Here is a 144179-nt window from a genome sequence, read left to right on the forward strand (position 1 = left end):
TTTATTTATTTATTTATTTATTTTATTTATTTATTTATCTTTTTTATCAGATAAGTTTTTGTTGTTGTTACTTTCCCTCATACATCAGTTAAATTTACGACAAAAAGTGACAGTACGACAAATTGGATGTTTTGTCAAAAGACGGCATGGATTACCGGTCATCTCATGGTTCGTCGTCTCAGTCTGTCAATGGGTGGGCTAAGAAAAGTATATCTGTGATATAGATATAATCGTATGTAAACCGTAGAATAAATATAAAATTAAGCATGCTACCTAGTGGTCACAAATAACTGTAGTTACTGGTCCCAGGAAGATAAAAGTCTACTCAAATTATCCCAAGAACAAAAACAAAACATTGATTTAGGCTCCACGAGCACAATTAAGCGAATGCCAGTCGAATCCTCTTGCTCTCTAATTTATTTATAATGCACAACTTTTATTGTGCCCACCAGTCGTGATTCGACACACTCTCATCGAACCATGACGGCTAATTCTATTGCTGATTCTCCTACCACCTCCTCAATCAACAGCTACGCGAACCATCGACCGACGGACGCGTTCCTTGCGAGAATGATCTGGTGCTTCTACCGCAATGGGAAAATCCAGTAAATGCCAAGCGCTTTAACAATGATGAAAACGGATTTAGGCAGAGAATCCTCCGTTGCTACCAAAGCTAGAAGGACATCACCAGGACTATACCAGCATGGAGCACTGAAGGCGAAGAAGATTGAAAGAGGGCTTTTATTGCTCTGTTATTGATTTTCCTTTAGGGATCGTGATGCCTTCGTAGGATTTTTTTTCAGTTTTTCTGGAAAACTGTTTATCTCGTTGTTTATTTTCAATCTAGAGATATATAGATGTATAGATGAAGGCATAAATCTACCACTTTATATCTTCAAAATGAACGCATCAAGTGATTGATTCTGCGATTTAGGTTACAGTGAAAACCTGAATGTTAATTTAAAATGTTGAAAAAAATCAACCTTTATTTCAACTTAAAAGTTCTGGACAAGGGAAATTGGTACTCATGTTTCAAGACATTCTTCTAAACATCATTTAAGGATCAATGAAATCATAATTCCCGTTGACTGTTGACCTGTCCAACGTGTGCATTGAATTGTGCAATACTGGAGGTGGCGAGAGCGGCACTCAGAGTTGATGCATTCGGATCGAAATTCTGTGAGAAGAAGATCAATTTGTTTTTAATAAATCCTAAGAAGACAGATGTCGATTCGTTCATTTTGGTAATCTCTATCTTAAAATGGAAATCACTGTTCACGCACAAGTAAGCGTTGAAAAGCTAATCACCGGTGCCAGAAATCCACGGACTGAGTCCTGTCACGATAGTGATATCATTACATAGAAAAACACTTTGTATTCGGTCAAAAACTACACATTATTGTGATGATAAAGTATAAGATAAGCACTTTGACTATATGTTTTAGTATTACTTCTGCGTGAAGTCAACAATTTACATAGTTGAAGATGCTAATTTTAAATAACAGACTATAGTGGTAATTTTTATACGATAGATGAGAAAATGAAAGTATAGAATTGATAGTTCCGTTAGGGTACGGCAGTATGAAAATTGCATATAGAGAGTAGAAAGCGAGCAAGGACAACTTAAGGAAGGTACAAATCGGTTTGATCATCTCTCTTTACCAAACTCCCCCGTTGGAGAGGGATGGTGAGGGGTATTCCAAATAAAAAGGTTATAAGTGAAATCGGTCCCTATTTCGAAAATAGAGAAAATTAAAATAGGCCCAATTGAAAAATTATACCATCTTAATTGATGAAATCGAAATTGACCAGCAGTAGAATAAAATGAGGCAATAGTACACAGACGGAAAAGTACACACTGGTCCGAAATACCGGTAAACGAAAAAATTGACCAATTATTTTCAGTTGGATTGACGCCTCTACTAAATACAAGCTTACTAGAAAAATATTACTATTTTTTTTTGGAAGTGGTATTACGATATCATGGATGAAGATTATAACCTAAGTATTCCAGGATTATTATTGGTTTGTATCATAGGTATTTTATGGTATGTATCAGCAGACGATATAGGATAAATGTAATTTATGGGACACCCTTTTCATTATTGACTTCGAGTGGTGCAAGAGTACGAATGGCTTAAAATGGTGATCAAATCGTTTCGGTTTTGAAAAATGTTGATAGGGCTTGTTTTTAATCTGTAATTAGTATGCTTTATGAAAAAATATGTCCAAATAATTTAATTACATCAGATTTGTACAATTTTATTAAAATTTCTATCGCTAAAAAACTACCAGCTGTCAACACATTAATAAAGAAAACAGATGAATGCATTAACATAATGACAAATTAAAGTCCACTTTTGCTATTAAAAAGCATTCATTGAATTCAAATATACATTTCCAAAATATTTAATAAAAAGTGCACTCTTGCCCCACCAGCTCGATAAAAGTACGCAACTGGAATCCTTTAACTAAATTTAATAGAAGTTGAAAATGAGCGAAGGGCCATTAATGTGACAGTTTTTCAAGATAGACGCACATTTTTGGCTAACCCGTACGATGTACGCGGGGACTTGAAGTATGTCTCCAAGTCCACAGGCAGTGGACTTGGAGACATACTTCAAGTCCCCGCGTACATCGTACGGGTTAGGCAAAAATGTGCGTCTATCTTGAAAAACTGTCACATTAATGGCCCTTCGCTCATTTTCAACTTCTATTCAATTTTCATACTGCCGTACTCTAACGGAACTATCCACCTACCCTCTTCTAAAGATCATTCTCTAGCTAATAAATCATCACACTAAAGCTTCATGTTAGCATTTCCAACCAACTCTGAAAATCGTTAACTTCGCGTATGAAGTAACATAAAAACACTTTGAATGTAAATTTAATGTTTAAGAAAAATGTCGTGATTTTTTAAATAGCATTCTATAAGGGATTGTGGCCAAAAATTCAAGGAATCGACACACGGCCATAAACTAAAATTATATGTTACGGTAAAAAAAAAATCATGGTGTTTAAAACTAAGTGCGTACTTTTGACCTCTACCTTTCTTAAAACCCTCTCCCCAAAACATGGCCGGTTCTGTAAGCCCGAAACGTACCGTGAGCTAAAGCACAGCGTGGTGCCATGCGGGTTGAGTTTGAAACATTGAAGTTGAACAACAAGAGAAAATTTGGCAAAATAAAGAACGACGAGTTTAGTGAATCATGACGACAAATTCTAAGAGGCAGCCCCACGGTGAAAATTAAAATCCCACAGAATTTCTCCATTTCCAGATTGCTTCAATTTTACATAGAACAAAATCTTAGTCGTTTGTCTATTTTTTGAATATACATACCTACTTCACGAATTTTTAACAATAGCATTACCGTTACCTTTAGCTGTTTTCTGACGCATTAGAAAATGTTGGAAAATCAACCAATGCTGGAAAAAAAAAATTCTAACTTTATAGGATTCCGCACTATACTCAATTCTGTTTTTTCGCCTCTATTTTTAATCGTGTGATTTCAAATTGCAACCAAAAATCACAAAAGTATAAAATGGTATTAGAAATGAGGCGAAAATAAAAAAATAAAAAAATCGCTAAAAAACAAAATTGAGTGTACTTTATTGAATGGGCGCTGTTCTCGTCGTATGTGTTAAAAACAATAAAGACCATACGTTTCATTCAGATCAGATAAGGCTTTAGATGACCTAGTCAATAAAAGCACGGTTTTACCAAGCCGGAGACAGTGGGTTCGAACCCCGGTCTGGTCTAGAGATTTGTCGGTTTGGAAAATTTCTCAACTTCCCTGGGCATAAAGTATCATTGTGCTTGCCACACAATATACAACACTAATTTGAGAGCAGGCACAAGCTGGTATAAGAGCTTCAAAGTCAGGAAGAAGAAGAACGTTTCAATCAAATGTTGTTACCGTTTATTACAATTGGTTGTGTATTTCTGTATGTTTATCGTATTCTGCATCCACCACAGCATCACCACCGTCGTATCCTCCACCACCACCACGTACAGCATAACCGCCCAAAAGATCCAGCAGTCGCCGGCTGGCCAGGTATCTGTAGAAAACATACACTATACACGCCACACACACACACAGCATGTAATTTGTAGGGAAATAAACCTCTAAAGTGTAATTCAGTAGCTTTTTCATTCAATCACACTATATCCGAGTCTTGATTAGTCCGGTAAATCACTCCAGCCGACCTTGAGGCTAAGAATTGACCTCCAGATCGAACTAGCCATGAAAAGAGGTCGTTGGATGACCCACCCTCATTGGTAGGCCGTTGCTTAGCCAAGGTGTTTGTCCTGGTAGCCCCCTAGGTACCCCACCCGAACAGTAACAATCTGTACACTGAAAAGATGTTTCACTTAAAGCACATAATATTTTTTCTAAAACAAAAATAATGATTTTCATCTGAATATCACATAACATCAGAATTTCTATGTGAGTAATCATATAGATTTCATTGGACACATAAAGTTAATGTGATTTAGTGGTGCAATTTCCAATTATGGGATCACATGAAAGTTATGTGAAAATCACATGGATATTTTCCACTGGTTATGTGATTTATTTTATGAGTGTACCACTCATAAGTGTAATTTTAGTCTTGTCAAGCGTTACTTATTGTTGCATAGGGAGGAGGGGGTCCAAAATATGGATTATATGCGTTACGTAATGTGTGTATCACTCCTAAGCTAAACTATGATCGGTGTAAGTAAGGGTGATTTTATTCCCCATATGACAAAGAAAAGTTGAGTATGCCGACGTGGCACAACACTCTATAAGAAAACATACTAACAATCAGTTGCACAAACACCTTCGGGGATTTTCAAATGTTTTGCAATACCTATTACACGGATTGTCACAAATTCTAGGACCTCCTCCACCCCTCAAGAGTGCATGTCATATTTGAAACGCCACTTCTCAGAATTTCAGGACACATAAGTGATAAAAGAAAAATAAAATCAATAAAAGCATAACTGTTCCACCTCTACATGAAATCCTATTTATACGGGACAGCTATGCTTTTATGGCTAGCAAAGTAAATGAAGAAAAAATCACTATGTTTTCCTACACACGTCGTTGTTCCAAGTGGATGATATAATGGGATGGGAATAAAAATAAATTCATCAGCGAAGATCATTATTCGTCTACGGCTAGGGCTTCTTTTTTCGACGCATGCATGTCCCTGGAAGAGCAAGAAAAACATGCACACAACGGGTATCAATTCAAGGGGAGAAGATAGGTCCAAATAGAAATATATGATGTTTCAACTTTAACCCGTATGATGCCAAAAATCATTCTGCTGAAATCCCACATCATACGGAAATTCAAAAGTCCATAAAGAACCTACACGGAACCAACATGTGACTGACGATTGACACGCAATAAGAGGGATGCCGAAATCGAATAGCACCGCCACGCTCAGAACACGATCGACTTATGCACGTGACCCTTATGTGAACTGCTGTTGGGAAGACTTTACAGCACACAAAATTTCGTCCGCCGCGAGACCCTCACTTAAGTCATACCTACAAGTCATGCGTAGTCCGTGCGGGTTTTTTTTTTTGTTGCTTTGTTTTTCTTTTGTAATGCACCAAGCGGGAGATGAGTGCGATGAGTAATGCAACCATCATCATTCCCATACACATCATGCTTCACCGCCATGAGAATGAAGTAAACATAGCAAACTATACAGAACATAGCTCCGCCTCCACGACGCTGCCCAAGCCATCAGGGGTTCAAAAATGGCTGCTTGGATTGGTTGCTAGGGAGGAGTCTCTTTATTGATTTTAATTGAGTATAAAAAGCTGATCAAGACCTATGCTTAATTCATTGATAATTTTGCATTTGCCCTGATACCGCGTTACTCTCAGATTGAGTCCGTGCCTTCGATCGACATTGTGTGCCATTAATATTTGAATCAAATTCACTTTCGTCCTCATAGGAACGGGATGATTGTTCCGCGCGGTTCCACTCTCTCCTCGCGCATTCGCGGCCTTTATTAAGATAAATCAGTGTGCCTCTATTAATTACAGTGTTATTTATTGACTTAGTGAAAATACGGCAGTGATTTAGCAAAGTGATACAATTAAAATTAGCGTTAATTGAAATTTAATTGAAGCTGATTGGTTTTAATGAAATTGCTAGAAAATGGAATCAGCTGGTTTTGATGATCAAATATTTAGTGATTTTAATGATACCCTCAGTCCGCTCAGTGCGAAAGCGATTCAAGCCGGAGGACCAAGTGGTCACAATATACAGGTGGTGCTGGGAATAAATCACCCTTCACCGGATTCCTGCACGCAGCGGTTGCCCGAAGTGAATAGTATCCTTGCAGCAGGATCGCCTAGTTATAAAAGCATCGATTATACTAATTTAAATAAAGTGGACTACCATCCAAATGGAAAAATTGATTCTCAATACTCACCTAATTCCGGAAAAATGGAATACATCAACTGTAAGCTCGAATATTTCTCTCCGCCACTCAATGTCGATAATAATCCGAATAAAATAGAATATGTTAAAACCCTAGATTACAATGCCAATGGTCGAATGGAGTATTCGCCCCCATCGAAGGCAACAGACTACGGAAATGGCAAGCTGGAATATGAAACCACCATGACCATGTTCCAGCAACCTCCACCGATGAATCCCACCTCGCTAAATGGTTTGAACGATCCAAGCAAGCGGAAAAGTGATGAAGTGAACAGTGCATCTGGATCATCAACTCCTACCACGACTACGCCAATTACAAACGGCAATGGAAGTGATTGTGCGTCAAGTTCCAATAAAAAGAACGACAAGAAAAAATCTGACCCTAACGGAATTAAGAAGAAGAAAACGAGGTAATTGCAGTCTAGAAAGTTTTCCACTGATTGTAAATGTATGTATGTATGTAAGGTAGCCACCATCCCTTCAAAGATCTTAATTTTTCCACTGATTGTAAATGACCAGTTAATAGAACCTCTGCTAACAAATTAAGTGATTGGCTAGCGGTTTTATTGATAGTTGTTTAAATGTCATGAAAATATTTTAATGATCAAAAATTTACTAGCTCAGATTTGATCAAAGCAGGAGTGAAAACCCCATGAAGCGGATGCTAATTAGCCCATGAAACAGAGTTTTCAAACCTACTTGGATTGCGAACTGTAATCCACTGAATCGGACATAATTTGGGGCGGGAGACCTTAACTGAATGCATCAAAATATGTTGAACACTAGTATTCTCTTGATCTACACTTAAAATCAAAAGTATTCGTAGATCAAAAATTATTGGGCACTACAAACTATATTTTCTAATGTTTTCAAAATTATTTCCATACAAATATATCTTAAGTCTGGTACGCAGCTGAAAAGTGCTAGGGAATAGGACACGGAATGCTAAAGAAATTACTTTTCCTTAGCATTTCTTGACCCACTACGCAATTCAAAAGAAATCGGTAAAGGAAAGATCGACTACATTAGTATCGCGATCGACATGGAGGTGGCGCATTATGAATGAAAGTTCACGTTCCTTGCGGAATAATTGTCTGATCAATTATTCCATTAGGTAATTTTAATGTTTGTTGTAAAAATAATGTAATGTAAAATAAGTAATTTTTGGAGATTATTCCCTACAGAATAATTGACAGCTATAGGGAGGTGTCTTTTACTAAATTCTGAGATCATAACGAGGTGTCGTCAAGTTTTAAAATAAACAATATTTAATCTTTTAAATGTGTAGAACCTCTTAACGAAACCCCTTAATGAAGAGCTTTGAGCGTGTTGGTTTATTTCCTTTTAATTCCGTTACTATTGCTTATCTTTTGACAAATTGACGAAATATGCGTATCTGTCAAAAGATAAGCAATTATAACGGAATTAAAATTAAATAAACCAACACACTCAAAGCTATTCAAAACAATATTTAATTTTTATTATAGCCTGGTACGCAGCTGAAAAGTAATGACGTTTTTACGTGCTACGGGATAGGACACGGAATGCAAAAGAAATTACTTTTCCTCAGCATTTCTTGACCCAGTACGCAGTTCAAAAGAAATCGGTAAAGGAAAGATCGATTACATTAGTATCGTGATCGACATGAAGGTGGCGCATTCTGAATGCAATTTCACTTTCCTTGCGGAATAATGGTCTGATCAATTATTTCGTTAGGTAATGTTGGCGTTTATTGCAAAACTGATGTTTTGGATGCATTTAAACAACATAAACACTAATAAGTGTTGATTTTACAATTTGACGACATCTCGCTATAATCTCAAAATTTAGCAGACTATAGCTGTCAAATTTTCTTTTGGGAAAAATCCTCAAAAATTACTTTTCCGTTTTCTTTTCAGCTGCGTACCAGGCTTATGTTGTTAAAATGCATCCAAAACATCAGTATTGCAACAAACGTCAAAATTACTTAACAAAATAATTGATCAAATCATTATTCCGCACGGAAAGTGAAATTTCATTCGGCATGCGCCACCTTCATGTCGTTCAAGATACTAATGTAATCGATCTTTCCTTTACCGATTTCCTTTGAACTGCGTATTGGGTCAAGAAATGCTAAACAAAAGTAATTTCTTTAGCATTCCGTGTCCTATCCCGTAGCACGTGAAAACGTCTTTACTTTTCAGCTGCACACCAGGCTTACAGGTGTACTATAATGATAATAATCTCAATCCGACTTTCGATAATCCAACAATACCGGATTAAATAGTGGACAAACTCAATTTATAATAGGCCGTTCGCTTCAAAACTGACCCCTAATAGTCTATAAACCAACAGTATGTATTATCTAGAATACTTGCCGTAATCTATTTATTTTTTCGAGATTTTCCCAGAGATATTCAATGTTTGTTCGTCCATTGTTATTTATTGTTTGTCTTATTTGAGTGATGTGGACATAAAATGGAAATATTATTTGCATCGGCCATATTAACTAAACATGAATCATTCCAATTGTTTTTGTTACTTCATACGTGAAGTTTACAATTTTTCAGAGTTGGGAGTAAATACTTTACTAATTTCAACAAGCTTTAGTGTGATTAATTTACTAGCTAGAGAAAGTTCTGAATAGGATAGGTTGATAGGCTGGAGTACGGCAGTGTGAAAATTGAATAGAAGTTGAAGTTGACCCATTAATGCGACAGAGCTACTGGATAAGGGGACTTGAGGTATTTCCTCATATCTACAGTAAAAAGAATGCGCGTTTGACTAGCTCATATACTCTGTGGTTGTGAAATAGTTCTAGCGACGTTTATCACTACCTAATGAGGTGTTTACATCTGTGCGGATTTGTTAGCGCTAGTGTATTTCCAGGCGATGGTGTGTTATAATGCAATTCCGAGGGGTACGCAATACAAAGAACCGGTGCGTTGAAGTTAAAATGCAATCAAAAGTACGTCAAGTAATTAATGCGTTTTGAAGTAGTACTGACGGTAATAAAAATTAACTATCCGTACTTAACGTAATAAAAAGTATTGAAAATATATTTAAGGTACTATAATTACGAAATTTCGACTGTAATTAATGGACTTAAAAAGTAGTTATTGTTCTACACTGTGTAAATAATGTAATTAAAGCAGTAGTTAATGGAATTAATTTAATAACAGGCGTTGCCTGCGTTGGAGTTAAATGTTATTGCTTGCCCCTAGTGCAATTCTTCTTTACCTAACTGTTGTTGTTCTCTCGTCATGACCAACGTAGTCATCTCAGAGAGAAGCAGTAGGGTGGTGTTGCGTGCCGTACCATCATCAGCATTATTTACGGTAATTACAATCAAAGTATTTTTTGTTACTTCATAAAGCTACATGTTGATATTAGTACAACTTGAAAGTTAGTGCCATCCCACAATTTGCTATGTTTTAAAGTACCCTACAATTCACAAAACAGATGCAACCGAGTAACCTAGGTAATGCGGTGATATTTTTGGGGAGGGCAAGGTATGGCAAACTCACTACAGATTACATTTAAACTAAGAAAAGCTGAGTGTATCAATTTATGGTGTCCCAAAGCAGCTTTAAAATACACTAAATGACTGATGATGTCAATTTATCAGTTGCCCTAGTATCACGCTTCTCACAAATCAATTGTAGGAACTTATATACGACTTATTTCAGTCATAAACAAGTTGCTATAACTTATTGTGATGCAAGTGTGCTACTCGGGTGATGCCACCCTTTGATTTGAACGCTAGTATTCATCACCATCCGTTGGTAACGAAAGCTGATAAACTGCATTTTACAATGTATAGGTATATAAGAAAGTATACATTGAGCCTTATTCTTAGATATAATTTTCTACGATAGGGGAAGGCCCAGGTGTAGTGGTTAACATCGATACCTATCACGCCAAAGACACGAGTTCAAATGTCATCCCCAGACAAGTCATGATTGACCCAAGTGTGTTAATTTGACTATAATAATAATAGTACTAATAATAATAATCTTCTAGAATACTGCTGCGCCCTCTCTTGCAAAACAGAGAATAGGTACACTAACATAGAATTTGCATTGCAGTAGCATGCATCTGCATTTGTCATATTTTTTATCGTCAACAATAAAGAACGTGCGCACTAATAAACAAACACCATAAACGAACGATAATCAAAATAATAAAACTATTCTACACATGGATTGGGTGATACCTTGAACACTTAAGCGCATTAATGGCGATTTTCTATTAGGGCATACCATTCCATGAAGGTGAAAATGGTCCTACTTTTTATTCGTTAGTGCTATTTTCAGATGAAGTAATTTGTATTCATGTGATTTATGAATTGTTTTTCCAATTTAGATATTCATTGGCCATTGAACATATAGTGTAAGAGACATTGAGGTCTGACAGCTAAACAATTGTCAGTTTCAAACATTTAGTGGTCGCTGACTTCTTGATGATGATGATGTTCCCACCACTTACTCCTACAAAGGTTTGAGCTGTTCGATTTATCTTTAAGATAATTAAGTACGACATGTTAACCAGATTAGCAAACAAAAACGAACTGGTTACAATTACAGATATAAACTCCCTCAACACTTCTCAGCTGCTTCATAGCGATATAACAGTCAAAAAGCTTAGGCGTTCACCACTTTGTCACTTTTTTGTCCACCGTAAATATTCACAAGCATTGACAGCGACGGATAATCAACAAAGCATTCTAATACACTAGCAACCCCGCAATCTGATACTATCGGGGGGTGACCCCGGCGTAGTGGTTAACATCCATACCTCTCACGCAAAAGTCACGAGTTCAAATCTCACCCTCGGACAAGTCACGAATGACCCAAGAGCGTTAAAGTGACTATAATAAAAAAAAAAAAACCCGACATTCAGCCAGAAAACTTACTAATAATTCAAGGCAGCTTCCAAATAAGCTTAAATATTCCATTTTATTTTTTTGTTTATCAAATGTTAAATTTAGTCCTTTATATTCGTAATACGCGCATGAAGCTCAAACCTTTGTAGATTACTGAAAATTACTTTTCTTATAACTACTACTATTAAATTAAAAATCCATCATCATCATCGTGGCGAACATAAATAGTTTTTATAGTGCTACAATAATTATTAAAAAAAAAGTCGTTATGACAGCTATCCATATAAAATAATCCGTTAGCGATAACTTCGTAAAGATACATAATTTGTCAATTCATAAAAAAAATCACTGAATAACTGTTCAAAAGACAGTTTTAGCGTGTGAAATGCAGTGCTTTTTAAATTCTGTAAGTGTTGTAACTACACGGGCGATCTGTTTTTTTTTTTATTATTATATTTACTATATCACTCTTGGGTCACTCGTGACTTGTCCAGGATTGAACTCGTGTCTTTGGCGTGAGAGGTATGAATGTTAACTACTACGCTAGGGCCGTCCCCATACGAACAATTGTACGATACCCTATATCTTTTAAATTTATCAATATTTTTTTTACACCGCCACATGAAAAAAAAGATAGATAAATTGTTATGCTTTTGAAATAATATAGACTAGGAGTATTTAAAATGATCGTTTGTACCACACAGTCAAATGTATTCTAAATCAAGTACTGAAAGCAAGCCTGAAGCAATTAAATATTGATTGATTTTGAAGCCAATATATTTCAGACATTATTGATCGACTGCTTTCCGGACATCACTTTATGAAACAGTAGATTTGGTGTGACCTATTCTCTACGAAAAGTAAATCAATGATCTAAAACCTTTCTAGTCAGAAAAGCTGTAGTAGATGTTGTTTGAAATTCAATGGTCCCCATTTAATTTTAAATCCGAGATCAAACTTTTTCATAAGAGGATAACGTCTAGGTATTGTTCAGCAAAACTGTAGAAAGCATTATTCTAGGCATCTTTGCTGAAAAAACCATTAAATGGCAAACAGTTGCGCCAGTTTTTTATTTCTTTGCATTGACATTGATAAGATACGAGTAATGTCTACTTAAGAACATGCAGACTTCAAATATTAATATCTCAAAGTGCTGAACAGATTGTTTATCTTGATACATTTTCTGAAAGATTACACTTAAAGCAACATTTAAGGTAGATACTGAGAACGGCATTTTTTTTATTGAATAATGCAACTTTAAAATCCCCACAAATAATCAAAAATTCACGAAATTTCCATTTATACAACTTTGCTGAGATATAACCTTTAATAAAAATCTCCACGTCCACATATGGTGAGATCTGACCCTTTTCACTCATTTAAATTCCGAAAAACTTGCTCAAGACCGTCATTTCAAGTTTTGTTGAGGTTTAAAAGCTTTCTCATAAAACATAAGCTACATGATATCATCGAAATTGATAATTGCGAGGAATTAAAGTGAGGTTTTTTTTTCTTTTATAACAAGTTGTCAGTCAGAAGCTGGTTCAGCGTCAAGTAAGGTAATTTCCGAATGATATGTGGGTCAGTGTAAAATAATAAAGATTTATGTGTTGCATGAAATACTTCGAGTGTTCTCCCGGAGACATCAAAGAGTTCCAGACCAGGACTGTTAATCTATAACCACCGACGATAAACAACGCTCTTCCAGACACTTCGTACAGTGCGTGTCAGAACATTAGAACCAGCTAAATTCATGCCGTCACTAAAATCGTTGTATCTATTTTGATTAGTTTTTATTAAATTTTCAAGGATTTCAGACAAATTAGTGTTCCATAGTTCTACAAAATGTCATGCCATTTTAATGACAGACTTCGGAGATTTGAGAGATTATATAATACTGAGAATGTTTCACTTTACCAGCTGTTTCTCTTCGTGATATCAATATATTTATACCAAAAAATATATTTATACCAAAAAATTATCATGACCAACCTGCCCAGTCGGTAAAGACGTAGCTACAAAGCAAGACCATGCTGGAGGTGGCTGTGTCCAGTCTAGGAATTTTTCGGGTTGGAAAATTTCTCGAATTCCCCGGGCATAGAGTAGTGATTGTACTTGCCACACAATTATACTAATGAAAAAATAGTACAGGCATCAAAAGCTCGCAATTAATAACTGTGGAAGTGCATCTAGTACTAGAACACTAAGTTGAGAGCACGCAATAAGCTACTAGGCGATAATCAATAAGCTTCAAATGCGACGAAAAACAAAAAAAAACTACCCATTAATAAACATAATCTCAAAATTTTACGATTATTAATTCACACATATTGGAGGCGAACCAGCCCCAGGCTGAAAGCCTCCCTAATAAAGATAAATAATAATAATAATAATTCACACATTTATTTATTTTTTTAATTCACCGGAAATTATCCAATGTTTCATTTATTTAGAATGAGATTTTTTTTTCCTAAACGTTTGAATTTTTAAAATTTCTGCCGATAATATTTGACAAACAAAATAGTCTGAACAACAAAAAAGATTCAATTATTTCGTTTGATGCAGAAAAATTGGGAAAGCTTATTTTTATAAACTTTCAGTGAGGTAACAATTTTGTGAAACAATTTCTTTGAAATTGCGTGGTTATATTCAACAGTGTTTAATCATTCATGGACAACTATTTATGGATGTATATGAACATCCTGAAGACAAGCCATTCAAATCATCAAATATCACATATTCTAGGAGTTTAATATTAAAATAACGTATAATTCTGAGGAACGCTGACAATTTAGCTATTTCATAAGTTCTAAACATTTCATAACGATTGGTTAACAAACAAAAGAAATATATTTTGCCGTGCTATACATTTTAGCTCATAGCAGATTTTAATCACTTGTTTGGGGTCACTCGAAACATACTCATACTAGCTAGCATAAATACAGTAATAATATTTAATTCAGTATCGGATAAATATATACAGTATTGGATAAAGTATATCACCTCGTGATTTAAGTTAAGTTAAGTTTTCTTTATTAAGGAGGCATTCAGCCTGAGGCTGGTTCGTCTCCACGTCCCTCGTGATTTTCTTATCTCTTCAAAAACGATTAAAGAGTTGTAATTATTCCGGATATTCCTGAATTTTTCTGAAAGCTTGGCTGCTGCATGAACAGATATTAAACACCTCATTTTGGAGTATCCGTTTTGAAACTGCAATTTCTAGAGATACAATAAACCTAATAGTTTTACTTATATCCAAAATATATCAGTTCGATTTTTTTTTTTCACCATCTTAGAAAAAGGGCATACTTTTGTTCAATCTGGGTTTTCACTACATTTCACCTTGCGTAATGGATATCAAAAAAATCTTGAAAGTATTTAATACAGGGACTCTTCTAATGATTGTTTTAATGATTTTTTCTCAAGTATTTTTATTGCATAAAATTCAATTTTATTTTACTGGCGTTCAATAACTTTCAATATCATCATTTAAACAAACAGGGACGTTCCGAAATTGCAAAATATTGATAAATTGATAAATATTGATTGACTCGATAGTTCGATACTATTATAGAATCAAAATATCGCTAGAATCGATATATTGAATAAAAAATATCATTATATTTAAAAATCATGATATTTGACTGACTAATGTAAAACCAAGATAAGCCCAGTTTTATTATATTCTACTGTCACGATTAAATGAATTGTATGTCATGCTATTTTTAGTTTTGGAGAGAAGATACTGAGACGTAAAGCCTACATGATGAGCAGGACACGTGCGTATGAGAAAAGTTTGTGAAAAAAAGATTGACGTCGTCAACTGATTATAACGTGTGCCTTATTGGTACCCATACACAGCAAAAAATAAATTTTAATATTACATCCAAGAGGATGCACTTCAATCATGTCAAAAATCTAATGTAATTTTTATGGCCACAAAAATAAATAAATGCAGTAAAAGCAGCGTAATGTCAGTCCATGCACTGTATTAATGATAATTTTGTCCATTTTGGCAAGTAATATTACACCATATTTTTGACACGATTGAAGTGCATCCACTTTGATGTGATATCAAAATTAATTTTATGCTGTGTAGTATAATTGGTAATGAGCCGGTATGCTATGTCCAGCTCATCGTGTTTTTTTGTAACTTTATTATAGAGCTCATTATGTGTGATTTGCTTCTCACGTTAGGCGTTTGAATCTTTGTTTGCAGGGGCAGATGCGACTGTTTAAAAATGCACTCTTGTGTGAGGCTTTTGCTGTTGTTGAGACACGATTCGTTCTGAGGGAGAAAATAGATGCCGTGATCACGATCGAATATACAGACTTGGTACTTGGCCAATTAGATTTATTGTTTTGTTTGAAAAAGACGACAAATCCTAACTGATTTTGCGTAGCTTGATGTTTCTGTTATTGATCGTCGGTCGCAGTGGTTTTTTGTGATGTAAGGGGCTCGGTTGTCTACTGACATCAGTTTTTGCTTACTGAGCAGAAGATCACAACTTTTATCCCAAGCCCCTTTACAATACTGACTTGATGAGTTGCATCCTCGCATCGTTTGCTAACCTTGCTTTTAAAGATAACAGTACTTTCCAAAGTGAATCAAATCACACTTCCCACCAACAAAAAACTTCCTTCGTGTGACAACCCGTGGAGATGCAGAGGTATGCTTTGTTTCATACAAGAGCGGGAATAGAACATACAATCCCCTCCCGGATGATCGTAAGGACTCTTCCGGCGCCAATATTGATCTTGAAAGCTTACAAACTGAATATGGATTGCTTATCCCAAGCCTCGTTCATTTGATTATTTGTGCAGATCATAAGGTGTGTGGTGTGATATGAGGGGCTCGGTGGTCCTATAGCGACCGTTTTTGCTAACTGAGCAGGATATTATCAGTATAATCTCAAGTTCTCTCCCATTAAGATTCGTTAGTCACTTTCTTTCTTTAAATGAACCCATCACTTTAAACCGGACCCCACACAATGTCAATATTTCCGTCAATATTTCCAACGTAATGTCAATATTTCCGTCATTCACATGTATACATCGGTATTGTCAATACTGTACACTTAGAAAAATACCGACTTCGGTAATTTATTGACCGAATTCTCAACAGCTGAACGGTCGGAAATGTTTACGGTAATCGAGAAAATTCACGAAAAATCTTTAAACTGAATCATCAAAATTAACTGTCAAATTTAGGTAACGTTTACCGATCTGCATTGCTTGATTTGTAGTTGACTTTACCGGGGAACTGTAGTTTTGAAGCCGATATGCAAATCAAAAATTACCGAACGATCTGTAATTTTTTAAAAAGGTAACCGACTCAACTGTAATTTGAAAGCGGCACCGGTGGTGGTAATCGTGATTGCCTCTCACCCCGAAAAGCCTGGGTTCAATCCCAGTGGGTGCCACCGGGATTTTCAGAGGCATAAAATCTCTGATCACACCTTCCTTCCGAAGGGAAGTAAAACCGTCTTCGGTCCATGAGTTGATGAATCGATCGGTAGGGTCCAGGTGTGGGAGCTGCCTCCCTGGCGTCGGTAGTATTGGTACTCAGTATAGAATACAAACCAAAGAAAAAAAAATCCACTTTAATTTGGTTTAATATTGTTTCAAGGTATTTTTTTCCCAGGTTCATTTATTTGTAAAGCTCAACCGCGTTAGCTTTACGCAGCCGATATTTCATGTTAAATTTACAAAATGTACTTAATTCTACTGATTTACTAAGAGAGCTTTTTTCGGGGGTGAATGTTCGATAGATCCTGGCTTAGTCAGCTGATCCCTTCGCTGATTCGTTAACTGCTATTTTCGCACGTGCTCTTGGACCGCAACACTCAGCTCTGCCACTTTTCAGAATAGTCTTTAATACCATATTTTTCGTAACAAAGTTGGTCCATGTGGTTCTTGTGTATAATTCCATTATGCTGTTCCACTGCTTCCATTTCCATTGTCTTTTCGTTGATCTCCTCTTCTAGTACCTCGGTGACTTCTTCCTGCAAAATTTGCGTTTCGTTTGACACCACTCAGTTTCCTTCTCTTGTTTCCGTTTTTCATGTTGGCTCCGGGTTTTCCCAGATGGACTAGAATCACTACGGTGCCCTTCCGATTGAAACAAAAAACATCAGTCCATCATAAAACACTTTTCCATTCCTATTAAGGAAATCCAGCGTCGGTGGAATATCCTCCTCGATATCAATGTACAAACCTCGCACACCAGTATACATACATGTGATCGAGGTCCGACTCCACAGGAAATTTTTCGCGGATTGTGCGTTCCACAGTTCCATATTTACCAAACTCCAATGATAGTTCGTTGTCCATTAATCAAACACCCGCACGTAGCGAACATTTCTCCCCGCGATTGACATGCGCACCTCCACTGACTTTCCGTTTGCATAGTGGAACTTCGGGGTATCCGTATTCCTTCTTAGCGTTTCTTGCATTGCCTCTAGTGACTTGAACTTGATAGACACACATTTTTTGTCCGATATCTTATACGTCGTGTCCATTTTCAACAAATCAGAGTACAACTGCTTCAAAGCACCCGTTGGGAAACTGAGCAACTGAGTTTTTTTTTATTTAACAATTAAATAAAATACATTTTTTTCTAAGTAATAATTTTATTTTATTCTCACGGACATGTTCTAAGTAAATCGTAAACCCAAAAACTTACTTGTAGCGCTGGTGGTCACTGCAATCCCTGCAAAAATTTTGCTCCAGTCGTGGTCAATGTGTTAGTATTGCAAATTGCTCCACCGATGAACAAAAAGAAGTTTATGTCGAATGGATTCAGCGCTACACTAATCAGGGAAGCATTGGATGAAGATTCCAAATGCTGTTTTCAAATCGTTGCCAACGGATATGGAACTTGCGACCGACAGAAAAAAAAACAAGCAACCACATCGGCCATCTGTAATGGGTATTTATTTTGATAACGAAAATTCATAACTTACGGAAAATATCTACGATTCGCTCATCTTGGTGTTGCAGCTGTTCCATAACAGCCTCCATCATTTAACTATGTTATTTTCACAAAAACACTTACTAACGTAGCAGACGGTATTTTTTTACCGAAGTCAGGGTCTCTGTTTAAGTGTGTATCTACACCTCAACAAGGAATCAAAAATATCTCAAAATGACAAAATGACAGCCAAACGATAACGCTATGTCAGAAATGTAATGCAATAATGATATACACTTAGGTCTTTTTTTACACGGAGGATATGTACACCGTTTAAAAGAAAAGCTACCAAGTTTTTGATTTTTCACATGCAAAAATATTTTAATTTGTTTTTTATGCTGATGCCATTTGTTATTAGAGCATGCTATGGTCTAGGATTTTTTTTTAAAGTACGCCATCCTATCATAGAGGTAACTCTATGACCAGAAGGTCCCAAAGAAACGAGCTCAACTTTTTGGCTCATCTCTGGTACTATCTTCGGTCCCAAGCTAATCGATGCACCCCTCGAATCATAGGAAAATCCACGAACCCCTCATTTTATCTGTCAAACATTCATAGCGAATCAAAACAAACAAACAAAGTATAGTATTGGAAATTATACTAGAATGGGGTACGGACATCGATTTGCTTGGGACCAATAGGCTAGTCAAGTAGTGAGCCAATAAGCTCGCTCGGGCCGGTAGAAGGAAACGACCAAATTGTTGGCAAGCTGCTTCACGAAGTAACACCGAAGATGGTAATGTTTTGTTTTGTCATGTCTTTTCTCGATTCCGATCAAGTTATCTGCTCAAACTTGTATATTGCAACAAAGTAGGCAAGCAATATATCATTATCCTTCTACAACTCCGCTTTATCGTGGTTGTAGTAGCAAGCGTTTTGCTTCATCGTTGGTTGCTTTATGTGTTTGGATTCACTGCACCTCAGTATTATTGACAATAATTTTCCTTCGTATCAATTCTGCGTACTGTTTGGAAAAGCAGAAAATTTCTCGACTATCACTTTAACAATTCGTATCCATTCCTTAATTTACCTGCATTCGGACGTGGCTGACGCTAGTTTGAAATCACCACATTTTCAACATTAAAGATTTATGCTTATCCCAAGCATCATTTGTTGGTTATCTGTGTAATTACAGGTGATCTGGAAGCAACGGAGTAGCAACTGAGGGTTGTTAATCATGCTCATGTTCAAAATAACTTTGATGAAGAATAAGTGTCTTTATTTAAAAAAAAAAGTATTTGAATATAAATTAATGTTGAGGCCACCCTCATGTTAGTAATAACCCAAATTAAAGCGTTTTCCAGCACAAAAACATCACCGAAGACATCAAAAGTCTAAAACGAAAACAATTGTAGGGTTTAGAACTAATGTTTGGCCTATTAAGGACAAACCGCTCATTACCCCGCTTTTTCGACTAGATTTTCATACAAAATGTAATGTTTTTACTAAAAATGACTTCTAAATGTATGTACCTTTTGATACAGATACAACACTGCTTCTTGATTCTAAACTGGGCCTACGGGTTTCAATTTCGTACAAATGCATTGAAACGCCATTGGAATCACTACGGCATACGGAAGAAGGCAAAAATAGAATATAAAAACGTATAACTGGATCGTTAACGCTGAAATCATAGATATATTTGATATTTTCGGCTGAATAGGTCAAAAATGGGCGAATAAGCCAAAGTAAATGTTTTCCCTGCAAGGACCACTTTCCTGCTGAATTCCCATCCTGCACCGTGTAATGTGGTACTGGTCACTTGGTTTTATTTTCTTTGGTTTAGTGTTTTAATTCTGATGTGATTTGATAAACCGCATGATGGGTTTTGATCCTTTTAAGGAACTGGCCACTTCTTCGGGGGTATCCGGAACATGTCTATCATTGATCTTGTTTTTTTAAATTCTGATGATGGGTTTTGGTCCTAGTCAGGAACTAGCCACTTCCCTGGGACTCTCGAAACATGGTCGGATGTGATCATTGGTCCTGGACCTAAGGCTCGCTGTCTAAAAAAAGCAAATAAAAATAATAAAAATTAAACATTTACATCAGCACTACAATTTTAGAACATCCAAATATTTCGTTGAATCATCTGGAACGTTTGACTGTAACTGAAATTTGAAGTAACATAGCGTAATTTTTCGTAAGACAAATAACTCTCCATAACTCAATATTCACCAAGTTTACATTGAGTTATAGAAGATGATTTTCAAAGTTATTATGATCGTCATATGATTTCATATAAATTACACAATTAATCAATATTCTCAATGAAATGATCCCAGGTCTGCTTGTGAAAAGCAGGAATTAATTTAGTAATAAATATAGTAAGATCTACATTGGGACGGGCCTGGCGAAGCGATTAGCATCCATTCCTCTCATGCTAAAGGTCAAGAGTTCTCATCCCAGACAAGTAACGAATGAACGTTAAAGCAGGGGTATTCGATCGGTGGGAAATTAAGGGGAAATGTAACCATTATATCCTTAGTGAGTGGAAGTGAGGGGTAACGGAACAGGATGAAAAACAGTGTTAAAGTGACTAACAAAACAAAAAACAAAAACAAAAACTTATTCTACCAGTGAATGCATAACTATTCTATGTTCTTTGGAACCTTCCATAAAAGATGTGTCCATGGGAGTAAAGCGGTTGACTCTGCAATACTTTCATACTAACATACCTACTATTTAAATTAATTGGCCACTCAACAAAAATGAGTACGATTTCCCATTGAAAATCATTGTGTGGTTGAATCAACGCTACGTGAAGTTGAATTGAGCTAAATTGAGGTGGAACGAAAAATATTGTGGATTAAAAAAGTATTAGATGGCATAAAAACAACTACTAATGCAATAATATTTGTTAACATTCACTTGGAAAAAAATAATATCCATGTTAAATATTGATCCCTGCTAATTAATCAGTGGCCATGCAGATTAACCATTCTCCAAACATATTTTGTCAGTATCATGATATGCAAATGATCACCTAGAGATGTTATTTCGTTTTTCAGTGACATTTATTGTACATGTTTCATCGGTGGATTTTTTTTTAGTGGATCGCATCTTGATTCTTAGCTGCAAAGATAAAAGTAATTTGAATAAGGGTGAGTGAAATAAAACTTTATTGCAATTTGAAATGTTGCCGCTGACGAAAAAATCACGATTTTTTAACGATGCGTTTGTTTATGTAACTTTTAATTCATTTGTGACAATCCCAAAAATATCAATATCATATTCTTCGTAATGCGAGTGGATCTTTCGTGGTGCATTGTGTGAAAGATATACCACAAAACCCTAGTCCTGACTACTAAAAACTAGGGAGAACAGGACAATACTCAGGTTTTTTCCCCCGAGGATTAAAACAAGGACAAATGGTTTAGTCTTCTTTATTCGTGTTCTCTAGTGTAAAGTGGCTAAGACTAGGGCCCTGATGCATGATTAATATCGATGTCATTTTTAGAAAATGATTAGAAACTGAACCTTGCGATAAAGGCAAGAATGGCAACTGTATCAAAACCGAATACTTTATCATTGCTCTATGGTGATGGAGTAATACTATATGCACTATACTTAGAACACGGCACAGATCAAATTACTGGTCGCAATAGATGTATGTCTCAAACAAAGGAAAAAAATCACCATCACAACTATCACACTCGCTGGCGTCGATGATTGGCAAAATGTAATAAAAAGATACATATTTCCGCAAAATTTGAACAAAGCAACACAATATATAATTTCAAGATTTCTGTTCAACTTAACTTTTTTTAAAGTAAAAGACTTCCGTAACTTGAAGAATCGGAGTGGTCCAGATAAATGATTTAGAACCAAATTATTGGCTTCATTAGTAGACTAACAATTCCTTGCCATATAAGCTGAAGTCACCAAACATTAAATGAAGACCAAACAAAATCATCTTGTAAACATTGACTACGCAGCCTGTGCTAGTCGTTCTGAAGCAATCCCCAAAATAAACATCCTACATCAGCATCCCAAAACTTCAAGGAACGCAATCCTCATTTCTAGTTCAGGCATCCAACAGGATAGCATCGTCTTATCATGACAGCTGTTTGCACTTGTCTAGCAAAGATACAAAGCAGATTAGGATGTATGTTCGACAATCAAAATTTCATGTTGAAGAAGAACTGAGCGCAGCAAAGGATATGACCGAACATACGTACAATACAACAAATAGCAAAACCTCTATCGAGATTGAAACAGGAGCACTGAGAATCTCCCTCCGGTGAGGTAAGATGACAATATCAAGAGCAGGACATTTGTATTCATTTATATCGGAGCAGGATAGACATTCCTTATGCTAACACTGCTATAAGTAACAGTACATAAAAGCTGCTGATAAAATAAATAGAACTACGTTATTGCGATTCCTTTGCCATGCTTGCGCTCGGTATTGGAAGAGGCACAGCTACAATGTGAGCACTGTAAACGAAACTGCAAGACCAACTTGTCCTTTTAGAAAGTATTTGTCTATCTGTTGGAAAATGCGATTAGAATAGAATTGAAAATCACTCCACAGTGCGTCAGAACAACCATGATACAACTCGTCCTATCCTAGCAAGAAATGACAGTAAAAGGATAATGCATGAAACGAGCTGCATTCTCAGCATTGTTTGAGCTCTCGATTCGAGCAAATCTCTTTCCTTTAGTTACAATGCACAAGGGCCACATCCATGGACCAAATTTACATTTATCGCTTTGCATATACTAGATACATCTCAATCTTCAACATAGATTGAACTTTGTCGTTATCTGGATCTAGTAGTGATGTTTCTTTCTCAATCATTTTGTGACCATTCATTTCCAGGACTACCTTCACGGCATACCAGCTGGAAGAGTTAGAGAGGGCTTTCGAACGAGCACCATATCCTGATGTTTTCGCACGAGAAGAGCTTGCTATGAAGCTCAATTTAAGTGAATCTCGAGTGCAAGTCTGGTTTCAGGTACGTAGCACAAGCTGTGAAGAAATTTACTACTACAAACAATTCAATTAACCTCCCCTTCAACTCATTTCCCGTACAGAACCGTCGTGCCAAATGGAGGAAACGCGAACCGCCCAGGAAGTCGGCCTATATGGGCAATAACAGTCCATCAACGCCAATGAACGGTCCGATTGGCACTACGTTCACACAGTTTCCGCAAACTACGACGGTAACTCCACCGAGTAGTGTAGAAAGTTGGCCCACTTACCAAACACCATATGAGTTAAGCCCTCACTTCAATCTGCTGTCTCCTGCCGCTAGCCCTTATGGTTCCTTCACCACCCAGTACGGTACTTACGTGCACGAAAGTCAATTATTCCCGGTAAGACAGCATTTCGATTACGGCAGTCCGTCAAGAACAGGGACAGAGACCGAAGAACCACATCACAAAGCTGAACACTATGCATCGTTGGACGATAAGTTCGATACGCACTGCACTGTGTCGGATGGGTAAGTCCTGAAACCTACACTATATGCTATCTATATAACAAACTGTACGGTGTGCATCACTCTTCTCTTGCTCCTGATGAAATTTATCACAAAGAACAATTTGTTCAGGAGACACTACTTTCCATTTCGGAAATGAAACAAAATCAACGATTATTTACGGAGAATTAGAGACAATACTCTTCATGCCGAGATTTAAAATGCATATGGCAAATGCCCATAGCCGAGCATCTATACTCCCAACGCAAAAGAGCCTCTTGACTTCATTTGCCATGAGAGAACCTAAATATATCGTTTCCACAGTATTTCACTGGCCATCACAGTCCCTGATTTCCGTTTCTACCACACCGGAAACACCGATGCTCGAGGCACTCTGGAGGGACCCGGTTATATTGAAACGAATCGCATTAAATCTGAACCTGTCCCAAAATGGCTCAGAGATAATAAATTTGAAACAATTGAAGCTTTTTCATTTGTACTTGCCATATGGCCAAAAGAGCCTCTAACTCAAACATGCCATGGCCAATTGTGGACCGGTTTTCATTCACCGGACACCAACGCTCCTACCCACACCCCACAACCAGTCTTGTTAGGCCTCATGTATCGTGTAACATGGTGAGCTCGTCCGGTTCAATATCCATCCTCCCGTCATGGGAATAGAAGCAATGTTGTTTGCTGTAGCTAGATGTTGCAAGTGACTGTTTTTCTCCATGGTTTTTTTTTTTTTTTTTTTGGTCAACCATACGCGGCTACCAAATATTTCGCTTTCAACCATTTCACGCCTTTGTCCAACCAACGTTGAAATTAAAAACACACATGTACCTAACCTACCTACTCATTCCCCCTAGTGGTCGCTCTTTTTGGCTCTGTTACGGCCCACTTTATACATTCGACAGTACTTGAGCCAGAGAGCGGTCACATTTTGGCATTCCCAACAGAAATCCCCGTTGAACGTAATTTGTCATATTTCAATCCCAACGAAAAAAGGACATTGGCACGTTACACATGATAAATCAATCACACCGAAAAGGGTCGCTTTTCATTCAAACAAAAAACCTTTCTGCTGTGGTTACATACAATAAACCAATAATGATTAATCACAGTTTGATGAGGGTTCTCGCCGAAAACTTCATTCTGTTGTGGTGTTTATTGTCCAACATTAGATAAGTGCCGATTAGGCAGCATATAAATGACATTGAAGAAATTTTAAATAAAACCGCTTGGCAAGTTTGGACGAATGTACATAATGCTAATTAAATTTGAATTCTATTATCCTGTAAAGAAATTTAGAACCACTTATGGTTATTCCATCTCAAATTGAACCTTAGGGCCAGAGTTGCCAGAACTCTTTTTCGAATTTTGGTATAATCCGTTCAATGAAATCGGTATGAGCACATGTTATGAGGGCGCAATGCAGAACGGGTTGAACGTAACTGACAGAAAATAGCTTTCTTAGCGATTATGCTTACGGCTGCCATCAACTAAGTTTTCTTCGAGCACTTCCACATTTTAGAGCGTTCTAAACCTGTTTCATTTCTACATTCGTAAACATATTGTTTGTAATGAAAATGATACTCCATGGCCAGAGAAGTCCAGAAGCTTTTCCAGAACTGATCCGGGAATCGAATCCGCAATCAACAGCACGGTTTTGCTTAGTAGCCGCGCTTTTACTTACTAGGCTAAGAGCCTATATAACAATTCAACAACCGTTTAGCTTCCATTCTATCTTATTATGGTTTTATCACAGACAAACAGACGTAACACTTAATTGTGTATCTTCGTTCACGCAATTAACGGTTGATTTGAATGTTATCAGTTCCGCGAACTACTCGCCGCAGCGCTGGCATCGAATCACTTGGACGTTTCTATACATACTATAGAACGTTTATGCAATATTGTTTGCGAATTAGCGACCAAGCTAGTTTTCCGCGAGAAGCCCGAGAGATGTCGTTACTAAGTCCTGTGTTTTGAGATACTATGTTTTGAAGAAAAACTTTTTCAAAGAGTTTGATTCAACATTATAAAAGCATTGCATAGCATAAACCAGATTACACAATGATTTGTTTTATCGTTATAAAAGCATCCATAAAACCATTTGGTTGTAGATGAGAGTAAAAACGCATATATTGTTCTATTTTTGGATAAATTAAGCGTATCATAAAATCCATCAACACTCTGATAACAAATTTAATTCAAAAAGATTTATCCGCATAGAGGCTAGCTGACAAGAAATTAAAGTGAGGGCTGCTTTCAATCGGAAAATGAAGTAATTTTTTTTAAACACCTACACAATTATGATTTAACAAGCCATCAACCACATAAATAAACAATTTTAATGATCTGAAATCTACAGAATGTGTCAACAATTCATCAGCGGTCACCATTCCACTGCCACCACCAGCAGTGTCACTTGGTGCCATTAGCTAATTTCCCAACAAACAATTTGAAATGATTAAATGCTAAATAAGCAATTTTAAAGCTGAAGACTTTGGATAACTTTGATGCTGATCGTAATGAATTTGTTAAATACAACTATTCGGAGTTGTAGCACTCTTTCTCCATTTATGTAATTCTGTCTCTTTTGTTGGTTCATCAGCGCAGGATATAACTTTTTAATAATATTATTCGGTGCAGACGCCTGCTGACCTTAATCTATCATATTTTGTAGTGATAATGGAAATTATATCGATTTTACGTTCAGTAGTAATAATTGAAGAGGTTAAGTTCAGATACAATTATATTAGAAAGAACATTGGTAATAGATACCAGATGAAATCGTTCAGTTTGTAGCATTAACTAAGATTAGGACAGCATCCTTACATGAACATTTTCTTAATACTGAAAAGCTAGCTGCTGTGCTCTCGAATGTATACGTTGGTGTGCAAATATATCTTACCTTAGTGGTCACCAATTGTTCATGTGGAAAATGTTTCAAAACATGAACTTTGATTAAAAGAAAATCGAGGGCATCTATAACTGACGAAAAGCTGAGATTTCTTTGTTTGCTGAACGATTGATTTTAAAGAAAGCTTATAAAGGTCTTTTCTGAAGCTTAGTGTAGAGAGAAGACAATTATTTAAGTAAAGGAGCATGACCACTGTTTTAAGCCTCGTAAATAAAAAAAAAAAAACAATATCAGACTTAACGTGAACATTTCACACTATTTTTTACTATTTTTGAGTGAAATTTAGACTATATTTTGTAATTTATCTGGTCATCCCGAATCCTAAATCCAACACTGAGTCAGTGCCGAAGCAGATTCGTCAACAGACTCGAGATCCAGACGAACAGTCAAACACTTTCCATGCAACTTTTTTACCAAAACTAAACGGTTTTGAAAATAGCTAAATAGCTTTATAGTAAAACAATTCAGTTTGCAAATCATGGCAATAAGAGCCATTTCATAAAAAATAGCCCATGAAAATCGATTTCTTGCCGCTATATTACTATTATGCTGTGTTTTTTTTTTACAATCTCCTTTTTTCGTAATATATTTCCTAAGATGTAACCTTATTCTTATCACTTTTAAATATGTTTGTAGCCCTCAATCTTATACAAAAACACATAATTGAGATTCCTTCATAGAATATATTTCTATTTCGATTGAATGGTCAATCATTCACATTTGAGCAAAAATTCGGCCGTTTTCAGTCAAATTTCAAAATGGCGTATTCGACATTTTTCAACAAATCTTAACTCGGAAACGTCACTTTCAATCGGAGTGGCGTCTTAGATAATGTTGTAGAAAAATATATTTCATTTTCAGGAAAAATATACACGGTAAAAAGTTTCTGGTAAATTTGGGATACCAATCCAAAAAGTGCTAAGAACTTAAATATTAAAAAATGAACCTCATCAAAAGTTTTTGAATATTTTTCATTAAAAATCTTTTGAAAAAGTTTATAGTAGGAGACAATTTTTTTGAGAAATTATGCATAGGAAACAAAAAAAACCTCTTATAATTTACAAAACTTATGGAACAACAACTTTTGGTAAAATTTTAGAACTTTTTGTTTTTGTTTTCTTTTTTTTTGAGATTTTCTCTGAAAAATTGTTTCCTATGCAAAATTTCTCAAAAAATTGTTTAAACAAAAAGTTTAAACATTTGTCCAAAAGTTGTTGTTTAATATTTTTTGTTAATTTTTAAGTGTCCAACTCATAGCGGCGCCGGTGGTGTAGTGGTAAGCGTGATTACTTCTCACCCCAGCAGGCCTGGGTTCAATCCCAGTCGGCGCAACCGGATATTCTGAGGCATAACATCTCTGATCAAGCCTTCCTTCGGAAAGGAAGTAAAGCCGTTGATCCCCGGTTCATGAATTCATGGGTCGATATGTAGTGTCCAGGTGTGGGAGCTACCTCCCTGGCGTCGGTATCATTGGTCCTCAGCACGGAAAACAACATCCCGGAGGCACCGACTGGGATTGAACCCAGGCCTGCTGGAGTGAGAGGTAATCACGCTTACCACTACACCACCGGCGCCGCTATGAGTTGGACACTTAAAAATTAACAAAAAATATTAAACAACAACTTTTGGACAAATGTTTAAACTTTTTGTTTAAACAATTTTTTGAGAAATTTTGCATAGGAAACAATTTTTCAGAGAAAATCTCAAAAAAAAAGAAAACAAAAACAAAAAGTTCTAAAATTTTACCAAAAGTTGTTGTTCCATAAGTTTTGTAAATTATAAGAGGTTTTTTTTGTTTCCTATGCATAATTTCTCAAAAAAATTGTCTCCTACTATAAACTTTTTCAAAAGATTTTTAATGAAAAATATTCAAAAACTTTTGATGAGGTTCATTTTTTAATATTTAAGTTCTTAGCACTTTTTGGATTGGTATCCCAAATTTACCAGAAACTTTTTACCGTGTATATTTTTCCTGAAAATGAAATATATTTTTCTACAACAATAAATAATCAATAAATAATCACTAGGTTTTTTTTTTAATATCCAAATATAAATGTTTGATATAAACAAGGTTTTTTTTTTGTTTTATTCTTTGGTATTTTTACTCTTATGTCATGCTGATATTCATTAGTTATTTTCTCCTGCTCGGGGAAAGTTGACGAGGAGAATCTGTCAATGTTATTTATGGCCTAATGTATTGTTCAGCTTGATTTATTGCCCGGTACGACGACGAGGCTTGATATTGGTTACCGTTTCTGTTTACTGAGCAGGAGCAGGAGGAGGTCCGGTAGTTCAATCCCAGACTCATCCCTTTCTTTGCAATTTTTTACTATATATGCCTTATTCTAGCTCCATTAGATTTGAAATTTAAATATTCGACTGGTTTCTCTTACCACAGTGAATGCTGTTCCAAAAACTACCCAACCATTCTATTTCTTCTTCTTCTTATTCTTCTTTCCTTTATTTAACGTCGGTCTCTGTTCCACAATCTAGTGCCAATCACCGACGGACATCTATTGCTATCCATTGACGGCAATCGAATGTGCACGAAAGCAGCTTCCCACACCTGCGTAGGATATCGTACCCATTTTCAATACATATGGGCCGGGAACAACGGATTTACTTCCCTTCCGAAGGAAGTCGTGACCAGAGATTTTAATGCCTCCGAAAAAAAACCCCACCAACCTCGGCTGGGATTGAACCCAGACCCATTGGAGTGAGAAAGCAGTCACGCTTACCACTACACCACTGGCGCCGGCTTAACCCGACCCACTAACACACAACTATCCTTCAAGCGGCAAATATGAAGATGCAGAGGTATAGAGCTTTTTTACTTTTAATCGGCGCACACTACTGCACCATTTAAATCGAAGTGGGAAAATAAACCGTCCATTCATACATGTGTGATAGATAGAGAAAATTTCTATGGTGTTACAGAACCACCACACTGAATTCAGATCCCCAAAATCTGTAAAATTTTACCGGGTTTTTCAACAGCTGAAAAAGTCGTTAAAATTTGAAATGACCGTTACACGTAAGAAATCACTTTTTTTTATTGTTTATCATTAAATGGGGTTAACCTTACAAAGTCTGCGCAACTTTGGAATCAATGATCTCATTTATGAATTTTTCACTGAATTTTAAACTTTTACCGAACAGTTTCATAGTTCAAAATTTACCGAACAGCAATTGCCTGGATTAGTGTGCTCGTTTAGAATAAACTGAAAAAAATCCTCGTTTTATATTTCGTTTTGTCTCACTTATTTTCGGTGTTAATATATCAGATATAAAGAATGTTTTATAAATTACCACATGTACGAATTCTGTAAAGTAGTCATCGGGAGACTTTTCAAATAAGTTTAAATACATAATGCTAGACAATTTGCAGAAATCATTAAAGCATTGGACATACAATATCATCTTGTAAAGAGAATATAAAAAAGTCTAACTAAATGTTGACGTAGCTTCGGTCAAAATTTAGGACGTACTTAGCAGAATCCTCAAAAAAGCTGATAAGTCATCAAACTTTGTGAATTTTAAATCACTGTTCCCAATATTCATGAAACAAAAACTACCAATGTCTCCAATCAATCTCTTTAAAAAACCCAATTGCCCAAATTAGTGAAGTATTACATAACTTTGATGTGAATTAAACCGAGCAGCCAGCCAGAAAATGTTTTCACCATAATGAACCATTTATTTTATGGAAACCATCCGTAAAACTTAGCCCTTCAACCTAAACGTAACGATCAATCCTTTCCGTAGGTACAACTTTTACAGAACTGTCCAAGAAACAAACAAAAAATACACATAGAGAGGAAAATTTTATGCAGGTACCAACATGTAGATGTAAACACAACCTCGTGTTACGGAATGACTATCGCCCGCGGGACTAGTTCGTCGATTCTTGTTCTTCTTATGACCAGCTCAGCTTCCTTGTACATCGAACAACCAGACATACAAACTATTGAGCTGTGCGAAAAGTTGCTCTTCCTAGAGTTGCAGCTATCCAGAAAACTGTTGTCAATTTCCATCGTTATAATCGATACGCAAACTTTATCGATAGCGCGCTGTATTTAAGTTCACTTTGGCCGAAGGGAGGTTATCGTCTTTTTTTACCCATCTATACACTTTAGTTCAACACACGAGGTGTGCAAGGAAAACATTACAACGGACGTGGTATTGCAGTGGTATGCTGCAGGCGGAAACTGTAGAATCAAGAGAAAAGCTAGCAGAATTTGTTTTTAGTTTGTATTCGTTGAACAAGAATAATGTTCTTGTAAGAACAACATTGGCTGTAACTCAATTTGCATTATGTGGGTACATCAGGCTGCAGAGCTTCAATTTCATAGTGTTTTATGCATTTTCGGTTTATTTCTTTAATATCGTGGGAATACAGCATTGTGTTTGCTACATATAATGGATCTCTTATAAAATAATTAATATCAGAAACATTAACTTTATTGTCAGTCCACTGAGATGGGGGCAATAGAGAATTATAGAAAGGAACAATTCACGTTGAACAATCATTTTTACAGCCCCTCAAAAGTAACAAAAAGCCACTGAATTCAATTTTTTCATTTCATTTGTTTCCTTGCTGCTGCTGGCCAACTGCACAGCAACAATTTTGCAAACTTATCTATGGTACATTAATGTATTTTCCAGCAGTAGAAACGTACAAGAACTAAACTTGAATTTTACATGAAAGCATTTAAAAATTCATTAATTTGAATTGAATTGAACATGCATCTGTGTTTTCACATGACAGTGTAAAGTTCAATTTGAAATGATTGATTTTTCAACGGCCAAAGATATAAATTTACATGAACGCACTAGGGTCTACAACTCAAAATTTCACGAAACTAATCGATGTCTCGAAAAATATGCCCTCTAGAGGTTTGATAATTTCAGAAGAGTTTGTCTACAAGGAAAGATCTTCATTTTGTTGTAAATAGTGACTAAAGTGGTTCTCTCTTTCCAAAATGAATATTTTTCAACTTTTTATTGTTAAAAGTATTACTTGCTTCTACGAAGGTGTACTTTGTTGAAGATCCTTTTTCGAAAACTAGTTTGCGTGAAGTAATAAAATTGGCGGAATGCTTAAATAAAACAGCAAAAAAAGGTTATCTTCAATTTAATTCCACTTAATTAATTTTGGTATCCATGATAGATACGCATTTCGACTATAATGTGCAGTCTTCATCAGTGTCATTCCCACGTAAGACTTATCAAAAACCTAACCCCCTTAAGTACTCATCCCCAAGGTAAAAATGTCAAGATCACAGGTATAGAAATGAAACTACAACGTGTAGAATCGGAACCTACCTAACAAATAATAACCAAAGATTTAAGTAAATAGTCTCGCAATTTCAAAGGAGCTTAATAAATACTACAAATAAGGTGCGATACATAAATTTTGTTGCTCAAAAAAAAAAAGGATTTTAAAAAACGCTTGACAAGACCCCCTCCTGAAATGACGTAAAGCTAACTCACTCCCCTACCCCCTTTTTCTAGGAATGAATAAGAAAAATTTCAATTAACAGTTAGAAAAGTGTTTATTTAGTTTTTTATTTATTATTCAAGGGGTGAGTAAATTTATTTAACCGAAAATAATATTGGTTATCACTACCCCCTCCCCCATGTAAGAATAAGTTACGCAAGCTTGACCTCCCTGCGTTACGTAATTTTTGCTTAACTAGATCACGGAAGAAGATGTTCAAAATCTATAGTAGTCACTAGTATAAGGATTAATTCAATTTCTAAAATGCAAGTTTTTGCACCAAGAAGTAACTTTCATATAACTTCCTCTCGTTACAGCGTCACAAATGGAAAGTATGTGGACGACACAAAGTACATACACGCCGTAAACATCATCGACGACCCGAAGTACGCCAGTAACTGCCATCTGGAAGATCCATCGCTCAAACAGTCCCATTACGGTACACCTACTGCGTGTCAACCTGGCGACGACACGGAGTCGCTCGGCATCGTCAAATCCGAGGATGGCGTTAGTCACAGCTATGTGCTTCCGCCTTTTTTGCGCTGAAGCAAATGCTGTCGGCAAAACGTTCTTAACATGTAGACATTGTCTTCGTCTCATGGAAAGGCAACATGTGAGTGAGCCGAGAAAACAATTTGGAAGCCACCTAGCCCATTCAAAATCCTAGCAGCAAGGGATCCAAAACACAGAACCTAAATTCCTTAACACAATTTGGAATAAAATCCTCCACAAAGTTATGTCGGACGATAGACCCATGGGTTGCTTCAAATTCCTATATTTATTTTTCATTCCACTTCACATGTGTAGATTTAAGAAACGATCAGTTTTATCTGCGTACCTTTGTAAATACCCAAGCGAACCGAAGCTTATAGAGTAGTAAAAATCAAAATTATGTGCTACCCAGATTCCGAAAAGCTTGTTCCTATCTAATGAAATCAAAATCAAAGGCTTATTTGTACATTCGGACAAGATAATCAACAAGTTCATATCACGCGTCCAACGATAAAAAGGGGATACTGTGCAAAGCATAAAAACCGACAACGGCTGCGGTTCATCAGCAAGCCGACAATTCCATTTTAAGGGTGAAATAAATTAAATTGGATAAAAAAGGAAAGCGCAGACCAAGGGATAAACATTGGATTGTTACAAAAACTTTCCACACCAGGTAAAACGTGAAGCCTTATTCCTTTTTTCACACCAGTCAGTGTATCTGTTGAATGTCGAGCAATCCCAAATCAATCAACCATTTCTTGTTGCTCAGTATTCACCAAAACCGGTGCGTTAGGGTGGTATGTTTTATGACAAATGGAAAAAAGGCACAATCCACCTACGTGTTTAGTAAACACCAGCAACCACAAATCAAAAAAACACTTTCTAGGGAATCATGTCAGTTTTCAAAACACGTATTTACAATCCTAACACAATGAAAGATCCCCTGTGAAAACAGAACAGGAAAGCATACTCTTATACAAGGTGCCCTACAGCTATGTATCGGAAGCTGTAATAACATTGGCGATGATTCACTCAATCGTTGGAAGTTTATCCCCATCATAACTCAACCAGCAACCGATGCATTGTACGCTAGAGGTATATATGGTTGTTGAGAGGAAATATCACTCTCTTTTCTCCCTCCATTGTTGTGTATTTATTTAATATCGAATTTCCTACCCAGTAAACACACAGTTGATTGATGGAAATACAAATTACCATAAAAAGTGAAAGAGAAAGAGACTGAGGAAGACGATTTGTAGCCCAAGGGAAATTGTGCGATTTTGGTGACAATATAACCTGTGGGCCGTCACCAATTCGGGTGGCTGTTTTAATCCCACCCACTCTCGATGAACTTATGCAATGTTGCTTATCAATCAACTAAGATAGCAAGATTATCTATTCAGTGTTTTTGATTTCTGTGCATCCAACTGGGATAGTTACCGTACACTAAGCGATCAAATGAACAGCAATGGTTACGATTGTACCATGTATTTTAGTAACTACCCGCATAAACAATAACCATAAGAAGCGCCTAACCACCAATTCGGGATATCATCCCAACTTTATGTGGTATGCTCGCACCATCTATGATATCGTAAGTGTATGGTACCCGTTTATTAGGGTAGATATGCATTCAGTGAGTCACAGTCTAAATCGTCCATCATTTTTTTTTTTTTGCTTTTCAAATTTATAAACATAGCTCAGGAACGAAATAGGTATATTAGTTTAACTTTAACATTTAACTGCTCATTACATCAGCTTCGCTTTTACCGAAGACAACATATCAAGAACACTGACAGCTCTGCCAGAATCCAAGTAACAGATACAGTAGCGAACGAAGATGGAAGTAACGCATATAAAAATGAGTAAATACACCTTTCTTCTGAGGACGTAACCTTTGCTATCCAAATCGTTCGGAGCATTTACCTTTGTATATCAGATGACGCGATTGTGTCTGTCTCATTGAGTTCTCCAAGCAGGATCTCACGAACACTACACTAATAATATAATTTTACACACACTAGCGTAAACTGTCATGTGCACGGTAAGAATCAAACATCCATTTATGAGTAAAAATGAACCCATTGTCAATTAATGTGGTACTACTAATTAAAGAGTAATTTATTATGTCAATTAATTAGTAACTGTTAGATACTGTTAGCAGAAACTCATTGTTGTTAAAATAATTAACTCATTAATGAGTAAAGCCACTTTTATTAAAAATGGGTTAAATTTTACTCATAAAAGGGTATTTGACTGTTACCGTGCAAGCGTAGGGTTTGTTTTCGTTTTGTTGTTTATTTTTACTTTAGAATGACAGTTCTTACAGCAAACAAAAAATTTCTCACAGCTAACAAACAATTTCATCTCTCTAACACACGCAAATCGAACCAATACGAACCCGCCTGGAGAGGACTATACCCAAGGGGCTGGCAACCCTATATGAATCCTATACGTTTGACAGTAGGCAACATCACGGGCCTTATTTAAATACGGCCCGCTTGACGTATACTAGAGACGGGAAATCGTGTTGTAAGCAGAAAGACAAGAGCAGTTGATGGCATCAAAAACATGGCCGCCAGTCAGGCCCCTGCTCATACCGTTCATATTATAAAATGGGAGAGTTTCCAGTCTTCTTGATATGTTGTCTTCGCTTTAACATAGTTTTTATCTCTCATACAACGTCAAAACATTTGTAAAAACAAACAAACATTGAAATACTTCGCAGTGAAAATCGTACAGTGTTAATAATTGAACATATCCCATTATCAGCAAAATTTTGATAAATCATCAAATAAATTGTTTTAAACCATAAAAGCAAAACAAATGGCATGAACATCAAATGTATGTGTGAATTTCTTGCATTTTCTGTACATGATTCTAACAACAAGTTTTTTCAGAATGAATATTTTGTATAAAACATTCAATTATCTCGTGTAGACATGCATTGCATCAAAGAATTTCTAACATAATAATTATAAAATTATTTAAAAAACCTTCCGACGACCACCTTACCAATCAATTCATGTGGTGAAACGTTATAAATTGTACAAACCTTTTATGCAAATTTGCAATAGAATCTTACGGTTGGTGATGCATATGTGTTTCATCAGTTTCAAAAGCTATGAATGCTGTAACCAACACTTTGAATATTTAAACCTGAACAATTTTCACTGTTAAGTATTTCTGAAAATTTACTGTTTTGTTGATTTTTTTACTATTCATTGAAATTTTAAGATAGATCATAACTATGTCATAACGAAGCTGAAGTAATGTGTCATGAATCCCTGCTCTCGTCTACTTTTACATTATCCTAGCTTTTTAATCTGCGAGAATCGATATCAACTTAAGAATTGGAAAATCGCATTTTAAAGTTCCTTATTGAGAAAATATAGTATATTATATAAATGCTTGGGAAATAAACCAGATTCTAGCTAAAAATCTCGAGACAAAAAAGAGGAGCCTCTTAGGTGCAGAAAGAGGAAAGAAATTGAGGAGTGCCTCTGAATTACTATCACTCTATCAGTCGAGTCGACGTATGATTGCTCAGAGTTTACGGTTGGATACTCTCCCGCTTCCCGCTGACTTAATCATAAATAATAAAATTGTGAAATAATATCTCTGGATGACTTTAACTATCATTCCTAATTATCGAAATAAAATAAACAAATATGCTCAGTCACCAGTCATGCTATGCGTTCTGGCTGGTGCTGTTATGTCACCTAATAACATTTTTAAAAGGGTTTGTAGTCGGACCACTTACTGGTCGATCGCATGATTTATCAAATTGATTACATTTAAATTGCTTCATGTTGTCGGATTTTAATGATCGTCAATCGTAGTGATATGTTGTGATGTAAGAAGCTCGATGGCCTAGTAATTGCGTACTGAGCTGAAGATCGTGGCAAAATCTCAGGCTCCATCTTATTATAAAAGTTGAATTGGTAGAAGGAAACGATTTAAATAGCCACTGATAGAACTCGGTCGAAACTGTACGGCAGAAAACTGGTACTCTCGGTAAAATTTTGATCATAGTTCACTCCTTTCGGGGACGTCATTTCATTTCAATAGCTTTATGTCGCCATGTTTAAACGAGCATCGGTTGCTGTGGTTTGCTATGATGCACGGGGCTCAGTGGTCTAATGGCGACCGTTTTTGTTTACAGAGCAAAAAATCATGGATTCAATCAGAGGATCTTTACATCACTGAAAATATTATCAATTTATTAGCCTCCAATCGCATCATTGAAGTGAAGACGAATATGATTTTTACATCTCACTAACAAAAACATCCAAGCCGTGACAGCCGTGTCAAATTGACAATCCTATTCCTTCATCCTACCTGATGACCTGATGTGGCCGGGGCCGTTATTGACCTTCAAAGTTCTGATTCACTAGAGTTTACACACTGAGATTAGAATGCAAATCCCAAGCACTGATCAATCACTGAATTTGTTCAACCGCGGAGTAGGATCTACGAATTTGACAGTCATCGTTGCTCATGCTCATGCTCATGAATTTTTCTTCTGGGGTCGGGATATCGGGAGGGTCCGATGTTCAATGGACCTAATTAAAGTCTACTGGACCTGTCCTATGGTCTCTGATTTTCAATCGTAATGTGCGTAACGAGGTATCTGGGATCCAGCTCCTATTCGAATAGCACGGTGTAGAAAAATCAAAAACCTTCTCACGCACATAAAGGTTCAAAATAGTAAACTTTTAGGCTTTAAAACAATTTCATGAACTGTTTTGACGTTCTCTGAACCCGTTTTCTAAGTTCTCCGGACATAATTTGTTAGGTTCATTTATATGTTACTGTAACTTTAACTGTGTCTATTAAAAATGATTTGAGATAAAATTGACGAACCTCTCAAGTAGTTTTTAAATCTTATTGTGTCCACTATATGAACATATCCGTGGTCTAACAAAAATTTTCCAAATTCAATACGCAGGACCGTAAATTCTCAAAAAAAGTGTCTACGTATTGTATGGAAATCTCCAAAAAAAATTCGATCCATTAAAGGGAACAGACAAACATTAGATCAAAGAAATTGATGTTCTGACAACGTGGATGCGACCATTTAAATTGTTAGTATTGAATGATAAATTCTAATGATTTCCAAAATAATACATTTATTTAAAGTAAAATAATCCGAGATTCTGAAAAGTTTTATTAACATTTTAGAGGCGGCTTTCATAAAAATTATTCAACGAATAAAAATAGTCCGAAAATTGAAAGTTCTAATGCCATGCCTTGTGACATGCGGCCTTCTATTATTTTTTGAGTAAATGTGATTCCCTAATGCAATATTTAACCAACAAGTACTTTCTGAAAAAAAAACGTTATTATTTCATTTTAATTATCTGAACTTAGGCGATTGCTCGAAAAACATTAAATTAAATTAAAAAAAATACAAATACATTCGATTAAATCCTACCAATGCATTGGTAGTACAAACAACAAAATCCTCAACGTCTTTCCAAATAACTCATAAGATCATTTGTTAAATATAGTTTTACACACAAACGGTTCATTTGGAACCAATGTAAATAATTCGATTGCTTTTTTTCTGAACTGCACGGAAGCGGTTCAAAAAAGTTATCAAAATGCATCCGCCTCAGTGCCTTATATGTAACAATATGCATTTTAAAGTAATGTGCGTATGTCTCTTTGCACATCCGATCCAGAGACAGTGCCAGTCTACAACAAGATCGAATAAATACTCTGCTCGAAATGGAACGTGTCAGGGACTTTTGGAGTGCCCAAATGTTAAACGATTCACCATTTACAGCTTCCTGAAATATAGATAATGCTTCAAGTTGAAGGAAAAACTGGAAAAACGTTCGAAAGCAACCATGCCAAAAAATTAGCTGTACTCAACTTTGTATATGTATGTAAATTAGGTATGTAAATATTATCATAGAGCATCTATACATGTACATGTACATACACGATGAAGCAGGTAGCTATCAGAGTTAAATTAAATAACTGAACTTGGTACCAAATTGCATACAACTACCAACATACATATTGAACGGTACATTAAGAATATGTTTACATTCGCTCTCCGTACACGTGTCCCACTGATTACAAATTCTTTACCGAGCAAATATTGTAGTATACGTTATGATAGCAAAGGTTTGAACATTTTAATTTGTTTAATTCAGTGAAGCCTTCTTAGAGAAACGATCTAACGGTCCGATGGACCCTTTGCCTACAAAGTTCAATTTTATCAGCATACCTAGTTGAGAAAACGACAAATCTTCAAAAAAGAGTTAAAAAAGGAACAAAAGTGCCATATTTTAGTAGCTTGAAAAAGTCATTTGAATAGGTATCCACAAAAAATAAGTCATTACTGTGCAAAACTTTGTGAGTTAACTAATTACTTTAATGTTATCAATAGTATCCATAGAAAATGAAAGTTAAGTACGCATTGTAATTATGTGAGTTCTGTTGTGTTTGTGTATATACTCATCAAAAAGAAAAGAAACACTACAATAAAATGTTTACGTATGATCCCGGATTTTCCTCTTAGCTATAAACCATTTCCGAAAAGTTCGTAGTGAATTTGTTTTCCTTAAATACACATAATTGAACGCAATTGTTGATAGATTCTCAACAAATATTCAAAGACGTCATCCAGCCGAAAAGATGCTTTCAGATTAAAGAAGGCATATTCTAATTAAACAAAATGATTTTTTTTGGACTGCAATCACCTGTAAAAATAGATTAAAAAGGGTAAATGACAACTTTCTTAATATATTTACCTATTACCGAAGACTTCAAATCAAGAAGACTGGCAACTTTGCCAGAATCCAAGCGACAGATACAGTAGCGCTGCGCTTGTACTGTCAAGCGAGGTACCAAACAAGCAAAGTAAATAAACATTATTGTTCCCACAACCAGTGAACTACAAGTATTGCATTTATTACTGACAATATTTTAGTAATTTTAGATGAAAAACATTTCTTCGCTTTATTTAGTACACTGTGGTAAGTAAATTATACCAAGCACTTGTTTGAACATTTCATTCCCTTCAGGTTCTATAATCGTTTTTGTCTCCCAGAGGCTCCGTTATCGACATGAAATTTTTCACTTCTCAATGAAAGTCATCCGATGCTAACGCAAAAAATCTGGTTGCCGTTTACTCTGACGAAAAATTAATCCCAAACAGTGCTGCTTGTTCGCAACATTTTCTCTTGGCGGGACTCTTATTATAACATCGAATCTGACTAAATTCGTCAATTCCTTTACCACTTATCGTCAGGGTAGTAAACAAAGTCTTCGAACCCTAAAATTTGACCAATCAATGCCCGGAAGATTGATGTATCCTCATGCAAAGAAAAAGCGATCATGAACATCATTTATACCCCCTGAGGAATCGCGGTACTTTCGATTGTCCCGTGAAAACGCGGTACTTTCAATTGTCCCGTGTGTAAATGTAAGTCCCTTGATCAGGAATGGTTGACTTAAATTCTTTGGCTGGAAGCAGATGTGAACTCAGATCCCAGAGAATAAATGAAGATAATGTTTTCAGTTAAAACGTACCGTAAAACGGGGTATCTATGATAACGCGGGTAACATTGATAGTAGCATATAATGATTAAATTTACTCTCTGCACTATTTTCAAATTGGAAATTGGTTCCATTTTGATATCGTATAGAGTTTTTAAATAGTATGTTTTACATATTTTTCCTTATTAGAGATTTGTATTGATTTTTCTTCTTTATTTTACTTAAATCTTTGCTTATTATTATCCCCCCGAAAAAATCCAATAAAAATACAATGATGTTCTGTCATTATAACCATGATATTTATTGTCTAAACATAATACATTTTTGTCGATTAACATAAAATGACAACGAAATTCATGATTCACAACAATGAAAATCATGGTATTTGATAAATTTACAGTAAAAAAGAGGGATTGTTACCCGCATAAACGCGAACCATTACTTTACCTTACCGAAAATGGTTAAAAATTGTTTATAATTCCTGCTAAACTTTAACTGAAATGGTTATGGAACTTGACAACAACGTTTGTGTGATAAAGTTTTAACCTTGTGTATAAGGTTCTTTGGAAGTGAACCTTACAAATAATGGGTTGTTAAGAACCATTACCATTCAAAATTCTTGTTATAGTGGAACAATTTTATTTATGATTTGAAAACTTTAAAATTAATGTACTTTCGTTGTTTTATTATAATTATTTTATTTTTTTCGGGTAGTTAGGTAGGTTCCGATTCTGCACATTGTAGTTTCATTTTTATACCTGTGATCTTGAGATTTTTACCAAGGGGATGAGCACTTTAACCCCCTTTCATAAGTCTTTAGTGGAAATGACACTGATGAAGACTGCACATTGTAGACGGTTTTTGGGATTCTTGACCCCCTCCCTCCCCATGCGTAGACAATTGTCCATACACAAATTTTAAAATTTGTATGGGCCGTGGATAATTGTCAATCCCCCCCCCCCCTAAACTGTCTACGTAGTTTATGAACAGCCCCAAAGTAGCACCAAAGCAAACAAAAAACTGATGTTCGGTCACAAAACTAAAACAAAAAGTGCAAATGCAATAATTTCCGTTAAACATATAACTAACGAATCGACTCTAGGATCCTCAGTACTTGTTTAAAAAATATATAGGTACTTGAAAAACATTATTTTTTTATAAAAACTGTTTAGAATATACTTCAAGCAGATTTCTTTACCCTGTTTTACGCTATCATAAAATGCAATTTTATTTAAAGTCATCCCCCAGACATAAGGCATTGCATATTAATCAATGTAAAATATCGTCACAAAAAAACTACAGCCATCTGTTGAGTACACTATCTTTTTTTTTATTTCCCATTTCGTCAAGCCAGTGTAGACTACATACAATGATTATTACAATGATTACTTACATACTATGCATTAATTCTATTATGTTTTAGCTTAGTTTTTATTTGCTGCTTGGACATAGTGATGTCAATAGTTCCGCAATGCAAATTATATAGGCGCATCATTCGATTGATTGGGCTATTTTTTGCATAGTTTGTTCTGTTCGATTTTTCTGAAAATAAATTCCGTGTTCTAAGATATCGACAAGGTGTGTAAAAGTTTAATTGTGCGAGAATTTCTGCCGAATCTATGCGCATTGAAATAATGTCGTTGATGAAGAAAAGCATTGCAAATTGGCGGCGCTCCTTAAGTGTTTGTATATTGATGAGCATGCAGCGCGCTTCATAAGATGGTAATGGAAATGCAGTCCAATTCAATTTACGTAAAGCATATAAAAGGAATTGTTTTTGGACAGATTCTATGCGTTCTTCGTGTATGGAAATGTATGGATTCCATACTAGGTGGCAGTATTCCAGAATTGGCCTTACATATGTGGTATATAAAAGCTTAATAGTGTATGGGTCTTCGAAATTATGACTGAACCTTTTGATGAAGCCTAGCATTCTGTTTGCTTTACTAATGATAGTATTATAATGTTCTATAAAAGTTAGTTTGGAGTCTAGGATTACACCTAGATCTCTTACAATTTTGCTTTTTTCTACTATTTGGTTGCCTAATGATATTTCAATATGCGGTGTTTCATTTTTTCTGCTAAATGCTATTGCAGTACATTTTTTTACGTTCAGTTGAAGTAGACTTTTACTACACCAGGTGTGGAATATATTGATTATCACGGACAGTATGCTCAACAGTGGCTGTAGTGTGAAAAAGTCAAACACAAGGGAATTGACTATACGTGCCACAGGCTGCAATACTACCAACTAAATAATAAACATTTAAAATTACTGTACACACTTAGATTTTTTGCCGAGATGGGCACCACCGAGCAGCTCGGCAATCTATTTTGCTGGATCTCAGTGAAAAATTTACCGAGATTCAGTTAACAAACGGGAGATTTGCCGAAATCTCGGCTAACAAACATAAATTTTGTTGAGATCTCAGTAAAAATAAATGCCGAGCCTGCTCGGTAGTGCCAATCTCGGCAAAAAAAAAAATCTAAGTGTGAAGGTTCAATCCCAATCGGCGCCACTGGGATGTTCTGAGGCATAACATCTCATGCCCAGCAGGCTGTTGCTTAAATACAGTAACCGGTGTTTGACTTTCAATCAGTTGAATCACCGCTCCAATCCGCGTCGCTATAATCAATTAACTCCATCCGTTGTTGTCTATTCGCTGAAAGTTTCAACTTGTAATCTGTCCACAGTAGGTAACAGACGACTCGTTTTAGCTCCATCCAATCAGTTTCCGTTGCCTGACTTATATTTCTGCTTAAGATCGATACGGACGCTGCCACGTCCAACCGCGAATTGACCGCCACGTACAGTAAGGTGCCCACTAGACTTCGGTATTCATTGTTATCTGGAAGCAACTTGCTACCTTCATGACTTCGATAATATCCTACGTCTATCGTCACTTTAGATCTCTTCGCCTTATCTAGCTTGTATCGGCTTGCCACCTTTGCAACATAAGTGTGCTGATCTAAAGTGAAGAAACCATCTTTGTCTTTCGTAACGCGAATTCCAAGGACATGATAAACTTCCCCGAGAGACGACAAGCTAATCCTGTTCTTCAGCAGCTCCTCAAGGCTGTCAACGTCCGCTTCGGAGACACTCGCGACGATCATATCGTCGACATAGATCAAGATATAAACCAGCTCACCATTCTCCAACTTCTTGCTAAACAAACACGGATCCACTCTGCCTTGCTTGAAACCAATTCTCCGAATATTGCACAAATAGTGTCGTTCCGTACTTTTGCTACCTGTTTCAAGCCGTACAGACTACGTTGAAGTCTACAGCCGAGATGCTCCTTTCCACGAACTGCTGCATGTATAGCTCCTCTCGTAGTTGACCGTGCAGGTAGGCACTCTTAACGTCCAGGTGCCGTACAGTCATCCGTTTATAGCCTGATACTGTTAGCAAAACTCTGGTACTATCTTCGGTCCCAAGCTAATCGATTCACCCCTCGAAACATAGGAAAATCCACTAACCCCTCATTTTATCTGTAAAACTTTCATAGCTAATCAAAACAAACAAAGTGTAGTACTGGAATTTATACTAGAATGGGGTAACGTTAGTCGATTTGCTTGAGACCAATAGGCTAATCAAGTAGTGAGCCAATTTGAAATCGTTAGTTTCGTATTGATTGTTGGTAGAACCATCTGCGAGAACCACTTCCGTTCTCACATCTGTATCCAGCTTTACAAAAAACGAACGATCATTCGACATGTGGCTTGAGCAGCCGCTGTCGATTTACCAGCAACTCCCATGCTGGACACTCGCTGACGTGTTGAGTCAAATAGGTTTTTAAATGTGTTACTCCAAACCCGAAATACACGCAGTTATCTTGTCATTGTTTCATTTCTTAATGGGCCATGCTTTAGTCAGTTCATTGCAAATGTTCAATTGTCTTGAATGTACTTATTCTATAGGCCTTCTCTCTCCTTAATTATAAAAAAATATGTCCTTATAATCCCCAAAATTGCAAATGCTACTCACTGACCAATGCTCCTAAAACCACAAACGCAATCATTTTAAATACGCCAGTGGCTGCATCGTGCATATGGGCATTATTAGTGTTAGGTTCCCAATTAAATCGACAATCACCTATCTCAACGGAGTGACATCAAATTGATCGAACTAAGAAAACCATTCATTGGCCAAACCACCCGATTCATTACGTATCCGAAAATTGCAATGCCGCGACTTTCGAATGATGCCAACGAGTGCTGCATAGGCGGAGTAATCAAATCCCTACTCGTCGAACATTGAAGCGTCCGTTTAGGTATATGATAGTGTGAAATCAGCTATCAACGTTGGTGTAAATCAAGAGTTTTCGGACTAAATGCGCGTGGTACATTCTATATAACTGTTAGATTTGGTTTAAATCCATACATTTTTAATATATAATATATCCTTTCGTAGTGCGAAGTTCGTGAAATTAACAACGATCATTGTTTTTTTTTTATTATAATTTTTTTGTTCAGAAGTCTTGTGTTGATTGTACCGAATTTTGGAGCATCTGTATCTATAGGTATTCCTAGAATGCGAATGCAAACTAGGTGGCACACTTTCCATTGCTCATCAAGTGCCGCACTTCCCATGTCGGTTGTTTTAGATTTAATTTTTGCCAGAACCAAATTGATCGAACCACGGCCAGTGGTTTTAGTTTAAAAGACAGTATAGATCAGCTGAATGCTTGGTTTGGCATTTCTATGATTTTTTTCTCATTATAATTCAAATGGTCGCATGGTTTTATTTATTTTACATCAAACGGGCTTTTGATATTATTCAAGGACAACCCTTCATGCCTTTCTCCTTTTTATCACCAAGCATATTATCAACCGGTGGAAACAAACGATCTTAAATTGGCTAACTATTTGACTAGCCTAAAGAGCCTGAATTTTTAAAGAGGCGGAATCTTATCAATTTGACAGGTCTTCTGCTCTTTTTCTATGACTTTGACAGACAATCAATTGTTCCAATTTTGACATGTCTCTTTATAAATTCAGGCTCTTTAGACTAGCCTACACTCAAAAAATTTATCACATATCTAATGGATGAAATCCATGAGATTTTCACATAGCTTTCCTGTGATCACATAGCAGCAAATCCCACCACAAAATCACATGAATATGATGAGGTCCATGACATTCATATGAAAAATCATATAATATTAATGTGATCGCATAAATTTTATGTGAAATTCAGATGAATTCCATTAATTTTGATTATGGATGAAAATCATGTGCGTTTCCAATGGAAGCTACATGAAAACTATTTTCGGTGTATTGCAGAGTCGATGTTATAATAAGAGTCCCGCCAAGAGAAAACGTTGCGAACAACCAGCACTGTTTGTGATTTATTTTTCGTCATAGTAAACGACAACCAGTTTTTTTTTGCGTTAGCATCGGATGACTTTCATTGAGAAGTGCACACTTAGAAAAAATTACCGACTTCGGTAATTCATTTACCGAATTCTCAACAGCTGAACGGTCGGTAATGTGTTCGGTAATCGAGAACATTACCGAAAAATCTGTAAACTGAATCAGCAAAATTAGCTGTCAAATTTACCGAACGATCGGTAACGTTTACCGAAAAAACAAGCTTGATTTGTAATTGATTTTACCGAAGAACTGTAATTTTGGAGTCGATATGGAAAATGAAAATTACCGAAAGATCTGTAATTTTTTTTTAAAGTCTACCGACTTAAATTTAATTCGCTTTAATATTGTTTCAATGTGTTTTTCGGGTTTTATCAATTATACAAATTAAATACAAATACTCCGATGAATATTTTTGTTAAGTTCATTCAATGATGTCTCTGATTCACGAGTAGAACTTGCTTCATTGCATTGAGTAGGCATTTCATGACCGATGAAAAGGGTTTCCCCGAGTGGATCGTTTCCCTTCGTGGTACTTTCGGCTGGAACAAAGCTTTCAAGTGGATGCCTTTTAATGATATGGCGTTTTAAAGAATAGAAGTTTTTTTTATCTTGCATCACATTTCTGATATGTACAATCAAAAATTGTGTTTGCCGGTATAAAATCTTTCATTTTTATGTGGTTATTGATGAAAAAACAAGCAACAGTATTGGCCATCTGTAACAATGGGTATTTATTTAGATAACGAAATATCATTACTTACGGAAAATATCTACGAATCGCTCATCTTGGTGTTGCAGCTGGTCCATAACAGCCTCCATAATTGAACTTTTTATTTTTCACAAGTTTCCACTTACTTTTTTTTTTAAGAAGGTCGAAAATCACAATATGGTGAATTTGACGTTTCTAGCTGTGAAAACTACCGAACTCGGTAATGGAACGGTTTGTTTACCGAAACTTCAGTAAAATATTTCACCGAAGTCAGTGATGAAGCTGATTTACAGATCTGCCGGTAATTTTTTTACCGTTTTCGTTGAATTGAAATGAAATCACCGAAATTCGGTAATTTTATTTACAGTTTTCAGCAATAGAGCGAGAAAATACCGAAACATCTGTAATTTTTAGGATTACCGATCTAAGACGGTAATTTTTTTTACCGAACTCAGGGTCTCTGTTTAAGGGTGTGAAAAATTTCATGTCGATAACGGAGCTTCTGGGAGACAAAAACGATTAAAGAACCTGAAAAATGTTTATTATAACCAGGCTTGCAATTGCTCATTACAGCTAAAATGCTATTTTTCGGTATTATGAAACAATGGGATACTATAATGATATTTTTTATTTGTAAGATGCAAGAAGAGGAGATAAAGTTTGTATATTGTAGCCGACACTGGCCGATCTCTGTTAAGCCTGCGGTTTAAGCGCCACTCCGGTAAAGGAGACCGCAGGCCACGTTGAGTTTGCCCGGATGAGACTGCCCCAGGGCGAGTCCAAGTGAAAATCTTCTTAGAAAGAAGAGATCGAGCCAGCTTGACTACTACCGAATTTTATCGATTAGAAACCTCTATTACGAAACAGCATAATCTCTCACAACCTCGAAATGACTCCAAAAAGCTCCCGGTAAGAGAATACACAAACCCTAAACGACGTTCCACGTCAAGTTCTCCTCATCGGTACCCACACGAATTGCCGGCGAAAAAGTGACGTCATTTGACATTGGGCGACTTGAAGACTGATCGTTTTTAAATTGGTGTGTTTTTTTTTGTCGTGCGCTCAGCCATCTTGTCTGGTTTGTTTATAAACAAACCAGACAAGATGGCTGAGCGCACGGAGCGGTGAATCCTTTGCGGTGCGCAAATTACATTTCCCGAGTCGCGAAGGGAAGTAGGAGCATTAACAGTAAGTATTAAATTATTATTGTTATATTTAGTGTTATTATTTTTAATTTAAAAAATTAATGCGTTGCATCAGTAACTATTTTCCAAAAATTTGTCCTCTGGATGAATCCGGCGGATTTAAGCATCCTTACTGTCATCAACAAGGATGTTTAACTACTCATCCCGATTCCTCCAGCGGATCAATTTTGAAAAATAATTACAAATTCTAAACAACAGATCCCAAATTTTGATGATTTTGTATTTTTTTTTCAGCCGGCTGCTTCCAAAATTCCGGATTAAGAGAGGTGTTCGAAGGGAGGTGTTGAATAGAGGTAAGTATTGAATAGTTTGTTTTTTTTTTTTTCTTTATTAAAGAGACTTTCAGCCTTGGGCTGGTTCGTCTCTGGGAATCCCAGATGGGGAATCCCCTATTTGAGGGGGTGGGAATTTCAGAGGGAAATTACCCTAACAACATAGTTTGGATCCCAGAGGGGATTTCCGAAAAAGGGCGTGGGCCCCGGAAACAGAGTTTTTAGCTACGGAGTTTTTAATTTGGTGGCCCTGGAAGGGAACATCCGAGGGTGGGGTCCCTTAGTTGCTTAGTGGCTGTCTTAATTCTGTCATTTTGTTGGAGAATTCCGTTTTCGTTGCGTTGGTCTGTATAGTTGCTGATGTGGGTGGTTGGTTGTGAGATTCTGGTTCCGAGTGTGATCTGGTATGGTGGTGATGATGATGATGGCGAGTTAGGTGATCAGATTAGATCGAACAGCTCAGCTTCCCGCAGGAAAGCTAAAAGGGCTGTAATTCTGGTAGTATCGTTACCGAGGGCATCGCTGATGCTTCCCGGGATGTCGTAGCGGGTTCTTGGTGCTTCGTATTTCGGACAGTGGCAGATAATGTGATCCACCGTTTGAGGAATTCGGCATAGATCACAGATCCTATGGAAAGGTCCGTCTCCCTTGTATGAATAGTTTGTTATTAAGTGTAGTTATTTTTAAAAATTGATCCACTGGAGGAATCTAACTGAGTTAAGCATCCTTATTGATGCAATGCATTAATAAGGATGTTTAACTCATCCGGATTCCTCCAGCGGATCAATTTTGACGTAACTATTTTCCAAAAATTGATCCGCTGGAGGAATCCGGCGGATTTAAGCATCCTTACTGATGCAACGCATCAACATGGATGTTCAACTCATCCGGATTCCTCCAGCGGATTATTTTGATGTAATTTTTTTTTTCCAAAATTGATCCGTTGGAGGAATCTGGCTGAGTTAAGCATCCTTACTGATGCAACGCATGTCGATGCCGGATCCCGATGTTTATGTTTAAGGTAAAATTAAGTATGTAACAACTAAATTTAAGTTAAAATTATGTTAAAGTTAAATTGAAGTTTGACTAATTAATTTAGAGTTATTTTAAAGTTATGCTACAATTATGTTAAAGTAAAGTTAATGTTATATTAAAGTTAAAGTTATGTTAATGGTAAGAATTTAGTTAATGTTACGTTAAAGTTAAGTTAAGGTTATGAAGTTAAGTTAAAGGTAAGTTAAAATTATGTTTATGTTAAGATAAAGTTAAGTTAAGTTATGTTTAAGATAAAGTTTAGTTAAAGGTAAGTTAAAGTTATGTTGAAGTTAAGTTAACGTTAAGTTAAAGTTAAGTAAAATTTAAGTTAATGTTAAGTTAACGGTAAGTTAAAATTATGTTAAGTTGAAGTTTATTCAAATTTAGGTATAAGTTATGTTAAAGTTAAATTTATTTTAAAGTTCAAGGTAAGTTAAATTTACGATAATGTTAAGTTACAATTAATTTAAATTTAAAGTTATGTTAAAGTTCAAGTTATGCTAAAAATAAATTAAATTTATGTTAAATTTGATTCAATTTAAGTTAAAGTTTTGCTAAAATTATGTTCAAGTAAAGTTAAAAGTTAAGAAGAAGTTATTTTAAACTTAAAGTTAAGTTAAAGTTCTGCGATAGCTAGGTTAAAGTTAAAGTTAAGTTCAAGTTAAGTTCAAGTTAAGTTAGAGTTAAGTTAAAGTTAAGTTAAAGTCAAGGTTGCAAAGACTCATTTCAGCTAAAATAATGTTTTTCGGAATAATAAAACCAAAAGATGGTATGATGGCATGTTTTACTTGTAACTTACAAGAAGAGGTTACAAAGTATGCGTTGGAAACATAAAACCTGTAAATTTTGCTTTCTATGAGTCACAATCAGCGATTTGCTGATCGCTGAGTGAGTGAGTGAGTGAGTGAGTTTGTGAAAAATCGCTGATTGTGACTCTCATGAAGTGAAATAAACAGGTTTAATATGTCAAACACATTCTTTGCAACCTCTTCTTGTATCCTACCAATTCAAAATTTGATCATGGCATCTAATTATTTCATAATTTAGAAAAACATTGTTTTAGCTGAAATGAGTCTTTGCAACCTTGGTTAAAGTTAAGTTAAAGTTAAAGTTAAGATAAAGTTATGTTAAAGTTAAGTTTAAGTTAAGCTTTAGTTAAGTTAAAGTTAAGTTAAAATTAAAGTTAAGTTAAAGTTATGTTTAAGTTAAGATAACGTTATGTTAAAGTTAAAGTTAAGTTAAAGTTCAGTTAATGTAAGGATAAAGTTATGTTAAATTTAAGTTAAAATTACGTTAAGGTTTTGTTAAAGTTTAAGTTAAGTTAAAGTAATGTTAAATTTATGTTAAAGTTATGTTAAAGTTAAGATAAAGTTAAGATGTTTTCGAATACAAAGAACCGGTGCGTTGATGTTAAAATGCAATCAAAAGTACTTAAAATAAGTAGTACTGACGGTAATTAAAATTATCTATCCGTAATTAATGTAATTAAAAGTATTGAAAATGTAATTCATGTACTTTAATAACGAAATTTCAGCTGTAATTAATATAGTTAAAAATTAGTTAACGTTACATTGTGTAATTAATGTAATTAATGCAATATTTAATGGAATTAATTTAATTACAGCCGTTGCCTGCGTTGGAATTAAAGGTTATTGCGTGCCCCTACTTAGGATGTATTTTTTTTTACTCTATTAGAGAGATTTTTAGCCGTTGGCTAGTTCATCTCTAAATCATATTAATATTAATAATTAAAGTTACGTTCAAGTTAAGTTAAAATTGAGTTAAAGTTAAGAAAAATTTAAGTTTATGTTTAGTTCAATTATGTAAAGTTAAAGTTTATTGAAACTTATGTATAAATTATTTTTAAATTAAAGTTATTATAAAGTTAAAGTTAAGTTAATATTTTGATAATGTTAAGTTATTATTAATTCAATATTTAAGTTATGTTAAAGTTAAAGTTATGTTACAGTAAAAGTTATGTTAAAATTAAGCTGAAATTAAGCGAAAGCTAAAATTAAGATAAGAGTATGTTAAAATAAAGTTCAAGTTAAGTTAAAGTTATGTTAAGGTTAAGTTATAATTAAGTTTAACTTATGTTAACGTTAAGTTAAAGGTTTGTTAAATTTATGTTAAAGTTAACTTTTAGTAAGTTTAAAGTTAAGCTAAAGTTATGTTAAAGATAAAGTTATGTTATAGTTATATTAAAGGTAAGATGAAGTTATGTTAAAATTTAGTTAAGTTATGTTATAATTAAAATAAGTTCTCGGTTAAGTTAAAGGTGTGTTAAAGTTAAGATACAGTTAAGTTAAATTTAAAGTTATCTTAAAGTAATATAAGTTAAAGTTGAGTGGAAGGTTCGTTAAAGTTGACTTGAATGTTAGTTAAAGTTATGTTAATGTTAAGTTAATGTTATGTTAATGTTAAGTTAATGTTATGTTAAAGATAAAACTAAGTTAAAGTTATCTTAAAGTTTAAGCAATGCTAAAAATAAATTAAATTTATGTTAAATTTGGTTACATTTTAGTTAAGGTTTTGCTAAAATTATGTTCAAGTTAAGTTAAAGTTACGATAAAGTTATGTTAATGTTTAAGTTAAGTAAGTTATTTTAAAGTTAAAGTTATTTTAAAGTTAAAGTTAAGTTTAAGTTATCTTAAATTTAAAGTTAAGTTTAAGTTATTTTAAAGTTCAAGTTAAGTAAAAGGTAAGTTAAAGTTAAGTTAAAATTATGTTAAAGGTAAGTTAAAGTTAAGTTAAAGTAATTTTAAAGTTATAATAATGTTAAACTTAAGTTAAAGTTATGTTAAAAACAAGTTAAAGTTATGTTATAGGTAAGTTAAAGCTATCTTAAAGTTAAAGTTATGCTAAAAATAAATTAAATTTATGTTAAATTTGGTAAAATTTAAGTTAAAGTTTTGCTCAAATTATATTCAAGTAAAGTCAAAGTTATTTTTAAGTTAAAGATAAATTTAAGGTATTTTAAAGTTAAAGTTAAGTTAAGGTTATTTTAAAGTTAAGGTTATTTTAAAGTTAAAGTGAAGTTTAGTTATTTTAAAGTTAAAGTTATGTTAAAGGTAAGTTAAATTAATTTTAAAGTTAAAGTTATGTTAAACTTAAGTTAAAGTTATGTTATAGGAAAGTTAAAGTTATCTTAAAGTTAAAGTTTTGCAAAAATAAATTAAATTTATGTTAAATTTGGTAAAATTTAAGTTAAAGTTTTGCTAAAATTATGTTCAAGTTAAGTTAAAGCACAGACATAACGCTCACAATCACATTCATCATCGCAAATAATGTTTTAGTTGGGAATGTACTTGCACTTGTCATGGTGGCGCCACTGAAGCATTGAGTAAGCCACCACATTTCGAACTTATCAGTGATGCCAGTTCTTTTTCACGTCTAGTTAGTAGATGAATGATAAGTGGTCAAGGCATCCCACTGGAGACACATACCACATCTGACGAATACAGAAAAAAATGTTGAATATTACATCAAAGCTGCTGCACATTAGTCATTCCGTTCTTAATATTACGTTGTACGATGTACACAGAATTCGAAAACAAATCATGTTGATGAATGTAATATTCTATCAACTTTTACCAGTTATTGATGTTCAGTAGTTCACCATAAATATCATTAATTGATACATATTTTTTTTTTCTTCTGTGTACACATTGATGTGATGAGCGGTGGTAGAAAGGGCACTAATAAGTAATACATTACATCGTTTAAAAAAAATCTAATTAAAGAAAAAGCACACTAAGCAAACAAAACAAATCCATAAAAAAAAGTATTAGCTTCTGAGAACTTTTCCTAGGGATATGTATTTCTGCAGAATTCAATCAATTCTATAGATCTTCGGAAAATTTGATAGAACCGACCTCACTGACTTCCATCTGATTTGTTTTTATTCAACACAACTGACGCGTCTAGCAACCGAGCAAACATACCTAGATACCTATTACTAAAGTATTTCTTAAGTATTTATAAATATAATAAGTATATCGATAGAAATACAGAGATGTCCCTAGCTAATATGGGTTAATTTATCTAAAGATATATGAACTTTCTTGAAATTATTTGAAATTCGCTGAAGTACTACCAGTTTCTAAACGAACTTCCCTGAAGCACTAAACATTATTCTGAAAATCTACGACCTTCCCAGAAGTTCTGAAATTTGCTCTGACCATCTACGAACATCCCTGAAGTCCCACAAATTTCTTTAAAGAACTAATAATTGCTCTGAATCACTGAAAATATCTCTGAACATCTGCAAACTTTCCTGTAGTTCTGTAATTTTCTGTGCAGATCTATGAACTTCCGTAAAATACTGAAAATTACTCTGAAGATCAACAAATATTTCTGAAGCACTGAAAGTTATTCTGAAGTTTTACGAATTTCCCTGAAGTTCTGAAAACTTATAACCTCAACTTTACTTTAACTTCAACTAAACATTCACTTAACTTCAACTTTGACTTAATTTTAACGTAGTAAGAACTTCCATGTGAAGTGCCAAGAAATTTCTAGAAGTTCCAAGAACTTTCAAAAAGTTCGAAGAACATTCAAAAAATTTCAAAAGCTTCTAACATCTTTCAAGAAGTTTCAAGAACTGGAGTTTCCCTGAAGTTTTCTTGAAATTTCCCTGAAATTCCCTGGAAATAACTTTACCATGACTCAAGCTAAACTTAATAGTTTTACATAACTTTATCTTAACTTAAATTTTAATTAACGTTAACATAACTTTAACAGAAGCTCTCTTGAAATAACTTCAACTAAACTTTTACTATACTTTAACTTAACTTTAATTAAACCTTATCGTATTAAATTAACATAACTTTAAGTTTAAATTAACTTCAACTTTTTATATTTTAATTTAGCTTAATTTTATCATAACTTTAACTTAAGATTCAACAAACCTTCATTGAATTTTCAAAAAAGCAGTTTTTTCGTTCAAATTCAAAATTCTGCCAATGAAAATGTCATCAATGTGTTCGGGTAGGCCAGTAGAATGTAATGATGACATTTTCGTTGGCAAAATTTTGAATTTTAACGAAACAACTGCTTTTGATTTTTTTTTAATGATTATTGAAAAAAACAATGATGGTTTGTTGAACCTTAAATTTAACATATCATTCACTTTAACTAAACTTTAACTTAACCTTAACTAACCTTCACTAAATTTTAGCTTAACTGAACTTGATTTTATATTTAATAAAAAAAAAACTTTTGTTTTACTAACATATTACTAATTAACTTAACTTATTTTTAACTATTACTTAACTTGAACTAATCATATTTTTAATTCTAAATTTTGATTTAACTTTGACTTAATTTTATCTTAACTAGAACTTCTAAGAAGTTACAAAAACATCCAAGAGCTGAAGTTTCCCGGATGTAACATGAACATAACTACAACTTAGCTTTAACTAAACATTATTTGAAATTTACCTCAACTTAAACTAAACTTAAATCTATGTTTCGAAACCGAAAAAACGAAATAAAAACATAAAAAATGGAATTTACGAAAATAAAACTAATTAAATTCAAGAAATCAAAATCCAAATTTATCAAATTTAAAAATTTATAAATTTAAAAAATCAAACAACTTAGTAGGACTCCTAGTGAAAGTTTCAAGGAAAGTTCTTAAGTGGTTCCAAAGGAAGTTTTAGGAATATAATAAATAGTTACCGAGGGAGCCTATGTTACAACCCAAGGCATCCCCCGATTCATCACTTTCAACATTGATAATTTTTGGAATGAATCATATTCCTAAATTTAATGTTTTTTTGAATCTCAAATTCAACTTTACTGCAATTTCTCAATTTTTAGTTACTTAAGTACATAATTTAACTTACTTTCGTTAGTAAAATGTTGTATGGAAAAAATATGGAAAGTATGGAAAGTGAGAAAACTTCACTCAGTCTGTGAGTTAGTTTTTACGCCTGTGTACTCTCGGTATTGCCAGATAAATTTTGTAATTTTTTCTCTACATAAATATTAATTAAATTTTATATATTCCATGTCACCGAGCTTATCTTCAAGTCACCGGACAGCGTTAGTTTAGGTTGCACCATCTCGACAGTGGACCTAACGAATTTGGATTATTAACTCAGTCCAACAAGGTATAAATAGGACAAACAAATTTTTTATAACATTACTTATCCTCGATTTCATTTTATTCATCCTGTGCAGAATAGTACTCTACTATCAATTGACGAATGGAGCTCCAACTGATGTCGCAGTCGTTCAACTTCATCCAGAGTTCCAGAGTTCACTAGTCTCCCGGATCATGGGCGCCTGACATCGCTTTTCAACGTCTACGTGTTACCCACGTTGCAAAAATACCCATATTATAGGGAATATGGCACTTTTCTGAACCCGATGGTAACCATCTTGGATTTCTGGTCTGTAGACATCACCCCTATTTAAAAATTACCTATATTGATGGATATTTGACAGTATTTCCACTTTTTGTTCAATTGGAAGCCAACATCTTTGATTTAAAAATTAAAAAAATTTAAAATAGTATTCATCCCGATTCCAAAAATAATAATTCTGATGGGTGTTCCCAAATTTTCTGAAACCAGAAATCACCATATTGGACTTCCAAATGGTGTTGGATATCAATTTGCGCCTTCCATTCGGGGTGACAAAAATATCCATAGTGATGGGGATGGGACAGTATTTTATACTTTTTCTGAAACCGGAAGCCGCCATTTTTATTTAAAAATGGAGTCGGATATCGATTTACGGCCTCAAAACGTCGCCCCGATTCCAAAAATATCCATATTGATGAGAGTTCGACAGTATTTTCCACTTATTCTTAAAACAGAAGCTGCCATCTTTGATTTTGATTTTTGGCCTCTATTCGTGACCCAAAGTCCAAAAATACCCATTTTTATGGACTTTTGGAATTATTTTTCACTTTATATCGATTTCCAGTTGATTGTAGATTGTAGATTGTAGTAGAGTTGGAAACTTGATCATGTAAACACTATGCAGCATTGTCTGGTAGTTCGTTAAAAAATGCTACAACAATCGTCAAGCTCGCTGTAACGTCACCTAGTGCCTCGTCATCCACGAATTGGCGCCTATGTCAGTAGTCTAATAACTCTTAGCGCGCTGATGGCATGGTTCCAATGCCGCATAGAGAGTTGCTACAATGATATTGGGTTAGCTAAGGTCAGTTAACTGACTGGTGGGGAACGGGAGCTTTAGCTATGGCTATTATGTATGCATTTCTATAACGTTATCTAACAACAATGGTGTGTACTATTTACAAAATCATGTTTGTAATTCTAATGTGTTGTATGGTTGAAAGCATTTGAAAAAGTTAGATTCTAATGTTTTGCACATTTGAAAACATCCGAAAACAATAAGTTCTTGATACAATTGAAAACACCCGAAAATGATGGATTTGACCTTGATGGGTTCTTCCACCGGGACACCCGGAATGTGCCCGGATTTGGCCAAAGTGGTTCTTGGAACTAAATTTGAGTTCCATTGAACCAAAAATTGAATTCTCATGTAATTTGATGTGTCGCATGATGGGTTTGACCCTAATCAGATGTTGGCCTCTTCCCCCGGGACACCCGTAATGTGTCCGGATGTGGCCAAAGTGGTTCTAGGAACTAGATTTGAGTTCCATTGAACCAGAAATTGAATTCTCATGTATTTTGATGTGTCGCATGATTGGTTTGATCCTAATCAGATGTTGGCCTCTTCCCCCGGGACACCCGGACAATGTCCGGATGTGGCCAAAGCGGTTCTAGGAGCTACATTTGAGTTTCATTGAATCAGAAATTGAATTCTCATGTAATTTGATGTGTCGCATGATGGGTTTGACCCTAATCAGATGTTGGCCTCTTCCCCCGGGACACCCGTAATGTGTCCGGATGTGGCCAAAGTGGTTCTAGGAACTAGATTTGAGTTCCATTGAACCAGAAATTGAATTCTCATGTATTTTGATGTGTCGCATGATTGGTTTGATCCTAATCAGATGTTGGCCTCTTCCCCCGGGACACCCGGACAATGTCCGGATGTGGCCAAAGCGGTAGGAACTAAATTTGATTTTCATTGAACCAGAAATTGAATTCTCATGTAATTTGATGTGTCGCATGATGGGTTTGACCCTAATAAGATGTTGGCCTCTTCCCCCGGGACACCCGGAATGTGTCCGGATGTGGCCAAAGTGGTTCTAGGAACTAAATTTGAGTTTCATTGAACCAGAAATTGAATTCTCATGTAATTTGATGTGTCGCATGATCGGTTTGACCCTAATCAGATGTTGGCTTCTTCCCCGGGACACCCGGAATGTGTCTCGATGTGGCCAAAGTGGTTCTTGGAACTAGATTTGAGTTCCATTGAACTAGTAATTAAATTCTCATGTAATTTGATTTGTCACATGATGCGGTTGACCTAGCATGTAAGATATTATTGTTAGGTTAAGTTCTATTTAAAAAAAAACATATGTTAGTTATAAGAATAAGATAAATAAAGATTATTGATGAAGTCATGTTCATGCTTCAACTGTTTTTATTTTTATTAATTTAAAACCCATTGAAAAAGAAAATGGTGGTGAACAACCGTGAGCGCGCCGGGGCGCCTGGGGGCGGACAAAATGGCCGAAACGATCAGATTTTTGACAGGTATCGTTTTCGCCTCAGGCGCCCAAATGTTGCAAATATGGTCGCCCCCGGCGCGCCGGCGACCAAAATTGGACCAAGCGGCGCCGCGAGGTTCGAGTCGCCCAAGTCCGCCCCGTCCGCCGAGCGGTCCGGGGGCGAGCCGTGGGCGACTAGCCCGCTGTATGTGGGTAGTTTCCCTTAAATTCCGCCAGAGGCGCAGCTGCAGTAAAAGAGGTACGCAACATAACAGTCAAATTCCGACCATGCGGAAGACAACAACATAATTAAACGGACCCGAAAACAACGTAAAGATACTTTTTTCCTCTCATTCTAATCTTGGATAGAACCAACTCCCCGGCAAGGTGACAGATAATCTTAGTTTCACGTACCCACTTGCAAATAGTAGATGTCGCCACACAACGTAAACAAAGGGACTGCCCTTCACCGCCGCAATGGTATTTCTCTATGGGAAGGCAACTTTTTGTTTCACCATGTGTGGATGTCAAACAACAAGCAAGAATGCCATGTGAAAAGAGCGATTTATGATTTTCGTGGTGAAATGAAATAAATCCAAACAAATTGGAACAGATTGATGGAAGTTTTTCTTATATAATCAAATAGAAATAAAAACACATTGGTTGATTCTATTATATTTTGCTCTTGAATATTATCAGTCTTAAGAATAAAGTTTCTGAGCATACTTGTGCGGTGAAGACTTGCAATAAAAAGCCGTATCATTAAAAACAGTTTACTTCCCCATCTTTCTATTGAGGGGTGAAAAAAAAAACAAAATTGATTCTTATTCGCGGTGAGTAGCAGGTTTGCTGTGTGAACACTAACATTTCGTATATTCATTCAAACATGAAGAAATAAATAAAATAAATTAAAATAAGCATCTCTCAACAAAAGATATTCATAATGAGCTTCTAAAACGAATAAATTTCAGTGATTGTCTTTTGTTACACCCGTCCGTTTAATTAACATTGTTCCCCACCAACTTGAAGTTTCAAGAAACAGATGAGGCTATCTGTTTTTATGTTCAGTATTTTTTTTACTTTATTTACATATCTGCATTCGCCCTATTCAGATAACACTTCTGAAATTTGTGAGTTTGACAGAACCACCAGCACCAAATTTTCGGAGTACACTGGAAATGTACTGGACTTGTCAAGTTGCCCCCGGGTTGGATAGAACTGATCAACAACATTACATCAATTTCAAATCAAACATTTATTTCACAACGAAAAACGGTAAGTTGAGATTTTATTATTGACTAAAGCATGCTTTTACGAAATTTCCATTGTTTGTATATTTTCTACTCCTCTTTATTCTATTTCTCTATCTGGTCCTATCCTTGTGTGCGTAATTACCTATCTGTGCTGTGCTCTTGTGTCTCTTCTTGACGAATCCCACGACGATGCAGCAAGCGGGGAACGGCAAAGCTTGGCACCCGGGTGTCTAACATTGATGGGTTGGGTGGGCATCCATGTATGACGTTACGTGCGCACGTTTGTCTTACCGACACCCAACCTTACAATTCTTGGACTTCTCCAAATGTTAGCTTCATGCTCTTCGACCTTATGGTCGGCAAAAAAATGTCCTCCGTGGCGCCCTCGCCGGACGCCACACTCAACGAAAAAAACAGAACGGACTCACCAGTTGGTTTAGCTGCTGATGATTGCTGCGCTGCTGTTACTGGCGCGGCGACGATGCTACTTCGATCGATGCGTGTTCGACCGTTGGTGTTGAACGGCCAACGATTTCCACGTGGGTGGATGAACCACAAAGCCCCGCTCAGCGCTTTCAGAAGGTCACAACTAGCGATTTTATGATCGCTGATTGCTCGCTCATCGCGTTGCTCATAGTTACAGCTAATCGCTAGTTGTGACCTTCTGAAAGCAAAATTGACAAATTTTATATGTCATACACAAACTTTACCACCTCTTCTTGCATCTTACAAATAAAAATTATCATTATAGTTTCCCATTGTTTCATAATACCGAAAAATAGTATTTTAGCTGTAATGAGCAATTGCAAGCCTGATTATAACATTGACTCCCAAGTACATCGATGAACGTACCCCATTCTAGTCGAAATTCTAGTACTACACTATGTTTGTTTTGATTCGATATGAAAGTTTGACAGTTGAAATAAGGGGTTCGTGGCTTTTCCCAGAGACGATGTTTAATAAGAGACGCGCGTCAAACGCGGTTCCAATCGAGCAATGTAAATAAACACGAGCGCTTCACAAGGAAAAGCGTGAGGAGTATTGAGGTGGCGGTTGAAATTTAATTTTTGATGTTTATATAATTATAATTAAGTTTTCCCAATAAAAAAAAATACCACAAACGAATGATAACCCAAATTATTGAACTATTCTACAAATGGTTTGAATGATGCCCGAAACACGTCGTTAGGCAACATATGCATAACAATTTCATAATATATTAGTGTCTATATTATGAAATTGTGTCTATATTTCATAATGGTTGCGTATGATAAGTGCAATTGGATACTATTTGACGTTGGGAGTACAAATAAAACGCAAGTAAAATCTTTTGAGATTAGTTGTTATTTACATCAATGCCAAAAAGCAAATATTTTTAAAAAATTACAACGCCGCTTTTTAATTACCAATGAATTTGGTGAAAGACTTCAGAAAAGGAACTTCTCGATTACTTTTTTAAATGGACGTATCTGCTTTTGTAAACAATGCATTCGGTGGGTGAGCTACCAGTTAAGCCAAATCGACGAGCAAATACATTGTTTACAAAAGCAGATACGTCCCTTCGAAAAATAATAATAATCGATCTTTCATTCATACAGGGTAGGAACGTAGGAAGCATGAACAGCAGATTGCATAACTACTTTGAGCAACACTCTGTAAAATATCCGCTCCAATATGGGTACTATATTTGATTTCACTCTGTGTTCTACTTACTTCGTTTGAATACCGATACTACCGAAACGATCAAAAAAGTAGGTATTCGCTCAAATTAAAAGTCATGTGATCAGCTGACAGCCCTGGCCGTGCAACCAGATTTACTTTTATTCTCTCCGCGCGTCTCTTATAAAACATCGTCTATGGCTTTTCCTATATTTTGAGGGTGCATCGATTAGCTTGGGACCAGAGTACCAGCACAAACGAAGTGACAGACGGAGTGGCTCGAAATTTTTGGTGACTAACCTGCTATTACAATTTTTTAGTGTACGACATAGAGCTTGCTGACGTTTATCGTATGCACACTACGTTACGTATACGTATACGCAAAATGTTTTCATCGGGAAAAAAAACTTCATAGTGAAAAATTTTCCAGATGAAAACAAATCACTGACACAATCACACTTTAGCAATCTCTATGGCAACACCACTACTACTGGATTGTACCAACAATCAATACGAAACTAACGATTTTAAATTGGCTCACCACTTTAGTAGCCTATTGGTCCCAAGCAAACGATTAACGTACCCTATTCTAGTTGAAATTCTATTACTACACTATGTTTGTTTTGATTCGCTATGAAAGTTTGACAGATAACATCAGGGGTGTGTGGATTCATGCAGAACATGCAGGGGTGAGTGAAATAGCTTGGGACTGCTTGGAACCGTTGTTCTGGTACTGAGTGAGCCAAAAATAATAATGATTTTCTTCGGGACAAAGTGGTCTTAGAGTTACCTCTATGCTACTACTGGATTGAACTAGCATTTTCACCAAATGTACTAGAATGTTTTGGTTCTATCTCTAATGATACACTCTTTGCACACTGTCAAAGAATCATTGTACACAAAATCAACTTTGTGCCGGCGCCGGTGGTGTAGTGGTAAGCGTGACTGCTTTCTAACACCCCGATGGGTCTGGGTTCAATCCCAGCCGAGGTCGGTGGGATTTTTCTGAGGCATAAAAATCTCTGGTCACGTCTTCCTTCGGAAGGGAAGTAAAGCCGTTGGTCCCGGCCCATGTGTGTTGAATGGGTACGATATCCTACGCAGGTGTGGAAGCTGCCTTCCTGCACATTCGATTGCCGTCAATGGATGGCAATCGATGTCCGTCGGTGATTGGCACTAGATTGCGGAACAGAGACCGACGTTAAATAAAGGAAAGAAGAAGAAAATCAAGTTTGTGCAAAAACAAAACAAAAATATTATCCCATCTGGTGGCTGATGACACAAGCTTCTAAGAAAATTCTATTACAGCGAACCACATTATTTTAATTGATTTCTTCGCCAGTTAGTCGTCTGTCACTTCGTTTGTGGTACCAGCAACAATCAATACGAAACTAACGATTTTAAATTGGCTCACTACTTGACTAGCCTATTGGTCCCAAGCAAATCGATTAACGTACCCCATTCTAGTCAAAATGATGTGCAGCGAGCATTAAGGCCGGCGTACAATAGATACGTTTTCGGTTTTTTGACAGATAATGCATGGGCTAACTGTCAAAAAACCCGAAAACGTATCTATTGTGCGCCGGCCTTTACTCACTTCATTTTTACAACGCAAAAACAAATACAGTTTATTACTAGAATTAAAATCTTCTTTTTTTTACTTATCTATAACAAGCTTAAACCATAAGGTAACTCTAAGACTAGTACCATAGAGGTAACTCTAGGACTAGAAGGTCCCGAAGTAACGTCAACAATCAATACGAAACTAACGATTTTAAATTGGCTCACTACTTGACTAGCCTATTGGTCCCAAGCAAACGATTAACGTACCCTATTCTAGTCGAAATTCTAGTACTACGCAATGTTTGTTTTGATTCGCTATGAAAGTTTGACAGATAAAATGAGGGGTTATTGGTTTTTCCTATGTTTCGAGGGGTGAATCATTAGCTTGGGACCGAAGAGAGTACCAGCAATCAATACGAAACTAACGATTTTAAATTGGCTCACTACTTGACTAGCCTATTGGTCCCAAGCAAACGATTAACGTCCCCCATTCTAGTCGAAATTCTAGTACTACGCAATGTTTGTTTTGATTCGCTATGAAAGTTTGACAGATAAAATGAGGGGTTATTGGTTTCTCCTATGTTTCGAGGGGTGAATCGATTAGCTTGGGACCGAAGATAGTACCAGAGCTGAGCCAAAAAGTTGAGCACGTTTCTTCGGGACCTACTAGTCTTAGAGTTACCTCTATGGTACCAGAGCTGAGCCAAAAAGTTGAGCACGTTATTTTGGGACCTTCTAGTCTTAGAGTTACCTCTATGGTAACGTGCAGTACTCCCATAGAGGTAACTCTAAGACCACTGGGTCCCGAAGAAAATCATTATTATTTTTGGCTCACTCAGTACCAGAACAACGGTCCCAAGCAGTCCCAAGCTATTTCACTCACCCCTGCATGTTCTGCATGAATCCACACACCCCTGATGTTATCTGTCAAACTTTCATAGCGAATCAAAACAAACATAGTGTAGTAATAGAATTTCAACTAGAATAGGGTACGTTAATCGTTTGCTTGGGACCAATAGGCTACTAAAGTGGTGAGCCAATTTAAAATCGTTAGTTTCGTATTGATTGTTGGTACTCCCGCCTTGAGTTGTTACATTTAAAGTTTCAGAATAGAGGCTTAACTCATTAATTCATTACCTCACTCATTACGCATTAATAAGCATCTGTTACCAAGACTGTTAATCATTAATGAATAACCGCTACTTATTTGTGGATCACAACTACTCATTAATGTTTTGTTTTTATTAAATAAATGATTGAAGCTGGGATTGAAGGCACTTTTCTTAAAAATTGGTGAAATTCTACTCATTGCATAGTTTTGTGATTCGAGCTCGGATTAAAATACACAATAATAAATTGACGCATTTTGTTCGAATTCATCATTTTGATTTTGGCTTCTATGTGCCCTCACATAGTCATAGCATACTGCCTATCTTAACTGCAGGTAGAAGATGTCATTTACCGCTAGGTGCACTAGTGTTCGCCAATGAAGAGTGGAGTCACTTTCTGATCCGAAGTTCTACTTCTGTTTTGTGCTTTCTACCAAAAAGAACCAACGCAAACTTTTAATTCTGCCAATGTTTTTTTACTAACGATAATTATTTGTGTAGAACCTATTGAAAAGTTACACAATATGTTCAAGTTTCATTTAAACCTGAAAGGGTATTTGAGCTGAATAAATCATACAAGAAATAAAAACGATGACAAACAAAAATGATATTAAAGTATAGTTAACTTAACATTATCTTTTTATTCATCAAACACAGATTGACATTGATGATTTCTTTCCATACTTGTAATCTTTGTTTAACGATTTTGGTAGCTCAATATTTGTAGTGGTGGAAGAATCGCTATGCTGAACCTGGTCTGGCCAAATGCCGTCTCCTGTAAAATGGAAATCTAACTCTATCATGTATAAACACAGTGATAGCATTTGTGCCGGGGTCACACAAGTCAGCTCTATTCCGAAATCCTCATGCCTCTTTTTAGTTTGTTTGCACTCTATGAGCTTGTCTAGTTTTTGGCTGATTCGCGACCTGCGTTACATAATGTTTCATTACTTTTCTTTAGATATTTTTAGTATGCAGAGTACTTACAGAGGGTATAGAAGTATTTGAACATTCTCGTATATCTCGTCCAACGAAAATTCTTTGCTTCTTAGGTAATCGAGCGTTTCCTGCATTTGTACAGCGGGTACATGAAACCAGTTTGGATGTCGCTTTAATTGTTCAACGGCATCTGTGCCTTGCTGTTGAAACACCATATTAAGGTAATGAGCAATGTCTTTCCCATTCGTTCTATCGTAACCTTCCCTAACATATCTGCAATGAGAAGGAAATAATTATTAATCATTTTTCCCATTTGATCACTATTCACAATTTATACTTTTCAAAGCTTTGTGAATGACTAGATAACACATTTAATGAGGCACAGCGAACTTTCAGCTGCTGTAGAAAGTCCAGTCGGATGGCCGCTTTGGTTTGATACGCTATGAGCTTGGTGATCCTAGGATGTTTGGAAAGCACTTCAAATTCTTTAGTTTTCTTCAGCTGCTCTAATCGTGCTAGGACAGTATTGGGCGACAGAGTTAAAATCGTCGAATATTTGAGCACCCCTGCCTCATCGATTCCAAACTCCCGAAGATGACCCAATAGCTGCTTTAGTTTGTCGCATGGTACCATCATGACCTTCGGTTGTTTCACCATGACCTCCTTTATGTCCATTCCTGCTATCGTAGGCACGACCTCGGGGTATCGTAGTAAATTTTCAGGATCCGAATGCAGGAGATAAAGATTTCCTACAATTTTTTCTCTAGTTAGTTTCAAATTGTGCTGAAGGATATCCACAACTCGCTGAGTATGACCAAAACTTTTGTGTTTTATTTTGGAATATGACTTCCACAGCTTTTTGAATTCCTCATCGGTAAGCTTTAGTCTCTCACGAAGAAATGCATTCAGAAAGAGTTCTCGAAGTGTTTGCAAATGCATTTCATCACTATAATTAATGTTTGGATTAACCTCTGTATCGAATTGCTTCTTAAGCTGATCCATCATATTCAAATCAATTGGTATGAGTTTGTTGTTCTTTAAAGCTTTGATCTGCTGCCTTATGATTGTGATGTATTTGGATATTGCTACCAGATTCAATGATTCGACTAATCCACACTCTCGTAAAATCGTAGATCTGTTTTCAATCGTAATCAAATGCAATGAAAACAGCATTGGTTGCTCTAGAATTTCATCGTTGGTTGCATTCAAATACCTGAAATAGGCAACTTTACGACGTACGTCCACTGGTTCCATATTCACGAGATAACTATGCTTCGCTAGGTACTTGTACATAGTAGACTCATTAACATCTGTAAAATCAAAAGCTTCTATTAGCATTACTATTGAAAAATTTCATAAAATATTTAGACAGCTGACCCAAAAGCGGATAGAAGAACTGTGTTGCCTCATTTATGTTGGTGAATCTTGCCTCTGAACAAAACAAACGATTTAAATTACGCTGATTTTTCTGTAGAATCCTAAGTTTGTACATATTTTTCACTGAAATTAACGGAAAACTTTATACAGGACTAGGTTTTACAATATACAAACGGTGAATAACAAAAAAATACTTAGGAAAAAGTGACCCATAGAAATAAACGCTGAAATTGACCAAATTGATTAATAGGGTAAACGCACCAATAGTGGAGGTACGTTAGTGAAATGTGTTCCTATAGTGGCCTATGGAGTCTCCAAACACATTACACTAACGTGCCTCCCGTGCCCCGTAACGTGGGTAGATCACCTTTTCGTGGTACGTTACGGGATGTAAGATCTACCACCGATTCTTAGTCCTGACTACTTCAAACTAGAAAACAGGATTTTTCAGTAATCAAAGGAACGCATCGTAGTCTTTGTTACTTTTTATGCCTTTTGTGACTAGACTCGGCTTTGCCCACCGAAGATGATCTTGAAACAAGGAAAAAATGACTTAGTTACCCGCATAAACGCGAACCATAACTTAACCTTACCGAAAATGGTTAAAAATTGTTTATAATCCTTGCTAAACTTTAACTGAAATGGTTATACCATTACCATTCAAAATGCTTGTCTTTGCCATACATCTTCGGAAAGAAAACTATATTAGAACCCTTTTGCTTAAGGTTAGAGAATTTTAATGGTAATGGTTATGGTAGTCAGTAAGGTCCATGGATGGCTTTGTATTGTCGGCAGCGAATCCAAACACATAAAGCAACCAACGATACAGACAAAACGGTTGCTACGACTACCATGACAAACTCGCTCTGTAACATATCTCGATCCGAGTGTAGAAGGATAATGATATATTGCTTGCTTTCTTTGTTGCAATATACACGAATGAGGACAAAGCTTGATATGAATCGAGAAAAGACATAACAAAAAAATTCCCATTAACACACGTGTATCATCTTCGGGTTTACTTCGTGAAGCAGCTTGCCAACAATTTGCTCGTTTCCTTTTACCGCCCCGAGTGAGTTGTGTCGCACGGGCTGCTTGTCATGAAAAAGAACGAAGAAGATTATATCATTATTGCTTTCGACTTCTGACATAGCGTTATTATTCGGTTCGTTGATCGCTTGTCATTTTGTCATTTGGAAATATTTTTGATTCCTTGATTGTCGGTCATCTTTACGAGGAATATATCGCGAATAGGTAATAATTAATTTACAGACAACCTTTGCACATAAAATTGATCGATGTTACAAAACCATCAATGGACCTTACTGACTACCATAACCATTACCATTAAAGTTCTCAAATCATAGATAAAAAGGTTTTAATATAATTAATTTTTCCAGGGATTATAAACAATTTTTAACCATGTTTGGTAAGGTCAAGCAATGCACAGTGGGGATTTTTGCAACAAAAAGGCTTGAAATTGTCTGCCGCTGAAACCACACATTGTAACATTGTATAATATAATATTTTCGCTTTCTGAGTGACTAAAAGACTAAACTTGTGAATCTCATATTTAAATTTTTAATATTGAGTTTAAATTCGGAAAACTTTTATATTTTATTAAAAATCTGGTTTGTTTGACCCCATGCTCCCGTATGAATGTTTTCAATAGTTTTTAAAAGACACAAGCTGAATACTAGAAGACATATTGGCTACTTCTGATAAAAGGTACTGAAAATTTGAATCAATGAAGTATCACAGACAAACAGACATAACACTCGCAAGTTGTTCATCGAACAAGCATTTAACGTTCAATTTAAAAGTATCGTAGTTGGTAGTATCGCCACCTGTGGCGCACATAGTCAATTCCCTTGCGTTTGCCGTTTACACAATACCGCCATCTGTTACGCCATACTGCCCACCACAGTGTGCTCAGCAGATGGCGGTTAAGTTTGAGAGACAATGTTTTACAGTGAGAAATATCCAATGTGTTATGTCTGTTTGTCTGTGGAAGAATCATAATGGTGAAAAAAAAAACTACAGAAAATATGGGATTTTGGGGCAAAATAAGCTCCAAAGATGCACTTATCACAGCTTGCGCCAAATCAAAATATGCTAAGTAAATTTCTTGACATTTTTCCCAAAGAAAGTCATATGCTACACTGTGTGGTTTCAGCGGCAGACAATTTCAAGCCTTTTTGTTACAAAAATCCCCACCGAATGGTTGGCATTTATGCGGTTAGTCTTCATCTATGTGATTCCTCATCTTCTATTCGTTGTTCCCTAGGTTGAAGTCATTAAGACTAGGGTTCTGATGCATGGTCATTATCGGTGTCATTCCTTAATTTTGTTGCTTAGGAATCCAATTTTGACTGACAAAGGGGTGCGCCTTTGGAGGGTGTTTCAACACTCCGAAGGGTATAAATAGCGGGACCTTTCAATTAGAGTCGGATCCTTGCAATAAATGAAACCGTAAAAACATCAAATGGATAGTGGAAATGGCTCTAATGTTGGCCTATGGATCTAAGATTGGGCCCTTTGCTAAAAATCTGCTATTTATCAACTTTATCTAGATGAACGCGTCATTGGGACGGTACTACTGGATATTTTTGGTCACTATTAAAAATTTAGTCGATTGCTGAATTTTTGTATGGGCCCAAATTAGGGGCATTTAGGCCGACATTACATCCATTTCCCCTACTTCATCATTTCTTAATAGTGATGGAGTAATACGACATGTACTAAACTAGGGACACGAGATATACTACCATTGATCAAATAACATGGTCGCAGTGGTGTTAAGTCCCGAAAGAAGAAAAAACGTACCTCCACTATTGGTGCGTTTACCCTAGTATCAAAATGACGAGTACAGCCTAAAGCCCTATACAGTAAAAGTATGGACGTCTGTCAATAGTTGTTCCAATCGAACCGTCAAAATGCACCACTTTGCTCGATTGGAACAGCTTTTTTCAGTTTTGTGGTGACAGTCGTCCATACTTTAACTAGAGGGCTTTAGTACAACCCTGGAGGTTTCGCGAACGCCTCTTTTTAATAATTATTCTAACGAAGACCCCTTGAAGACAATTATTAATATTGTCTTGATAAAGAGTTTATGCCCCAGGATTACGTTTAACTAATAGCGAATTCGTTTATTATTCAGTTCCAACCTGGATCGGGTATCAAGATTGGGTCTGCTTGTTTTCTGACAAACGTCAGTTTGATCGTTTGTTTTTAAAACCCAGCTCAGGTTGAGGTTCGCACTGACAAAAAGTTCGGTTTCGCACTGGGTTGGAACTGGTTCCAACCCCGATAATAAACGAATTCGCTATAAATAAATGACAATTACAATTAAAACTCAATGCTTTCCAATCCAGTTGCACTCCTTGCACTCCGCACAGCACTCGGTCTTCTTTGTTATGTAAACAGATACATGTCAAACTTAATTTTCTAGTTTTCACGCTCGTTTGATTTAAATCAAAATAAGAACAACTTACCATTTACTAATGGTTATTTTTAACACAGATGGCGCTGTTCCAAACTCTACACGGTAACCAGCGTAAACTAATTAATGAGTAAAACTATACCCATTTTTTATACGCAGCTGTCAAAAAACAATGTGTAAATTAGGAGATCTTAAATGTGTGAAATATACACATATTTAGAATTTAGTACAGTCGAATTTCTCTCGTTGGGCTACCTTTAATTGAGCTATACGTTTTAGTTGGACTCCCTTTAGATGGGCTGTAGCCTACCTTAATCGAAGTCAAACGTCATTTCTGAAAGAGAACTGATTTTTGTTGATGGCATTTCTTTTTTGTAATAAAATAATATTGAATCCAAGCAATCTTTAATTTATCATTGACACATATAAGAAAACTCCGAAACTCACGCTAATCCTCACCGCTAACGATGAGTAAAAAAGTACCCATTTCGAAGAAAAGTGGCATAACTCGTGAAATGAGTAAAACCAACTTTACTCATTAATGAGTATTTGACGAGTACTCCATAAAATGGGTAGTTTTGATTCATCATACTTTTTCGGAAATGTGTAAAAAGCACCAATTTTCTACCAACCATTTCGTTAATTCAGTGCCAACATTTCAAAGGGGCGTAATTGCTTTTGTAAACAATGACTTTAACCGTCAATTTCTCGCGAATGAAATCTTACCTCTACAAAATTACAATGCTTGCTGATAGAGGAAACATTCATCTACCTGCTGGTGTCATTATTTTTCATGAGTGAGCTTTTATTCGCGAGAAATCGACGACTAAAGCCATTGTTTACAAATGCAATTACGCCCCTTTGAAATGTTGGCACTGAATTTTCTATAAATCGATCTTCAAAGCCATTCATAAGAAAAAATCGATAGCGATCGTCTCCATTTCATGAATAATTGTAAAGATGCTAAAAGTCTAATTGTGAATCGTTTATAAAGATCTTTCTCAAAATATTGCTACCAATCGTTACCAATGTTAAAATATCGATTGTGTTGCCAGATCAAATTATCGATTTCTGTTGTAAAATCAAAATATCGATACACAACTGCTGATTTTATTTGTGATTTTTTATCTGCATAATTTCTAGTTTCGATCCCATGCCATCTGGGGTGTACTGATGTCGTTGTTGGTTGCTAATCCTCGGGTCCACGGCTGCTGTTGATGAGCTTATCAACGACAGGCAAACACACTCTAGTATGTGGTGTATTGAAATTTCTGTAAATCTTTTCATACCTGAATTAAATATTTATTTGTCATAACCATCAACCAGTCAGCCATGTAGGTGTAATAGAGGTCAAAAAGGTATCAATTTTCCTCATTGGGTGCCAAATGCCGAGAATCCCACCACGCATGCTATCATGGGTTATTAAATATAAAACGTGAAGAACTTTTTTTACCCTTCTTACAAAGAAGGGTATAGATATCACTTGAAAAACCGACTATCGATCCGAGGCCCGGAGGGCCGAGTGTCATATACCATTCGACTCAGCTCGACGAGATCGGAACATGTCTGTGTGTGTGTGTGTGTGGGTGTGTGTGTGTGTGTGTGTGTGTGTGTGTGTGTGTGTGTGTGTGTGTGTGTGTGTGTGTGTGTGTGTGTGTGTGTGTGTGTGTGTGTGCGTGTGTGTGTCTGGTGTGTGTGTGTGTGTGTGTGAGTGTGTGTGTGTGTGTGTGTGTGTGTGTGTGTGTGTGTGTGTGTGTGTGTGTGTGTGTGTGTGTGTGTGTGTGTGTGTGTGTGTGTGTGTGTGTGTGTGTGTGTGTGTGTGTGTGTCCATGTGTGTATGTGTGTATGTGTGTATGTGTGTGTGTATGTAACGAAATCAATGCGCTCACGTTTCTCAGCAACCGCTCAACCGATTTGGACAAACTTGGCGCCAAATGATAGGTCTTGGGGACCCATTGAACGCTATTGAACGGTTTTGGAATCGGTGAACCGGTTCCGGAGATATGGCCGGAATAAGATCCGGTGAATATGGGCCTTCACGCTGGATTTAACGGAAAACGTATCAAAACCATCATATACCATTCGACTCAGCTCGATGAGATCGGAACATGTCTGTGTGTGTGTGTGTACGTGTGTATGTGTATATGTGTGTATGTGTGTGTGTATGTAACGAAATGAATGCGCTCACGTTTCTCAGCAACCGCTCAACCGATTTGGACAAACTCGGCGCCAAATGATAGGTCTTGGGGTCCCATTGAACGCTATTGAACGGTTTTGGAATCGGTGAACCGGTTCCGGAGATATGACCGGAATAAGATCCGGTGAATATGGATTTAACGGAAAACGTATCAAAACCATCATGCGACACATCAAATTACTACAGAATTCAAAAATAAGATCAATGCAAGTCGTGTTAAGTGTTCCAGACCACATTGGACACACTTGGACATGTTCCGGGTACCCCGGGGAAGTTGCTTGAATATGAATTGAATTAAAACCCATTAAATCACATTAATATACGATGATAAGGTGATTGGTAGCCTCACCAAATAGACTACACCCGGATATATTCCGGGTACCCCCAGGCAGTGGCGTAGCGTCACTGGATGACACGGGGGTGGGGGGCTTGGTCACTGATAATGACAATAAAATAAATAAACTTGAATAAGTAAGAAGGGTCTGATCACACCATAGGTGGATAAATTCGGGTTTTTTTCTTTGGATTTGTCTTTTCAGACAGACTAAGACCATAGAGGTAACTCTAAGACTAGAAGCAACAATCAATACGAAACTAACGATTTTAAATTGGCTCACTACTTGACTAGCCTATTGGTCCCAAGCAAACGATTAACGTATCCCATTCTAGTCGAAATTCTAGTACTATGCAATGTTTGTTTTGATTCGCTATGAAAGTTTGACAGATAAAATGAGGGGTTATTGGTTTTTCCTATGTTTCGAGGGGTGAATCGATTAGCTTGGGACCGAAGATAGTACCAGAGCTGAGCCAAAAAGTTGAGCACGTTTCTTCGGGAGCTTCTAGTCCTAGAGTTACCTCTATGCTAAGACCATAGAGGTAACTCTAAGACAAGTAGGTCCCGAAGAAACGTGCTCAACTTTTTGGCTCAGCTCTGGTACTATCTTCGGTCCCAAGCTAATTGATTCACCCCTCGAAACATTGGAAAATCCAATAACCCCTCATTTTATCTGTCAAACTTTCATAGCGAATCAAAACAAACATTGTGTAGTACTAGAATTTTTACTAGAATGGGGTACGTAATCGATTTGCTTGGGACCAAAAGGCTAGTCAAGTAGTGAGCCAATTTAAAATCGTTAGTTTCGTATTGATTGTTGCTAAGACCAACAATCAATACGAAACTAACGATTTTAAATTGGTTCACTACTTGAGTAGCCTATTGGTCCCAAGAAAATCGTTTAACGTACCCTATTCTAGTCAAAATTCTAGTACTACACAATGTTTGTTTTGATTCGCTATGAAAGTTTGACAGATAAAATGAGGGGTTACTGGATTTTCCTATGTTTCGAGGGGTGAATCGTTTAGCTTGGGACCGAAGATAGTACCAGAGCTGAGCCAAAAAGTTGAGCACATTTCTTCGGGACCTTCTAGTCCTAGAGTTACCTCTATGCTAAGACCATAGAAGTAACTCTAAGACAAGTAGGTCCCGAAGAAACGTGCTCAACTTTTTGGCTCAGCTCTGGTACTATCTTCGGTCCCAAGCTAGTCAAATCACCCCTCGAAACATAGGAAAATCCAATAACCCCTCATTTTATCTGTCAAACTTTCATAGTGAATCAAAACAAACATTGTGTAGTACTAGAATTTTGACTAGAATGGGGTACGTTAATCGTTTGCTTGGGACCAATAGGCTAGTCAAGTAGTGAGCCAATTTAAAATCGATAGTTTCGTATTGATTGTTGGTAGTTCTACAACTTTGTCAGACATTGTGCTGGTCTATCTCAAAGTGTAAATTCAAAATAGGGCGGTCACCATGGTTATTAAGTTCAACATATCAACTAAAAAAAATCTAAATCTCCTGAAAATATCCTCCAAGAAAATATTTAAAATTTCTGGTATATGGAATTTTTCAGAGTTTTATTACTTAAAGAATTTTACAATTAATGTCCATACATTTTAATAGTAAGGAACCCTAAGTTACCAAAAGTTCTGATAAAAAGCTATTTGTGGCCTAAGCAGCTTGGTTGAAGATGGTCTATAGAATTCTAAGCAGCCTCTTTTTTAAGTCATTATAAGAACTTGAAAGTTCCGGTACCATAATCCAAGAGCATTCTAAGCAGCTTCTGGCGGAACTTGAACGGAACTTTTAGAAAATAAGTTAAAAAAAGGCTTTTGTCTTCTACACCAATTTTATATTTAGTTCGCACTTTTATGAAAGTCAGGTCTTTATGAAAGTTATTTCTAATGGCAGGTATGAACGTGTATTGATTTATCAACAATACACTGAGAAAAAGTCAATGATTGTTTCTATGTGTTAAACACATAGATTTTTGCAATTATATTTATGATATAGTTTCTATAAGCCAGACACATAAATCTCACTTGCACATATCATCTCTATATGTGATCACACATACTGTTTATATGATACATAATCTGTATGTGTATTGTTCCATGATATCTAATTATGTGTAGCCAAATGAATATTATGCTTAATCTTTTATAGAAATTTTCTATTAGTTATGTGTGGATTTTTACTAGTGTAGTAGTAGTATTGGAGCTGTTTGAAGAATTCTAGCTACCGTCCAATAAGTTTGCTTTCTTCAATAAGTATGTATATCACTAGAAAATGTGTCTGACGTGTCACAGTTGTCCATTGAATAAAATAATATGCTGAAATTCATTTATTTAAAATATTAAACAAATCTTCATTTGGTTTACGCCTTGTGAAGATAAACAGTATACTGTATACAGCCTTTTTGGCCACAAAGGCGCTTTCATCGCTAAAAATTCGGTTCGCCAGCTAACCTAAAGAGTGGATCATGTGGTACCCGGGTACGGCCCTGCTAGCGAGGGTGATTTTGGTTCTCCAGTGACTACCCTGGAGTACGGGCCTGGGGAATAGGGAACTGTCATTGGTTCGTTGTATTTTGAGCGTGTGAAATAAACACTTATTATTGTACCGGTTAAATTATGTTTTAAGCCTAGTATACAGATCGAAGCGAAACGAAAATTGAAGCACGCGAAAAATCATGAAATTTCGCTAGCGAAAAAGGTTGTGAACAAATGTTTGTGGAACATTTTCCAGTTTCCTTTTTTCGCAGTTTACAGTTCATGTGAAACGAAATCGATCAGTTTACACCTCCGGTGAAGTGAAAATCTGACAGATACGCTCTCCCGAAACGTCAACTTTTCGCTTAGCTGCTGCTCTTTTCGCGAGCGCTGCACGCACGAAAAAAAAAAACGTAAGCGAAAAAGATGCGATCCACAAAATTAGATTTCGCTGGATCCTATCTGTTTACAGTTCAAAGCGAAGCGAAATATTTGCCAATTGCGTTTTTCGCGTAGGTGAAAAATGTAGTATTTTGTATGAGATTTTCGCTTCGCTTCGATCTCTATACAGGCCTTTAAAGTAAATATGAACGCAGAATATAAAAAGCAGCGATTTTATTTTTTTTTTCGTTACGAACGAAAGTTAATAAAACTACCAGTGCGTAGTGGCTGTTAATAACAGCGATCGTTACGAACGATAAGTTTGAGGCTACCAAAGGGTAGCGGCTGTAAATAAATAGTGAACTCGTTACGAACGAATTCTTCTATGCTATCAGAGGATAGCGGCTGTTGAACAGCGATTGAAAAACCAATAGGGCGGCTTTAGAGCGTGACGAAAGGCTACTTTGAAGTAGCGGCTCTTGGAGCGATATAAGCATAGAGGTAACTCTAAGACTAGAAGGTCCCGAAATAACGTGCTCAACTTTTTGGCTCAGCTCTGGTACTCTCTTCGGTCCCAAGCTAATCGATTCACCCCTCGAAACATAGGAAAAACCACTAACCCCTCATTTTATCTGTCAAACTTTCATAGCGAATCAAAACAAACATATCGTAGTACTAGAATTTCGACTAGAATGGGATACGTTAATCGTTTGCTTGGGACCAATAGGCTAGTCAAGTAGTGAGCCAATTTAAAATCGTTAGTTTCGTATTGATTGTTGATATAAGGCTATTTGCACATAGCAGCTTTAAAACGGAATTGCTTTTCGAACGGTAATATCAACAATCAATACGAAACTAACGATTTTAAATTGGCTCACCACTTTAGTAGCCTATTGGTCCCAAGCAAACGATTAACGTACCCTATTCTAGTTGAAATTCTATTACTACACTATGTTTGTTTTGATTCGCTATGAAAGTTTGACAGATAACATCAGGGGTGTGTGGATTCATGCAGAACATGCAGGGGTGAGTGAAATAGCTTGGGACTGCTTGGGACCGTTGTTCTGGTACTGAGTGAGCCAAAAATAATAATGATTTTCTTCGGGACCCAGTGGTCTTAGAGTTACCTCTATGGTAATATAGCGTGGAAGTAAATAAAATACGTAGAGAACTCACAGTATATTTGGATTACAGTTTCCCAATCATGGAAAAGTGGGATATTCCACAATTTAACTTCAAGGTACTACCACAAACGAAGTTACAGACGACATACTGGCGAAGAAATCCATTAAAATAATGTGGTTCACTGTAATAGAATTTTCTTGGAAGCTTGTGCCATCATCCACCAGATGGGTTAGTTTTTTTGTTTTGATTTGAACAAAGTTGATTTTGTGTACAATGATTCTTTGACAGTGTGCAAAGAGTGCGTATCATTTTGTCATTTTTTTTATGCATTTCAGTTTTGAGTAGAGTGAATGAGATAGAACCAAAACATTCTAGTACATTTGGTGAAAATGCTAGTTCAATCTAATAGTAGTGTTGCCATGTGGTACAATCCAGTAGTAGTGGTGTTGCCATGTGGTACACTGAAAAATTGAAATAGCAGGTTAGTCACCAAAGTTTTCGAGCCGCTCCGTCTGTCACTTCGTTTGTGGTACTACCATAGAGGTAACTCTAAGACCACTGGGTCCCGAAGAAAATCATTATTATTTTTGGCTCACTCAGTACCAGAACAACGGTCCCAAGCAGTCCCAAGCTATTTCACTCACCCCTGCATGTTCTGCATGGATCCACACACCCCTGATGTTATCTGTCAAACTTTCATAGCGAATCAAAACAAACATAGTGTAGTAATAGAATTTCAACTAGAATAGGGTACGTTAATCGTTTGCTTGGGACCAATAGGCTACTAAAGTGGTGAGCCAATTTAAAATCGTTAGTTTCGTATTGATTGTTGGTACTACCATAGAGGTAACTCTAAGACCACTGGGTCCCGAAGAAAATCATTATTATTTTTGGCTCACTCAGTACCAGAACAACGGTCCCAAGCAGTCCCAAGCTATTTCACTCACCCCTGCATGTTCTGCATGAATCCACACACCCCTGATGTTATCTGTCAAACTTTCATAGCGAATCAAAACAAACATAGTGTAGTAATAGAATTTCAACTAGAATAGGGTACGTTAATCGTTTGCTTGGGACCAATAGGCTACTAAAGTGGTGAGCCAACTTGAAATCGTTAGTTTCGTATTGATTGTTGGTACTACCGAGAAATGTGGTAAGAAATTAATGGATCAAGTATAAGCGTAACTTTGATTACATTGTCGCTGCTACCGGAGGAAAAGATAAAACTCGAATTCGAAACATATTTCTCGCAAAAGGAGGACCCGACTTACAGGAAGTATTTGCTTCACTCCCGGGTGCCGACGTACAAAATAATGCTGAAAAAGGAGTTGACACTTTTACAGTAGCCATCGGCAAACTTGACTCCTACTTCGCTCCAAAGCAACACGACATCTTTGAGCGTAATGCATTCTGGACATTGAAACCGAGTTCCGATGAAAGTCTTGCCAAATTCATGATCCGCTGTCAAGAGCAAGCCGGCAAATGTGATTTTGGCAAATCCGCTGAAGAAAGTAGATCGATAAGTGTAATCGATAAGGTTATTCTGTTTGCTCCAAGTGAACTAAAAGAACAACTGCTACAGAAAGATACATTGCACATTGACGAAGTGACAAAAATTGTGAACTCCTACGAGTCCGTTAAGCATCAAGCTCAGACGATGAATTTTCCGTCTAACACTGTTCATTCCGAACCCGTTCCGACTGGTCACGATTTGATTAGCAGCGTTAATAAGATCCGCAAGCCGCCGTACACCAAGGAGTGCACACGCTTGTAACCGTTTGTTACAAAACATGTTAGATTTTTAATTTGTGCATAGTTGTTAAATGTACCGTCACGTCTCTTAAAGTTATTTGGTGTTGGATTAGTAGGGTTAGTAGTCGTTGTAAAAAAAAATGTTAATTTGTTAGTAGGATTAATTGTTTTTAAATTTGAAAATTATATAAAACCGTACAACAGTACACTGGGTATGAGTATTCTACCAGTGGGTACAACAACATTCGGGCGAAACTACGAATTCAAAATGGGTGGAAAATAACGTCTAACGAGGAGAGCAATGGGATGGGAAAAGCGCGAAGGAAAACCACCATTCCTTAATCAGTATCTGGCGTTCGTGTGCTTCGGACCGTTAAAACCAAGTGTCCTCAAAGTAATAAAAGTGAGTGGTGAATCGCGGGAATACCTATCTGTTCAATCAGGACCTTTTTGTGGTACCATTCGGTACAGCGCCATTTTGTGAACCAACCGACTAAGTCGGTCAGGAAGCACACGAGTCGGATTATTGGTCCTTAGTGGCTATTAATCCTAACAATAAAGGACATCATTTCGATTTGGCATTGCAAGGTCAAAATCGTCGCATTCCTCGGGCCAAGGCGGCTCTAAACGCTAAAGAGGGCCCCTCTCAGCAGAGTCACTCCGGCCTTGCCTGGACTCTGGTGATTCTCGTCAACGAGGGTAGACGCCAGGAGACCGCAGATCGCCATCGAGTTAAGTCGATCTGTTGTTCCAACATCACCACCCTGTCAGGCTTGATTCGCCCGACGTCAAGCTCGTCGTACGTAGGATCATCGGCGAGCGCTCGCACATCGGCAGAGTAGTCTTCGGCAGAGCAGAATCAACGGCAGCAGTTCAGTACCGGTACGTCAAACCCCCAAAAACCCACTGTACATCCATAAAATTCAATAGAACTATTAGAAATCCAATCCACACCTGCTATAGTTTTTATTAATAAATAATAGTATACACCCTTTGATTACTGTGTCATTTAAACTTTCCATAGCTTTTAGTCAGGTGACAGTACTGCACGTTAAGATCGCGAAGCCCCTCCAGATTACCCAGTAGTAAGCCGACCTTGAGACACAACTCGAGAGGTTTCTTGCTACTGAGCCTTTTTACCGGGATACAGACAGTAGAGTTACACGCTGTGGGCAGAAAGGTCACTTTGGGAATGATGTTGATTGTCCAGCGAGGAGCAAGGAATGCAATAAGTGTAAACGTATCGGTCATTTTTCAACGAAATGCCGTACGATTGTACCGATGAAGCGGAAATTCGAAGACACGTTTACAAGTATCAAACGTGTGAAGCCGGAGCGTATTCGAGAAATTGAAATCCATTCTAGTAAAAGCGAAGACAGGAAGGACAGAAATTTCACCTTCAACATAAGTGACGGTGACGAATTGCTTTGGGTGAAGGTTGGTGGAGTATTGCTTCAGATGTTAGTAGATTCTGGATGCAAGAAAAACATTATTGATGATAAATCGTGGAGTTACCTGAAAACGAACGGGGTTAAAATATGGAACCAGCAGGACAAGTGTAACGAAGTCTTCCTACCATACGGTGAGAAAGTAACGCCGTTGACAGTGCTGGGATCTTTCGAGACATGTGTTGTGGTTGATGATGCGGGTAAAGCAGTGGAAAAGGTAAAAAAATGCTAAACGTTTAAATTTTCATCCAATATGTACATACCTATTCAAACTTGTTTTAGGTCGCTACATTTTGTGTGGTTCAAGGCGGTCAACAGTGTCTTTTGGGTAGAGCTACTGCTACCGATTTAGGCGTACTTTTTATTGGTTTGCCTAGTACTCACGGAGTAAGATTAGTAAATGTAGAAGAGAAGCGACCGTTTCCAAAGATTAAAGGCGTGAAGGTCAGTATCCCGATTGATACATATGTTCCACCAGTATGTCAGCACCCTCGACGTCCCCCCATCGCGTTGATGAAGAAGATTGAAGATAAGTTGCACTCTCTGTTGGCAAATGACATAATTGAGCCAGTCGAGGGTGGTTGTCAGTGGGTATCACCTCTAGTAACGGTGGTTAAGGACAATGGCGATCTACGTTTGTGCGTAGATATGCGCCGCGCAAACGTCGCTATCTTGAGGAAAAGACATCTTATGCCCACAATAGATGATTTTCTTCCACGATTTACGTTCGCTAAGTTCTTTAGTCGCCTTGACATCAAGGAGGCTTTCCACCAGGTAGAGCTGGACGAAGATAGCCGTTTCATAACGACGTTTATTACACACATAGGCCTTTTCCGGTATAAGCGCCTCATGTACGGCATTGTAATAGCTCCAGAAATCTTTCAGCGCATACTTGAACAGATTTTAAGTCGTTGTGGCAAACACACGGTAAATTTCATCGATGACATATTAGTTTTTGGTGAGACTGAGCGTGAGCATGACGATGCTCTCGAATTAGTACTGTCCTCACTAAAGGAATACGGAGTGCTATTGAATAAAGACAAGTGCGTTTTTAAAGTGCAGAAGTTGGAATTACTAGGACATACAATCTCGTCAGAGGGTATACAGCCGTCAAAAGATAAAATTGAAGCACTTCAGAGATTCCGTGCCCCTTCCTGCCCGGAAGAAGTTCGGAGCTTCCTAGGACTTGTCACCTACATCGGGTGCCATTTACCAAATTTGGCAACCGTCACTGCCCCGTTGCGTGAGCTAGCATGCTCCGGCGTGAAGTTCATGTGGGGCGATGCACAACAGAAATCTTTTTCTAAATTGAAGGAAATGATATCCAACATTGAGTTTTTGAGGTTTTTCAACAATTCACTTCGAACTCGGGTAGTTGCGGATGCTTCGCCCGTTGCACTTGGCGCTGTCCTGATACAGTTTGGTGGTCTGACTGATGATGATCCTCGACCAATTGCGTATGCTAGCAAAAGTCTCACACATACAGAACGCCAATACTGCCAAACCGAAAAGGAGGCATTGGCTTTGGTTTGGGCAGTGGACCGATTTTCGCCGTATCTTTTGCGACGGAAATTTGAGCTTGAGACTGACCACAAACCCCTCGAGGCAATTTTCAATCCAACTTCTAGGCCATGTCCACGGATCGAGCGTTGGGTTCTTCGTCTCCAGTCTTTTACATTTGTTGTGAAATATCGCAGAGGAGTAAACAATATAGCCGATCCTTTGTATCGTTTAGTTGAGCACAACGCTGCTGAGGAATTTGACGTGGAGAACAAATTTATGGTATTGGCTATATTGGAGTCAGCGGCTATTGATGTACAGGAATTGGAGGAATCAGCGAAGTCAGATCGAGTTTTGGAGCTAGTTAAAACATCAATGAACTCGGGAACATGGAACGAGCCTGAAGTTAAACCTTTTGCTCCGTTTTCTAATGAGTTAGGTTTAGTAGAAGATATGGTTGTTCGTGGAAGCAAACTCGTTGTGCCAACTAATCTGCGATCTAGAATGCTCCAATTGGCTCACGAAGGACATCCCGGAGAATCCGTGATGAAGCGTCGTCTCAGGGACCGAGTCTGGTGGCCAGGAATGGATCGCGAAGTAACCAATTATGTAACAGCTTGTGAAGGTTGTCGGCTGGTAGGACTACCAAATAAACCAAAACCGATGTCACGCCGTCCGCTTCCTAATGAACCGTGGGTGGACATAGCCATAGACTTTCTCGGGCCTATGCCGGACGGAGTATACTTATTTGTTATCATTGACTACTATACTACCCATAATCGCATATCAGTCCCTTCTTTGATTTCCTATCCATATGGGACTGTCGAAAACAAAAGGGAAGGATCATGAAGATATGCGACGAGGAGCGAAGAGATCGTCGGTAGATGTGGGTGATTCAGTTTTGATACAAAATCTTCTACCAGGCAACAAGCTGCAGACAACATTCAATCCCAAGAAGTACGTAGTAGTATCCAGGTCCGGTCCTCGTGTTACCGTGCAAGATCCAGAAAGCGGAAAATCATATGACAGAAGCACGGCTCACCTTAAGAAGATTACTAACGCTGACCTGTCAGCGGAAACATACGAATTAGCGCCACATGATGTTCCTGATCTTTCGAGTGAACGTGAACGTGAGCAGAGTCGAGAATCTTCCGAGGACGAATTCTATGGTTTCGAGCTGGATCAAGCACCTAAAGTAAGCGTACCTTCACGACAGAGCCGAACTACGAAGAGACCGACACAATTTGCAGATTATCAGCTGTAGGATTATATTAAAAAAGGGAGATGTGGTACCCGAGTACGGCCCTGCTAGCGAGGGTGATTTTGGTTCTCCAGTGACTACCCTGGAGTACGGGCCTGGGGAATAGGGAACTGTCATTGGTTCTTTGTATTTTGAGCGTGCGAAATAAACACTTATTATTGTACCGGCTAAATTATGTTTTAAAGTAAATATGAACGCGAAATATCACAGATCATATTGTTAATATAATATATTTGGTTTTACGACAATCTTCATATCTAGATTGCAATGCTATATTGACAAGGGCGTTTCGAATTAACCAGGTTTCGATATGGGGGGGAGGGGCAACTCATGTTTTGCTCGATATCTGAATTTTATTTTCATCAGACAGTGACAGATTTTTAAAATTCAGAGTCTAATATAATTTTAAATTTTTCCTGCATTGAGCATTTGAAAAATATTTTTTAAACCAAGATTTTTTAAAAAGGGATCATAACCTTGCAATATTGTCCATGCAATCAACTCCCTTAGCTCAGTCGGTAAAGCACAGCTACAAAGCAAGACCATGCTGGGAGGTGGCTGGGTTCGATTCCCGGTCCGGTCTAGGAATTTTTCGGGTTGGAAATTTTCTCAACTTCCCTTGGGCATAGAAGTATGATTGGACTTTGCCACACAATTATATCAATGTAAAAATGGTACAGGCATCGAAAGCTCTCAATGAATAACTATGGGAGTGCATCTAGAACACTAAGTTGAGAGCACGCAATAAGCTAATATGCGATATGCAATAAGCTTGAAATGCGAAGAAGAAACAATCAACTCTAAACGATTAGCATTTAGAAAATTTTACAATATTTTGTAACTTCGACAATTAAGCAAAGCAAAATGATAAAACATCTTTAGTATCCCTAATTTATTAAAAAAATTTAAAGATTTTTTTTTCATTTCGTTTATTTGGCAGGCTCAAATGTTATAAAAATAACTTAGCGGAGCCGAGTAACATAGAATACCAATTATGGTACTCAAAATACAAAAAAAATATATACAAATATATTTTATCATATGATTTTTCTGGGTGGCGGTCGAAGCGGCGACAAAACGATCTTCTCCCGTGCACGCAACTTCTTTCTTTCCCGAATTTGTTCCTCATTTTCATTGAACCCGAATCGTGATCGCTGCTGCTGTTTCTGAACATCGTTTCCCGTTGCATGCTCTCCGCTACTCTTCTCGGTCGTCGGGGTAGTCACGTCCATTTCGTTATCTTCATTCAACATCTCCAACCCCGTGTCCGTTTCCTGATCGCTAATGACAAACGACGCACCTTCCACCACTACACCAGCATACGTACTGCTGCTGTTTTGTTTTCTTTCACTTTGCTTTCCTTTTTCCTTCAGTTGCTTCTCCGGTTCCTTCCGAGCCTTCCGCTTGGGACAGGAAAGCTTCCGGTGTCCGTCCGCCTTGCACAGAAAACATTTATCTTTGTTGCCATCATAAAAAATATTTCCTTTGCGATTGAAGAAATGTAATGACGTGGGGATTTCCTTCTTCACATCCATATATACACCGCGTATCCCTGTATATACCTCAAAACACAGATCAGTTGGAAATTTCTCCCGGATGATGCGTTTAATTTTCCCATATTTCCCCAGCACTTTATCCAGCTCGTTGTCGGGTACCTCTGGTGGCAAGTCATACACACGCACATATTGAATGAATTCACCAGCATGCGACATGCGTACCTTTGCCGTCGTTCCATTCGCATAATGGAAGATTAAATCCTCCGAATTGAATGTCAGAGCATGGAGCATCGCTTCCTCTGATTTGAACTTCATGAAGACTCCCCTTTCCTCACCAATGCGATAAACAGCTTCCATTTCAGCCGGATCCGCGTCGAGTGCTTTGGCGAAATTTACTATCTCTCCGATGTTTGGTTTGGCATCACAATGGCTGAAGCTAAACTTGATGGTGTTTTTTACTTCACACATCTTGCACCGTAGCAACAAAAGGCACAAAGAGCAACTATATAATAGCGAGTCTCGAAAACAGGCTATCGTGTGGTTCACAACGAAATAACAAATCGACTGCTGCTGTAGAAAGCTGTGGGACAACTGAATTATAAAGATGTTACACGTTTTTATACATGAGAAGGATTTCAATATTCTACAATATGGTGACCGTTCAATACTTAAAGATTTCTTATTTTATCGAAGACATTCTCAATTCCTCATCTCATCTCATCTATTTATCTTTAACAATATACAAAATTATGTTTGAAAACTTAGTCTTGGTACAGTTGTACCATTTTATTCGATAACCGTTTTTCAATAATCATCATTAACTTGAACATTTATTAGAAATATTTTATTTTAGATTTTTCTTAAAGTATGGGTTAAGATAAGATAAAACAATGGCACTTATGATTACTTTTAGACCAACCTGGAAAAAAGATCATAAAAGTCGCAGTTTCATCAAAACCCGCTCAAGATGTTGAGACTTCGTTTAGTTCGTAGTGCTAAGAACTTTGAATAAAATCGATAATTTCATATCGGCTAATCATGAGCAATATTTCAACAAGTGGTACATTGAAAGTTTTCCAAGTGAGGATTGTAAACCGAATATCCTTCAACTGAAATTCCGCTAAATTTTTCATCTCTCTAGTCTAGTCTAGTCTACACATACACAGCCAGTACTTGAAAGAATCCTGGAAAATGATACATCGATTTGTACCTTCCTTAAAAGTTGTCCTAGCTCGCTTTTCTAATATCTATATACAATCTTCACACTGCCGTACTCTAACGGAACTATCAACTCTATGCTTTTATCTACTCCATCTATCGTATAAAAATTACCACTACAGTCTGTTATTTGAAATTAGCATCTTCAACTATGTAAATCGTTGACTTCACGTACAAGTAATACTAAAAACATATGGTCAAAGTACATAACTCTGGATGGGAGCATACCATCAATTACTGTCAATGGTCGAAAGGTACAGTAGCAACACCTACCCCACCCGTGTCCCCTCGAGATCGTCAAGTCGACGATGACAGGAGCACATATCGTGGTAGGGGTAAACAATAGTTGCAATTTCCAAACCTACGACTGGATGCCTTCCTTCAAATAACAACTGAAGTGCGGTAAAAAATCGGTAACTGTTTCAAAACACACAGTTGGTACTTGAGCGGGTCGGTTTTCATCTCTTTTTGCCAGTGGTGGCGGGGGGAGGGACACCCCTCACCATCCCTCTCCAAAGGGGGAGTTTGGTAAAGAGAGATGAAAAAACCGATTTGTACCTTCCTTAAAAGTTGTCCTAGCTCGCTTTTCTAATATCTATATACAATCTTCACACTGCCGTACTCTAACGGAACTATCAACTCTATGCTTTCATCTACTCCATCTATCTATCGTATAAAAATTACCACTACAGTCTGTTATTTGAAATTAGCATCTTCAACTACACCTAGTACAGTTTGGGCCCGATTTTGGCAAGACGTCATTATTTTTTTTAATTTGCTTGTACTCTGCACTAAAAAACCTCAAACCATATTTCATATTTTACTTAGACTTTCCGGATAATTGTGAAGCTTTTGAATCAGATTTTCAGGATTGCATTTATTAAAAATTATGGATAGTTGTAATGTCAAAAAATGTGTCTTGCCAAAATTGCACCTTACTGTACTTAATTTTGACATCGCCGTTGCCGTCTTAGACAGCAGTTGAACGCGAACTGAAAAAAATGTGATTGCGACGTAAGTACAAAGCGTCATCGAAAAAAAGTGCTACTCAAAGCAACGAATTCGTCATTAGTTAAATTTTTATTAAATGTTGCTTACTACAATCTTAGTCAATCGTATTCAATATTTCTCTTCTATATTTTAAACCTTTTTCTATAACGATCACTTTGAATCGTTCCACGCATTTTATCGTGTGTGTATTCAACTGCTTCATGCTGACCATGATCCATGTACACTTATTTATCTTCTTACATTACGGTTCCTACTTTAGGAAGAAATACGACTACTACACGTGTATTAGTACTACTGTATGTACAAGGTAATTGAATAACGTACAACATCAAGCTCGCACTCGCACATCTCACGCAACAATCAGACATTTTCGCACAATAGGATGGCTACTTGTGGTTTCAGGGTTTTTATCGGTATAACCGTGCAAATTCTTGCAACGCTTGTGTTACTGCCCTTGGCGTTTCCGACCTATGGATGAAAATCACAAATGACGTTATATGTAGGACTAGTTGCAAGACTCGACTCACTTGACAATGTTCACAACGAATTCGATCATCTGTTCGTTGGTCACCGTAATGCACCCGCCGCTATTCGTCTTCGGCAATGCATCAACCGCTTTCTGGACGTAGCCTTCTAACTGATGAGGGTTCAGTTGCTTTATTTCAACAAACACGTCTGCTACATCGGATAGCATGTACGAGTGCAAACAGAACACGGACGCGTATAGCAGATTCATTATCAGAGCTTCACCGTGTTGCATCAGAATGCTGTGAACGATTGAACGGAGTTCGTTGGCACGATCGTGGCGACCGTAGCTGAGTAGACTGCAGAAAAATCGCATCACCGAAAGATTGGCATCTCGATGATCTAAAGTACAAGCAAGTAACCCGCACTGGATGATCGGAGTCACAAGAGGACTTTGCAGAAGCTGGAACGGTGATCGTTGAATGAAACGTGCTACCAGTCGGAAGAAATCGTCCACCATATCTGGGTGGTTCTTCAGACCATTTTCCACCTGCAGTACTTGGAAAGTAGGTTCAATGAAAGCTTGCAGCATATTCAGTAGTCCCTGAATACAGCTTGGTTCACAAGCAAATTCGTCAACCAAAATACTTCCTAGATATAGCAAGCAGCTGTGATTGTGCCCTGAGTAGATGGTAATTATTTGTTTCACTAGTGGTTCCAATATTGGCATAGCCTGCTTTCCGACGCAACGTATGGCATACCGAATACATCGAACGATTCGCTCCATAATTTTGGGATCGTTTTTGTAGCACTCCATAGCTCGGGATAACACATTCCAATTGCTAACGATCACAAAAACGCAAGGGTTTACCTCATTTTCGCTGACCGTCGGGTTCACATGCCGGTAAATTGACGCCAAACGATCTACCCAAAACACGGGATCGTGACGGTCTTTTTTCAGTCCAAGTCCATCGTCTTCTCCGCTGGTAAGCTGGCTCAGGGCACGTACTTGAAAGCCACAAAGCTCTTGCATAGCAGGTGTAAGCTGGTCCGACGGTAATCGTCCGATGATGATCGATATTCCCTTAAGTAGACCTATGGCGGATTCAGTTAGGATTTCGAATCCGTCTAAACAACGTGCTATTTCCATGAGACCACTTATGTGACCCAACATGTGCTTCTTACATGCGGAACATATCGACTGCAACGCATTCGCAGCTGCCGTTGCCAAACCGTTCTTTTGCTGCAGTGCACACAGTAGAAAGTTCAAAATTGGTTGCAGCGTTTCGGGATTCGCATCAATCCAATCGCACAGCTCACCCAAGATGTTGATCGACGTGTATCGGATTGCTATGTGGCAGTTGGAGGGGAGATTTAGTATCGCCTCCACCACCTTCGGTACAACCTCACTTTCCTCGCTGTAAGAAAAACGAAAAAAAAAGAAAGAGAAAAAAGAGCACGTTACGTTCGGATCAGACGCCGATTGGGTGGATGGTTGCCGTGCGGCCGGGATAGTCACCAAAGCTGATTGAATCTGGACGCCGGTATGTCGCGTTCTCCCAATTGCATTATCTCTCTAGAAAGTTACAGAAAGGAGAACAGCGAAGTTTCAGAACGTTAAAAATACGTTTTTTGTGTCGAGAATGCTAGCATTAATCTACATGTAATAAGAAAATGGATGGACCGTTTGGTTTTGAGCAAGTGATTACTGTGTCTGGCCAAATGAATTAATGCTAGTTTCTGCTCAACAACTGTCAATTGTATTAAACTGTTCTGGAGATGCAATGAAGTTAAACAAAATGCATTGAAATCATAAAAAAAAAATGAAAATATTAACCTCTCGAAACAAATATAATAGGTGCAGAAAATCATAAATAACTAGTCCTGTTAATCCTCGATTATTCATAGTTCCCTAAAAAACTAACAACCGTCAACAAAGACCACCTAAACTCCAGAGCTGTTTGTGCATAAGTTTAAAAATCGAGATGAGAGCTGCACCTCGCTCGAAAACCAGAGCAGTGTGTATTATTTCCAATGTTCACTTTCGAACCATACACGCATATAGATTCGAAACCACGAAACGCTTTCATCAAGAGGTCAGTTATTAAGGTGATACGGCACGTCATGTAACAATGGCTGTCCCCACAATCATTAAATAAACGTGTTTTAGTATGCGTACAAATGAGATCTTCCTACAAAATAGTAAATTACTAATTACATACCTTAAAAAATGGGCCAAAACTGTATGAATAAGATCTGGATACATATTTGTACACTTTCTCACCAAAATATTACCAGATCATTCACGCATTCGCAATATTTGCATGAAAAAGTACGATCAGTCGATTTTGTTCTACTCTGGGCATGTAATTTAACTAACTGTTTTCACTAGCTTCCACTTTTCAGAATCACACTAAAAACAATTACGACACGTGCTTCTACAAGCACTTTCAATTTAATTCACTTTTAAAGATGATATTTACTTAAATGATATCATTTGCATCGTTGAAAACGCGAGCCGCGAATAATTTTGTGAGCTGAAATTGTTTTGTTTACCTTTTTTCTACACACCACATTACGAAGGTGTGTGTACAAATCATCTATCATCGTATCCAGTGTTGTCAATTAAATTGAAACAAAGTGTTTAAAAACAATGTTTTTATTGCTTTTTAAGGTTCTTCAACTGTGTTCAATTTAGAAACCATCACTAATAAATATTAAAACAATATCTTATTTTGCTTTTTCCAGAAAAGAAATGGAAGTAAATAAACCTACAAATCTTCTATAGAGAACCTATTTGTCATTCTGGTTGCACTGGTCGAAGCCATCTGCTGATATTAAAAAGGCGGGAAAAGAATGATGGAAAAATATATACATACACGATAAGAAAAAACGTACCTAGCGGCCAGTTTACATTTACCTACTTTTTACTTTGAGTATATTCACGATCATATTCACCTACTCTTGGGTATAACTGACTTACTTTTGGGTAGAAAGCGAATTTTCAATTCCATAAGATTTGAACACAAGTGAATGAAACCTACTTTTAATCATTTTACCTACTTCCTGCTTCCTGTAATAGAGTGGCGAGATGTGTGAAAATAACTTACTTAAGGGTACTTTTTTCTTACGATGTACCTGGAGGTTTGAGTGCTGGAATCATTTTTGGACTGGTCGTGTGTAACCAAAGTGTACAAAGTGTGGCTTTGAATGAATCAACTACTATGATTACTTGACTTGGTTGGCCTTGGTGGCTAGGCGTATGATATTTTTCTGTATAGCAAGGGATGTCCTTGGGAGGTGGTAGATCGTTAATTTTGGCAGATTGAATAGAAATGTAGTAATGGTGTCAATAATGGATGATAAATAGACATTCGACCTATTAATAACGAACTCTAGCAGCTATGTTTACGGTAGTTGCGACAGTGCATGATGTACACCCACACCCCTACAGCATCAATGATAATTATTTCACTGACACATAGAAACGAGAGAGAAAAAAGCAAAAAAAGCGTGACGTATCGTATCACCTTAATGCATTTAAGTTTGTATCTGAATTGAGTGCCGTTCTTTTATTCTGATCATAGTCATGTTTACAAGAATGTTCCCCGGATCTTCCCATTTGTCTTTGTCCATTTCAAGCACACATCCCAAATATATTGCGATAAATCATTGATTTTACAAATAATATATGAAAAATACGAAGGGCTGAAATTGGGAGTACTACGAAAGCCGAATCACAGAAGGCCGAATAACAAAAGACCGAAAACACAAAAGGCTGAAATACACAAAAGGCCGAATCACGAAAGACCGAATCACAAAAGCCCGAATCGGGAAAGCGACAAAGTGGACCAGTTTTCGGCCTTTTTGGTTTTCGGCCTTCTGTACGGGTCCCATGAAATTTACACTGCGTACCCGTAACTATTAGGTTTTGCACCGTCGGGGTTAACCTCAATCTGATGACAGTTCAGTGGTACTGTTTACGTGGACTTAGTCGATTTTTTCTTGGGTGGATTTTCTCGATAATTTTTCAGACTGCAGTGAGATGTAAACAGCATTTCTGCAATGTTTGCGAGCAACATCCTTGCAACGCGCTGTTCCTCGACAATTTTCAAGTTAAAATTCAGAAATTTTAGAAATTTTTTTTTCGAAAAAACGATTAAGTGCTTGTAAACAGTACCACTGAACTGTCAAAAAGGTTCAGCCGATTAACACTGAGTTCATTTATGACGTCACACTGCAGTACCTAATTGCTGATATGGTGCGTTTTAAATATGACATCGACTCTTAAGGGCCACCGTTAGATCCGTTTGCGTTGCGTTGACGTAAACTTGGCAGTTAGACAATAGATTTAGCTGTCACTTTGCCGCAACGCGTCCGATCCGGATCTAATGTGCGTGGACCTTTAAGGGCGAGAGGAGGTCGTTGAATTGGTGACAGTGCGTGTAATGTGTGACGCAGGAAGGGAGGGGGTAAAACGAAAAACTTATGAACGTAATATTTCAATCACCCCTATGACTTAATAAACTATCTTGATATGAGCACCCATATGTGGATTTGTTCCTTGAAATATTATATGAGATATTTGACACCTAAAATGGGAAGTGGGGCAAAGTGGAACAGGACCGTAAACCTTACGAAAATGCTCTATTCTGAAAACAAAAAATATTGCTGCAATCTTACAGAAGCTTCAAAGGTTGATATATGATGCTACGCGTAAAGAATTATTATGATGGATTAGGTCCTAACTAACATTGACAGATTCTCTTCGTTGATTTTCTCTTTGCATCCCCACGGCCATGTAAAATCATTTCCATTTTCAAACTGTTGTTATTAACAAAAGCGAAAGACGATGAAGAGAATTGATCAATGATGCTTAGGATCTTATGCATTAATCTAATCTAAATCTCCCCGCTCCTTTTCCAGCAAATTTGACAATTCTGACGGGTTTGTTTCGGCTCCCGTCCGTTGCTATCTCTTTTACTCTCTTGGAGAAAAGTGAGGTTAGTTTTTGCGTGCAGTGCTCTTTATTAGCGTGGGCTGACAAATTGGAAAATAAATGGATCATTGTGCCGGAATTTCGGACCTCAGATAGCCTAGTGGGTTAACGCGCGGTATTATCAAGCAGGATTCCCAGTACGTTCTAGGAAATCTGTATGGTTGGAAACATGCTCGAATTCCCTGAGCATAGAGTATCATTTTGCTTGCCAAATACATGCATCGGTTGGCATAGAAAGTTGTTTTAAAAACTGTGGAAGTGTGGTGAAAACTTATATAAGAGTGTCAAAGCCAGATAGAAGAAGAAGGCCGAAATTTGAACAATCATCACTCTGAAAAATCTTCACGTTCGATATTTTGATATCCTCAAATGTTACGTGACGTTAGTAACTTTGACCTGCATTACACTTAATGCTTGCTAAAAATGTTGGTGAAATCGACCGTATATTCACGTAAACATATTTAGTGTGTTTTTGTAACTGTGTTTGCGACTTTAACATTTCTGCGAAACGAGATTGCAACAAAAATCAATAAGGCGTCAACGAATAAGTTGGTGGAAGAAAATTTCCCAGGTAATTTGATTCTTTTACATAATTTATATATGATTATATGTAGCGAATTGCGCCTTTTTCTATTTTTAGAAGATGGTATCGGCATTTTGAGTTTGCTAAATATATACGCGGATCACTTCATTTAGAGCTTGGAACAGCTGTACTCAAATTGGGTCCATAAATGGATACCTATCGAAGATATCCTCAATCTACAACGGTTCGGCATATAAAATCGCACTTCTTTTCACTCCTTAGCATTCTTAAGTACAGGGGCAAGTGAACCAGGAAAAGCAGGAAAATTTCGGGAATAATTTTTTACCAAGAAAAACCGGGAATTTTTAAGCAACACCAGGAAAAATCAAAAATTACAGATGCATTTCGATTTGAAATGATGACGTTACTATTTATGTGTGATGCGTGCAAAATAATATAGGGAAAATGGCTCTAATTTCGGCTGTAAGATTGGGCCCATCGCTAAAAATCTGCTATTTTTCAATGTTATCTAGATGAACGCCTCATTGGGACGGTGCTAATGGATATTTATGATCGCTATTGAATATTTAGTCGATTACTGAATTTATGTATGAGCCCAAATTAGAGGCATTTAGGCCGACATTACAAATAAAATGTTTCAGGAAAAATTAACTTGATACAAATGAGAATTAGAGGAAACTGTTATTGATATCCAGTGGCGTCGCGTCCACATGTGCAACCTGTGCACGACGCAGGTGTAAATAATAAAAAAAAAACGTTTAGATTTGTATAGATTTTATGGTCTTATTATAGCTGTACTTCTTTACTCCAGATCAGAAGTGATCATGAATACACTATTTTATAGTGTGGCTCAATTGATTTCTAAGCATGTCGATATCACTACCATGCCAAACTCGTTAAAATGTGCACCTAGAAGCGAGCTTTTTTGGGTGGCGGGTGGCAAGTTTGTGAATGGTTAAATGCCTGATGAAAGCCAAGCAGACATTCTATCATCTCTTGAAACATACCACAAATTTTCCACAATACATGGCGATTTGCACCACTAGTTGTAATTGAAACTTTCAGCAGTCACGCGTCAAACGGGAGCAACACGGAAACAGCATTCTGGTACGCTTTGGACGTGTATCATACTTGCAGATCGTTTTGAATGTGTGAGTTTAAATTAGTAGAACATTTGTGATGTATGGGTGCCTAAAGCGTGCATTTCTCGCTGTGCACTTGGATATCTAATTGCACGCAAAACTAGAACTTATCTTCTAAATTCGTGATTTATAACAATCTTCGTGATGCAATATTTGGAGAAAAAAAAAATTATAATGTGAGATTTTGAAAATTTTCAAGATCACAGATTTGAAAAAGATATCATACTTATGGGTCGTGGAGTTATATTTTTCAAGGCTCTGAGACTTGGAAGCATTTTAAGGGGTATAAACACATTACAACCTTGCGGACAAACCCTGTTGATTTCAAACAATTATTGAGGAGGAATCCCACATAATTTTTGAAGGAGAAGTTCTGAGCAGAACTCCATAATTATTCTGACATGAAATCCTTAGAAATTGTTAGATGCATTTGGAGGGATTTCTGTCGAGAAGAAAGCAAATTCTAAATTAAATTCTTCCGAAATTTTAGAAGATTTCAAAAGGAGTTGTGAAAAAAAACTTGAAGGAAAATTCTATTTATAAAAAATGACGAGAAATACTGTTAGAGGCGAGGCTTAGAATGAATGCAGAAGCTTAGTAGTGCACGACCGATAAGATCGACTGAAAATTGATTGGCTTTCACGCAAAATCGCAAAAACGGACACTAAGAAAGTTTCAAAGATTGTTTTTATGTGTCGCATACATGAATTTTTGCAATGTGATCAATGGACCGGGCACATACTTAATATGTGTACACGTAAAAGCCATGTGTGACCACACATACCATTTTTTAAATGTAGGTCACTCATAGCCTGATTAAAATTTCCCGCGTTTTTCGCCAAAAATTCACTAGGTAATAGACTAAGTGAAATCTGTTTCGATTTTCCTAATATTATTTATTTTGCTTGGAAAATCGAGATAATTTTACTCAGTCTATAAGAGACCTACTTTTTATGCGAATTTGAGTGAACGGAACTCAAACATCACTCAAATTCAACGGCCGTATGCCTTATGAAGACAAATAATATTTTTTAAACACTAATTATTTCTCCATATTATAAAATGTTTTCAGAGTTGGTTGGAAATGCTAACATGAAGCTTTAGTGTGATGATTTATTAGCTAGAGAATGATCTTTTAGAAGAGGGTAGGTGGATAGTTCCGTTACCCTACTGCTTTCTCTCTGAGATGATCACGTTGGTCATGACGAGAGGAGCAACACAATAGTTGGGTAAAGAAGAACTGCATTATAACAGACCATCGACTGGAAATGCTGGGGGTTTAGGTAGTGATGAAAACGTCGCTAGAACTATTCCACAGCCGCAGTCAGTTTATGAGCAAAAAGAGGGACGCACATTTTTGCCTGTAGACTTGGAGACATACTTCAAGTCTCCGCGTACATCGTACGGGTTAGGCAAAAATGTGCGTCTATCTTTAAAAACTGTCGCATTAATGGCCCTTCGCTCATTTTCAACTTCTATTCAATTTTCATACTGCCGTACTCTAACGGAACTATCCACCTACCATCTTCTAAACGATCATTCTCTAGCTAATAAATCATCACACTAAAGCTTCATGTTAGCATTTCCAACCAACTCTGAAAATCGTTAACTTCGCGTATGAAGTAACATAAAAACACTTTGAATGTATAAAATGTTGTTCAAAATATCTTCCCTTTCGATTAATATTTATGTTTGGAATAAACATCACGATTACCCAGTGAGTGGCAATGATAAGAGAGAAAAGAATTAGTATGTCTTAACAGAAGTTTAATCACTCTGCCCTTCAGAACCCTCTTTTGAACAGCAATAGCACACTGCGACACTCTCTAGTCAGTCAATTTACATCACTTCGTTACAGTGTATTTTAGCATTTCGTAGCTTGTAGCAAATACCAAAATCCTCAACTTTGATGCTAGACGCCTTACAATTGTTGTCGGTGAAGCAAAGAATGGTATATTTGACTATGGTGTTCATTTTTAAAGAAGTTAATGGTTTGCTGCCCCGATATTTGTGTGATCTAATTGAAAGAGGAAGTGACTGTCATAGTTATAATACTAGAAACGCGGTGGAAAAAAGAACACCACATTTTTTGACTTGTGCTTCACAAAATTCATTATATTATAAAGGAATAAATGTTTTCAATTCGATGCCTAGACATATCAAACGTTCAGCAACACTTACAGAACTTAAATGACACTGCATTTCACACATTAAAATTGTCTTTTGAACAGTTATCCAGTGATTTTTAATTAATTGACAAATTATGTATCTTGACGAAGTTATCTCCAATCGATTATTTTATATGGATAGCTGTCATAACGACTTTTTAATAATTATTGTACCTAGCACTGCAAAAACTATTTCTGTTCGCCACGATGGTGATGATGGATTTTTAATACTTGATTTAATAGTAGTAGATTAAAAAAAAAGTAGTTTACAAAGGTTTGAGCCTCGCGCGCGTATTACGGATATAGAGGACTGAATTTAAAATTTGATAAAAAAAAATGCAATTTTGAAGCTTATTTGGAAGATACCTTGAGTTAGTAATAAGTTTTCTGGCAAATGTCGGGGGTTCGAGAGTATTCCTGACAAGGCTGAAAATTATAATAGCATCAGATTGTGGGGTTTCTAGTGTAATAGGATGCTTTGTTGATTGTTCATTAGCTCTTGATTGCTTGTAATACTTATGAATATTTTAGGTGAACAAAAAGGCGAACTAAGAGGTGGACGCCTGAGCTTTTCCACATTTATATCGCTGTGAAGCAACTGTAAACTCTAGAGGGAATTTATATCTGTAACTTTAACCAGTTCGATTTTATTTGCAAACCTGGTTAAATTGTCATATTTAATTATCGTAAAGATAAATCGTCCAGCTCAAACCTTTGTAGGGGTAAGAGGTGGGACCATCATTATCAAATTTCAATCAATTCTGGACCAATACAATGAATGTTTACAAGTTTACATTAGTTGGTCATTATTGTGTCGGCTCCGGACGGAAGATTCGATCAGCTGCATGCACGCATAAACATACATGTTAGCCATAAATGACATAGTTATTTACCCACTGGCTGTTTTGTATTTCTTAACATGAGAAGCATTCTCTCTTGTTGTTCTTTGACAAAAACATTAGATGCTTTCTAAATACTAACATAATAAAGAAAACTATTTCGCTACACGGTATACATAAACAATAGACCTGTTCATTTTAACAGAAATGTTCGGGATGCAGCGGGTCAACCGTGATTACTGTTCGTCATGTTAATTTGAACTTCTGTGCAAATTTTCAGCAAAATCGGAGATGATTTAGAGGTGCTTCAAATTAATTTTATGTTTTTTATGTAATTTATGGCTTATAAAATTTGTATCTCGAGACTGAAACAACGAAAACTGCTGTAATAACTTTCAAAGCGAAGCTTAATGTGTTATCTACCAACTTTGTGGCTAGAGGTTGACTATTCAAAGTGATTTTATTGAAGTATGACTTAGTTTAATGCTTGAAGATATCTTAAAAAGTGAAGAATTTTAAAGTATTTGTTCTACGAACTTTCCACCCATATCATATAAAAATGTGTAGTCTACGGCATAATGTTCCTTATACTGTTCTAGAAATTTCGTTCAAACATAGTTTTCGTGTAGATTCCATAGATTGAGAGATAAAAATCAGAAAAGAGGCCGTTATAGCTAAAACTCACAAGACAACAGAGCCAATAAAAGTTTCAGTTAGATTGACAGAACATAGCTGCATTGCTTTTCAATGACGACCGATGACTGTTTCATTGATAGATGATTTTTTTAGAAATATGAATCCTCAGTAGACGTGTTTTTTTATCAAAGGCAAGTGTCACTCGAGCCATCCAAAATGGAAGATGTGGAAAGGGCTACGATCCCTGGAGTTGGTGTGGTAAGACCGCATTTTGAAAGAAATTGTCTACCAACCGCAAGACGAGTTCTTCTGGTATTTTTACACTACCATCGCAAAGAACAAAAATCTGTTCCCCAGAGTAGCGCTATAGTTGCTTAGTTAATAACAGAAATTTATAAAATAACGAACATCCGCACCCAGCGAACATGGCATATCGCTAAGAAAATTAAAGATCTGTACCATGCCTGGAGGAAGTTCCAAATAAATCACAAAAAGGTCGGAAAATGTTATGATAACATGCGTTTAAGATGGGAAAATCGTCTAAACCAAATTTTCAATGTGGCACATCAACAGCAGTTGGTTAGGCCCGAAATTGATTTAGATGATGAGGCCTTGATGGAGAGTAAGTATATGATAGGTGCTTTGATGGATAATATAACATTAAAAATTATAATAACAAAAAACTATTACAGCACAGGCAACATTAAGCTATGTAATCAAGCAAGATGAAAACATGCAAGACTCAGAATCTACAGCAGAAAATTCGGATGATGAATATTTGGAACTAGATCGCAAAAAGAAAAAGATTTTTCCATGGAGCGCAAATACCCTCACGCTTTTAGATAGAAGCATGGTCTGGAACAGTGCCGCCGCGGCCATCTTAACAGCCAGTGGGATTGAGCTGGGTTTGAATAGCAACGAAATTTCTTCTAGCCTGTCAACAGTCCGTAGATACCGCCAAACGGTAATGTTTGTGGGTTTATTATGAGCTTAAGCATATATTTGGTATTCATTTTGTTAACAGACCCGACTTGAAACGGAAAACATCGGCAAAACTGAGTTCATCATGAAAGATGCCTTGGTATTACACATGGATACCAAGCAAATGTCGAAAGGACCAACTCAGAAACCAGACGAGCGACTTGCGATTACGGTGACAGGCAATAATAATGAGCAATTACTTGGTGTTCCAATCATTCCAAGTGGATCTGGAAGAGATACCGCAGACGGTGTTTATGCAATTAGAAAAGTGGGGAATCATCAACCAAATTAAAGCTATTGGGTATGATACTACTGCCTCCAACTCTGGTGTACACAATGGTGCGGTTGCTTTGTTAGAGGAACGCCTGGGACGAAAATTGCTGCATTTCCCGTGTCGGCACCATATTCTGGAGCTGATTCTAGAAGCAGTATTCACATTAGCTATGAAGGAAACATCTAGCGGACCAGACGTTGCCATTCGACCCCATGGAGCCTTCACCGGAGATATCAGTTGAAGACGTAGAGAGGATTGAATCTACTACAAAAGGTTTCTTGGAAAAGTCCTTTACACGTGCAGACTATCGAGAAATGCTGTTACTTTCGCTTCTGTTGGTTGGAGTTGAAGAATATGATGGTTTGAAAATCGAAGTGAAAGCTCCTGGTAAGGCTAATTGAATGATTGCATTGAAGAATAATTTTAGCATGATTTATTATTCTTTTAGGAAGGTTATCTTCCATTTAATTCCACTTAATTAATTTTGGTATCCATGACAGATACGTATTTCGACTACAATGTGCAGTCTTCATCAGTGTCATTCCCACTAAAGAACTTATCAAAATCTAACCCCCTTAAGTACTCATCCCCTAGGTAAAAAAGTCAAGATCATAGGTATAAAAATGAAACTACAATGTGTTGAATCGGAACCTACCTAACTAATAAAAACCAAAGATTTAAGTAAGCTAAAGGAGAAAAATCTATACAACTCTCTAATAAGGAAAATCCCCAAAGGCTTGGTAGCCATCATAATGAAGTAATGAAATTGGGTTGTTAGCGGAATGCTAAATAAAACAGCAAAATGAGCCTTTAACGTATTATTATTTTCTGAGCAAAATTTCTGGAAAAATTCTCCAACATGTGGAGTAAACCTATGGGCGTCTTATTCACAAGATTGATTAAGTCATAGTTTCATTGTTTCGTTTGCCTCAACTAAAAGCGTGTGTTCCAGTGGAGATATTTTATTAGTGGTGCTTTTGTTGGAGCAATCGTGAAAAACGACAACTAAATATATGTGCCATGCAAGCGATGAAATGCTTCCTTATTATTTAAAAAAAAATGATCTATTTTTTGGGAAATGCTCCTAATATGTACCTTCATCTTTCCTACGGTGCTCAAAAAAAAAGTTACGTATATAAGGTGTTCCGGGTCAATTTGATCCAACGATTTAGACGGCATTTTCTAACCAAATTTCAAAATCTTTGCACCCAAACTAATCTTTGGGGTTTACAGTTTGTGAAGTCGTCCAGAAATCTAAGATTGGCCGTAATTGACCAATCAGAATTGGTGTCAGAATTATCAAGGTTTGGCCGTTTTTGTACGGATGCGTTTTCAAAATACAAATACCAGAAGAACTCGTCTTGTGGTTGGTAGACAATTTCTTTCAAAATGCGGTCTTACCACACCAACTCCAGGGATTGTAGCCCTTTCCACATCTTCCATTTTGGATGGCTCGAGTGACACTTGCCTTTTAAAAAAAACACGTCTACTGAGGATTCATATTTCTAAAAAAATCATCTATCAATGAAACAGTCATCGGTCGTCATTGAAAAGCAATGCAGCTATGTTCTGTCAATCTAACTGAAACTTTTATTGGCTTTATTCGTAGAACAAATACTTTAAAATTCTTCACTTTTTAAGATATCTTCATGCATTAAACTAAGTCATACTTCAATAAAATCACTTTGAATAGTCAACCTCTAGCCACAAAGTTGGTAGATAACACATTAAGCTTCGCTTTGAAAGTTATTACAGCAGTTTTCGTTGTTTCAGTCTCGAGACACAAATTTTATAAGCCATAAATTACATAAAAAACATAAAATTAACTTGAAGCACCTCTAAATCATCTCCGATTTTGCTGAAAATTTGCACAGAAGTTCAAATTAACATGACGAACAGTAATCACGGTTGACCCGCTGCATCCCGAACATTTCTGTTAAAATGAACAGGTCTATTAAACAAGGTAGTATCGAAATATACTTTCGAATGTAAACATCAAGTTCGAATGTCGACTAATAACGTAATTCCTGTGTGAAAATCACTTCATTTTGTTCAAGCTCTCATTCTTTAAATAAATCATTGAAAGATTAAATTAAAAATATCGATTTCGTTCATATTTATGTTTGTTTACATTTTGATTTACGGTTTAGCGATTTGCAGTCAATTTAATTATTTGTGAGAAAGTTTGAACATACTGAGAGGTAAGCACATATCATCGGTAAGAGAAAATTTGCGAAACAAATCTAAAGGCACCGGTGGGATTCGAACCCACAATTCCCATTCAGTACACGTGTGCATTTCCAATTATACAACGGTGGACCTATATTATGGTCTAAGGATGTATTTGGCTAATGACATTTGAGTTCTGAATCCGTTTCCCACCCTTGTGTATTAGAGAACGCTTGCGCAAAAAGACTAGGGTGAGAAGCGGATTGCCGAGGATGGCTATTTTGTATCTGTGGTGTTTGGATAAAAGAACAAGCAGCAAATAAATGTAAACAAACAAACACGTCATATGCTGATAAATGGTAATTCCCCTATCTACGCAAATAAAACCATGAAAGTTTATATCATTTTTAATTAGGCTTTATAGTCTAAATTGAAACCTTAAAACTCATTTATCCTTACTTGAGTCTTACTTTCCATGTATTTCGTCATCAATGCATTAATGACAACCCGCATAAACAATAACCCTAAGAAGCGCCTAACCTCCAATTCGGGATATCATCCCAACTTTATGCGGTATGGTCGCATTACCTCAAAGTCCCGTGCCATGATGCTGGTATAATCGGTGAAGCCAAGAAGCTGGACGGACTACCATAAAATCTTACCACTCGTGTCTATTCCCACTCTTCTGATGACCCCTGCCAAACGAACAACAGACACCAAAGCCCATCAGCTTGCCATAACCCTCTTCGAGTTTCGTAGGGACTCGAGAGTGTCCCCGAATTACGGAAAAAAGGCACACCACTCGAGCCATCGTCGCTTTGTTGACCAATCGAATCAGTTTATCTTGACTGTAGATATCAAATACAGACACTCTTTTAATTCGTTGACCTTCTCCATAACAGCGTGACAATATGATCCACTCAAGATCTTCCGGCACGGAATCTTGCCTGCTGCCGGCGAAGAGTCGTATCGATTTGCTTTTGTATCTGTTTCAGGATAACATTTCACAGAACTTTTAGAACAGTACACACTCTATGATGAGTGACCAATTCTCGTACACAGACAGATTCCCCGTCTCCCGGACCTTCACTAAGACGCCCTGCATCCAGTCAAATTGGAATTTATGGACCATTTGTGCGGATAGCAAGTGGTCAGCTTTGAGATCTCTGCTGATTTGCGATCGATTGCTGGAGCCATACCTCGCAGGCACCAATGGGTTCAAACTTGTGTCATGAGATATCGTAGTGAAGAACAGTCCAGTTACTCGTCTCGATAGACTTTCTTGGTGGGCTCTACCATTGCTCTTCCACGCTGCCACCTTCTGCAACACTGATTTTCTTTATGTCCATCACGGGAAACCAACGTGACTTTGTGCATTGATCTATGGGGAAAGAGTGAATCCCCGATCACCATGTCGTTATTGTCACAAAAAACTGGCAAAGAGCTCGCTCATTTCTCTGAGATAGCGGTGACCCTTGACACGCTCATAGTTTATACTATACAAGAGCCGATTTTCTGCATGAAGTCGCCTGTGTATTTTGATCTTGTCACCCTTTCGAACCTTATTCACGGCAGCATCGGTTGGTGCGTAACATTGGTAACGGCTTTTCTCTTCTTAACAATAAACACCGTGCGGTGGAGAAGAATGAACCACGTAGTGAGAATGCCGGTCAACAATCACGCAAAGATAGTTTTTACTTCGCATCCGAAACAAGACGCAGCTAAAGCCATTTAGCTAGGTGTTTTAAATTAATCCAAGCAAAGCAAATGAAGTGAGGCACGCCAAAGAAACCAGCGGTCACGAACAGTGTTAGTTTGAGTAACATTGTACAGCAGGTCAATTCTCATCAAAGGACTTTTGTTTATTTGTTAATTTGTTATGTTTGCATCAACAGACTAGAAACAGTCCCAATGATATGTCGAAAAAAAAGGGCAGTAAAGTAAGTTGCTCTCCTATATAAATGTTATATTGTGAGAGCTAATTCCTAGGCTAACATAAAAGAAAACCAAAACGACAGATTTCTCTAACAACTAAAACAGTTGTTGCGACACCCCTCGTGTAGCAACGCACCTTCTCACCAGCTAAAGAAACTCCAACCTTTACTTGCCTTGGCTCGGCTGACAGTTGTTGAATGCCGATAGGGACGGTACGGGAAAATAATTGTCATTTAAGAACAAGTGAAACCATGTGACACGATGTCGCGATTACCTAAAATTATTCTTTGGATTTAGTTTAAAATTAATGAAATTGTTATCTATATTATCTGTGCTTAAATCTAAGTTGCTATTTGTAGTTGCGTGAGTTAAAGCAACAATAATTTGCGAAGCGTTGAAGTAAAACTGAACTCATTTTCCTTTCTAGAAAGTTGTAGGTTAAGTTGATTGGGTAAACGATCGAGCCTCTAAATTGAAACCTAATTTCGTTGTTTCTAATACGGTAAATTGTGAGTCATGAACATAATTATATACAGCTAACTCGAACTATCACCCCGTTCAGGACTCGGTTCAGGAGTTGGCCAGTTTCTTATAAAACAGTTTCGTTACCGGGTTACAACGACGGAGAATTACAAAACGTAAGATATTATACTACTAGAAGCTAAGAACTGTAATTTCAACGGCATAAATCATTCCAGGAAATTTTAACGTATCCTCAATAAATCGTTAAACGTTCGGAGTCTACTTTCTCTTCGTTGGAAAACCAACAATTTAAAATTTCGTTTTCCCGGACTGCGAAACGATGCCACTTGATCGAACCCCACAAGAGCCGGGATACAGCGAATTCGGCTGCCCGAGCTGCCCTATCTGCAAGTTGAACGATGATAGCCGGATGGTCCAATGCGATGACTGCAGCATTTGGTATCATTTTGGCTGTGTAAGTGTGACGCAAGATGTCGAGGACCACGACTGGAGCTGCCAACAATGCCAAGCAGCTAAAAAAGCAGCCAAATCCAGAGAAAAATCCCCGATTCAGAATAATCCACCCACGCAGCCCATCGAAGGTGCCACCGGTCAAATAAATTTGCAGCAGAAGGTATCGTCAAACGGCCAAGGAGATTTCGTTCCGAAGAATTTGCCCAGATCGACTAGTGGAAACATAGAACAGCTAGAGCAAAACACTACGAATGGTGGAGGAAATTTAACCGTAGCGCAAGCGGAGATACGATTGAAGATGCTTGAGGAGGAGAAAGCCCTCGAGCGCAAATATCTGGAAAGAAAGTACCAGATCATGATGGAAGCCGCCGGTGGTTCTTCCTCCCCGTTACAGGCTAGTATCACGAACGCTGGTTCCCCTGGTGCCCCACCGTTTCATTCGTCTCCGGTTACCACAAATTTACGACCGGAAGCACCTATATTTCACTCCCGCCACGAAAATTGCACTGATGCATACGATAATTCGATGATGTTGAACAGGAGCCAAATTGCTGCCCGTCAAGCCGTCCCAAGGGATCTGCCAACTTTTAGTGGTGACCCTGAAGAATGGCCTCTTTTCGTGGCCACGTTTGAGAGCACAACACGGATGTGCGGCTATAGTCAGGAAGAAAATACGATTCGACTACAAAGATGCCTCCAGGGGAAAGCAAAAGAGGCTGTTCGAAGTCAGCTGTTGCACGCAACCAATGTGGACAACGTCATCTCTACACTAAGGATGCTTTTCGGTCGCCCGGAGATAATCGTGCATTCAATAATCCGCAAGATCCATGCGTTGCCAGCACCGAGGGTCGACAGGATGGGTTCACTGGTAGACTTCGCAGTGGCCGTTCGGAATATGGTCGCTACTGTCCAAGCGTGCAATCTGGAAGGGTACCTGTACAACATATCTCTGCTACAGGAGCTTGTGGATCGTTTGCCCCCAATGATCAAATTGAATTGGGCCATGCATCGTCAGGCAATGAACCAAGTTTCGCTTGGTGACTTCAGTGCCTGGCTCAACAGTCTGGCAGAGGCGGCTAGCCTCGTAACGATTCCCCCACCGATCGCAACTGCTGAATCAAAGCCAAGGCGTGGTCGAAAGGATGACAGTTTTCTGAACGCACACCACGAAACGTCATCGTATCCGGAGCGAAAGCCGATTGGCGACGATAAACGTGAAGGATGTTTCGTCTGCGATGGGAAGTGTGCTTCGGCCGAGCACTGCAAGAAGTTCCTGAGTTATGATCACTCTACGCGATGGACGACTGTCAGAGAACGCAAACTATGCCGGCGTTGCCTCAAGAAACATCGAGGGTTCTGCAGGTCAACGAATGAATGCGGAATCAACGGGTGTACAAGCAAGCACAATCAGCTGCTACACAATAATTCGCCGCAAAAACCGCAAACGTCACAACAGCGAGATTCTGAGCCAATGCCTGCTACACCAAAGCCAGGTACGTCATCGGCTGTAACAACTACGCAAACCATCTGCAATACCCATCGTAGCGACGTCAAGGCAGTCCTGTTCCGATACGTACCCGTTGTACTGTACGGACGTGGGACTAAAATCGAAACCTATGCCTTCTTAGACGACGGTTCGTCGTTGACGTTGCTTGAGGAAGATTTGGCGACCGAATTGCAGCTCGACGGCGTCGATCACCCACTATGCTTACAATGGACAGCAGATATGTGCCGCTACGAGGATTCGTCGCAAAAGGTGTCCTTGCTAATTTCCGGTTCTCGCAATCAAGGGACACGTTATCAACTTCCGGAGGTACACACCGTCAAGCAACTCAAGCTTCCTCCTCAAACTTTGGCGTTCGACAAGTTAGCTGGCACATACACATATCTCAAGGGCTTACCGGTCGATTCCTACACCAACGTGCGCCCAAGGATCCTGATTGGAATTAACAACTGGCGTGTAGGTCACGTTCTTGACAGCCGTGAAGGAAAAGAGTTCGAGCCTGTCGCATCGAAAACTCGCTTAGGGTGGATGGTATATGGCGTACATGCTGGCGATCAACACCAAGAAGGCTATACCACCCACCACAGTTACCACATCTGCCCGAACTCCGGTCAGGCTGATGACGATCTACATAGAGCTGTGAAAAGTTTCTTCGCTCTTGATAGCATTGGAATTACAAAGCCGGACAAACTGATCGTTTCCAGTGAGGATGAGCGCGCCTGGTCCATGATGCGTTCCATTACCACTCCACGGAATGGGCGCTACCAAACAGGGCTTCTCTGGAAATATGACGACGTAAGGCTACCCGACAACAAGACGATGGCGATTAAAAGATGGCAGTGTTTAGAACGCAGGATGGCCAGAGAACCCCAGCTTGGCGCAGCACTTAGAGCAAAAATGGAGGATTATTTGCGCAAAGGATACGCACGAAAGTTGACACCCGAAGAACTGACGCAATCGTACGATCGGATTTGGTATCTGCCAATATTTCCGGTGTTCAACCCCAATAAGCCTGGCAAACTGAGAATCGTTTGGGACGCTGCCGCTACTGTAAACGGCATCTCCCTAAACTCCGTATTAATGAAGGGTCCAGACCAGCTCACGGAGCTCCCAGCGGTACTCTACAAGTTCCGACAGTACCTGGTGGCCATGGGAGGAGACGTACGTGAGATGTTCCACCAGGTGCTGATGAATGAGGCAGACCAACAATGTCATCGATTCCTGTGGAGCAGCGGTAAGGATCAAAACAACCCCGACGTATACGTCTTGATGGTTATGTCCTTCGGGGCGACGTGCTCACCCAGCCTAGCCCAATTCGTTAAAAACGAAAACGCGGAGCGCTTCCGGCGTCAGTTTCCGACTGCGGTGGATGCAATCGTAAAATCGCATTACGTTGACGACATGTACACGAGCGTCCAGAACGTGGAGGAAGCAATCGAGCTAGCGAAGGAAGTTAGAGAGATCCACTCTCGCGCTGGGTTTGAAATGACTAACTGGGTTTCTAATTCGCGTGACGTTCTCACGGCTCTTGGTGCAGTAGAAGTTGCTGAAAAGAACTTAGACACGGCGGTAGACGTCGCCAACGAGAAGGTTCTTGGCATGTGGTGGTCGACGAACTCGGATGTCTTCTCATACAAGCTGTTCCTGGAACGTAACATGGACATTCTCTCTGGAACGAGACGCCCAACTAAGCGGGAGCTACTGCGAACGATGATGAGCGTCTACGACCCACTTGGGCTCATCGCAAACTATTTGATGTTTTTGAAGATGCTCTTGCAAGAAGTTTGGCGGTCTGGAGTAAGCTGGGACGAGTGCATTGCGGAACGTGAATGGGAGAAGTGGAAGATCTGGTTGCAGTTTCTACCGAAGCTTGAAAATTTGCGGATTCCTCGCTGCTACCGCCAGAAGACGTCGGTACATTCCTCCGTTCAACTCCACATATTCGTGGACGCAAGCGAGAACGGTTACGCTGCTGTGTGTTATTTCCGGTTTGAAGAGGATGATCAAATCGAATGCTCATTGATCGGAGCCAAAAGTCGTGTCGCACCGCTCAAGTTTGTATCCATACCCCGCTTAGAACTGCAGGCAGGGGTCATCGGCGCCCGATTGGCAAAAGCCGTAGAACAAGGCCACTCGTACAACATCACCAAGCGATTCTTCTGGACAGACGCTCGTGACGTCTTATGCTGGCTGAATTCCGACCATCGACGATATAGCCAGTTCGTCGCTTTCCGTGTAAGTGAGCTGTTGGAGACCACGGATGTTGCTGAATGGCGATGGGTGCCTACGAAATTGAACGTTGCCGACGAAGCCACGAAGTGGAAGCGTGCACCAAGCCTTGATTATGATAGTCGGTGGTTCAACGGCCCTGAATTTTTGCTGCAACCGGAAGAAAACTGGCCGAAGCTCCCAGCTTTAGAATCCACCAAAGAGGAGCTCCGTCAAAACCGTCAAAACTTGCTACACCACCGTGACGTTGATGATTGGGTTCTTACTCCAACAGACTTTTCATGTTGGAAACGTTTGCTTCATGCTGTGGCGTTCGTAATGCGGTTTCCCAGGAATCTCCGGAAAAAGATAGCTGCCGAACAACCTGATACTGGTCCATTGAGTGCTGATGAATTGAACGACGCTGCCAGTTATATCTATCGCCGAGCTCAAGAGGACATCTACAGTGAGGAACGGAAGCTGCTTGCGAAACCTGGACCGGCTCTTGGTACGCGGATTCTACCTAAAGGTAACTCTCTGTATAAAGTGGAACCATATCTCGATAGTGCTGGGGTGATGCGTATGCGTGGTCGCATTAGCGCTTGCGATTTAATTGATGAGTCTACGAAGCATCCTGTCATCCTTCCTCGAGAGCACTATATCACATCACTGGTCGTTCAAAAAGTTCATGAGGAATTCCATCACCAATGCCACCAGACCGTGCTGAACGAAATACGGCGAAGATATTACATTCCTCGTTTGCGGGTAGTTCTCAACAAAACTCGTCGAAATTGCCAGAAATGTAAAATCATGACTGCTAAACCACAGCCTCCTTCAATGGCCGATTTACCGAAAACTCGACTCGCGGCATTTGTTAGGCCTTTCTCTTACGTGGGCATTGACTATTTCGGCCCGATGCAGGTAGTAATCGGTCGCCGTGTTGAGAAGCGCTGGGGCGTGCTAGCTACGTGTCTGACCACTCGAGCTGTGCATATCGAGCTGGCTCATTCGTTGACGACAGACTCCTGTATAATGTGCCTGCAAAACATCATAGCGCGACGGGGATCTCCAATCGAGATTGTTAGTGATCGAGGAACCAACCTGGTCGGTGCGAGTAAAGAGCTGAAGGAAGCTTTAGCACAGGTAGATCAAGAGCGGCTGATGAAAGAGTTTACGACCGAGAACCTCAAATGGTCGTTTAACCCACCTGCTTCTCCTCATATGGGAGGAAGCTGGGAGAGACTGATACAATCAGTAAAGAAGATTTTGACCAGCATACTTCCAACTCAACGGCTGCCAACAGACGAAGTACTCAGGAACTCTCTTGTGATGATTGAGAACATCATCAACTCGCGCCCTCTGACCTATGTACCAGTTGACAGCGAGGCTGCCCCGGCTCTTACCCCGAATAGCTTTCTGCTGGGCTCTACCGATGGTTCGAAACCCCTAGTACTCCACGATGATAGCGGCTTAGCTCTCCGAAGTGCTTGGAAATCATCACAAGTCCTAGCCAATATGTTTTGGAAGAAGTGGTTGGCGGAGTACCTCCCTGAAATTACTAGAAGAACTAAATGGCTTTCGGCCGGTCGACAGATCCAGATAGGAGACATCGTGATTATCGTGGACCCAAGTTTCCCGAGAAATTGCTGGCCCAAAGGCAGGGTAGTCAACACGAAGGTATCCAAGGATGGTCAAGTACGATCGGCGACGGTACGGACGGCTTCAGGTATGTACGAGCGCCCGGCAGTTCGCCTGGCAGTGCTGGACGTCGGTGCAGACAAGAGTGATCGGGACCAGGGTCCAACCACTGGGGGGGACTGTTGCGACACCCCTCGTGTAGCAACGCACCTTCTCACCAGCTAAAGAAACTCCAACCTTTACTTGCCTTGGCTCGGCTGACAGTTGTTGAATGCCGATAGGGACGGTACGGGAAAATAATTGTCATTTAAGAACAAGTGAAACCATGTGACACGATGTCGCGATTACCTAAAATTATTCTTTGGATTTAGTTTAAAATTAATGAAATTGTTATCTATATTATCTGTGCTTAAATCTAAGTTGCTATTTGTAGTTGCGTGAGTTAAAGCAACAATAATTTGCGAAGCGTTGAAGTAAAACTGAACTCATTTTCCTTTCTAGAAAGTTGTAGGTTAAGTTGATTGGGTAAACGATCGAGCCTCTAAATTGAAACCTAATTTCGTTGTTTCTAATACGGTAAATTGTGAGTCATGAACATAATTATATACAGCTAACTCGAACTATCACCCCGTTCAGGACTCGGTTCAGGAGTTGGCCAGTTTCTTATAAAACAGTTTCGTTACCGGGTTACAACGACGGAGAATTACAAAACGTAAGATATTATACTACTAGAAGCTAAGAACTGTAATTTCAACGGCATAAATCATTCCAGGAAATTTTAACGTATCCTCAATAAATCGTTAAACGTTCGGAGTCTACTTTCTCTTCGTTGGAAAACCAACAACAGTAATTCAACCCGAACAATGCATAATGTACTAAGTAACATTGATCGATTCTCTTCATAGGGTTTTCTCTTTCTTATTGTGTTAGTCGTATTAGAAGCTAGATAATAGCTTCTTTTATCGAACTTTGTATTGAAAATAGCTGGGAATGTCTTTACAAGGCCGTGGAAATACAAAAAGGAAGTCGACGAAGAGAAATTGTCAATGTTACTTAGGGCCTAAGCAATTGTTCGTCTTGATTGATAAAGCAATAAATGTAAAACTTCATGTCAAATGATTTTACACCGGATGCCAATATCCAACGACATAAGCAACACGCAAATTGTCACAAAATTGCTCCACCTTAAGAACTTAAGTAGTTTTGGACTTTGTTATCCATTTCAAATCAACCGCAAAACCGGTCATGAACTGGATATCCTGGCAGTAAATAAACTGGGCATGCAAACCGCTTAATTGTAAGAGGACGCACCCTTACCAAGGTGAATTACCCCTTTAAATGTAACAACAATTGAAATATTTTAGCATGTGACCCTGAATGGGAATGAAACAGGTGCTTGATTTAAAACGGACCTCTTAACACAAACAGATCTAGGAGACAGACAGACATAAAACAAAACTTTTCCCGCAATTGGAACTCGAGTTTGAATCAAATACTTTCTAAATCCCCAATGCAATACCTGGGAGATAGCCTATTCTTTTAACTAGGAAGCAGTTGCGCCAGAATTGAGATTAAACTATCAAAATAATAAAATTCAAACAAAAAAGAAAATCATACATCCGGTCCGGTGAGCAAGCATTTCTTCGCATCATAAGACAGTTGGTATCAACGTTGAAGCGATCATGAATGTAGGAACGATTTATATGACAACCCATCGTAAGATCGCTACCCTAAATTTATGATCGTTCTCCTACATAAGGCAAAGCAAGAACACTTACGGTAGAATATTCCGCGCCACATTTTCCATTATAAACAGCGCCGCTTCACTGGATTCCCACGTCACATTCGGACTCTGCAGAATCAGGAACATCTGCTTGAAGCAGCTTATCGAGCTAACTATGAAAATTACGTCTTTAATAATCTCGGACACTTTAAACCGGAACTCCTGTCATCAATTGAAACAAGAAAAAAAATGGTGAGTATTCAATCGATCGCCGTCTGGAGGAAATTACCTTGAACGTGTCGCCTTCCTCAATCAACCCCTCATGATCGGCTTCCATTTGACAGTGCTTATACAGAGCAGCAATCAGTCGCTCCACGTACGGCTTGAAATGAGCTGTCAGAGCTTCATTGTTTCTCTGGTAGAGATCTTCACTCAGTCGATACCACATATTAAAGGTAATTTCGGCTACCTCAAAATCGTAATGTCCAACGCATATCAGGACCAGTTCCAAAGCTTTGATTGAATAATGTGGCGTTGCTGCCTCGGAACCGGCTACCATTCTCACGAGATTACTTTCAACCAGTACGGTGAAGAGACGGCAAAGGTTCATCGACTTATCCAAGTCTTCTTGTGCAACTGAAATGTTGTAAGCTTCGTCCAAGCTCAGAATTCCATTGAACAACTTAACGTCCAATCCATCTCCGTTGTTATTCATTTCCAAGCACTGAAGCAGACCACACAGGCAATCGGTGGCAGCGTCATGAATTTCTGGTTTGGCGTTGGTGTTCGTCAATAGTTGAAAACAGTACGCTATTATCATGTTGTCACCAATCTGTGACAACTTAAAGGCATTAATATTCACCCATGAGGTGAAACACTTTAAAATCTTCATTTGCAGCAATTCATTTTCATTGCAGTTCATCAAACACATTAGCAGGTAATCACCGACTAGATTTGAATCGTTTTCCAACTCAGTTAAGACGTCCTTCCTCCGGTTGGCACCAAGCCGTAAATATCGTGAGTTGATTTCTTCCGGAATCAACGTGAGTAGTTCGATGACCGCGTACATCATGTTTGGATTGCTCGAGAAACGTTCCAGTAATGTGACCACAGGTTTGCGCCATGATGACATAAGCAGAACTAGATCGGCTAACGCCAAAGACAGCTGAGTTACTATTACCGGTTTCGTTTCCAGCGTAATGTGACTTATGTGTTCCAGCAAACTTTGCCTTAAGGATTCGTGAGAAGATTCAGGTAGTTCATGAAAGCTGTTCTGGATCTTGTTTCGCATCGTCTGTGCCGCAAATGTACACGAATTGAGGTCATGTTTCCTTTGTAAGAGTTGATCCGCAATTTCCCAGGAATGAATCTGCGGAATTAAATAGATCTTACTGGTAAATTTCCTACTTCCAATTAAACACACGCATACTCACTGATTTCTGAAACTCTTCCAACCACTTGGAGGCTGCCTCTTTCTCCTGCTTATTGGGATTGTTGTACAGTGTGAAGACGCTTTGCAAAACTGCTTCGGCGGTTGGTCGTTCCATTGATTATGCCTTTCTACGCATACAATAATCACATAAAAAATCCTAAATAATATTGCCTTCCTCTAGGCACCAGTAGCAACACTCGAAGAACGGTATTTTTGCTGATCCGATTACAGATTCTGTAAACTCGACGAAGTGTTTCTTCTTCCGACTCTTGCCGTCTTCTTTGCACGCCTCCTTATGCCGAAAACTACCCTTTGCAGATTTTCACGCAGTAGCACTTTTTCAAGCCGATTTTGGTTAGATTTAGGTCCTCAAACAATGCCAAAATACTTTTTTCGATCACCTTACTACTGGTACCACAATTATCGCATAAATTATCAAGCTTTAGCACCGTTTTTCTAACACATTTTTCCTGCAAAATTTCCTGAAGAATGTCAACGCGCCGTAGAAGTTTCGAAAGTTTCTGTAGCAATCGATGAGAAAACGGCGAGGCCAGGCGAGATTTGCACGTTTATTTCGTCGAGATTTGATCGATTTCTGACGCCATCAATACGTCACTTTTGGCTGTCATCTGGTAGTCCCAGGTGGCAAAATTAATTCAAATCCAACAACAATGAAATCCGTGGAGGGGCATGACAACAAAAGAAAGAAAATCGATGTTTAAAATGAAACCGACAGGTACACCGAATGCGACGAAACAGAGAATCTGGAGCTTTTTTTACGATTGCCTGAAATACAACCGCACCAGGAATAAATTCCCAGCATTGGAATAGAGCTTTTTGACGTTTAATCGGCGCGCCATTTAAATCGAACGAGTGCGAGCAAGAGGAAAACAGATTAGTGGAAAAAAAAACCGTGTATTTATCCATGTGTGCTAGATAGACGTCAAAAAGGTCTAAACTGTATATATACCTCGAGGTATAGGCGTTTAAAACTTGGCATCTTCAAAAAAGGCATGATGCAGATTTAAAAATATTGCATGGCGAGAGTTATGGAGAAAAATTTCAAAAGTCCAATATTTCAGTGAAAACATTTCAAAGGGGCGTAATTGCATTTGTAAACAATGGCTTTAGCCATAGATTTCTCGCAAATAAAAGCTCACTCATGAAAAATAATAACACCACCAGGTAGAGGAATGTTTCCGCTACCAGCTAGCATTGTAATTTTGGAGAGGTAAGATATCATTCGCGAGAAATTGACGGCTAAAGTCATTGCTTACAAAAGCAATTACGCCCCTTTGAAATGTTGACACTGATTTTGCGAATTAAGTACTTTAAATTAATTTGATTGTTAAAGCTCACGCACATAAGATCCGGATCGGACGCGTTGCGGCAAAGTGACAGCTAAATCTATTGTCTGAATGTCAAATTTACTTCAACGCAATGCAAACGGATCTAATGTGGGTGGCCCTTTACAGTGGGGGATAAAAAGTTAAAATCTACCTGCACATTAAATTTAAATCGTTGTAAATCGGTAAAATATCGTTTGCTGTTTTTCAGCAACGCATTGGATTGCTGATCATGATCCAGCAATCCGTTTTACTGATATTGAAAACATAAATTTTATGTGTACAGAAAGATTTCTACAATTTGATAGTGAAGCACCGACAAACCGACATGAAGAATCATACAAAGTATCATCAAATTTATGATCAAAGCACAAAACTGACATCTGCCGCCGTGTTCGCGAAAATTGTGTATCCTAGCCACAAACACGCATACAAAATGTATAAGTTGGTTCGTGTCTAATCTATTCCGTGCAAATTATTTTTATCTAGATAACAAATTTCTATGTATAATGAGAGAGAGAAGGATTAGTATTTTCCATTTAATTCCACTACTTTATTTGCTTATCCTTGACAGATACGCGTATTTCGTCTACAATGTGCAGACTTCTTCAGTGTCTTGTACTAATACTCGAGTATATGAGTCATTATACAGGTATTCCACTAAGACGCCCACATTCATCAGAAATTTCTATGGTTTTGACAGATAGGATCGCTGCACATTTGAAACCACCGTTATGGATTCTCGATCAAGAGTTAAGTTTAAGTCGAGGTTTAAGTTTCATGTCCGTTTGTCGGTGATTGAAGGCTCGATTGAAGGGACCATCGAGTTATAGCATAGAGGTAACTCTAAGACTAGTAGGTCCCGGAGAAAAGTGTTCAAGTTTTTGGCTCAGTTCTGGTACTATCTTCGGTCCCAAGCTAATCGATGTACCCCTCGAACCAGAGGAAAATCCACGAACCCCTCATTTTATCTGTCAAACTTTCATGGCAAATCAAAACAAACATTGTGTAGTACTAGAATTTCAACTAGAATGGGGTACGTTAATCGATTTGCTTGGGACCAATACACTAATAGAATTCCACACATTTTTATTGACGAATTTCCATGCCAAATTCCACATGATTTTCATGTGACCACACACTCGACCACACATAAACAGAATCCACCCAGAAGCACACATGGAATTTATGAGTCAAAGGAATAGTATGTGTGGTTACACCGAGGGTTACACATGGCTTTTATGTGTACACATATTGAGTATGTGTCCGACATATAGATATCATTTGTTTATCACATTGCAAAAATTCATGTGTGGGTCACATAAAAACAATATTTGAAATTTTATCAGTGAAGGCTACCCGCATAAACGCGAACCATAAATTGACCTTACCGATAATGGTTATAAATTGTTTATAATCCCTCCTTAACTTTAACTGAAATGGTTTTGGAACCTTACATGAACGTTTGTGTGATAAAGTTTTAACCTTATGTATTATGGTTTTTAGGAAGCGGACCTTACAAATAATGGGTTGTTAAGAACCATTACCATTTCAAATTCTTGTTTTCTCCATACATTTTCGGAAAAGAACTATATTAGAACGTTTTTACTTATGGTTTGAGAACATTAATGGTTATGGTTATGGTAGTCAGTAAGGCCCATGAATGGCTTTGTAACATCGATCAACTTTATGTGGAATATATCGCGAATTGGTTGCCTGTAAATTAATAATTATCAGTTCGCGATATATTCCACGTAATACCCCGTTCACACTACAGCGTATATCACGTGATATACGCTGTCTTGCAATGAGCACTCATACATCTAGTTTTCACTGGAAATCCTATGTATGAGTGCTCATTGCAAGACAGCCTATATTACGTGATATAGGCTGTAATGTGAACGGGGTATAAAGTTGAGCGATAATACAAAACGATTAATGGACCTTACTGACTACCATAACCATAATCATTAATGTTCTCAAACCATAAGTAAAAACGTTCTAATATAGTTCTCTTTCCGAAAATGTATGGCGGAAACCGAGGCGAAAACAAGAATTTGGAATGGTAATGGTTCTTAACGACCCATTATTTGTAAGGTCCGCTTCCTAAAAACCATAATACATAAGGTTAAAACGTTATCACACAAACGTTCATGTAAGGTTCCAAAACAATTTCAGTTAAAGTTTAGGAGGGATTATAAACAATTTATAACCATTATCGGTAAGGTCAAGTGATGGTTTGCGTTTATGCGGGTAGTAAAGTAGTGAGCCAATTTAAAATAGATAGTTTCGTTTGATTGTTGGTTAAAGAAACAATCAATACGAAACTAACGATTTAAAATTGGCTCACTACATGACTAGCCTATTGGTCCCAAGCAAATCGATTAAAATACCCCATTCTGGTATAAATTCCAGCACTACACTATGTTTGTTTTGATTCGCTATGAAAGTTTGACAGATAAAATTAGGGGCTTGTGGACTTTCCTTTGTTTCGAGGGGTGAATCGATTAGCTTGGGACCGAAGATAGTACCAACAATCAATACGAAACTAACGATTTTAAATTGGCTCACCACTTTAGTAGCCTATTGGTCCCAAGCAAACGATTAACGTACCCTATTCTAGTTGAAATTCTATTACTACACTATGTTTGTTTTGATTCGCTATGAAAGTTTGACAGATAACATCAGGGGTGTGTGGATTCATGCAGAACATGCAGGGGTGAGTGAAATAGCTTGGGACTGCTTGGGACCGTTGTTCTGGTACTGAGTGAGCCAAAAATAATAATGATTTTCTTCGGGACCCAGTGGTCTTAGAGTTACCTCTATGATAGTACCAGCTCTATGGTACCAGAGGTAACCATGACTCAGCTCTGGTACTATCTTCGGTCCCAAGCTAATCGATGCACCCCTCGAAACCTCGCTCGAAACAAAAGAAAAACCATGAATCCCTCATTTTATCTGTCAAGCTTTCATAGCGAATCAAAACAAAAATAGTGTAGAACTGGAATTTATACTAGAATGGGATACGTTAATCGATTTGGGTAGTAAAGTAGTGAGCCATTTTAAAATCATTAGTTTCGAATTGATTGTTGCTGGTACTATCTTCTGTCCCAAGCTAATCGATTCACCCCTCGAAACATAGGAAAATCCACTAACCCCCTAGCTAACCCCTCATTTTATCTAACAAACTTTCATACTGAATCAAAAGAAACATAGTGAAGTACTGGAATTTATACTAGAATGGGGTACGTTAGTCGATTTACTTGGGACCAATAGGCTAGTCAAGTAGTGAGCCAATATAAAATCGTTAGTTTCGTATTGATTGTTTGTAGTACCAACCGGTGGAAACTAACGATTTTAAATTGGATTCTTTACGGGTATTGAGGTAAATGCATATTCGTAATTTGCATTAAAAATGGAACCCAAACCCAACATTTCATCAATTTTGGTACACTGGAACTATTTTAAATAAGAACGATTACATTTGCAAAAATCACCTTATTATTTTGCTTTAAATCTTGATTTAAAAATCGAGATGAAAGTGTGTGGGTTCCAAAAAATATCGCTGTTCTCAGAAAACGATGCTCTTTCAGATGATATATAAAAACCAATATATTTTTCAAAACTAAAGAACCCAATTGGCTCTCTACTTGCTCGGAAACTGTCTACATGTTATGCACTTTTCAACTATAAATTTTAACCACTTTATGACAACTCGAACAAGATCTAAAAGTGGTTAAAAAAATCCATTAATGCATAGACGCGTTTTTTCGTGTAACGGTGTAACAAAGCACTCTATAGCAATGAACTACAGAGAGAGGTGAAGCAGATCGTGAAATATGGTAACGCAAGTAGTGACGTCACTAATTGCTTGTATCGTACAGGGGTTTTACTCACACAACTTAACCGATTACTTCACCTTGGTAATCCAGCTCATTGACTCTATAGTACTTCGAGTCTGACGGGTGATGTGAAGAGTTTGTTTTCATGTTGATGGTGTAATTTCTTTAAAAAAAAGGTAGATATTGTCTATAGTCGCTATATTCATAGTCTGGCGGATAGAAATGCGATTTATCAAAAAGCCGAACCATTTCAATATATTGTAGACCAACAATTGAAAAGGTACTATCAACTTTTATAAACAAAACGTTGATTATTCTTTCCTCGCCAATCGAAGGTAAATAACCAGCATCATCGGATAGGGGAAACTTTCTACAACCTAAAATGGTGTTAGTTTGTGTAGGTGAGCCTTTAGTCACGAGAAAATAATTTCCGAAATTTTGTTCGCAACAGCTGATGTGCTCATTTCTGTTGTTGGTCGTGATTTGCTCGATTGGTTCCGCTATTTGACAGCTCAATTGGTTCCCAAGATTCTATCCGCCAGACTATGAATATAGCGACTATAGATATTGTCGGGTTGGATTTAATGTTTCTGGAAGAATATTATACCATTTTCGTTTCTCAAAAAAAGTGATGATTGAAGCAGATTAAACAGAGGTATTTTTAAGCGTAAAACTACGGTAAAAATAAACACATTGTGTACACTCCTACAGGAACATCAATAAGTAACATGGCATCGATTCAGGAGCGGCTTCAGCTAAAACGCGTTCCGCTTGATAAATGGTCAACGAAGGAAAAGCTTTGCCTAGCATCGGCAGTGGCATGTAGCGGAGATCAAAATTGGATGTCCGTAAGCCGTTCGTTGAAGATGCTTTGTGGTGCCAACCGGCCGGCTGATTGGTTCTCGCAGAAATCTTGCGCCGCTCAATATGGGAAGTTACTGGAGAATGTCGAAACACCGAAGCGCAAAAAGCGTACCGCTTCCGAGAGGGATGGAGTAGCTGCCGTAGAAACACCTGGAGAGTCCATTTTGCGGAAGCTGACACAAGAAAGAATCATCGAGCTGAAAAAGATCATCCAAGAAGAGGCTCAGCAGTACACCAAGGTGAAGGAGGATATTATTTTGATACAAAGTGGCGTAACAGACGAGAAAAAGTTAAGAGAAATGTGGAAGCAAATTCAAATGGAAAAAGCTCAGAAGGAGAAAGAGCAAATCCTACATGCTCAATGGTTGAAAGAGAGGGAGGAAAAAAAGCTGGAACTAGAACGTCAGTGGAGACCATTATTTCCAAACTCACCCAATTCTTCAAAAGTACTTGGATCTAGTGTAAAGATCAAAGAAGAGATCGATGAAGATAGCCAAAGCTCTTCAAAATCCGGCACATCTCCCTTGCTAACATCTTTACTAAAGAGTCCGTCGGCAAATCCCTCCGGTAGCCAAGGGCTACCATCATCGGGAAGCAGTAGATCTGCAGCCTCTCCTACAATTACAAATCTACTCACTGGAAATTCACCAACAACAATGAACATTTATGCTAAAAACCTATTTCCGGTTACTGGAACCGAATCAGCACAGCAAAAGGAGGGAAATCAAAGCGTTTTACAGGACGAAACTAAATTGAACATTGGAGAATCTAGTGCCTATCAGGTGGCTCCAAATCTAACAAAGCTTCTGGATAATCCAATGAAAAACAAAGCTTCTGCTTCTCATGATGTCCAGGAGTCACAGAAACTGGTCGAAAGTGTGATTAAATCTGAAGATATGGATACAGATCCTGATAATGCAGATCCAGCTAAAGATTTGATGGCTGTTTTCCAAGAATTAATGCCCGAAGAGCTTGATGAAATACTCAACGAAAATAGTAGCATGATTCTCGAAGATGAAATTCTTGAAAACGTTGTTGATTCGATCATGGAAGAGGAGGAGGAAGAAGAAGGGCATCTGAAAGGAAAAGATTTGGAGGCTCTAGAGCAAGCCAATCTTCTGAATAGCAGCATTGTGGACGGTCAGGATGATGATCAAAAAGCAAATGGTTCAAAAAACGAGGAATCTACTCCTGAGGTAGCAAAGGGCCCTTTTTTGAAACCGGCGGCAGCAGCGCCATCTCCTCAGCAAGTCTCTGTATTTGAAGAGGATTCAAATCTGGTCAAAGCAGACGAGATTTCAAGCGCTGTCGATGTCAATGTTTCGGAAAAGAAAGAAGATACTCAGGAGACAGTTGCTGGAGGTAGGATAATAGTCATAATTTTTAATTTTGCTTACAAACAATTTAAATTTGTATTTTTATTGCTACAGGAAACCAAGTTTTGGCGATCAAGGAGGAGCTGATAGAGGAAGGAATTAAACCAGTGACCGATGAGTTAAAAGATATTATTCCGATAGAAGACAGCAGTGGAAGCTCTTCTGGTTCAACTCCATCTAGCGTTGAAAATAAAGAAAAGGATGAAACGGTAGGCTTACATTCAGTTAAACAAGAGGAAGCAATCATCATTAAAACGGAATCTGAAGATGATTCTGCAGATAAGCTGCTTGCACCACTGGATACCAGCGCACCTGACACGGTGGCATTGGTTATTAAATCAGAGGAAACTGTGGATATCAAACAAGAAGTTGAAGAAGAAGAAGAAGAATACTTCGAATCTGGTTTAAGTGATGAAAAATCTGTCGCATCTGCGGTTGAAAATAAGTTACAGCAAAGCGCTACAGCGCTGACAAGTGAAGAGGAAGCTGCTCGAGCAAAAAAGGAAGCGTTGGAAAAATTAGCTGCTGAATATGATTTTAAGGACGACGAGGAACCGATTGTTCCATTGTCTATTCAGAAATCAAAGGAAGAAAAGCACGTTCCTGAAGAAGACGTTTATATGGACGCCCAGGAAAACCTCGAAGAAACAGAGGGCTCAAAAGAAATAGAGCAGAAAAAGCACGAAGACACTGTCGTGACAATCACCGACACTGATGATGATTCCTTGATTGAAATGAAAATTTCTAAAACCAAACGAGACTACTCGAGACGTCGTACCGTAGATGAACTATGCAAGCCTAAGGACGAGCATTTGAGTACTCCAAAAAACGAAGAATCCGAAGTAAGAAGTCTACGAAAGCTTCGTGATCGCGATCGTTCAATAAGCCCGTTTGTCATACTGGATGATGACGCAAGCGACAAGATGAAACGGAGCTATTCTTCAACACCAGTTATGGATTCTATTCCTAGCTCTCCAGCTTCAAGTGAAGATCGAGACTATCGAGCGTGGAAGAAGTCGATTATTTCCATACATTCGAAAATTTCTTCGCTTCGGCAAGCAACAGCATTCATGAAGCCTCTACCCGAAGAACAAATATCGGACATCATATATCGTCCGATGGATCTTTCCACCATAAAAAAGAACATCGAAAACGGAACCGTCAGAACAACGGCCGAATATCAGCGAGACGTTATGTTGATCTACGTGAATGCGATGGTCCTAAATCGAGAAGAGATCTGCTGCTCTAAAGCCGCTCAATTTCTAATGAACGAATGTGTTGCACTCGTTGAATCAATCATGGAAACCGGCAGGGCTCATCGCGAGAAGGAATCGGAAGGGCGAGGCAGCAGTGCAAACAAAAGAAGTTCACGAAAAGGAAACACTAGAAGTTCAACTTCGACTACTCGCAATTAACTTCGCGATTAGTTGTGCACTAATAGATATAAGAATAGTCGTACAATAAACAAATGATCACCCATTAGTGAAATAATTTCATTCAACTGAAAACTATTCATCATAACTTTGTCCAGAACTTTGAGAACAATACGCAGTAGGCCTGTCATGGTGGTTACTCATGGCTACTCAGAAAATCGATTGTTATTATTATTATTATTTTTTTCAGTCAATATTAACTGGGCACCGAAATGTCGATCTACGATGCACATGCGCTTCTTGTGCGCACCAAAAGTGCATAAGGGACGACCATTCAGATTAATATGCGCAAAATTGCGCTGCAAACATACAACATGAGAAATGTCCAATCTTCATCCAGATTTCTCCTATGCTTTTAAACGTGGAATGAAAATATTCCAAATTCAAAAACAAACGCTTGAAAAAAATATATAGTTAATAATATATCATACATAGTTCCATTAACATGAGACAAAATTCGTAAGCCTTTAAAACGTTGTGATAACTTAATTGAAGTTCAAAAACAATTTAATATAATCTGATAGCTTCAGGAAGTACCAAAGACGTTTGGAAATTTCACTTCATGAAGACCAACGAGCTTGAGTGCAGTTCCAGAAAAACTGCAAGATCATTTCAGTGAACTTCAGGGCAGTTACATGATTTTAGGAAAATAGGGGGAACCTTCAAGAATTTCCGATAATTTAAGGATAGTCCAAAGAACTTGAGGGAAATTTAGTGAACTTAAGAAAAAATCGAGAGCTTCACAGAAATGTAAGATATTTATGGAAGTGCTGAGGGAAAAGAATTGTTGATCTTTCAAGACATTCCCAGGAAAATGATCAGAAGAATTGAGAGAACTTCAGGAAAGATGAGAGATTTTCAGGGCAGCCTCATTATCTTCTCAAAAATTGTAGGAATTTTAAAAACGTTCTGAGGAATGAAAGGAATGCCGAGAATTTCCCAGAAGTTTCATAAACAAGCTGCGGGAACAGTTAATAAACAATAATTGAATTGTTTAAACCATGAGTTTCGGGAAAGGTGTATGCGTGATCTAGTTTGGACGACATTGTTGGCTGCTTTCAGAAACGTCGCTGCATTTGCATAGCTTTTTGTTAAGTCGGTCGTAGATTGTGGTAATGTAAGGGGCACGGTGGCTATAGAGCAACCGTTTTTGCTTAATGAGTAGAAGATCATGGGTTAAAAACCAAGCCTAATTACATTACTGAGTTGATATGGTCAACAGCGTCGCGTCATTTGCTTAGCAGGCTTCAAAAGGTCGCATCACTTCCCAATGCGAATCCAGATCTAACTTACCCTTCCTACTAACAAAAACGTCCTTCCCGTGACAACCGTGGAGATGTGGAGGTATACTCGGTCTCTAGTAACAACGGTTGTTGAAATCACAATCCTTTCCTTCCCCGATGACCGTAAGGACGTGGCCGGCACCGTAATTGACCTAAAAAATAAGGATTCACTGAGAATGGATTGCTAGTCCCAAGCCCCATTCATATGGTTCTTTGTGCATATTTCGCTAATTCTGGTCAATCACGGAGTAGCAACTACTGAAATGTATGGTCAAAAATGCTCAATGCTCTCAAATTGCTGATCAAAATCATGTTTCAATAGTGTGTTTATTGCGCGCTGGAAAGTTAATTTCAAGAAAACAGCGAGATTTCTCAAAAAGTTCTGTTATCTCCCACAGAAAGTCTAGATTATTTCAGAGATCATATATTTTTTTAAACTTTATTAGAGAGATTTTTAGCCGTTGGCTAGTTCATTTCTATAAAATGGGAGGCCCCAGAGGGGGGTTCTGCCAGCAAATTTTGTTACGGAGTTGGCTTACAATTCACATGTACTCAAATAGAAGCAATTAAATCAGATTCCTGTAAAAAGACTAACAATACAGGCAACGAGAAAAAAAAAACAATCTGGAACATCAAAGTTAGGTAGGGTTTTGAAAGAAATCGGAGCTCCGCCGTAGGAGGGGTAATCCCCCGTCCGGTAGAGATGTACCGTCAGTCAAAAGAAAGTTAAAAGGACCTAAATGTTGTTGTATAACCCAGCGTCCTTGAGGAAATAAATAACTGTCGCTAAAGTGGAAGGTTAGTCGCCCAGTATGTCCCTAATGCTGTTGGGAAGTGCGTACTGCTCCCGTAGTTGTTGGTATTGCGGACACAGGCATAGGATGTGTTCCACCGATGCAGTGGTTCCGCAAACGTAGCACATTCTGTGGAACTGCGTCCCACCAAAACTATGTGAGATCCTTATATGGACTGTCCTAAGACGAGAAACCACCTTCTGGTCCCGTAGTTTCGACATATCCGTCCACTTGCTCGTCGTTCCTTTGATTCTTCGGATGAAGAGGGATTGGGATTGGCACCACTCTGCTTCCCAGGCTTCCCCCATTTTGCTGACTATCCATCGCTTTATGTCCTGTAGTGGCACTTCGTCGGTGTAACGGGGGCCAGCTGGTCCAGACCCTGCCAGGCTGTCGGCTTCGCTGAGATATGATATTTAGGTAGTTTCATTATATTCAGGGCAGTTCCGAGTACTTCGAGGATGATGATGAGAGAGCTACGGAGCAGTCCCAGAAACTTTCAAGGAGTTCCGAGGAATTATGGAATATTCCGACAATTTCTGGAATGTTCCGAAAACTTCAGGGACATTGTGGGATCTTCAGGGAAGTTATAGTAATATCAGAATAATTTCCAGATCATTTTAAAAATGTAGAGTACTTGGAAATGGAGGTACTGATTTTTTTGTGAAGTCCATAGAAGTTCGAGGAAGATTAGCGAAAAGCAAATTTTTAGCTAAGTAGTCGCACCCAATTGATCTGCGCCCTATAAAATATAAATATGTCTGAAATAACGATTCGCCCGCCCCTGACGTTGATGACGTTGTTTCAAATAGTGTATTAACAGGTATTAACTAGTTGATGTGTTACGTTGCAAAACATTTGCACTTTATCGATGCTGCACGATGAGCAGCACCGTACTCTACAGGTGGTGAAGGGGGCATTTTCCACACAACAAGACCTCGAGGGGCGGAAACTCGTTCTAATGTTCCTTGAACATCTACAAAGTCCCTCACTTCTTGAAATTATTCTTAATTTTTTTAAAGTTTCGACAACATTTCCAAGCAACATATTTTTTTTTTCTAATTTATCTCATATCATACTTGACTTTCTCTAAACTTCAGGAAAAATATTTCTAGAAATTTTCCTAAACATTCGGGCAAAACAAAGATTCCAAAATTATAAGTTACCAAATCAAACCCTTAAGTTTTTAAGAAGTATGATGAACTTCCTCAAACCTGAGCTGAGTTTTTATCAAATTCCTAGAACTTTTACCAAAATCACTGAGCTTTAACAATTTCGGCAAAACTTCTACACACAGAGATTATTTTACTGGGGTCAGTAATTTTTTACTGGGTTTTCAAACAGCTGAAAAAGTCAGTAAACTGAAAATAACGGTCACACGTAATGCAACGAACAATTTTAACATATTTTATTTTTATCATCAAATAAATGTAATAAGAACACAGTCTGTATAAATTTCAAGAAAAAATCACTTTTATACAATTTTTTACAATTTTTTTAAGTTTACTGACTTTTTCAGCTGTTCAAAAACCCAGTAAAAAATTACCGAACAGGGAGGCCGTGATTTTGTGTGTATGAAATCCCTTCAATTAGTGTCAGTAAGGGTCATTAAGACCTACTAAGATTAGCACTACTGACCACCTGTTCCGATGGTAGAAGTCCTTCACACAGGTGTGTGTGTGTGTGTGTGTGTGTGTGTGTGTGTGTGTGTGTGTGTGTGTGTGTGTGTGTGTGTGTGTGTGTGTGCGTGCGTGTGTGTGTGTGTATGTGTGTGTGTGTGTGTGTGTGTGTGTGTGTGTGTGTGTGTGTGTGTGTGTGTGTGCGTGTCTGTTTGTCTGTGTCTGTGTGTGTGCGTGTGTGTGTGTGTGTCTGCGTGTCTGTTTGTCTGTGTCTGTGTGTGTGCGTGTGTGTGTGTGTGTGTGTCTGCGTGTGTGTGTGTGTGTGTGTTTTTTTTTTTTTTTTTTTTTTTTTATAGTAAGGTTTAGGAAAGCTTCAAGAAGCCTGGCCTGTAGTGAAGGTGGCACGGTGTGGTATCCACTAGTTGCCTAGTGCAGCTCCACTAAAACCCATTCCTTACTCTCTCCTCTGCCTGGATCCCCCCGGGACCACTGTGAAGCGACTACTTCGGGGGGTGGCTGTGCTCATGCACTTGTCGTACTCTCAGCGCTAGCTGGCGTTGCTAGATCGCTGCTCTTCTCTCCATTTACGCTGCAGCTCTGACATAATCTGTGTGACTGCCCTGCTGACGGCATTCCAAGAGTCCTCCTCTCGACACATTTCATCAACGACATTCTCCACGTTAAGGACGGGCATCTCCGTTCGCACTGCCTCGAACCTTGGACAGTCAAAGACCACATGCTCCGGCGTTTCATCGACGTTGCCACACTCCGGACAGAGGGGTGACGCTGCGTGTCCGAACCGGTGCAGGTATTTCCTGAAGCAGCCGTGGCCAGACAGGAACTGCGTTAGGTGGAAATTGACTTCTCCGTGTTTTCTGTTCACCCAGGTCGAAAGAATCGGTATTAGTCTATGTGTCCATCTACCGTTCTCCGTCGTGTTCCACTCCTGTTGCCACTTAGCCAATGACTCCACTCTCACAACTTTCCGTACTCTTCCGGCTTCTCTCTGCCTGTAGCACTCGCTGTCCTCCGCCAGGGTGATGCCGATAGGGATCATACCGGCGATAACGCATACTGCTTCCGACGAGTTGGTTCTGTACGCACTCACGACTCGCATGGCCATGAGCCGGAACGTACTGCTCAGTTTCCTTTGGTTCTGCTTCGTTTCCAGCGCTGGAACCCAGGCTGGACCTCCATATCTCAGTATCGATGATGACACGCTGGCCAGAAGACGCCTTTTGCTACTGCTGGGACCAGCGTTGTTCGGCATGATTCTAGCTATCGCGTTGATGGCCTTCGAAGCCTTCTCACAGGCATATTCGACGTGGCTGTTGAAGTTTAGCCGGTCATCGATCATCACTCCCAGGTATTTTAACACACGCTTCGAGGCTATGGTGTGCTCCCCGACGGTGATTTCTGCCCGCTGTACCGCTTTACAGTTACTGACCAATAACACTTCCGTTTTGTGGTGGGCTATTTGCAGCTTCGCTCCTTTCATCCAGTTACCAATCATGTCGATTGCCTCGGTTGACAACACTTCCACCTCTTCCAGCGTCTCGCCTGTTACCGTCAAGACGACGTCGTCCGCAAAGCCAACGATCTCAACTCCTTTGGGCAGTTTCAGCGTTAGCACGCCGTTGTACATCCCGTTCCAGAGCGTTGGACCAAGGATGGAGCCTTGTGGAACTCCCGCTGTGATCCTAATCGATCTCTGTCCCATGTCTGTCTCGTAGACTAGAACCCGGTTCTGGAAATAACTCCTCAGGATCCTGCACAGGTAGTCAGGGACCCTCATTCTATGCAGTGCTTCGGTGATGGCCTCCCAGCTGGCGCTGTTGAACGCATTCTTGACGTCGATCGTTATCACGGCGCAATATCGATCTCCTCTCCGCTTCTGTTTGGACGCCTTTTCAGCTCTCTCGACCACTGTCCGAATTGCATCCACCGTCGATCTCCCTTTCCGGAATCCGAACTGCCTCTCCGACAATCCGTGCTCACTCTCCGTGTATTTCGTCAGCCTGTTTAGGATGATCCTCTCCAAGAGTTTTCCGAGTGTATCCAGCAGGCATATAGGCCTGTATGATGCTGGATCCCCCGGCGGTTTTCCTGGTTTCGGCAGCAACACTAGCTTCTGTATCTTCCACCTGTCAGGGAAGTGACCCTCGTTCAGGCATTTCTGCAGCACCATCCTGAACATGTCTGGGGATGACTGGATCGCCGCTTTCAACGCTACGTTGGGGATTCCATCCGGACCGGGAGCTTTCTTCACCTTCAATCCTTTCGCCACTACTACGAGCTCCTCGTTGGTGATTTCGACGTTATCTCCCTCTCCTTCTCCGTACGGTGTAGGTGGCCAGGTTGTTGGGTCGTGCTTCGGGAAAAGTCCTTCCACGATGACTTTCAGCTTCTCTGGGCACATTTCAGCGGGCATCGTTGGACCTCTGATCTTCGCCATCACGACTCGGTATGCGTCGCCCCAGGGGTTGGCATCAGCGTCTCGACACAGCTCCTTAAAACAGTTCGACTTGCTCTGCTTAATCACTCGTTTAAAAGCGGCCCTGGCCGCTCGAAACACTTCTCTTCGTTCCTCTCTGTCTGCTTCCGTTCTTGCTCTCTGAACACGTCTTCTGGCTCTGAGACAACTAGCGCGGAGAGTACTAAGTGCCTCGTTCCACCAGTAGACTGGACGCCGTCTGTTATTTGGCTCCAGTTTCCTCGGCATGGTCGTGTCACATGCTCTCACTAACGTTTCTGTCAGCTCGTCCGCATTTAGATCTACGGGACTCCCGTCCGCACGAAGTGCCTCAACGAACAAATCCTTGTCGAAAGCTTTCGTCTTCCACTTTCGGTCACAAGTTCTCGTCCTCCGTACTGCCACAGTATTCCGTTGACCGATGCCATATCGTATCGCCTGATGGTCGCTATGGGTATATCCTTCGCACACTCTCCAATCCATGTTTGCCATCAGCGACGGACTGCAGAAAGTAACGTCGATAATGGATTCTCGGCCATCTCTGCGAAAAGTGCTGCTGGTGCCTTTATTGGCCAGGATAACTTCCAGTTTTGCCAGAGCTTCCAGCAGACTGTGCCCTCTTGCATTGGAACACCTGCTTCCCCACTCCACTGCCCAAGCATTGAAGTCTCCTCCGATGACTACCGGTCGTCGTCCGACCAGCTCTTCGGTAAGTCCATCAAGCATCTCGTGGAACTTCTCCATCGTCCATCTGGAGGGTGCGTAACAACTACACATGAAGATTCCGTTGATTTTGGCGATGACGAAGCCTTCGTATGAGCTCGCAACCACTTCTTGAATGGGGTATCTGCCCATAACTTGTATAGCTGCCATCCCAGCTCTATCCGCAACCCAGTTACCGTTATCGGGAGGGACTCGATACGGTTCCGCAATGATTGCAACGTCGCACTTTGTTTCTGTTGTCGACTGCCACAACAGTTGCTGAGCAATGTCGCAATGATTGAGGTTTATTTGGGTTACCTCCATTACTGTTGGCCTGCCATCGCCTTTTTGTATGCTAGGCATTTGAAGCCTCCCGTCGTATGATCGTTACCGTCCTCTTTTTTGCAGAGCATACACCTCGGATGCTTCGTGCAGCCTCTTGCAATATGGCCTTTCTCTCCGCATTTCCTGCACAGATCAGATCTGTCAGGGCCATTGCAGTTCCTCGCCTGGTGACCGAATCCCATGCACTTGAAGCATCGCTCCAATTGTTTGGTAACCCGAGGAGTGGCTTTCAGCGAGCACAATGACCAGCCAACCTTGACCTTGCCCGTCTCCAACAGCTTATTCGCTGCAGCTGTCGAAAGCCGTATAACCGCCGTTTGCATGCCGCCGTACGCCTTCCTCATGCGGATTGACATCGGGACATCTCCCAGATCGCAGTGCACTCTCAACGCACTTCTTAACTCCTCTTCTGTGGTGATCTCGTCCAGGTCCCTGCACTCGACCACTGTCTCCTGGGATAGAGCTCTTACGCTCGCCCCTTCGCCAAGAGACTTTTCAACGAGCTCCTTGTAGGCTGAGCTCTTGATAGCAGGATCCTTCTTCAGCTCAAAGAGGATCTCGCCTTTCTGGGTTCGCCTGGTTTTCACCACGTTCTCTCCTAGTTGCTTCAACTCCGGATCCTCTCGTACCTTCCGGAGGAGTGCTGCATACGACGTTTTGTCCTTAGCTTCGACGATCAGAGCATCGCCCTTACTTCGCTCCCGACGAGTCCTGGGTATCTCCTTCTTCTGTTCAGCTTTCTTCTTCACGTCTTTTTCCTTCCGTTTTTTCCACTTCTCCTTTGGCTTCTCGACGGTACGCCAGCCTTCCTCCTTGTTGTCTTCTTTGTCGTTCTTGACTTTTTTCAACTCCTCTTCCTCTCCTGGAGTTTCCCTTTTCCTCTTCTCCGAGCGTGGATTTCGAGGTCCCTTTGGCGTCTCCTGTATTTCAGCTGCTGCTTTCTCCTTGGCCTCGATCAGTGCCCTTTCGGCAGTTACGGACCTCGTCCTCAGCGCATCTTGTTCACGTTCGGCAGCAATAATGGCGGATTTGATGCCCGTCACCATTTCCTTTATTGCCTTGTGGACGTTGCTCTTATCCTTGATGAAGTCATGGAGTTCATTGATCCTCCTCCTGACCTCCATCAATTTGGTCTTCCCAAGCTGCAATCCTTCTTGGGGTGTGCTACTGCTGGATTTCGGTGTGAACACCTGGCTTAGCATACGACCTAGCTCTCCTTGGTGTCCTTGCTGCTCACCTTGGGGCTTACTGCTGCTGTTGGAACTCGCTGTTGCCTCCAGGTTCAACACTGGTGATCTCTGCAATATCCCGCTCCTTGCAAACACATTCGCTCCTCCGTTTTCAATTTCTGGCGTCTTGCCGTCGTCCTTCATATTTTTTTGGGTTTTCTCATTTTCTTCTTTTTTGTTTTTTTCTCCGTTTTTCTCCATTCTGTTGGGTCCCCCCTCCGGGCCGCTATCTCCACTCGTTGTATGTAGTCGCCTATCGTGATCCCATGGTTATCTATGCAAGCAGGGAGGCCATGCTAGGGTTGACACGGTCCTTCATGGGGGCCGTGTTCAGAGCCAGATCGGCGTAAGTCAGGAATGTTACATCTGAGCCTACCACCACAAACGAAGTGACAGACGGAGCGGCTCGAAAACTTTGGTGACTAACCTGCTATTGCAATTTTTCAGTGTACCACATGGCAACACCACTACTACTGGATTGTACCACATGGCAACACTACTATTGGATTGAACTAGCATTTTCACCAAATGTACTAGAATATTTTGGTTCTATCTCTTTCACTCTACTCAAAACTGAAATGCATAAAAAAATGACAAAATGATACGCACTCTTTGCACACTGTCAAAGAATCATTGTACACAAAATCAACTTTGTTCAAATCAAAACAAAAAAACTAACCCATCTGGTGGATGATGGCACAAGCTTCCAAGAAAGTGAACCACATTATTTTAATGGATTTCTTCGCCAGTAAGTCGTCTGTCACTTCGTTTGTGCTACCACTCACCAATCACCAATTGGTGACGAGTTTTGAACGTATCCGGAGGCCTGCCAAGGTTTTACCGGGACGGGGGCAGCCGCACTATTAGCCCACTCGCCATTTCAAGAAGGTGTCACCCTTCTTTACTTAGGGAGCAGAATAGCACGACTGTCAGCCCTGTAGCGTGGTATCCAATCCATTGTGCCGTGTCGTGTCCATAGTTCCATGCCGTATCCAGTATGCCGTAATAAGGATCTTACTGGCGTCGATCCTAATGTGCCGGTTGGCACTCCTGCGGGTTGACGAAGCATTTCCTCGATCGCCGTGTTATGGTTACCGCGCCAGTGTTCGCGTCGCACCCCCTCACTTTGCTATTGTCAGAAGGACAACATTGCCCAGGCTACACCACGGGGAGGTGTGAGGTAGGAACTTGTGAGGAACAGAGATAGGAAAAACGCTCTTCCCAGGTTGTCAATTCACCATTTGTAGCCCATGTGTGTGTGTGTGTGTGTGTGTGTGTGTGTGTGTGTGTGTGTGTGTGTGTGTGTGTGTGTGTGTGTGTGTGTGTGTGTGTGTGTGTGTGTGTGTGTGTGTGTGTGTGTGTGTGTGTGTGTGTGTGTGTTTGTGTGTGTTTGTGTGTGTGTGTGTGTGTGTGAGTGTGTGTGTTTGTGTGTGTGTGTGTGTGTCTGTGTGTGTGTGTGTGTGTGTGTGTGTGTGTGTTTTTTTTTTTTTTTTTTTTTTTTTTATAGTAAGGTTTAGGAAAGCTTCAAGAAGCCTGGCCTGTAGTGAAGGTGGCACGGTGTGGTATCCACTAGTTGCCTAGTGCAGCTCCACTAAAACCCATTCCTTACTCTCTCCTCTGCCTGGATCCCCCCGGGACCACTGTGAAGCGACTACTTCGGGGGGTGGCTGTGCTCATGCACTTGTCGTACTCTCAGTGCTAGCTGGCGTTGCTAGATCGCTGCTCTTCTCTCCATTTACGCTGCAGCTCTGACATAATCTGTGTGACTGCCCTGCTGACGGCATTCCAAGAGTCCTCCTCTCGACACATTTCATCAACGACATTCTCCACGTTAAGGACGGGCATCTCCGTTCGCACTGCCTCGAACCTTGGACAGTCAAAGACCACATGCTCCGGCGTTTCATCGACGTTGCCACACTCCGGACAGAGGGGTGACGCTGCGTGTCCGAACCGATGCAGGTATTTCCTGAAGCAGCCGTGGCCCGACAGGAACTGCGTTAGGTGGAAATTGACTTCTCCGTGTTTTCTGTTCACCCAGGTCGAAAGAATCGGTATTAGTCTATGTGTCCATCTACCGTTCTCCGTCGTGTTCCACTCCTGTTGCCACTTAGCCAATGACTCCACTCTCACAACTTTCCGTACTCTTCCGGCTTCTCTCTGCCTGTAGCACTCACTGTCCTCCGCCAGGGTGATGCCGATAGGGATCATACCGGCGATAACGCATACTGCTTCCGACGAGATGGTTCTGTACGCACTCACGACTCGCATGGCCATGAGCCGGAACGTACTGCTCAGTTTCCTTTGGTTCTGCTTCGTTTCCAGCGCTGGAACCCAGGCTGGACCTCCATATCTCAGTATCGATGATGACACGCTGGCCAGAAGACGCCTCTTGCTACTGCTGGGACCAGCGTTGTTCGGCATGATTCTAGCTATCGCGTTGATGGCCTTCGAAGCCTTCTCACAGGCATATTCGACGTGGCTGTTGAAGTTTAGCCGGTCATCGATCATCACTCCCAGGTATTTTAACACACGCTTCGAGGTTATGGTGTGCTCCCCGACGGTGATTTCCGCCCGCTGTACCGCTTTACAGTTACTGACCAATAACACTTCCGTTTTGTGGTGGGCTATTTGCAGCTTCGCTCCTTTCATCCAGTTACCAATCATGTCGATTGCCTCGGTTGACAACACTTCCACCTCTTCCAGCGTCTCGCCTGTTACCGTCAAGACGACGTCGTCCGCAAAGCCAACGATCTCAACTCCTTTGGGCAGTTTCAGCGTTAGCACGCCGTTGTACATCCCGTTCCAGAGCGTTGGACCAAGGATGGAGCCTTGTGGAACTCCCGCTGTGATCCTAATCGATCTCTGTCCCATGTCTGTCTCGTAGACTAGAACCCGGTTCTGGAAATAACTCCTCAGGATCCTGCACAGGTAGTCAGGGACCCTCATTCTATGCAGTGCTTCGGCGATGGCCTCCCAGCTGGCGCTGTTGAACGCATTCTTGACGTCGATCGTTATGACGGCGCAATATCGATCTCCTCTCCGCTTCTGTTTGGACGCCTTTTCAGCTCTCTCGACCACTGTCCGAATTGCATCCACCGTCGATCTCCCTTTCCGGAATCCGAACTGCCTCTCCGACAATCCGTGCTCACTCTCCGTGTATTTCGTCAGCCTGTTTAGGATGATCCTCTCCAAGAGTTTTCCGAGTGTATCCAGCAGGCATATAGGCCTGTATGATGCTGGATCCCCCGGCGGTTTTCCTGGTTTCGGCAGCAACACTAGCTTCTGTATCTTCCACCTGTCAGGGAAGTGACCCTCGTTCAGGCATTTCTGCAGCACCATCCTGAACATGTCCGGGGATGACTGGATCGCCGCTTTCAACGCTACGTTGGGGATTCCATCCGGACCGGGAGCTTTCTTCACCTTCAATCCTTTCGCCACTACTACGAGCTCCTCGTTGGTGATTTCGACGTTATCTCCCTCTCCTTCTCCGTACGGTGTAGGTGGCCAGGTTGTTGGGTCGTGCTTCGGGAAAAGTCCTTCCACGATGACTTTCAGCTTCTCTGGGCACATTTCAGCGGGCATCGTTGGACCTCTGATCTTCGCCATCACGACTCGGTATGCGTCGCCCCAGGGGTTGGCATCAGCGTCTTGACACAGCTCCTTAAAACAGTTCGACTTGCTCTGCTTAATCACTCGTTTAAAAGCGGCCCTGGCCGCTCGAAACACTTCTCTTCGTTCCTCTCTGTCTGCTTCCGTTCTTGCTCTCTGAACACGTCTTCTGGCTCTGAGACAACTAGCGCGGAGAGTACTAAGTGCCTCGTTCCACCAGTAGACTGGACGCCGTCTGTTATTTGGCTCCAGTTTCCTCGGCATGGTCGTGTCACATGCTCTCACTAACGTTTCTGTCAGCTCGTCCGCATTTAGATCTACGGGACTCCCGTCCACACGAAGTGCCTCAACGAACAAATCCTTGTCGAAAGCTTTCGTCTTCCACTTTCGGTCACAAGTATGTGTGTGTGTGTGTGTGAGTGTGTGTGTGTGTGTGTGTTTGTGTGTGTGTGTGTGTGTGTGTGTGTGTGTGTGTCTGTGTGTGTGTGTGTGTGTGTGTGTGTGTGTGTGTGTGTGTGTGTGTGTGTGTGTGTGTGTGAGTGTGTGTGTGTGTGTGTGTGTGTGTGTGTGTGTGTGTGTGTGAGTGTGTGTGTGTGTGTGTGTGTTTGTGTGTGTGTGTGTGTGTGTGTGTGTGTGTGTGTGTGTGTGTGTGTGTCTGTGTGTGTGTGTGTGTGTGTGTGTGTGTGTGTGTGTGTGTGTGTGTGTGTGTGTGTGTGTGTGTGAGTGTGTGTGTGTGTGTGTGTGTGTGTGTGTGTGTGTGTGTGTGTGTGTGAGTGAGTGTGTGTGTGTGTGTGTGTGTGTGTGTGTGTGTGTGTGTGTGTGTGTGTGTGTGTGTGTGTGTGTGTGTGTGTGTGTGTGTTTGTGTGGTGTGTGGATACAATCCGCTTGTATCGAAGAAACATACTGTGAGCTTATTTGTTGATAAAACTGTTTAACCGATAGATGCCAACATTTTTAGTCCTGGAGATGAAAGGTGATAGCTCTTCTGTAAATCCAATAATTCATACTTCTAGAATCAAAGAATACTTACAGAATACAGCTGTATAGAAGCGTTAATGGACATATGTAATAAGAGCTTGTCCCAACCGTCCCAACAACCATAATTAGCTGACTAAGTTCGCCAGATTAGCTTGTATAGAGGTTTCCTCATATCGTATAACATTTGAACACAGCTTGAGGCTGTATAAATGAAATGAGTAAAGCGTTTACATTGTGAAAATTGTTAGTTGGGATAGTTAAATACTTCAGCTTTGTAAAGGAACAGAGTAAAAGTATAGATACTATAGATTCCATAGATAAGCGGAGGCAAAGTATAATGTAGCCAAACGAACTGTCAGTTGTCAGTTAGTGTAGCCAAACGAGCATGACGTCATCATGGTGTTGTTTGTGGGAGAAGTATTGTAATATTATGAGCATAAAACGCTTTCCACACTCCACATTTCGATTTATTTCGCGGACAACGGAAGAAGGAAAGATAAAGCAAACCATTCCTAGACTCATTGTTGCAAAGATTTGCTTTGCACTTCATTTTGAACTTTTACGCACGAAACAAAACAAAACTCCACAACTAAGAGCTCTATGATGGCATGAACTTTTTTCACGGATGCCAGTAAGATAATTTATTTTTCATGGTTGCCAAAACAACTTTTTGTGCCTCCGCTTATCTATGGAATCTATACCAACAAACAATTCAAAGTCACAAATAAGCATATATATTGAACAAATGCTTTATAACAGTGTACAATGCTGAATAGAACGGGTTGTCAAATTATGTGCTGAAAAAAACTCATTGAGATCGATAGATGCGCCTTTATTCCGCTGTTTGCTCTGATTTGATTAATATACTTATTAAAAGCTATACAAACGATGACTGTCTTCCTGATTCAACACCAGAAGTTTGATCTAATAACATACTGAATAAGTGTAATTTGCACATACATATAGTCTAATAATTGTTTTCTGGCACCATTATTAAATTCTATTGCATTGCTTAATAATATTGCTGAATAATGTCATGAATACAGTCAGTTTAATAGCTCTTATACCACTATGCGTCCATGTTTTAATTGCATGCTTTGTAAATGCTTTACAAACGGCGTATTCATTCATTATTCCACAACACTGTTTGAGGATAACAACAAAACGAAATTGGTAGCATAGTGGTTACCGTTTCCGCTTGCCAAGTAGAAGGTCGCGAGTTCAATCCCAGCCACAACCCTTTTTTTTTATTTATTTTCTACGCCTAATTAATTTAAATCGTAAGCATAGATCGTATCACTCACAACAACCTATTCATCAATCTATCGAAAAGAATAGCCCAGCATCCTTTCCATCGAATTTAGAGAGATGGAGAGGTAGCATTGGTCTCATGTAAAACAACTATGAATGAATTAATCATTCTCACATCTCCTTGAATTAGCTAGAGTTACGGCTGGGAGTGCTGATAAGTATTCAGATTCAAGCTTTTATTGCATATTTAGGCAAGGCAAGCGGCTGCCCTAATAAAAATTGTATGGTTAATTTGCTTAACGACGTGTTCTGGGTATCATCCAAACCATTTGTGGAATAGTTCAATGATTTGGGTTATCGTTCGTTTATGGTTATTTTTTATTAGGGTGGTGATCGGAGGGTCATGGTTCGTATCCCTTCTACACGGACAGAAAATTGTTCGCATTGAACCAAAAAAAACTTTAGTTGTATTTAAACAAACAATTCCGGTTGAAATTATATTGCATTTTGTTGTTTCAATAAAACTTAGTCATAGAAATTCAAAATAGGATTCTTTTTGTTTTAATAAGCCACTTTTCAACTGCAACTATTGTAAAAATAACAATAATTTATTATTAAACCAACAATAGTTCATATTAATTTAGCATTTATTTGCTGTGTCCATTGCCCGGGCCATGAATGCAAAAATTACTACCAACCATTCCCTCGTTTTCAACCGGACAAAAATATAAACAATAACAAAACTTGTGAATTTCGGGAAATAAGTGCAAAATTTCCGAAAATCGTGAGACTTGAGGCAAGTAAGTATGCTCCAGTTCGAGCTGCAGTTGCTACATATCAGTGCTAACATTTGAAAACGGCGCAAAAGCCATTTGTAAACAAATGGTTTGTGGGCCCTTTACTCGCTACCCGTAGAACGCCCACGCAAACCAACAGCATCGTCAGGAAGGGGAAAATTTCCCCTACCCGATGTTGCTGTTGTGTCGCGTGGGTGTACTTCAAGTAGTGAGTAAAGGGCCCACAAACCATTTGTTTACAAATGGCTTTTGTGCCGTTTTCAAATGTTAGCACTGATATAATCAATTTTCTGTTTTTTTTCTTGATTTTTTTTCCGTCAATCTGGTTTTCCGTACTGAGTACCAATGCTGCCGACGCCAGGAAGGCAGCTCCCACACCTGGACCCTACATATCGACCCATCAACTAATTAACCGGAAACCAATGGCTTTACTTCCCTTCCGAAGGATGATCAGTGAAAAACAAAACAAAACATAAAAAAATGGCCATATTATTGAATAATTATTTGAATCAATAAACATATTTTTATTTCTACTGCGTGAATTGTCAGACTTCATAAAATAAATATGATTGAATCAACAAGAAATCTCTTTTAAAAACAAACATATTTTTGTTGTTGACCCAGCTGCCAAATTTGGCAGCTTACGTCAAAACCATGAAAGCTCTTGTAAATTCGAAAAGATTTTCTTTTTGATTTAACAATCCATGGGTTTTGAGGAACAAAAATACTGGATTGTTGAAACAATAATGATTTCTTTTTGCAGCCAAAACAAAATGAAATTCTTATTGATTTTACGTCAAATATTATTACGTTTAAAATTTTTTTTCTGCGTGTATAACGACATGTTGTGTGTGTACGTATGTATGTAATAAATTTTCTAGATGTGTGTATGGTGAGTGTGTGTGCTTCGACAGAAATAATGACACAACAATCACTAACGGGGGAGAACACCCTGCTCTGTGCCGTTTTTATTTTCGGATTAATTATCCTGTAGTTGAATTATCGTTTAATAAATGTATAATAGTGTCTAATTAAACATTATTTCACATGAAAATTAAGCGTCTATATATACTAGACTGATGCAAAATTTGAAATTTTTGCTCCAAGGTGCTCAAACGGTTCCAAATTGGGTCCTGATTAGGCTCTTAAAATTTGAACTCATTTAGTGAGAAACTGACTTGGCACAAACCATTTGAAGTTTATATGGGAATTACTATGGAGAAACCATAATTTTGGTTCATATCGATCTCAAAATTCACCAGTTCACTCTACTTTAAAAAATAATAGCTTAGCTTGTTGAAAATTTTTTCAGCTACAACTTTGTTGAAGACCATTTTTCGATCACATGTAAGGAACAAAAGTTATTAATGATTCAAGTCACTGATGTCTTATGATTATGCTCAATCAACTGTTCAGCAGGCAACATTGGTGCTTATGGCGCGTAGAATAGAGGACAAAAATCATGGCTACTATGTCACACTGCAGAATACAGTGTTGCCCACAAAACAGTTGCTTAATCTTGCCATAAGATTATCAATCTCTTAAACAATTAATAACTATTTAATTTGACGTTTGGCTGAAAAACGATTTTCTGAAAAGTTGTAGCTGATAAAAATTCTCATATGAATAGCAATAGAATTTGTTAACAGTACAATATGTAAAAAGGCTAGAAGATAATGAACAAAAAGTTTTGTTTTACCCATAGTAATTTCCATATAAACTTAAAATGGTTTGTGCCAAGTCAGTTTCTTATCAAATGAGTTTAAACTTTCAGAGGCTGATCAGGGCCCGATTTGAAACCGTTTGAACACTGTGGAGCGAAAATTTCAAATTTTGCATCAGTCTAATATATACACCTTTATACCATCGCTGTTTAAGGAAGTAATGATGTCTAATAGACGCTGAATAATCAAACATTTGATCGAATAAGCTCGGTTACAACTCTTTTTTTTTTCCTTGTTCGGGACCAAACACTACTGCGACCAGTAAATTGATCTATTGTAGTATATCCCGTGTCCTTAGTTAAGTGCATGTCGTATTACGTATTACTCCATCACTATTGAGAAATGATGAAGTATTCGATTTTTTTTTACAGTTGCCACTCTTGCATTTATCGCAAGGATCCGACTCTAATTGAAAGGTCCCGCTATTTATACCCTTCGGAGTGTTGAAACACCCTCCAAAGGCGCGCCCCTTTGTCAGTGAAAATTGGATTCCTTAGCAACAAAATTAAGGTATGACACCGATAATGACCATGCATCAGAACCCTAGTCTTAACCACTTCAAACTAGGGAACAACGAATAGAAGATTAGGAATCACATAGATGAAGACAACTAACTCATTTTTTTTCCTTGTGTCAAGATCATCCTCGGTAGACAAAGCCGAGTCTTGTCACTATCAAACAAGGCATAAAAAGTAACAAGGACTAAGATGTGTTCCTTGGATTACTAAAAAATCCTGTTCCCCTAGTTTGAAGTAGTCAGGACTAGGAATCGGTGGTACATCCCGTAACGTATTTACCACGAAAAGGTGATCTACCCACGTTACTCTTGTAAGTCGAATAAAAGCTTCTCGACATACCTTATTCAACACCAAATATTTCGATGTTGTGGTTGAATAAATTCTCCAGATTTGTGTGAACAAAACCTGAACAGAAGTTATTATTAAAAATAGTACAAGTATTATTAAGCATGCAGTTGAATAAAATCGTCAAGAAGTCGTTTCTTCAATATGCAATTGTTTGTGGTGCTATTGCATGGTGCTATAGAATTATCGAGTTATAGAATAACAATCCCATACAAATTCGCTATCGCAGTAGCCACGTCATTATTTTTTTCTTTGGTCACTTTTCGGTAGCTCTGGGAGCCAGTTGTTGAAATATCTAAAATAATAAAAGTCCAACAGTTTCTTCGACAGATGAGATTGTTTGGTGTTCAATGATAAGCGTTGATGGCACCATCGAAAAATCGTCGTTTCTAGCAAAGATTGGCAGATTCTAACGGAAATTTTCGGTGGAGTGAACGGTACAAAGTCCGTAGGATTCACGCACAGACTGACGTTTGCTTATGGGATTTCACTTTTGGAGTAAACAGCTACAGAGTCACCGTCAACACCAATGAAAACGAAAGAATACTTTTGAGCAGAGCTGGCAAATGTCATTTTCAATGAAAGATCTAACGCGATATTTACAGAGATACTTCTGTTACTATCATCGGATGAGAAAATCTCAATCAATTTTTTTTTTCATGACAGAACGTGACAGTGTTGTGATCATCGTAATTACTAGCTCATTTATTGCTATTAATGTTCTTGTACCCTAAACTTTTCTACCGACTTGTCTTTTATTTATTTGTTTTTCAATTTTTCCTGATTATGTTTGCCGGGAGCGCAAACTATTTTAAATTTAACACAATTGTTAAATTGAATTTTGACATTTCTTTTCAGTTTTTCTCTGGCAGGGGGCGCAAGCCATTCAGGGAGTTCGAATAACATCAAGAAAACACGTAAAATGTCAGGAAAGTCAAGACTTTCGGAGAAGTTCTAAGATGTTGAAGAATTAGATCTGATAATTTATGGGCATTTCCATCCATTTTAGTAAAATTTAGAGAATTTAATTGAAAATCTTCTTCCTCTTTTTCTTCTTAGTATTTCAAGCTTATCGCATATTAGCTTATTGCGTGCTTTCATCTTAGTGTTCTAGATGCACTTCCACAGTTATTAATTGAGAGTTTTCAATGCCTGTATCATTTTTGCATTAGTATAATTGTGTGGCAAGTATAGTCATACTCTATGCCCAGGGAAATCGAGGAACTTTCCAGCATTTACTCAAAAGTAAGTTTAAAGAACTTTAAAGAACCGTTGGGTAGTTTTGGTTCTCCGTGTGTATAAGGCTACCACACGCTAACTTGAAAGTACCTATTAATGGATAAAAAGACCCATTTTGAAGAAAAGTGGCTTAAATCATTAATTGAGTAAACCTAATATTATCATAGAGGTTGATATTATTCATTAATGAGTTAGTTAAGTTAGTTAGTTATCTTTATAAAGGAGACTTTCAGCCGAACGCTGGTTCGTCTCCGGTACTCATTAATGAGTATTTGACGCATACTTAATAAAATGGGTACTTTTTAACCTCCATGTTCTTATTGGGGGTGGATAATTTTGAACACAATTGCTTTATGGGCTTCCTGCCGTTAATTATTTAACCTAATATTAAAAGTAGTAAAAAGAAGAACAATTGATGAGCGTTTTCGTAGAATAATTGTATACCTTTTTTCCGTGCTGAGCACCAATGCTACCGACGCCAGGAAGGCAGCTCCCACACCTGGACCCTACTTATCCAACCCATCAACTCATGAACCGGGGACCAACGGCTTTACTTCCCATCCGAAGGAAGGCGTGATCAGAGATTTTATGCCTCAGAACATCCCGGTGGCACCGACTGGGATTGAACCCAGGCCTGCTGGGGTGAGAGGTAATCACGCTTACCACTACACCACCGGCGCCGCTGATTTTATACCCTGTTTCGTGATTTTTCGATCCAATTCTGCTACTTTTGTATCACTTTCACTTTCACTAATTCACTTTAACTATCACTTTGAACTATAACAGATACGTATTTCGTTTACTACTTGAAAACTTCTTCAGTGTCTAGTCATAGACTAGTCATAGTTCAAAGTGAAAGTGAAAGTGATACAAAAGTAGTAGAACGATGAAAAAGGTAAATAAATAATATTTATATTGCTTTACACGGTAACTTGAAGGTACCCATTTAATGAATATCTTATACTCTTTTTTGAAATTCTAAGAATTAAAAAAATGGGTGTTTTCAAAAAGTTAAAAATTGTTACTTTCTATTCACTTCAAAAAATGTCTTATTGCAATAAAAATGCAATAAAATAATAATTATTATATAATCAAATATGTCTTATACGTTGTAACCAGTCACCCTTTATGCGAGAAAAGGCTATTCCAGCCTCGGTTCCGGCTGTTCATATTTCAACCCTCGTCACCGTCTTCCATTGCCGAACCATCCTGATATTCGATAGAATTCCACTGGTTCCACGGCTACTCTGAAAAATTTGTTGAAACGCAGTACTGGACATTCACTCGCCAGTCTCCACTAATTGAAGCTAACGGCAATCTCATGTACTTTAATTCCGCTTACCTGAAACGGAATTGGAAACGGAACACATCCCACTTCTAGCTCCTACCTCGTGAAAATCACATCGGATTGCTGTTTTTCGTCGTGCTGATGCAATAATGACATTTCTGTACGGAGTACTATTTGCATGAACTTTTTTTTCTCAATCGAATTAACACCAGCAAGATGGAATCTTCAAACTTCCTTTCAAGCTTCCTTCGAGTATACCGCGAGCCGTAATTTTTTCAACATGTCTCCGAAATGCAAAATAATAATAATTTATTTACCCATATTTATTGCAAGAAGACATTTTTTAAAGTGAATAAAAAGTAAGCTTTCTTATTTTTTCAATACCCATTTTTTGACAACTTAGTATGTATTCCAAAAGCGAGCATAAGATACTCATTAAATGGGTACTTTCAAGTTAGCGTGTAGAAACACGCTTTTCTGATGCTCATACACCGAGGCAAATAGAAATGTAAAAGTTCTTGTCAGCATTACTCTTGTAAGAATTTATTTGAAGTGGTGTTTTTTGGATATTTTTTGGAACGATTATCTGAATTCTCTTTGAGCTCTTCTCAGAGATTCTTTGAAATTGTCCTAAACATTTCCTCACAATGCCATTGGAGAATTCTCCAGAATTACCATTACTACATTTAAATTGCCCAAGTATTTCCTGAAGCTTTCCTTACAAAGCCACATATCCCAAGTTGTTTTTTCAAGTTCGAGGTTTCTAAAAAAATTTCGTACTAATATTTTTAAATTCTAAAAAATTCAACCGCCATGGTTAAGGCGTTCAGGAAAGCAGCCTTCAGATAATTTGCATGATTTTGTAGCTCGGAAAACTTCGTAAGTCTTAATGAGGCCTTGGAAATCATACGAGATATCCAAGTTCAAAATATTTACTTAATTTTAGAGCTCATAAAATATGTTACAGTTTTTTAGAACCAATACTTTTAATGATTCGGGATCTAAATGGTTTTTCAAGATCTAAAACAATTAATTTGTTGTTGATGCAATGAATTCTGAGGAAAGTCGCTAAATAAAACATTTTTGAATTTCCCCTTTAGCTTGTCTTCCTTGGCTGTTTTTGCCATCTCCTTACTACTGGGCTGAGTGTGGCCGCACTTTACGTAGAAACTTGCAATATGGTCCGCCATATGCCTTCAGCTGAGCACCACTGGACTAGTTTGTCCCTTGAGTGGAAATAACAGTCAAAAAATTTTAAGTTTTCTTGTTAACATTTTTCGTAGTTTAACAATTTTTTTATAATTGTTCTTCAAGTATGAATTTAAATAATCAAGAAGGATCAGATCGCATTATATGTGGATGAATTTAGAATTAATAGCATAGGTTTACTGAAGGAAAATTGCTCAGAGTCAATAGGTTATCATAATTTTCTTACATTGATATTTATTTTTCAAAACAGTTTTCACTTATTTGATTTGAGGAATAATTTTGATTGAATTTCAAAAGATGAATTATTGTTAATGAATTGCACTTGAGTTAACTGCAACCTTACTGATACATTACATATAGTTAATTATTGTTAACCAAAATCATTGGACCAATCTCTTACGGCCTAAATGGTTGATGGACCATCTTAATCTCATGATGAAGTTTTCATTTGCACTTGCTTAATGAGTTTCTGTTGCAGATGTAATACAACTGCTGTATCTCGTTTTTCTCAATGCGTAAGTACCCATAAGGGTGGTTCAAAATATCGACAATTTTTGCAGATGTTTGCACAACCGAGCTCCCAGCAAACATATTTTTTCCTAGATCTCTGCAAAAGTGACGTTTGGTTGCTGTGTAAATCTCGGCCAAAAAATGCTAAGCTGAAGAAAATAAAACTAATTAGTGTGTAGTTGTCTGGATTTTTCCCTATTCTACGCGCCAAGTGATGGTTCAGTAAACTGCTGAGCTTGATTGAAAGTAGTTGATGGAACATGCCACAAGAACATCATCTTCGTAATTATTTGACCTGACGTTCAATGAAAAAGTGGTCTTTGGCAAAGTTGTAGCTGGGAAATTTCAGAATAGTTCAGATAGAAAACTTTTCCGTAGATTATTGTGGCGAAGGTAGCCCGGACAAAAAGTTTCCCATACACGCTAACTTGAAAGTACCCATTTAATGAGTATCTTTTACTCTTTTTTGAAATCCATACTAAGTTGTCAAAAAATGGGTATTTTCCAAAAATGAAAAATGGTTACTTTTTATTCACTTTAAAAAATGACTTCATGCAATAAAAAAGGGTAAAGACATTATTGTTATTTTGCATTTTGGAAACATGTCGAAAAAAATCACGGCTCAAGAGGATACGCAGAGGAAGCTCGAACGGAAGTTTGATTGTGCTAGCAGATTCCATCTGGCCGGTATTAATTCGGGTGAAAATAGTGCACCGGACAGAAGTCTAACCGAGCAAACCGAGGTGATTTTCAAGAGGTAAGAGCTAGAAGTCAAGCTAGAAGTGTGATGTGTTCCGTTCTCAGTTCCGTTTCAGGTTAGCGGAATGAAAGTACAGGAGATTGCCGTTAGCTTCGATTAGTGGAGACTGGCGAATGAATGCGTTTCAACTAATTTTACTGGGTATCCGTGGAACCAGTGGAATTCCATCGAATATCAGGATGATTTGGCAATGGAAGACGGTGACGAGAGTTGAAATTGGAACAGCCGGAACAACCTTTTCTCGTTAAAAGGGTGGCAGGTTACAACCTATAACACATATTTTATTATATTTATTATATAAAAGATTCTTATTTGTTTTTTTCTATTGACTACTTTTAATATTTGGTTAAATTATTAACGGCAGGAAGCCCATAAAATAATTTTGTTGATAAAATGGGTATTTTTTATTCATCTCCAGTAAGAACATGAAAGCTAAAAAGTACCCATTTTTTGAAGTATGCGTCAAATACTCATTAATGAGTAATATTGGGTTTACTCATTTAATGAGTTAAGCCACTTTTCTTAAAAATGGGTCTTTTTTACCCATTAATGGGTACTTTCAAGTTAGCGTGTAGTAATTCCCATATAAACTTCAAAGGACAAGTGTAGAATGAGTTCGCATCCAAATGAGCTAAAATTCTGGAAGAATTATCAGGACTTGATTTGAAATAGATTGAGCTTGAAAGAGCAAAATCGATATTTTGAACCACCCTACATGGGTACAAGGATGCAAGATCTTGCCCTTCCATAACTAAACTGAAGTCGTGAGTAAATTGCGATGGAGAGAAGTACTGCTTGCCAAAAGTTCGTATCGATTTTCAGTCGAGTGGATAATTCACCCCAGAGTTGAATGGAACTATACAAAAATACAAGATACATTAAACTTATCATAGAAACTAATTAAATTATTGATAGAAGAAAAAATAATCATATATTCATCTGTATAAAAAATTATCAAATTTTGGCCATATACAATTTGAAAATGTTCTTATATTGCATCTTCAACACGCTCAACGGCAATTGGTGCGGAAAACTTATAATTCAAGGTCATCGTGGTTGACTCTCAAGTTGATTTCGCTTTCTTTAAGCCATTGAGAGGAAATTAATAATCTAAGCGCCATCGCCATCCGTTCGATGCGACAGGCATATCTTAACTCTTAAGGTAAACACACAAGGAAAAACAACCGTATCAAAGTGGCGTGTGGTTAAAGAAAATGACGATGGAAGGCGAATGAGAGATTTGCTCCACGAAGAGAAGCCTGGTGGCTTTTGGTGGTGGTTTTGAATTTTCGCGCCTGGTGGGTTGAGAATGGTTAGTGCATTAAGCTTTTCAGTTTATCGGCGTACATTCACGGCATTGGTGGTCCTTTCGGTTCGTTCGCGGAGTCGGTTGTGTCTATTTTGATTTCAGCAAAGTGATCAAAGAAAAAAAAAACCAGAAAAATTGAATGCTGTTTTTTTTTATATAATTACGGTTTTGGTTGTAGTTCTCTTGTAAGTTTTAACTTCTTTTAAAATTCGGAGCAAAGTTTTATACAATGTGCATATCAAGAAATTGGAAAACAATGTGCCTGATAATTATGATTTTTTTTCATCTGTTGGTGGATACGATACGTGTTGGTAGGTGCAAATGTTAATTTAATCGAATGAAATGTGATAGTGATATAAAAAATATGGACAATTCAAATAAAATATGTGCTCAACTTTTACCGTACTCGATAATTGAATACCGCCTAAAGTTTAATACTGTAATTCAGAGTCCGGACATTGATTAAATAGAAAGCCCTATGTTCAGTATAAGTAAGCCTTTAAGATCCTACACAAAGTAAAGTTTGCTGCAAATTTCCGGGACTATGCTGAATTATCACAAACGATGAGAAAGTATTATTTCCGAAATAACAACAACTAATAAATAAAATATCGGATATCATTCCTTACCCAGTATAATAAGCAAAGCCTATTAGATTCCATGGCAAATTTTCAGAACTACTCGGAATTGTCAAGTTAATATTTATTTTCTCAAAGGTAACTGAACCAATTTCAATGTGACCGGTTCCAGTGAATTATAATCTGACTCTAATTGAACCTTGTGGAATTTTATCTCCGTCGAACATTTGATAAATTTTTCCAAAATTATTATATATAACATATTTGGGA

The 144179-nt window shown here is 38.4% G+C and overlaps 4 protein-coding genes across 8 annotated transcripts; 2 read left to right on the top strand and 2 right to left on the bottom strand.

Annotated features, from left to right (window-relative positions):
• Positions 1-5857: 5857 nt before the first annotated feature.
• LOC135714096 (retinal homeobox protein Rx1-like) lies at positions 5858-34546 on the top strand. Of its 3 annotated transcripts, none has more exons than XM_065237365.1 (5): positions 5858-6468; positions 6544-6856; positions 23109-23244; positions 23324-23733; positions 32453-34546. In XM_065237365.1, the coding sequence occupies exons 1-5, from the start codon at positions 6162-6164 to the stop codon at positions 32679-32681; spliced, it is 1395 nt and encodes a 464-aa protein (XP_065093437.1). In that variant the 5' UTR covers positions 5858-6161; the 3' UTR covers positions 32682-34546. The 3 variants fall into 3 exon arrangements, with proteins under 3 accessions (XP_065093437.1, XP_065093436.1, XP_065093438.1); XM_065237366.1 differs by having other exon boundaries at positions 6381-6468; positions 6526-6856; XM_065237364.1 differs by having other exon boundaries at positions 5858-6856.
• A 28437-nt stretch (positions 34547-62983) lies between these two features.
• Positions 62984-68640, bottom strand: mTerf5 (mitochondrial transcription termination factor 5). Its single transcript, XM_065237367.1, has 5 exons — positions 68582-68640; positions 65236-65358; positions 64196-65168; positions 63907-64131; positions 62984-63846 (listed from the first exon to the last, which is right to left on the bottom strand). The coding sequence occupies exons 2-5, from the start codon at positions 65348-65350 to the stop codon at positions 63567-63569; spliced, it is 1593 nt and encodes a 530-aa protein (XP_065093439.1). The 5' UTR covers positions 65351-65358; positions 68582-68640; the 3' UTR covers positions 62984-63566.
• Positions 68641-84945: 16305 nt separating this feature from the next.
• Tnpo-SR (transportin 3) lies at positions 84946-111045 on the bottom strand. Of its 2 annotated transcripts, XM_065237370.1 has the most exons (6): positions 110490-111045; positions 109346-110425; positions 109112-109278; positions 86880-86936; positions 85423-86778; positions 84946-85363 (listed from the first exon to the last, which is right to left on the bottom strand). In XM_065237370.1, the coding sequence occupies exons 1-6, from the start codon at positions 110601-110603 to the stop codon at positions 85303-85305; spliced, it is 2835 nt and encodes a 944-aa protein (XP_065093442.1). In that variant the 5' UTR covers positions 110604-111045; the 3' UTR covers positions 84946-85302. The 2 variants fall into 2 exon arrangements, with proteins under 2 accessions (XP_065093442.1, XP_065093443.1); XM_065237371.1 differs by lacking the exon at positions 86880-86936.
• A 4785-nt stretch (positions 111046-115830) lies between these two features.
• On the top strand, positions 115831-119398 carry Brd8 (Bromodomain containing 8). Of its 2 annotated transcripts, none has more exons than XM_065237363.1 (3): positions 115831-115852; positions 116388-117902; positions 117971-119398. In XM_065237363.1, exons 2-3 carry the CDS (start codon positions 116405-116407, stop codon positions 119329-119331), a joined length of 2859 nt encoding a protein of 952 aa, XP_065093435.1. In that variant the 5' UTR covers positions 115831-115852; positions 116388-116404; the 3' UTR covers positions 119332-119398. The 2 variants fall into 2 exon arrangements, with proteins under 2 accessions (XP_065093435.1, XP_065093434.1); XM_065237362.1 differs by lacking the exon at positions 115831-115852 and adding an exon at positions 116244-116331.
• Positions 119399-144179: the final 24781 nt, after the last annotated feature.

This window comes from Ochlerotatus camptorhynchus, unplaced genomic scaffold (assembly GCF_037179485.1).
Source record: "Ochlerotatus camptorhynchus isolate MF236.1 unplaced genomic scaffold, CSIRO-AGI_Acam_v1.1 ptg000609l, whole genome shotgun sequence".
Lineage (NCBI taxonomy): Eukaryota > Metazoa > Arthropoda > Insecta > Diptera > Culicidae > Ochlerotatus > Ochlerotatus camptorhynchus.

Excerpts from the sequence above, each read along its gene's own strand:
- Tnpo-SR (XM_065237370.1), bottom strand. The coding sequence starts at position 110,603 with ATGGAACGACCAACCGCCGAAGCAGTTTTGCAAAGCGTCTTCACACTG. Across the intron at positions 109,279-109,345 it reads AGGAAGGCGACACGTTCAAG|GAGTTCCGGTTTAAAGTGTC; the intron begins GTAATTTCCTCC and ends AATTGATGACAG. Across the intron at positions 85,364-85,422 it reads TTCGTTGTGAACATTGTCAA|GTCGGAAACGCCAAGGGCAG; the intron begins GTGAGTCGAGTC and ends TTTCATCCATAG.
- LOC135714096 (XM_065237364.1), top strand. The coding sequence starts at position 6,162 with ATGGAATCAGCTGGTTTTGATGATCAAATATTTAGTGATTTTAATGAT. Across the intron at positions 23,245-23,323 it reads GAGTGCAAGTCTGGTTTCAG|AACCGTCGTGCCAAATGGAG; the intron begins GTACGTAGCACA and ends TTTCCCGTACAG. Across the intron at positions 23,734-32,452 it reads CACTGCACTGTGTCGGATGG|CGTCACAAATGGAAAGTATG; the intron begins GTAAGTCCTGAA and ends CTCTCGTTACAG.
- mTerf5 (XM_065237367.1), bottom strand. The coding sequence starts at position 65,350 with ATGTACAAACTTAGGATTCTACAGAAAAATCAGCGTAATTTAAATCGT. Across the intron at positions 65,169-65,235 it reads GTTCTTCTATCCGCTTTTGG|ATGTTAATGAGTCTACTATG; the intron begins GTCAGCTGTCTA and ends TTGATTTTACAG. Across the intron at positions 64,132-64,195 it reads CATTCACAAAGCTTTGAAAA|ATATGTTAGGGAAGGTTACG; the intron begins GTATAAATTGTG and ends TTCTCATTGCAG.
- Brd8 (XM_065237363.1), top strand. The coding sequence starts at position 116,405 with ATGGCATCGATTCAGGAGCGGCTTCAGCTAAAACGCGTTCCGCTTGAT. Across the intron at positions 117,903-117,970 it reads TCAGGAGACAGTTGCTGGAG|GAAACCAAGTTTTGGCGATC; the intron begins GTAGGATAATAG and ends TTATTGCTACAG.